Source organism: Centropristis striata, chromosome 9, assembly GCF_030273125.1.
Source record: "Centropristis striata isolate RG_2023a ecotype Rhode Island chromosome 9, C.striata_1.0, whole genome shotgun sequence".
NCBI lineage: Eukaryota > Metazoa > Chordata > Actinopteri > Perciformes > Serranidae > Centropristis > Centropristis striata.
Window position 1 is genome coordinate 6,228,953 of NC_081525.1, and position 110,923 is coordinate 6,339,875.

The 110,923-nt window shown below is 38.2% G+C and overlaps 5 protein-coding genes and 1 long non-coding RNA gene across 11 annotated transcripts; 2 read left to right on the forward strand and 4 right to left on the reverse strand.

The window, feature by feature from the left end:
• Positions 1–1,413: 1,413 nt before the first annotated feature.
• Positions 1,414–47,474, reverse strand: LOC131977636 (1-phosphatidylinositol 4,5-bisphosphate phosphodiesterase gamma-1-like). Of its 2 annotated transcripts, XM_059341040.1 has the most exons (33): positions 46,328–47,474; positions 34,934–35,083; positions 32,045–32,138; positions 29,398–29,445; positions 26,522–26,606; positions 26,320–26,400; positions 25,058–25,092; positions 24,376–24,448; positions 24,180–24,275; positions 23,419–23,537; positions 22,437–22,522; positions 21,453–21,573; positions 19,970–20,138; positions 19,186–19,305; positions 17,749–17,856; positions 17,483–17,667; positions 16,306–16,506; positions 15,128–15,247; positions 14,849–15,032; positions 14,569–14,646; positions 13,199–13,302; positions 13,022–13,118; positions 12,842–12,898; positions 11,887–11,953; positions 10,585–10,751; positions 10,004–10,100; positions 9,533–9,757; positions 7,543–7,688; positions 6,576–6,690; positions 6,114–6,275; positions 5,019–5,107; positions 4,034–4,218; positions 1,414–3,305 (listed from the first exon to the last, which is right to left on the reverse strand). In XM_059341040.1, the coding sequence occupies exons 1-33, from the start codon at positions 46,602–46,604 to the stop codon at positions 3,245–3,247; spliced, it is 4,002 nt and encodes a 1,333-aa protein (XP_059197023.1). In that variant the 5' UTR covers positions 46,605–47,474; the 3' UTR covers positions 1,414–3,244. The 2 variants fall into 2 exon arrangements, with proteins under 2 accessions (XP_059197023.1, XP_059197024.1); XM_059341041.1 differs by lacking the exon at positions 12,842–12,898.
• Positions 47,475–51,657: 4,183 nt separating this feature from the next.
• LOC131977644 (uncharacterized) lies at positions 51,658–52,004 on the forward strand. Its single transcript, XR_009394905.1, has 2 exons — positions 51,658–51,896; positions 51,930–52,004. It is a non-coding gene; the product is annotated as an uncharacterized LOC131977644 (long non-coding RNA).
• On the reverse strand, positions 51,954–68,147 carry naprt (nicotinate phosphoribosyltransferase). 2 transcript variants are annotated; one of them, XM_059341047.1, is made up of 13 exons: positions 67,758–68,147; positions 66,182–66,309; positions 66,009–66,091; positions 64,811–64,941; positions 63,566–63,681; positions 61,923–62,119; positions 59,913–60,050; positions 59,090–59,174; positions 58,922–59,002; positions 56,209–56,311; positions 54,714–54,871; positions 52,536–52,643; positions 51,954–52,418 (listed from the first exon to the last, which is right to left on the reverse strand). In XM_059341047.1, exons 1-13 carry the CDS (start codon positions 68,002–68,004, stop codon positions 52,332–52,334), a joined length of 1,662 nt encoding a protein of 553 aa, XP_059197030.1. In that variant the 5' UTR covers positions 68,005–68,147; the 3' UTR covers positions 51,954–52,331. The 2 variants fall into 2 exon arrangements, with proteins under 2 accessions (XP_059197030.1, XP_059197028.1); XM_059341045.1 differs by having other exon boundaries at positions 59,913–60,053; positions 67,758–68,117.
• A 2,241-nt stretch (positions 68,148–70,388) lies between these two features.
• c9h8orf82 (chromosome 9 C8orf82 homolog) lies at positions 70,389–76,745 on the reverse strand. The gene is made up of 4 exons (XM_059341052.1): positions 76,674–76,745; positions 73,011–73,207; positions 72,867–72,915; positions 70,389–71,612 (listed from the first exon to the last, which is right to left on the reverse strand). The coding sequence occupies exons 2-4, from the start codon at positions 73,176–73,178 to the stop codon at positions 71,143–71,145; spliced, it is 687 nt and encodes a 228-aa protein (XP_059197035.1). The 5' UTR covers positions 73,179–73,207; positions 76,674–76,745; the 3' UTR covers positions 70,389–71,142.
• Positions 76,711–81,762, forward strand: si:ch211-191a24.4 (uncharacterized protein LOC100150331 homolog). Of its 4 annotated transcripts, none has more exons than XM_059341050.1 (4): positions 76,711–76,818; positions 77,233–77,349; positions 79,204–79,323; positions 80,516–81,762. In XM_059341050.1, the coding sequence occupies exons 2-4, from the start codon at positions 77,235–77,237 to the stop codon at positions 81,178–81,180; spliced, it is 900 nt and encodes a 299-aa protein (XP_059197033.1). In that variant the 5' UTR covers positions 76,711–76,818; positions 77,233–77,234; the 3' UTR covers positions 81,181–81,762. The 4 variants fall into 4 exon arrangements, with proteins under 4 accessions (XP_059197033.1, XP_059197032.1, XP_059197034.1 ...); XM_059341049.1 differs by having other exon boundaries at positions 77,233–77,347; positions 79,199–79,323; XM_059341051.1 differs by having other exon boundaries at positions 76,729–76,818; positions 77,230–77,349.
• Positions 81,763–86,171: 4,409 nt separating this feature from the next.
• On the reverse strand, positions 86,172–107,122 carry LOC131977635 (PH domain leucine-rich repeat-containing protein phosphatase 1-like). Its single transcript, XM_059341039.1, has 17 exons — positions 105,213–107,122; positions 100,563–100,759; positions 99,367–99,492; positions 99,109–99,257; positions 95,851–95,997; positions 94,429–94,656; positions 94,092–94,294; positions 93,923–93,983; positions 93,725–93,820; positions 92,273–92,428; positions 91,928–92,128; positions 91,065–91,227; positions 90,117–90,247; positions 89,880–89,996; positions 88,819–89,013; positions 88,461–88,698; positions 86,172–87,646 (listed from the first exon to the last, which is right to left on the reverse strand). Exons 1-17 carry the CDS (start codon positions 106,798–106,800, stop codon positions 86,456–86,458), a joined length of 5,187 nt encoding a protein of 1,728 aa, XP_059197022.1. The 5' UTR covers positions 106,801–107,122; the 3' UTR covers positions 86,172–86,455.
• Between the last annotated feature and the right edge of the window lie 3,801 nt (positions 107,123–110,923).

Sequence of the window (110,923 nt, forward strand, 5' to 3'; positions counted from 1 at the left end):
ACTCACCTCTGTGATACAGACTGAAACAAAAATCTTCTTGTCAATTGATACAAATCATGTCCTGTAATTATTACTTATCAACACATTTCTAATGGGTGAAAAAATTATCTTTAGAGGATTGTAAACATCAAACTAAACTATGAGTTTTTTCCCCAATTTTGAAGACATACTACACTATGACTTTTTATTTTGCTATTCTGGACAACAAACTATACTAAACTGTTTTTTTTTTCTCTATTCTGGACGACATACTATACTTTGACTGTTTTTTTTTTCCTATTCTGGACGACATACTATGACTTTTTTCAGTTTTTGGACAACATACTATGACTTTTTTTCAGATTTTCAATGATATACTATACTATGACTTAATGAGCAGCACAGGGGCTCCACAAGGCACTGTTCTGGCTCCATTCCTGTTCCCACTGTACACAACGGACTTCAAATACAACTCTGAGTCCTGCCACATCCAGAAGTACTCGGATGACACTGCTATTGTGACATGTGTCAGGAATGGGCAGGAATCTGAATATAGGGATCTGATAAAAGCCTTCAGTGACTGGAGTCACAAGAACTATCTCCTCCTGAACACCTCAAAGACTAAGGAGATGATCAGAGATTTCTGCAGGTTCAAGCCCCCCCTCAGCCAGTGAATACCTGTGGGGTGGTGCCAAGTTATAAGTATCTAGGTGTATACCTGGATAATAAGTTGGACTGGTCCCTAAACACTGATGCTCTCATTCTTCAATAATTTACAGAAGAGCCAACAGACTAATTTTGAATTGAATTTGAATTTACCCTCTGAGATGAATAAATTAATTTTGATTTGATTGATTGATTTGATACAACATACTATACATATTTTGGACGACATATTAAACTATGACTTTTTTATGATTTTGGACGACATACTATACTATGTTTTTTTTCATGGTTATGGACGACAATCACCTTTTTTCATATTTTTGACGACATACCATACTATGACATTTTTTTCATATTTTGGATGACCTGACATGATAAGTATAATATGACTTTTTATTTTATTTTGGATTACATGCTATACTATGACATATTTTCATATTTTGGACAACAAACTATACTATGACATTTTTTCATATTTTGGACAGCATACTATACTATGGCTTCTTTTTAGATTTTGGACGACTATGACTTTTCTATGCGAATTTGGACAACATACTATACTGACTTTTTTTCTCATTTTGAAAAATGAATTTCATTGCCTCTTGGGATGTACTGTACATACGTAATGAGCCCCTCTCAGACATAAACATCTGTAAACTTACTTCTCATCTTTCTGTTAATCACTGTTATTTCCAAATGTCCTGCTGCGGTCGTTGCTTGCTGCTGGCTTTGAATTACACGCTTCAAAAAGACACCAGCACACAGGAGTACACGAAAGAGCTTTATTCAATGGAAACTTGCACAGGATTTGTAATGCAGAGTAATAATACTGGACAGTTAGCATAGATACGGAGAGAAAACACAACTTGAGTCAAATCGCCTAATACAAAATGGCTATAGACCGAGAAGACCACCTTTGCATAGAGGCCCCGCCCAGTGCAACTACAGCACAGGGGAGGAAAGAGAGAGGTTTGTGTCTATGGGGACAGTTAAAGGGACACAATATTAATTTCTACATACAGTTACAGTATCTTGAATCTGAAGTCCGTTATCATTCTCCTTGTATGTTCTTTTCATCTATTACAACAGGATCTACACGGGTTTGATAAATAAAAGAAGTTATATATACAATGACAAATAAGAGGAGTATGATGGGAAGGAATAGCTACAGAGGGGGATGTTATTAGATATGAAGCCATGCATTGGGTCATATGGGTTTTTTTTTACCCGATCCAGGTCCAGTTGGTCCGCATCTGTTGATTAGTGCCAGATGATGGGACCTGATCCTGGCCGTGGGGTTCAGATGGGGGACAAAGTAAGAGTGCTTCGTGATAGCCCTTGTTTGTTGTGTGTGTCTGATTGTGACACACACTTGAGCCCCTATGCAGGTGACATCCAGGGGGCGCTATGAGGATCGTGGTCTTCCTCTTGTTCTCTGTTCTCTTCGAAGGTAGTATAGATATATTTAGAGCCCTTTTTCAGGATGTATTAAAAGACCTTCTCATGTGGTTTGTGGAGGATTTGTTTGTCCAGTTTGTGCTCTCCCATGTAGAACGGGAACGTCTGACCCCGGGTGAAAAGGGGCTCCTGTCCCAGAGTTCATGTGATCACCCGAAAAAAAGACTTGGTCTTGATTAGAAGGAACAGACTTCAGTCTCAAAATCCCTTTAAACCCATTTCACCCATGAGTAGTGGTCCAAGCCAAACGAGTGGATTCCTCATTTGTTAGTAGTTTTCCCTTAAAGGGCCACTATTCCAGTTGTAAAGAAAGTTTTATTTGTTAAACACAAGTCATTTTAACCCTACAAATACATCAAAGGCACATACATGATATTAGCTTTTTTGCTACGTGTGCCCACTGCTCCCTTTTTCCCCATCCATAGTTTTTTTTAAATTCCATCCTCTTGTGTAACCTGAGTTTTCTTCTCCCTTATGTCCTGTTTTTCTAGCTAAAGACCAAAACACAGTAAGAGTGAACTTGATGAGCTTCAAATTTAATTTTCTAAAAGCAGATTTCAGTTTTGTGGCGTGTTACACCCTCATCTTCTCTAATGAGATCCAGTTTTTAAAGGTGTCAAGAGGCAACTTGGCTTCATTGAGACCCATTAATCTCCTAATTGTCTGGTTAAAAAAATATCAGAAAATATTTAAAAGCTCAAGTTGGCATCTTCAAATAGCTTGTTCTGTCTGACCAACAGTCCAAAATCCCCAAATGATAAATTTCTTATCACATAACACAAAGAAAAGCAGCAATTTTGGGGGTTTTCCCTGGTTTAAAAAGGACTTGGAATGATCAATTAATCGTCAGATCTGTTACAGCTAAATTTCTTGTCGATCAACAAACTGTTTCCATGAAAACACTTTAGAAGAAACCCATCTCTAGTTTGCTCGTAATGTGTTTCAGCCTCCAGTCATTGATTGTTTTTATAGCTTAGTTTTGTGAGGTTTTGTTTTTAGTCCATGAGATGCTTCTTTTTGCTCTGCTGTTCGGACAGCATGGTGCTTTAAAGTCTCACATTTTACTGTGAAAGAACATATTTTTAGTTCCAGTTATAAATGCATGATTGCGTGTCGCTGTTGTCCTCTGGTGGTGAGATGTTTAGCTGCGTTTTGCTGTCACCTGCTGCCTCAGCTTCTCCCTCCTCTTCTTCTCAATCAGCCTGCAACAGAAGAAAGAAGATAGTCAAGTCAAAAAAATATCGTCATCACTCAGGTCATCCTGCTTGCATTAATCATTAGATGAGAAAGTTTGCCCATCTAGCCTGTTGCAGTTTTAACCCTTTATCAGGCGAAGAACTATATTTGGTAACTTCAGTGGATATCAAAACTGGGTCCCCATGTCTCTCTGTTTGGTCATAGAACCACATGGATTTCTTCCAGCTAATCAGCAAAGATCAGGCTACATCACAGACGGTGACACCATGACATCTGACCAATCAGTATGATAATAATATAATAATATTAACGTTATTGACCTTGACCTCCAATGTAAAAATGAAAAATCAAGCAAGAAAACAGTCGTACAAACAGAGTTGAGGTAATATTTTGAGAAAAAAGTTGCAAATTTACTAGATTAAAATGGCAAATCTACAAGAAAAAAGTTGCAGATTTACGAGATTTAAAGTGGCAAATCTGCTCGAAAAAACTAGCAGATTTACTAGAAAAAGTGGGGGAAAAAGCAACTTTTTTCTCACCACTTTAATCTCAAACTTTTTTCTCAAAATATAACCCCCTCCCCTGGGTCTGTATGTTTATTTTACACATTCTGGCTGTTTGTAATATCCTCCAATAATCTCTAGGGTTGAAATTTGAAATTTGCAAGTATTAAAATGAGTGCCCTATAAAGGGTTAAGTGAAATAAATGTCTTGGTATGTGGTGATCAGTTACCTGCGGTTTCGAGCCTCCACCAGCTCACTCAGCTGGTCCTGAGCCGCTCGGAGCTCCTCCAGGCTCTGCTGGTAGCTGAGGTCCCCTGAGCCCGACCTCTCCAGGAGGGAAACCTGGTTGGACAGCTCGCTGGTTCGATCCCTCAGCCGCTGGATGGACATGTACAAGTTCTCGTCGTCTTCCTCCTGCAACGGAGAACAATTGTTCATTCTTGATAAAAGCACCAAATATAGAACATATCTCTATATGTTCATCTGTTCATCTTCATTTTTTGTTAATTTGTGCAGCTTTGATGCTGTGATAGTGTGTTTTTTGTGCCTCTGGTTACCAGAATTCTGTGCAGGATAAATAAAGTATCTATCTATCTGTCTCTCTATATATCTAATTTTTTTTTTTTAAATGTGGATACTGGGCTTTTGCAAATTGGCTGCCCCCAAGCTGCTAGGTATTTTTTATGTTTAAAGATAGAAAAATGTTATATAAAAAGGGCAGCGTAATTGCACATGTTGATGATAATTGTTCACAGCTAGACAACTTGCCATGGACCATAACACTTTAAGATCCTTCTTTTACTAACATTAGAGTCAGCTGTCACACAATAATACAAAAAGAGATTTCTGAAGGATTCTAATCATTAAATTTCATGAAGAATTCCTATTTTTTCAGTTGTTTTTTTTCTGGGCAGTTTTTTTTTTTACATGATTTATCTTTAAATTGCAATTAGAACAAACTGTAGGGCACTTTATTTAATAAATATATTGTACTATACATATAGTTTTCCTACTTATTTATGCATCCAAATCTATGGGTGTAGAAACATTCTATATTATAGGTATGTTACTTTCGTGCTTGTGTACATTTATTATATTTAATGACCCAAAGCACTTTTTATTAACATATAATATAATAAAGCAGCTTTGTGGAATTGTGTCAATAGCATTTTAAGCATTTTATTTGGTTCTAATGGTTACTAGAGTGTATTTACCTTTGCATTGACGATCTCTATATGCACCAGAAGTGATGCCAACTCTAACTCTTCACTGTAGCTGTTCTTCAGTGAGATGCTCCTGTAGCCTGACAACACACACAATCAACACATAGAACAAACTGTTTGTGCAGAAACTTAGGTAAGAACATGCGCACAGATGGCGACAAACATCACCGGTAAAACAGGATTAATGTTCCGTTACTTAGACTATTTACATTGCAGCGCACATAGAGAGTCCGGCGGCTAATGGTGCGTTGAAGGTCTACATGAATGTCAGAATTTTCGACGTTGTTCAGAGCTCCAAGTTCAGACTTTCAGTGTAAATTAAACACAGGTGTTGCGGTAAGAACGTGTTAGACCCGCCTTCAAAATAAAAGCAAACACATGTAGCTTTCAAAATAAGAGCACATGGATGTGTTAATAGAGTCCAACACAGAATTTGCAAGAAGACTGTCAAAATATGATGCCTTAAATAAAACATAGAATAACCCTAATTCTCCTTTACAATAATTCATAAAAAATATGCAATGTTTAAGATGGAAGAGTGGCATTAGAATGTGCGAGAGGCACCAAATTTAGGCTTTTAGGGCAAAAATGTTCTCCGGGGGAGCATGCTCCCGGACACCCGGACTTTGTTTGGGTCCCCCAATCATAGTCTCAGAAAATCCTGTGGAAACGCTGGTTCTAAAGGCTTGACAGACTGGACAGAGAAGAAATTGCCCAGCAGTTTGTTCAGGGTAATGAAAGGAGGAGAGATGTTTTTGGGTCCTTCATTGAGTCGATTTCAAGTCAGTAAATTTGTTTGGCTGCACTGGGAATTTCATGCACAAACTTCTTTGTATTTATGTAAATATGTTGGTTGTTGTTTACACTACAGTTCATATACATTTTTTAAATAAAACATATTTTGGTTAAGACATTGAGTAGAAAAATAACTCATTGAGTTGAAATCATTTGCTGACAGCTTCATCCCCCCCAGTTCAAAAATCCCATCTGCGCCCCACGTAAGAAGCTTTAGTGTTAATAACTGATGGATTTTTAAAATACTTAGGCATGACATTTAATATAAAAAGTGAGTTATTCCACATTTACCTGTTCGTAACAGACGGACAGGGTACGTCGCCTGTGCCAGGAAGTTGGGATCACTGAACATGTCCTCCTCGTAGACAGTGAAGCGCAGAAAGGAGAATGTTGGGTTGTGGATGTCAAACACAAACTGCTTCTGCACCCACACAGGATTCAGACCGTTATCAGCTGGGAGGAGGAGGAGGAGGAGGAGGAGGAGGGGATAGTCAGTCATCACATTAACCCTTGTGCACTCTTTCAGCAAATACCCCACCTTTTACCCTTGGTGCAAAAGATGTTCACCTCTTAAAAAGTGCTATAAAAATATTATATAAGAATATTTTTTTTCACTTTCAATGCATTAAATCTTTTGACCAACTTCAGTCCTGATCATAACTTTAAAATGTACATGTATTTGTTAAATAATTTTAACCCTTTAAGGCATTAATATTAATCAATGTTGAAGCCATGAGGCAGCAGCTTTCTTACCCACTACGTCTGTTTTGCACTTGTAGCTGTCGTAGTCGGCTGCACAGATCTCCACCTCCACAAAGGGACAGACGATGCTGCGGCCATTTTTAGGCAGATGACGAGCTCCCAGCACCTGATACAGGAACAGCGGAAGAGGGTAAAAAACACTGTCTTAACAAAGTGAATCTTACTTCTAGTTTAACCCTCTAAACCACACCATTGAAACGTATGTTTTCTTTAAAAGATCACCAAAAATATAGAGATTATCGTTGAAAGAAACTGTGAAAACAGACATTATTGACCATAGGATCATAGGTTAAATGAAAATTTTCGTTAGAAAAAGTAATCAAAACGAAGCTTAAAAAATGTGATATTTCTGTCATAATCATTTTATTTAAATCACTACATTATGGAAGTAAATCTGTGTCATCGGAGTTTGAAATAAAAAAGACGTTGAATTTCTAGTACTGAATATTTATGCATTTAAATTATGTATCTGAATGTTTTTCAACGCTAAAAATTCAACCTAAAAAAATTCAACCGCAAAAAATTCAACCGCAAAAAATTCAACCTAAAAAAATTCAACCGCAAAAACTTTAAACGCAAAAAATTAAACTGTAAAAAATTAAACCGCAAAAAATTAAACATCAAAAAATTAAACCGCAAAAAATTAAACCGCAAAAAATTCAACCTCAAAAAATTAAACCGCAAAAAATTAAACCTCAAAAAACTAAACTGTAAAAAATTAAACCGCAAAAAATTAAACATCAAAAAATTAAACTGCAAAAAATTAAACCTCAAATCTGTTAACACAGAACGTGGGGAGATGACAGGAGTTCGTTGTAAAAATGTAAATAGTTCAATACTGCATCTAGAGACCCACTTTCTTCCCCCAATATTTATGACACGGAAAAGTGGCGTATATATAAATTCCCTTTTATTCCAGAGGGTAAAGCTGTTTTTTTCTCTTTTTGTTCCATCTGACCTGTAACTGGACAGTGATTGGCTCCACATGTAAGGTGTCCTTGTCAAAAGGGTCGAAGGCGTCGTCCCTCATGACGTCCGGCTGGGGAACGAAGCCACTGCCACCTCCCAGCATGAACAAGGCCTGATTCAGCTGCATCGGTTTATCTACACACACAGATGCACACACACACATTTCTAAAAATCTTGCAGATGACATCCTCGGTGTCTAATCAGAAAGAGGACATATTTTTAATTTCCCCAAAAGCATCTTTAAGTTACAAAGAAGCATAAAATGTTGTCTATTTACTGAACTAGTATTTAATACCTTACTAAATTTTGCTGCAACTATAACACTGCTGAATCCACATTAAATAAACTTTGTTAATTGGTACTTTACTGTCAAATTATATACTACTATATTTTTTTTTATATATTATGGTTGACTAATAAGATAATAAATAAATAATACTACTACTAATAATAATACATATTTATTTGACCTCAGCCTACTCCCCTTTTTTTCTCGAACCAAAATGATATAAGGAAATGCGTAGTGAATATTAAGTTAACTGGTTCTTATTTCTGTCTTATTACTTAGACGGGGCAGATGCATGTATATGTATAGGGCTATATATACTGTATGTGTGTAAATGTTTATATGTTTATGTACATCTGTTTAATGGTGCCTATGTGAGTATGTGTATGAATATGTATATGCATCTAGCCTACGCTGTTGTAGTTTATGTTGTTTATTTTTTAGATTCGAAAAGAAGAAGAAAGAAGAATTAATGATGCTATTATAAGTGTTTGTATCTGAGATGTGGAAAATAAACTCCCTGCTGAGTCAACTTAACATCTGTCTCTGTGTCTTGCGTAGATAAATGGGTAACGCTTTATATTAAGGTCCTTGTAATAACCATTAATTAACAAGTAATAAGGCCCTTGTAAGTCCTTACAAGATGCTTATTAACATTATTGTGTGTTTATAAGCTTATATAAGTGTTAATAATGGCATTACAAACACCCATGACCCACCCATTATCTCTTTGCCATGCCTTTATTAATCTTATTTTGTTTGCTTATTGGTATTAAAATATACTTTATTGCTCATCTATTATAAGTTAACTATAAGTTAACTATGCTTTTTGCAACTACCGGATCTAAAGCGAGAATAATGCCTTATTACTTGTTAATTAATGGTTATTAACCCTCTATGGTACGGTGTTGCTCTCAGGCATTTTTGGCCTGTAAAATTTCCACAATGCATGTTTTTGAGTGATGAGATACTTTTAAAAATAGGGAAGAGTATAGGGAACCAATAGCAATGCTTTAATTTGTCACATGACCTCCAGGAGGCCATATTGAAACCCTATTTTGCAGACTTTTCCTAAGGGAACAGCTTTGCCATTTTGCGCCACAAAAAATCCCTCAAAACGTCATTTCCTGGCCCTTTTCCGTCTGGAAAAAAAAATATTCCTACTGATAGATGAGTAAACCTTCATTTTTTATAGTTTCATACACTTAGACTGTTCAAGACATTCATTTCAATGCATCGTTGGTTCAATGGTACAATGTTTCCTACAGGCAACATTCAGACAAGAAACCAGTTTAAAAAGTTCCTTTTATAATGTTTTAAAATTTAAAATGTTATGTATTGTACCCTGTTGAAGCTACTGAATCTTTAGCACATGTTTATTAAATAAATGATTTTGAAAATTGATTTTAAAAACATTCTTTTTCACTTTTTATGGGTCCCCCGTTATGGGACAATGTTGCCTACGGGCAACAAACCCCAAAAACTTGAGATTATGTTTATTTAGTCTATTTTAAGACAAGAAAAAACACTCCAAACATTTTATTCCTAACTGGCATCATAATGCGTACCATAGAGGGTTAAGGACCTTATTATAAAGCGTTACAGATAAATGTTTATGTTGCTGCTAAATTCTTTGTGTACTTGTCTTCCTTGACCTCGTCTGAAAGTACACGAGTATGTAGCCGCCGCTGACCTGGGGTCTGGAAGTTGAGTGCGACCAGCTGGGAGCCGCAGAGCCACATGGGCAGCGGGTCGTAGTTGGACGAGTCCAGCCTCTGTCCTCGGGGGTAAACTCTGGAGAGCTGCCGCCGGTTGTACTGCAGGAAGCGTTTCCCTCGGCTGCGTGTCGCAAACTTCTCCGCCTTCGTCTCCGGGAAGGAGGACATGTCACGGTAACACGCTCTCTCCGTGCCGATCTCTGGAAGCATAATAGAAAAATAAAATCAAACAGGAAACGTTATAAAGTCAAGTCAAGTCAAATTTATTTATATAGCGCATTAACAGACGGCTGAGCCGCACCAAAGTGCTTCACATAAAAGTGCAAAAAGCGCAATAAAATACAGAATTGACAAAGGTAAAAAAGAAAGAAACAAAAAACAAAGCAAAACAAAATTAAATAATAAATAAAGTGAGGAAGAGGAGAAGAGAAGAGTTTGTTCCTTACTGTCCTCGTTGAAGGGGACCGGTCTGCAGTAGACCACCAGCTCAGACAGCTCCACAGCGATCTTCTTCCTCCGCTCCATTTGCTTCTCCTCCTGCATCTGTTTATAAGAGAAGCCAACCATACTGTTTAACCAATATAAAAATCATTTTCAAGTAGGGTTGTCACGATACAAACATTTTCAACTCGATACCGATACTCAGGAAAATATTTGATTCTCGATACTATTTTCGATACCACAAGGATGAAAACAAAGACCCCAAAATTTAACAGAAATATTTTTATTATTTTTAAAGTGATGAATTTGGGAGAAAAAAGTTGCTTTTTCCCACTTTTTTCTTGGAAATCTGCAACTTTTTTTCTTGTAGATTTGCCACTTTAATCTAGTAAATTTCCAATTTTTTCTCGAAATATTACCTGAAGTTACCAAATATAGTTCTTTGCCTGATAAAGGGTTAAAGAGCAGAAAACAGTATGAAAAATCCATTTTGAAACATTGAACCTTCACATAATATATATATATTTTTAAAAGTTAATAAGTTTAAAAGTTCTGCTGGATGCTGAGGTGTTTCCCTGGTACTGACCCGTGCATCAGCGTTCTGCGTGGCCTCTCTGATCTTGCTGACCCAGATGTTCATGTCCTCCAGACTGTCGGCCGCCACGTCCAGCGTCTGAACCGGGTGAGACGACAGCTGCTGGGAGTGGATCGTGAACACATAGGGGCGCGAATTCTTCCCGTCCTTGTGCACCACTGGACAGATGCAGAGAGTTTTTTAAAATTTTTTGTTAACTAAATGTTTAGCCTGAAGGCAGTTTGCTCCGAGGGATAACTGTTAACATCAAATTACTGTGTTGATCTACTAATGAGCTTTAAAACAACAACAATAAAATGAAACAGGTATAAATCGGGATTATATTGAATTTCAAATAAACAGGAGAAAACAAACTTTTTTCTGGTTTAGAGTAGATTATTTTAGAACTGTGGTTGTATGAGTTCCATAGTCAGTGTATTTCCTACAGTAGATGTTGGTCGGCACAAAAGTTAATGTACTGCTATGGACAGGGGCTAAATGCATTTTATTAAAAAATAAAAATTTACATCAGTTTAACTGTATGCTATATTAGGTAACACTTTACAATAACCAACTAAGTAATGTTTATAGATGGTTTATAGACCAATTATTAACCATTTACTATATATTTAATCATTAAATGTTTTCAACCAATTTCTTAAAGGTATATGAATAATTTTAAAATCATTAACATACTTAATATTGTGTTAAAATGTTAAAATGAGTGCAACTAAAACTATTAATGAACTATTTATTACAATTTAATTGTTTGTTAATGGTAAAGTAACTATAAACTTACATTAATATACCATCTATTAGCCATTTATAAATGATTTAGTTAGTTAAACATTAATAAATTATGTATTTACCATTCTAAATGGCCTATATACGGTTTATAAATGATTATTAAACATTAATAAACTATCTGTTTACCATTTGTAAATGATGGTTATTGTAAAGTGTTACCAAAATATTCTAAATATGGCGTACACTTAAACTGACATAGACTGTCGATACTCGTATGAACCTCCATCTACTATGGATAAATACATCATACAACCCAACTTCAAAAAACTCTGCAAGAATGGATCAATTATATGTGAACTTGCAGTGACTGGGCATTTATCCAGTTTGACAATTTACACAAAAATTGCAGATAAATAAGTTTCTTTATTTTTGCTGGATCGTAAGACAATTGACAGAAGGTATTTGTGTGGCTATTCACTTAAAAAACATGCTTATTGTCCTAAGAAAGTCTGCTCAGTCCCTCTTTAATCTTCTGTTTGGTTCAGAAAACGTGTTCACTGGACTCACCAACATGGCAGGTGGGGACATCGATGAAGCCTTTCAGGAATGTTCCAAGAGGACTGTTCTCTGTGGACTGACACAACAAAATAATAGAAAGTTAAATCAATCAACCAATCAATCAATCAATCAACCAACCAATCAATCAGACTTTATTTGTGGAGAGAAATGTAACACAGAGTGCTTCACATAAAAAAGGAGAAAATAATAATAATGATAATAATAATAATAATCAAACAAAGAAACAAGTAAACACCCTCCATCCACCCATCCCATTAAAAACAAAGCACAAACTGAGGCAGCGCCACCTCAACGTCACACAGTGAGGAAACACTGGAGGCAGGCTAGAGATTAATTAGATAAAATAAATAAAAATAAAGTAAGGTAAGATAAGATAAAATAAAAAACAAAAGTAAATAATAATAACAATAAAAAGTAAAAGGGCGAAATAAAAAAAGATTGAAATAATAAATAAATAATTAAAAAGTAGAGAATGATTATATTTTATATATATATATATATATATATATATATATATATATATATATATATATATATATATATCCTATGGGCCTCAGGTCTTCAGGGAGGCTGTTCCATAAAGTTACCACAGTGAGAAAACGACGCCTCATCGTGGGTTTTCGTTCTAACTTTTGGAATTATTAAAAGACCAGAAGACCTGAGGGTCCTCGAGGGTTCATAGGATAAAAGTAAATCAGTGTGTGTGTTTTTGTTTGTCTGTTCTTTTTTGTTTGTTTGTTTTTCTCATCTGTTTTATTTGTTCCTTATTTATACTCTGTAACAGTGTCTGTTGTGTGTTGAGGGTATATGTTTGGATATTATTTTGGTTTTCTGAGTGGTGTGAAAGGGACCATCCCCCCGCTAAGGATTGGAAGGTGTCTCGCTCTCTGTAATAGTTCAAGTTTGTGTCTCTGTGCATATCATTAGAGTTATTTTGATTTACCCTATGTGAGGGAATATGAGTTGTGGGGGTTGGAGTTTTGTGCATATCCTCTGTAACCTGTTGATTAATTGTGAAGAAAAAAAAAATTATAAATCAGTAAAATAATCTTAAAATGGATTCTAAAGAGTGATTATGACTGGTTTAACATTGTTAAAGCTCCCTGTAGGAGTCAGAACTCACTGCTTCATCCAGCTCTCTGGTGGGAGAACTGGGAACCTCCTCCACGTAGTTTGCAGGAAACCACAGCTGCTTCTTTCCTCCGTAGTCACCTCGCCACCTGGAGACAAACAGGTTCATGACCAGCTGCTACAGATGTGAAGGAGACAATGTGGCATCAAATCACTGTGTTTCACTCACCAGCCGCCCTCCTGTTTATCCACGCTGAGGATGAGCGCCTGTTTGGGGAAACAGAGCTCGTCTTCCCTCTGAGCTCGATAGTCGTACAGAGCTTTGACTGTACACTGAAACACAGCAGCAAGAGACATCATCAGACAAATGGTGACAAAGTCACAATAAAGTCATGTGCATACAGGTATATCTCAAAAAAAAGACAATATCATGAAAAAGTTCAATATTTTTTGTCAATTATTTCAGAAAGTGAAACTCGTATATTATATAGATTCATTACACATAGAGTGAATATTTCAAGCCTGTTTTTCTTGTAATTTTGATGATTCTGGCTTACAGATAATGAAAACACAAAACTCAGTGTCTCTGAAAATTAGAATATTACATAAGATCGATAAACATTTACACATAACGCGCATACGGCCTGCACCCTCACTTGAAGTGGCCCTCAGTACAACTACATGCATTTGAGCATGAAATCTTAAAAGTGCTGTTGGTCTGCTGTTCTTGCACAGAAAAAAAAAAATCACAGTAAGTGATTCTTTTTTATTTGCTTCAAACCTTTTGTATTCCTATTTATACTGTAAGACATGCATTTGAGCATGAAATATGTTAAGTTACTGCACTGTAAACATATTTAAAATTGCAGTTTCATCATATCTGGTGAAGTGCACTGTCCTATATGTGGCCCTGTGGTGGTGCTATGAAAAATTGTGGCCCCCTGCAGCATTTAAGTTGCCCATCCCTGCCATAGAGGGTTAAATTAGAAAGAACACAGTGAACACACAGTGACATCTGGTGGCATCAACATGTATAGCAGCACTTCAAGCTGTGCAGAAACACTGAAACACCTCTCTGGTTTCAATAGTTTCACTATATAATAAACTGTTGAATGGAAGTTCAAAAGCCTGCATGTTTAAATCAAATCAAATCTGAAAATGTTCACAAGTGCATTATTCATTAATTTTATAGCATGATTACTTGGTTTAAGGTGGAAATGTTTTCATACGTTTTTAGGTTTTTCGAGTACACATCTTCAAATTTCTCAAATATTCTCCTCTCTTCTTATACCAAGTTTAGCTGCAAAGCATTCACCCATCTCTAGCTGTGTACTTTAACTGCTTTTTTATCTATATGTATGTCTCTCTTTAAAAGGAGGTTTTTAAATAAGTCTAATAATTGTCTATGACCTTTCTTTTAAATGTGCAAATGAAGAACACAGAGCAGCTGATAGTTTAATTTTTTTTTTTTTAAATCCATCCATATTAGCTCCAATGGTAGAATAGAATCTGCTTATCATTTACTAAACGATAGGATAGATATGATAGTAATTCACTGGTTAAACTGGAGGTATAAACAGTATAAACAGTCTGACTTACCCGAGCTGTGGGCATCTTATTGGCCTCCACGTAGAAATGAGGAGTTCGGACCTCATAAAGCGCCCCGTAGTCCAGCTCCTGACACACAAACAACAATGTAATAGATGTTTTTCACAGGAAAAGACATTGTAGGTCAAGCACAGTTGAGGCTTATTACTTTAGTTACGGTTTTGTAGCAGAGTCATCAGAGCTCATCCAACTATCATGTCAAAAAGGTCTATTAACTTAATCTGTTGGATTTTAAGTGTGACATGTGACTGATGAACTGTGTGTGACTCACCGTGGTGCCCATGCGGTCCAGAGTGTCCTCGTTGATGGGGTAGCGGAGCCTCATCTTGCGGTACAGAGGATGTTTCTCGTAGTAGGTCACGAGGTCGACCAGACTCTCGAACTCTGCGGAGCTGCCCAGCATGAAGAGACGCCCCTCCTGCTGGATACGACAGTGTTTGATCTTCCCCTCCGCCCTGCAGGCAGACGGATGGACAGAGACAGAAGATTACACAAAAAGAGGCCTGAGTTTTGGTGGTTTTGGCATCATGTTCGTCCCTCAGTTTTCTACCTGAAGGAGATGGCGAAGGAGTTGTGCTCGCTGCGTTTTCGCACCAGGAAAGCTCCGTCTCTGGGGACGCGCATCAGCATGTGTTCAGCCTGAACACGGGACAGACTGGAGTGGAACCACCTGCAGAACACAAAATCACGTGAATTCTTCATGACGTAAAAATTATGTAACGTCCATCAGCCTCCCTCTAAAGCAGCTATTCTCAACCTTGGGGTCCGGACCCCAATTGGGGTCGCAAGATGATTTCTGGGGGTCGCCAAATCATTTTGGAAGTCAGCTCTGTCTCCACTGTGTTAAAGTGTTCATGTGTTTTAGTCTTTTTGATCATTTAATGTCTTTTTTTGGTAATTTTGTGCCTTTTTTTGGTCATTTTGTGTCTTTTTTGGTAATTTTGTGTCTTTTTTTTGGTAATTTTGTGTCTTTTTTTAGTCATTCTGAGTCTTTTTTGGTCAATTTGTGTCTTTTTTTGGTCATTTTGTTTCTTTTTTGGGTGATCTGAACTGTGCGTGTGAGATTGTGTTCAGTGAGCGGGGGTCATGGACAACATGCATATTAAATTGGGGGTCTCGACTCAAAAAGGTTGAGAACTACTGCTCTAAAGTACTGGATTGAAACTCATTGCCAGTTTTCTTTTTTTTTTATGATGATAGGCCAAGTAAAACCGGAGAAAGGCCTGAGTTGAAAATATATAACTAGATGTTATCCTCATTACTACCTATGTTATATTTACAACCTGTGTTCACATTTGCAAAATTTAAAATTCTTCACTGAGTATGACTGTGTTTTGAAAGTTAAGAAAATCTGATTTTATGTTTTTGTGTGTTTTTTGGTGTCTGAAAATGTTGTCTAAAATCTCAGTCTGAGACTAGGTTGGGACTAAAAACTGTAAACACTTGAGCAGGTGTGAGCTGATAGTTTTCCAGGAGTCTTCTCCAAATATTTTCAAAGTCTTCTGATGTATAGTAGTCAAAGTGAAAAAAAAAGTTCAGGTCATATAGATGAGGTTGTGCTGAAAAAAACGAGACCTTACATGGCATGGTAAACACTTTTATACAGGCAGAATGAAAGGGATTCAAAATTGGACAAAATAGCCCAAAACTCTATTAGGCAATTTGACAGTTTTCTCCTCTACTTTCACACAAATCAGGAAAGAGTGTGATATCTTTGCAGACACTCACTCTCTGCTCTCGTGTGCATTGGGCTGTGGCACCGGGCTGCCCAGCCTCATCTCGAACTCGTTGCAGCGAAGTGGCGTGTCTCTGTAGTGGCAGATGAGGCGGTACAGGCTGTCGAACACCAGGTTGTCGGTCAGGTAGAAGCGAGTGGAGCCGGACTCCTGGCGAGAGTGAATCCTGCAGTGCTGGACTCGACCGGAGCGCCTGGAGGAGCAGGAGGGAGTTAGTGTGATGATCTCTAATCATCTGTGGTAAAATGTAACTAAGTACTGTACTGAAGTATGAATGCAGCAATAATATTAATCCAAAAACACATTTGACTGCACTATCAATACTTTTTCTTTTCATTCCTTCACTTAATTTAGCTGGTAATACTTAACCCTTTATCATGCGAAGAACTATATTTGGTAACTTCAGTGGATATCAAAATGGGGTCGAGAAAAAAGTTGCAAATTTACTAGATTAAAGTGGCAGATCTACAAGAAAAAAGGTCGCAGATTAAAGAGATTTAAAGTGGCGAATCTGTGAGAAAAGTTGCTTTTTCCCCACTTCTTTCTCATAAATCTATGACTTTTTTCCACGCAGATTTGCTACTTTAAATCTCTTAAATCTGCGACTTTTTTTCTTGTAGATCTTGCAGAACAATGCGTATCCACGGCAATGTGTCAATAAATTAATATATATATAACGTTATCTAGATAGAAAAAAGGACGTTTACCGGTTTGGTCTCATAACTTTGACCCTTTCACTGTATTTTCACTTAATGATTTATTTGAATATTTTGTTCATTAAAATATCTTGTTCAGCGTTTGGTTGGACTAACAGACACTCCAAGGAGTCGCTGTTCATTTTTCTTTGGTAAGTAACGTACATTTTTTTTGTTTGTTTTTTTGCTAGCCAAAATGAACATCCCAGTTAATGCTCCAGTTAATGCTAACATGAATTAGCAGCAGCTTCTCTCAGTCAGGTTGAGGTGTAGAGAGGCTGTAGTCAGTGATCAGATCCCTCTCCTCCTCCACAGTCCAAATATGGTCTGCTTCCCGTATCGGAAACAAGATGGCGACTCAAGATGGCGACGAGTGTAACGCTGAACTCGATGCTTCCAACGGGCCACAAACCAATGGGTGGGGTCACTGTGACTACGTCCATTATTTATATACAGTCTGTGGGTGTCACTCACCAGAACGAGAGGGTGTAGTCTCCGACAAACGTCTCACTCTCCCGGACCAGGAAGGTGCCGTCTTTGGCTCCACCCTCGCAGTACTCCTGCAGCAGCTTCTCCGCCACCTGTCGGCCGTCACGACCTCCGCCCAGCTTACCGTGGAACCAGCGCTCCGCACAGTGCTGCTCGTTGTTGTTACACTCCTGAACAACCACAGGAGAGAAGCAGTGAGCGTCAACCACACCTGATTAATACTTAATTAAAAAAAAACCTCATCTCCGTACCTCTTTTGCCTCGTCGTCCTCCTCTTCATCAGCTGTCTGGTAGTGGGACGTCTCCTCTGAGTAGTAGATCTTGTTGCTGGTCAGGACAAAATAATGTGGAGTCCACGTCTGTGAATCACATGACACAAATCAGTAACACACACACACACACATGCATGCACACGTATGCATGCACACACGCACGCACACACACACACACACACGCTACTAAATATGCTACGTATACATCACAAGACTTTGAAAAGATTTGGAAAAAACTCCCGGAAAATTATCAGCTCACACCAGCTCACAAGACAAGTGTTTAGAGTTTTTAGATCTTGCAGGGTCACTATTTACAAGACTACAACTAGATTATTTTAGCATTTTTTTCCCACCATGCAATTTTTTCCCATCATGCTCTTAGTAGAAACTTACAAAATAAAGGAGAAGCAGCTTTTGGCTCCAGCTGCTCTAGTGTGTGCAGTGGTTTGTGTTGAAAACAACAACAACAAAAAGAAGAGAAGACATCACAAAATGCCCCTCACAAAGCTGAAAAAGGGTTTCTGTTTTTCTCACATGAAAATTTGACTATTTTACAGTGAAAATAGATATAAGAATAAAGGAAAGGAAAATTTAGAATTGAATTCATGATATACATTTATGTCCTATTTAATTATTATGTGTTTAATTGAATAATTATATTTATCAGCTCTATCAACTTTCGTTTAGTTAATCATACATTATTTATTACTTATTTATGTATACATTTATTTATATTTTAACTGGGTCTCCTTACTGTTCTCTTTACTAAGAAACAGCGCCCCCAAAAATCCCGCTTGTGGCCGTAAATATATGTATATATAAATAATATATTACATCGCTGTATTTTTATTTAGGACTGAGCTTACTAGCATTACTGTGATGTTACTTTTTCCTGTGGAAGTGGTTTTACTGGCCGCTCATCTATTTGTTGTTTGTTGTATTAGAAGAAGAAGAAGATTACTTTATTAATCCCACAATGGGGAAATTCAACCTCTGCATTTAACCTATCCTTTTTTACCCACAAGTGAACACACCATGCAAGGAGCAGTGGGCAGCACATTACTGCGCCCAGGGAGCTGTGCAGTGGGGGGGGGTAGGTGCCTTGCTCAAGGGCACTTCAGCCATAGACCTGTCAGTACGGGGAATCGAATCTGCGACTCTCCAGTTACAAGCCCGATTCCTAACCTCTAGGCCACAGACTGCCCAAAAAATGACATCACTGCAACAAACCCAAGACTAGGAAAAGACTGATATGAAACAGAGCAGATTACTACCTTAAACGTAACCATGGAGATGGCGGGAGTGCCGTGACTCCAGTAAAACTCCTTGATTTACTAAAGACCTTCAGTTTTTAGTCTGGGACTGTGAACATCTTTTGGTGTAAGCCCAGCATTAGTTTGATGAGTCAGCACTCACGTGGTCGATGGGATCTTCGAGGTACAGGATGCCGTTCTTCAGAGAGTTGCTGATGTCGTTTTCAGAGTAGCTGGCTGACGTCACCTCTTCGTACAGCGTGCCTTCCACCAGCTTCTTGTGCTGTGACACAGTGATGAAACATGAGACACAATATTTACTGAAACTTTCTCTCATGCAACATGTTTTCATGGAGGTCAGGGATCTTTCCCAAGGATATTTTAACAATCAACAATCGAAGAAGATAAGAGCTGCAGACTAATTCAGAGCCCTGAACCTTGGAAGGATCCCAAACCTTTTCTTAAGGGGAACCAGAGCAAATATGTGCAAAAAAGAGCTTTTCTAACCATTTTTACCACCATTTTCACATCCCTATATCATATTAACCCTTTATCAGGCAAAGAACTACATTTGGTAACTTCAGGTAATATTTCAAGAAAAAAGTTGCAAATTTACTAGATTAAAGTGGCAAATCTACAAGAAAAAAAGTCGCAGATTTAAGAGATTTAAAGTGACAAATCTTTGCGAAAAAAGTTGCAGTTTACGAGAAAAAGTGGGGAAAAAAGCAACTTTTTTCTCCCAGATTCACCACTTTCTCTCAAAGAAGCTAGTTGTAGTCTTGTAAATAGTTGCCCTGCAAGGTTCACAGTCTGTCTAAAATCTTGGGAGTCTTTTCTAAATCTTTTCAAAGTCTTCTGATGTATAGGTAGCATTAGTACGATTATGTAGTGTTCAAATTTTCTATACATAACTATACAGTTCTGGTCCTAATCATGCGTTGATATACCTTGATGAGGATCTTCCTGCGGAGCTGGTAGGGTGAGGGCAGCTCCTCTGCGCTGTTATCAACTGGCTTTGTGAGCAGCAGATCTCCAAACACCTTCTTAAAGTGTGTGGCCATGTTCCTCTGCTGGACCACGCTGCAGTGGTCCTCGATGGACAAAACCACCGGATACCTGCACAAACACAACAGCAGGCAGGTGAATCTGCAGCTCGTCCCATTGTTGTTTCATCTTGGTGTCATTGGTTAAATGTCAGCAGCCAACCATGTAACACAAATACAAATGTATTGTTTATTCCTATAATGTTAAGACAGCAGTTACATCATCACTGAGACAAACCCAGTAAACAATTTTAGGAATATACTCAATTTTAGTAATATACTGGTATCATATGAAAACTAGAAGATCTAAGGAATCTGTTAGGCTTTTTAATGTTAAAAAAAAAAATCAAAATTAAGAGCAGATGCTTAAAGTTGAGGAAAGTTTGAGAAAATGCTGCAATAATTGTCGTCCCTACATGTTTGATATCAGTTCAGTTCAGTTTGACTGAATACTTTGTCGGTCAGTCTGTGAGTTTGACTCTCATTGTGGAGAAATAAAAAGACTGAAGTGAGATTAGACTGAGAATTTTCTCTCATTTGACAAAACAATTCTTGATTGAATTTAATTTTTGTGGACACAAAATGCAGGTAATCAGTTAAATTGCAATACATTGTATTGCAATACTCACCATATCGCAAAATGCTTAAAATTAGAATAATATCGTATCGTGACTCAAGTATCGGGATAAAATCATATCATAGGGCCTCTGGTGATTCCCACCTCTAATAAGTATCTAGGTGTATACCTGGATAATAAGTTGGACTGGTCCCTTAACACAGACACTCTCTACAAAAAGGGGCAGAGCCTCTTTTTCTTAAGGAAGCTCAGATCTCTGGACATCTGTAGTAAGATGCTGCAGATGTTTTATCAGTCTGTGGTGGTAGTGTGTTGTTTTATGCTGCAGTCTGCTGGGGAGGCAGCATCACACACAGAGATGAAGGCGGTTGGACAGACTGGTCTAAAGAGCTGGTTCTGTGGTTGGACACACTGGAGGAGGTGGTGGAGAGATGACCTGTCAACATGTTCGCGTCCATCTTGAAATACCCAGATCATCTGCTACACAAAACCTTTATGGAGCAAAAAAACAGCAGTGGACGGCTCCTCTCTCTCTGTTGCAGGAGGGAGAGATACAAAAGATCCTTCTCTCCTACAGACATCAGGCTGTCTCATTCTAACAGAGCTAACAGACTAACTGAATTTCCCCTCGGGGATAAATAAAGTAATTTTGATTTGATTTGATTGATTTGAAATCTGCATTGTTTTTAATGTTTCATCATACTATATCAAACTGCCTGACATATTAATTAATAAAACGAACAAACTTTACAGATTTTGTGAAAAGCAAACCAGCAGCGTTGATGATTGCTGTAGTTTCTGTCCACTCACTCTGAAGTGACGAAGGCGTGTTCTTTGATGGTGTGCAGCACATCCAGGAATTTGATCTTGGAGGTCAACGTGTGGCCGTGGTAGATGATTGGCAGGTCATCAGGTCCGTCCCAGCAGTCCACTGACATCACAAAACTCAGATTTAGTTACAAACATGAACATACTGAATTATTTTAGCTGTGCATACTGCCCTTCAGAGTCTAACTGCAGTAACTACGCAAAGGGTAAAACTGAGAAAAACTGCTTTTAATTTTATACCGTTTTTTAACTGGCCACCAAAATGTAGTAATAGTAAAGAACAAACAGAGTGCAGTAACTACAATGTTGTTGTGTTCTTTCAGCTATTATTTTTAGTTTCAGTGAATAAACATTTTCAAATTGATTTTGTCAGAAGTGCATTTAAAAGTGTTACAACTCTATTCAAAGATTTGCATATTTAAGACTAAATATTATAAAGTAATGTTATATTTTAGTCTTAATATAATGATATCTCCCTTTTTTACTTAATCACTGTCTAGATAATAATTTCCCTATTAAATAAACTTTTGTGTCATCACTATTCAACACAGTGAGGAAATACCAGGCTACACTGTATCAGACCGTCTGCTTTGATTTTATGTTTAAATTCGTATATATATCCAAATCAGACCGTGGTAAGAGCAATTACTGCGGTCTGCTTTGGTTTTGAGTTGGATTTTGTAGTTACTGCAAATTATATATAGTTATTTCTTTGCATTAAAGCAAAATTGAAACCTAAAACTTTGTCACAAGATAAAACAGACATCAAGGAGTTCATTTTTTAGTTAAAACTCTGTAGATACTGCAGCTAGGCTTTGTAGGGCAGCATACTCTGACCTGAAAAGACTAAAACAAAAACCTGAACAACAACCAAACAAAACTGTCATTTCTTTTGTGAATTTAATGTGTTGCAGAAACATTTTTAACCAGCAGCAAAACTTTTCTCATGAGTTAAAATCAACCTACACTCAATGCAGCGGCAGCCCATCCTGAGGCAGCGGGCGTAGGCTTCAAGAGACGATTCACTGGAAAACTGGTCACCTGTCAGATAACTGAGAGAGCAACAACACGGAAACAAGCTCAGAGGAGCAGCGGCACTCAGGGAAAATAATATTGTCATTTGAGTAAATTTCCTGTGTTAGATTTATTTTTATTTATTTTTCATTTATGTGCTTTCAGGGGCTGCAACTAATGATAGTTTCCAGTACTGATTAATACGTTACAAGACAGAACAGTATTAATAAATGCAACTATTATATAAAACAGAAAAGCAGCAAATTCTCACATTTGTAACGTCAGAATCAGATCCTTTTTTTTGGTAATTTTGGTTGATTAATGGCTAAAACAGGGTATAAACTTAATATGCTCTAAAAACTATTACGTCATTTCTTTTGCATTAAAGGAAAACTTCACTCTATAAAACGACCATTGTTCTTTTCTTCCTTTGATTATTGAAGAAAAAATAATAATGATCAGGTTTTAGCAAAAATTGAAATCCATCCTTTAACAAGACTCTTAACCCTTTATCAGGTGAGGAACTATATTTGGTAACTTCAGTGGATATCAAAATGGGGTGGAAAAAAAAGTTGCAAATTTACCAGATTAAAGTGGCAAATCCACAAGAAAAAAAGTTGCAGATTTAAGAGATTTAAAGTGGTGAATCTGCGAGAAAAGTTGTTTTTTTCCCCACTTCTTTCTCATAAATCTGTGACTTTTTTCCACGCAGATTTGCTACTTTAAATCTCTTAAATCTGTGAGTTACCAAATACGGTTCTTCGCCTGATAAAGGGTTAAGACAAAAATAAGCAGTTTTTCCACATTGTTGAGTTTTTAAATCCCTATTATTCCCCTAAAGCCCCTTTCAATACAATAACAAGATCTTTACAATACAGTATTAGACTCCTGAGACAAAGACAGGAACATCTGAGGCACAAATGTTGAAACATACGTGTTGTGTGAAGAGGAGATCCAGTACTGAGACAGCGGCCTCTTCATGTCGTCAGCAACAACCGGTGAATGTCGAGGGTCACACACAGAATTCTCTTTAGAGAACAGGAACGTCAGGAACTAGGAACATAAAAGAGAATATTGCAACTACTTACAATTTATGAGGTCAATAAGTATCAAACAGGTGTTCTTATGTATAAAGTAATTTGCCTTCCTGCATCTTTACCTAACTTTTTTCATAGTTACTTTGAGTTTAATTGTCATTATCATGCACATCTTACAAGAAGAAAGAATGATTTACATATTCCTTTCTGTAGGACCTCTGTTGCCAAATTCTCATTTGTTTATCAAGGTGCGGTGGAATGACATAAAAAATCTAACAGAATCATGTTCCTCTTTATATACTTTTAAGACCAAGCTCAAAAAAATCCCTATAGATGTTCTACACCTTTGTATTTGTTTTGTTTATATTTTGTTTTGCTTTTTTGTTTTGTTTTTTCATCTAGCTATGTAATTTAAGTAAAGTATAGTTACTTATAGGTTTAAGAGGGAGGGTCGCGTATAAGCCCTTTGGGCTTTTTGATCTTTCCTGCATTTACTTTAACTGTTTTTTGTGCTGTTTTCTGATTTCTTTATGATTGTATGTTCTTTAAGTGCAAACAACAATAAAAAAAAGAAAAAAAAAGAGACATGATCAGACTGAGACGGAGGATAAAGATCTGCACAGTTTGTTTCACTTTGTGTGTCTTGGTAGAGTCTCACCTCATCAAGCTGCAGCATGGGCTCCGGGTGCGGAGCGCCCCTCATGTAGCCCGTCAGGAACTCTCTGACACGACTCAGGTCCGACGCCCAGGACTCCTGAGACGATACAGAAGTGAATACAGAGCAGTTTTATGTTTTTTTCAAAAGAGAGCATTGTCTGTGTGTTGTGCTGACGGGCGCTGAATCTGCTCAGTACCTTCTGGTCCATCTGTAAAAACTTCTGGAAGTCGTAGAGGGAGATCTGACAAAGCTCCGGTCTGTCAACGTTCCTACAAACACAACAATTTAACATGTCAGACAGCAGAGCAGCGAAAGTGAAGAGTAGAAGTGATACATCAACATACAAATGTCTGTCTGGAAACACACGCCAGTTCTTATTACGCCATTTTTAAAGGTTAGTATTGCATAATGTTAAATGTTTCACATCGATTGGGACAAGAAAAAAACATTAACCCTCTGAGCCCCAACAAGCAGTGTCATGGCACTTTTTTTTTTGCCCCTGTCACATTTTACTCAATGTGGCCTTGTTTTTCTCTGCAATATATTAAATCTATAAGTACTGCAGCTCTATAGAATCAACACAATCATTGCTAGAAGTGGAAACAAGTCAAACATTTCTTTTGTATAGAATAACACAGTTATAATGACATACATTTCAAACCTGCTCGTGTGTTTTGGGGCTTAGAAGGTAAAGGGTGTAAGCAAAAAAGGCAATAACACATGGAAATGTTTCCTGAAAGCCAAAACCTCCCTTAAGACACAGATTAATATTCAGTGTGTGTTAAAGAGAAACTGGACGGAGAAGAAGTGGGGGGACGTGAAGACGGGGGAGTGGACATGGAGGGAAAGGAGGTGAAGGTGGAGGTGCAGGGACTCACCGCAGAGGGAAGGAGAGCTCCAGCTGCTCAATAATCTGGGGACAGAAGGGGAGGAACCAGGTGACGGACAGGTGCGAGGGAGCCAGTGAAGCATAAACAGTCAGAGAGCTGAAGTACTCAAATACAGTACGGAACTGTGAAACTTTACTTTTCCCTTTACATTTTAGAGGGAAATGACCATCTTATGGCTGATGTTTCAGCTTTAGACTGCACAATAAATAAGACACGATCTTAAAATAATGCTGTTGTTGGGTACAAATGTCCAAAATGAATTCTGAAAAACAGCATGTAGTCTTTATGGCTTTATGTCACAACGTAAATAGAGTTTTGGAGAATGTGTAAAAGAGCAGAGTGAAAAACCCTGTAGCTCCATTTTGAGGATTATATTTCATTATTATTTATTAAAAGGAACATTCTGGAGGTTTCGCATTTTTTATCAAATCACATAAAATCACAGCTAACAATTCTGAATGTTGTTTGAGTTAATTTCTGTCAAATGTACATGATCGCTGCACACACTGTAATAAATTATTCTGTAGTTCATTTTACTTAATATATTTGATAAAAACGTATTAAATACAAATGCGTCCTTGATTTTGAGGCAGTTGTTTAAGTAACTTTAATATAAAAATGTTTGAGATGGAATCTACTTATTTTTATCACATTAAATATAATCTTTATGTGTATGTAATTCTAAATCAAGAGAATTTTGAATGAATCCAACAATAGAATTAGTCTGTTTTTAATTGACAGGCACTTCCTGTTAAGTTGTTATTAACTCAACTTGTAACATAGTTAGATTTAATTAATAATATTGCGTGCAATCTGTTGCCTCAATTTTATTGAGTAACTATTGTTTATCTTTTTTTACAGTGCAGTAAAGCAGTTTAATTGCAGATTAAGTTGCATTGCCACGTTGTTGCTGCTTTTCTGTAGAAAACAGAAATGATTGCAGACTTGATGTTGTCTCTAAAGGGATCAGACAACTTTCTAGAGTCTGTCATTTAATTTCCATGTCCTATAGAACATAAATGGTAGCAATGGCTGCCTACAAAAAGTAGGAAAAGTAGGAAAGAACATCTGAAATATTACAAAGCATGCATTTAAGCAGCATAAACTGCTTAAAGTATTCGTAAATATGGAACAAAATCTTGCAATAAAACTAGTATATGGTCCTATTGTTCCACTGTGATAGTTCTATGTCAGTAAAGGATTTGAGTACTTCTTGTGTGTATGCGTGCAAACACAAAACTGAAACTCACATTCTTCTGCGAGTCGAACATGAGCGTTCTGTAGAGCTGGGAGAAATTAGGGTATGACAGGTCGCTCCGGGCCTCCACCTCCTGCAACAACAGAGAGGAGGAGAGTTTAACAGCTCTGTGGTCCCGTCTGAACATCCAGGAGGACATTCAGAGAGACTGTTGGTGGAAAAAGAGACTGATCAGACTTATGTCCTGCTCTGACCTGGAGCTTGTCTTTAAGAAAGCGCATGTTTGGGACTCTGTAGTTGATTTGAGGCAGCAGAGCTTTCACATCCTTCACTGTGATGCTGAAAACAAACAAGAGAAGAAAAGTACTTTAGAAAACCTTTTTTTTCAGGACTAATCCTGAAAAACGAACAGTATTTTCATTGGATCTTTAGAGCACCTATTCTCAACCTTGGGGTCGGGACCCCAATTGGGGTCGCGAGATGATTTCTGGGGGTCGCCAGATCATTTTGGAAGTCAGCTCTGTCTCCACTGTGTTACAGTGTTCATGTGTTAATGTGTTTTAGTCTTTGTGGTCATTTAATGTCTCTTTTGGCCAATTTGTGTCTTTTTTTGATAATTTTGTGGTCAATTTGTGTCTTTTTTGGTGATTTTGTGTCTTTTTTTGTCATTTTTGCCTTTTTTTGGTCATTTTGTGTCTTTTTTTGATCAATTTGTGGTCAATTTGTGTCTTTTTTGGTAATTTTGTGTCTTTTTTGGTCAGTCTGTGTCTTTTTTGGTCAATTTGTGTCATTTTCGTCATTTTGTGTCTTTTCTGGTCATTTTATGTCTTTTTTTGGTCAATTTGTGTCTTTTTTGGTCATTATGTCTCCTTTTTTTGGTCATTTTGTTAAACGCATGTTAAAGTGGGGGTCGCGACTCAAAAAGGTTGAGAACTACTGCTTTAGAGAATCTCTCATAAGAGCTACAGTGATATTATGTGTTTTTTCTACCAGGAGGTGGTGCTGTATGGTCTGAAGAGTTAATGTAATCTTCAAGACTTTACATTTCAAGGCTCAGAGGGAGGGCTCCTGTACATATTTTTTATTAATTAGGCTCAGAGAGAATGTTTAGAAAGGGACATGTCTTGTCCATTTCCCTGATTGTTTAAAGGGAAAACGTGGCATTATTGTCGCACCAACTCCTCAGAATCAACTGCATTAAGTTATGTGCAATAATACCTTTTTAATAAAGTTTAGCAGTTCAAACTAACTCTTTTCATGCATCATACATAATTTCAATACATGTTGCATTTGTTTAGCTTTAAAAAAGTGTTGAGAAAATACTGCAATCCTATCACAAAGTGTACTTGGGGTCTGTTCTTCACAGCAGCAAGTCAGATTTTCCCAGCTGTCATGAAATTGTAGATATTCAACATCATAGTGCTCAGGTTTTATTCTTTCAGGGTATATTTCAATTGTTTTGGCAGGTTCCGGAGAAATATGGGCCCGTCTGATTAATACGAATTATTGATTTAATTTATCCTTTTTTTTATAATACATAAATATACATCTGAATCCAAAACCGGGTTTGAAATGTATCTTTGCTTAAAAAAAAGAGTTTATCATAGAAAGAAACTGTAAAAACAGAAATTATCGTCAGTGTTGGAGCTTTACGATGGCCCTTGAATGGATCATGTTGGACCAATGTGTAAAAAATATATAGTTACCTTTATAGTCATCTTTCATGGTGCAACAGGCACTTTAAGTTTGACAAGACAACACAGAGTCCTTTAACCCTTTGATGCACAACATGGGTCAAAAATGACCCTCATTCATTCCCCATGTTATTTAATGCTGCTGTGTGTTTCTGTTCTCTATTTTTGACATCAACATATTTTATGATTGAATATTCCAAGTATTCTTTAAATATCTTGTTTTTGATAACAACAGATCATTATTTCCATTTTGCCACTACAAGCCCTACAAGTTTTTGTATTATTACATAGCTTACTACTTGCTTAATTATTGCTAGCTTGCTAAGCTAACTACTTAGCCAAGAAGTTAGCTAAGTAGTTAGCTTAACAAGCTACTTAGCTAACTTCTTGGCTAAGTAGCTTGCTAAGCTAACTACTTAGCCAAGAAGTTAGCTAAGTAGTTAGCTTAACAAGCTACTTAACTAAATAATGGATATGGGTCATTTTTCACCCATGTTGTGCATTAGAAGAGTAGTGACACAAACAGGGATTTCATTAAAAAAATAAGAAAGCAAAACAAAAAAATTAGAATGTATGATGATCAAAAACAAACTAATTGGGGAAAACCTGGAATACTGAATGATGAAAATAATTAATTGCAAAGAAATAGAACATAAAAACTGTCGGGTCACTTTAGACCCATGTTGTGCATCAAAGGGTTAAGATGCTCTGCAAAAAATATAACATTTAAAGTTCAATACAATGATGAAAAGCTCCAGAACAGCTAATAAATGCACCTTGTGGTGAGATTTTTTTTTTTTTTTTCACTAAAAAGAATCTGCACCAACGTTGTTACAGTTGCTGATGTCTTTACCTCAACATTTTTATTTTCCAGGACAAACAGCACATGGTTTATCACTTTTATTAATTATAAAAACACGAATGACCATCAGCCGACAGAAACAGCACGAGGAAGGAAGCGAGAGAAGCAGGTAGGAGCTGAAAAAGAATCCAGGTCAGCGCTCTGAGACGATCTTTAGGGGTCAATGACCGCCGTCACTGCCAGGTCTGATTCATCTCTCCACCCGCTTCCCTCTGTCTAGCTACTGTTACTATTTTCACAGGAGACAGGAAGTTGCCCTCTCCCAGCCCATCGCATCACTTCCTGCCGCTTATCAGGCGGTGGCAGGCTGTTTGTCTTGGAGCGGCTTCCACCCAAACAGAAGCTCAGACTCATTTATATGAGAGAGAGAAAGCCTGTGTGTGTGTGTGAGGTGTGTGTGTGTGTGTGAGGTGTGGAGGGTAAGGGCAGAGGTGCAACTCGCTCTTTGATGACATCTGGATCTGCTTCCACCTCCACCTCCGACCTGCTGTGACCAAGCGGCCAATCAGCTTCCATCACATACTGCTCTGAGAGCTCTGATTGGGTGTTGACGTGTTTGAGGCGAGTCACCCACCTGCCCTCGTGGCTCCTGTCCATGACTTCAAACTGTTTCCTCAGCCACCTACAGAGGGAGGGATGGAGATGGAGATAGAGAGAGATAAAATTATTATTATTACGAAAATCCTGTTGAGATTAAAAATAGAAGTTTCCGAAAGAAAATGTGAACGATCGCTAAAACTGAAAAGCTGCGCTGCATTACTGAAGACTGAAATGAAAAAGCACTGAATGAAGAAATCACCTACAGGCACATCTCAAAAAATTAGAATATCATGAAAAAGTTTATTATTATATTTTTTGTCAATCATTTCAGCAAGTGAAACTCATACATTATATAGATTCAATATGCATAGAGTGAAATATTTCAAACCTGTTTTTTTATTTTATTTTGATGATTCTGGCTTAGAGATAATGAAAACACAAAACTCAGTGTCTCAGAACATTAGAATATTGTGAAAGAGTTCAATATGTGAGTCCTGGGTCAGTGGTGGTTTGGGGCCATGTCCTCTGCTGCTGTTGGTCCACTGTGTTTTCTGAAGTCCACAGTCAACATAGCAGCCATCTAGCAGGACATTTTAGAGTCTTCATGCTTCCACAAGCTCTTTGGAGATGCTGCTTTCATTTTCCAGCAGGACTTGGCACCTGCCCACACTGGCAAAGGTACCAAAAGCTGGTTCAGTGACCATGGTGTTACTGGGCTGGACTGGAAAACCTACTCGGCTAACCTGAACCCCATAGGAGTCTATGGGCTGTTGTTACATGCCACACCTTATTAATGCAGTAATTCATGCAAAAGGAGCCCAACCAAGTATTGAGTATATGGAAATGGAGATACTTTTCAGAAGCATGACATTTGTGTTTAAAATATCCTTTTTTATTGATCTTAATATCAATATTCTAATTTTCTGAGACACTGACTTTTGTGTTTTCATTATCTGTAAGCCATAATCACCAAAATTACAAGAAATACAGGCTTGAAATATTTCACTCTATGCGTAATGCTATGTTGTTCCCACTTCTAGCCATGATTGTGCTGATTCCATAGAGCTGCACAACTTCTAGATTTTACATGTATTTTATATATTGCAGTGAAATACAAGGCCACAGTGAGTAAAATGTAAAAAGAGCCAAAAAAAAAAAAAACATCCTGAAGCAGCTTGTTGGGGTTCAGAGGGTTAGGAAATGAACTTGACATTTAAAGTTGAAATAATGTCTCTTGACCGTGTGTGGGCAGTTCAAGTACTGGGTTTCTTACCGTGCCGAGAGAAATACATACATACATTAAATTCATAATCTTTTCGTCCTTGTTTTGTTTCATAAGACTGTGCATTATTTGTGTTTATTCCATCTATTTCCGAAAAATGTCAAATTGAATTTTTTTTTTAGAAATTGATAAGATATCTTAAAAAAAATCCTTTTTTAACCTCTTTTGTAAAATGTAAAATAATATGTACAGCTATTGGATGATTATAGTTTACATTTCTCTACACTTTGTACTTCGATACTGAGAGTCTGTTTGTCAGTGAAAGCTGACGAATCTCCTTAAACAGTTTACACAAGTGTCATAAACAGACAAAATTAGCCTTTTCGTTTCCTCTGACCGTCTCCAAACACATATACCGCTCACATTATGTCCACAGCCGCCCTCTGTTTTCCCGCTTGCACCACAGAAGCCAAACCTGCCTCCGCACATTCATCTGGAGTAAATATTTTCATCCCAAAACAAATATTTGTCTTCACCTCCGCCCAGCACCTCCATTTGCCGTCCAGGTCGCTGCTTCTTTTGATGCAACCAAATATCACTTTCTCACACACACACTTCGGGATGCAGGAACACACAAATAAATAGTTTCATATGCAACTAATCACATCAAGGAAAATCAATCTCTTCAAAGTCTAAACACAGATGCAATTTCATGGTTATTTGATTCATTGTTTGGTCGGTTAAGTGTTTTGTTTTGCCCCCAAACTCAAACACAATGAAGCTATAATGAGTGTTTTATTGTCATTTTTGTTCAAAGAAATTGCTTCAATCTAAGTTATTGCCATTTAATTTTCTTTTGACCAACTGATCGTCTCAAATAATCATGTGTTTCAGTTCTAGGAGGAATCTAAAAACTATTCAGAGCCCGTCTGAGATCAGTGTTAGCCCTTAATAGGGCACTCATTGAAATACTTGCCAATTCCAAATTTCAACCCTATAAATATTGGAGGATATTACATACAACCAGAATGTGTAAAAAAACATACGGACCCGGGGGAGGGGGTAAAATTTTGAGTAAAAAGTTTACGAGATTGAAGAGCCAAATCTACGAGAATATAAAGTGCAGATTTATGAGATTTAAAGTGGTGAATCTGCAAGATAAAAGTTGCTTTTTTCCCCACTTTTTTCTCGTAAATGTGCGACTTTTTTCGCACAGATTTGACACTTTAAATCTCTTAAATATGCAACTTTTTTTCTTGTAGATTTGCCACTTTAATCGAGTAAATTTGCAACTTTTTTCTCCAAATCCATGTGGTTCTAAGACCTCACAGAGAGACATGGGGACCCGGTTTTGATATCCACTGAAGTTACCAAATATAGTTCTTCGCCTGATAAAGGGTTAACAGATAAGATATTCAGTGGAGTATAATCACATACATTTGTAGAGATGGACACACACCTGTCTATCTGCTGTGGAGCTGGCGCTCTCTGAGTGTCCACCATCAGCCAGTTGAGACCAGTAATCCACATGTTGACCTCCTCCTCGCTGAAAGCTGCAAAGACACAAACAAAGAGACAGAAAAGTGTAAAAATGTCTGACTTTAGTCACCCCTAATTCTTCAAATGTTTATCTGAAAGTTGATCCAAGTGCTTATTCTAATCTATTTGAACTTGAGTCTCATTTCTGTAGTTTTGTATGTCGGATAAGAGTAGGGTTGTCAAAAGTATCGATATTCAAAAAAGTATCGATACTAAAACGTTGTATCTGGATACGATACTCATTTTCAAAAGTATCGAGTATCTGAAGCTTGTTATCATAATTGCAGTTTCTTTTTGCACAACTGTTTTTTATTATAAATATTTAACCTGTGGTTCTGTTAATTTTTACATGTTGCATTTTTCTTGTTAATAAAAACATTTCTGTTAAATTTTGAGGTCTTTGTTTTTATCCTTGTGGTATCGAAAATGGTTTAGAGCATCAAATATTTTAGTATCGGTATCGAGTTGAAAATTTTAGTATCGTGACAACCCTAGATAAGAGCTGATCAGACTCTCTCCGGGTGGCGCCCATGTTCTTTTTATTGCATCCAAGTTTCCCTCACTTACATCTTTTCCTTGTCCGTCCCACCAGGAAACAAGGCGAGGAGAGAGGAAAAGTTTTAAGACACATGAGAAGACCTTTCCTCCGAAGCGTCACATGAAGCGACGTCCGTTTCTAATGCAGCGGCAGCAGATCACAGCTGGATCAGCTGTCAGTCGGCTTCAACAGCTGCACATGTGTTCTGTACTAATGCTAATAAAGGTGTAAATACTTTCTGAGAGTGATGGACGACATCAGATTCAACCGTTTCAGAGACAGTTTCATTTTTGTGTATGTTTCAGACATAAATTTATAATGATTTAAATGCATGAAGTCATTAAAAGGTGATTAAAAATGTGACTGATAAGGTGTTAAATTCAAATCAAATATAAAGAGCATGTCTTCACACGATATAGGGATGAAAACTGGTGTGTGAAATGACAGTAGGTGGTTATTGTTGACGTTTTATTTTTTAAATGTATTACTATTTTTTTGTGTGTCGTTGTTGTTTGTTTGTTCATTGTTGTCTCATTATGACTACATGGGTGTATGTGTACTTATGTGTTTGTAAGTTAATAACAAGTTATATGTGTTAATAATGGTAATAATGAGTTTATAAACTACATTACTATGTGTTCTACATACATTTATATAAATATTATTTTTGTTATATAACTGAATATAGTAAATGAACATAAGAAGTGTTGAGTCTTGTTGTTTCATTTTGTCTTGTTGTCTTGTATTTATTGTTGTTCGTTTGTTTTTAAATGTTCATCTTTTATTTTGTGTTCAAATAAATTCTTAATCAATCAATCAATCAATCAATCAATCAATCAATCAATCAATCAATCAATCAATCAAAAAAAATAGGTTGATAAATATGTCTAAATGGTACTTAAAAAGTATTATCCTGTATGTGAGGTTTTTACTGCAGAATATAACAGGGTCACAGTAGTTGAGGGGCATTGTGGGAAATGTGAGCTTGTGTGGTGAGGTCATGTCAGTTGCATTATGGGTCAGAACAACATGAGTAACAATATTGCATGTGGTACAAGTGGTGCACAGTAATTTTCCCTTATGTTTCACGTTATTAATGTTAATTCATTGTGCAACTTAAATTCTGTTCACTATGTACTGGTGCAATTTCAACTGTTGAGTCTGTCTATATTGCTTCTAATTGTATATTTCTTCTTGTTTAAATTGTTGATACTTTTATATTTCTTGTTACTATTGCTTGTTTTTTTTTATTCTTATTTTATTGATGCTTCTTTTTATTTTTCCTATATGCTTTTTGCTGCTGTAACACTGGAAATGTCCCTGTTGTGCGACTAATAAAGGAATAACTTATCTTATATTACCTCATTATGGACATTGGTGCATTTGAGGTTATTTTATTTTATTTCAGCACATTTCTGTTGTGCTAATGTGGGGACTTCTTAATGGAAACTAACATGACAGACTTCAACAGTGAGTGGAAGTTGTATGTGTTTTTGAAGTGTTTATTTTTTGTTGTTTTAGAGAGAGAGCAAATAAACCTTCAAGACATCTGTATGAATCACGGCCATTATTTCATTCAACCGGTGTAGTTACAAAGCAGATAAGATGTTTAACCCTTTATCAGGCAAAGAACTACATTTGGTAACTTCAGGTAATATTTTGAGAAAAAGTTGCAAATTTACTAGATTAAAGTGGCAAATCTACAAGAAAAAAAGTCACAGATTTAAGAGATTTAAAGTGGCAAATCTGTGCGAAAAAAGTCGCAGATTTACGAGACAAAAGTGGGAAAAAAGCAACTTTTTTCTCCCAGATTCACCACTTTAACCCTTATAGGACACTCATTGAAATACTTGCAAATTCCAAATTCCAACCCCAGAGAATATTGGAGGATATTACAAATTGCTAGATAATATTTTGAGAAAAAAGTTTACTAGATTTAAGTGGCAAATCTATGAGAAAAAAAGGCACAGATTTATGAGATATAAACTGTTGAATCTGGGGGAAAAAAAGCTGCTTTTTTCCCACTTTTTTCTCGTAAATCTGCGACTTGCCAGATTTGCCACTTTAAATCTCTTAAATCTGCTATTTTTTTCTTGTAGATTTGCCACTTTAATCTAGTAAATTTGCAACTTTTTTCTCAAAATATTACCTGAAGTTACCAAACATAGTTCTTTGCCTGATAAAGGGTTAAATAAAATATGAAAGTAGTGTGATGAGGCTGTGAAATAAATCTCCAAATATAACACACATGCAGTGAACACACACACTGACCTGCCACACTGAGCGTCCGGAGGCGGAACTCCAGGCCGTAGAGCACGATGAAGCAGTGGGCGGCGTCCAGTTTACGGGCCTCCTCCGGGTAGCGCTCGAAATCACGGGAGCCCTTCCCCAACCGCAGCTCCCGGATCTCCCGTATGTCGACTGGAGGAGGGAGGAAGGAAGGAAGGAAGGAAGGATAGTGTTGCATGAACACAAATATGCACAACCATAAATCACAGTTTGGCACGTTGTTCGTTTCCCTGCCAAACACACAGAAATCTGCAGCCGGAGAGAGCTCAACAAATGGACTTTGTGTGAGTCCGGAGAGCCAAAAAACAGACACACAAACATTTCAGCTGTCGGTGGCAGGATGCTCCAAAAGTCTGCAGAGGTTTTTAGCAAACAAACAGACACTTTTTTTAATAATAACTTTTCCTTCACATATACGGAGAGAAGAATCCCTGTAGAACAGAAGTCACTTTAAGAGGTAAAACAGCTGAATGACCCATAAAAGAGCAAAGTGAAGCAAAGACTGTTGACTTAGATACTCAGCTGCAGGACTTGTATATTGCAGTGAAAAATGAGGCCACAAATGTGACAGAAAAAAATAGCTCTGAAACCGCTTGTTTCAGAGGGTTAATTAAACATTTATTTATTTGAGATGGTTGCCCCCTCAGCTTGCAATTTTAAGGGGGAACAAATACAGATTTATAGTATGATTCAGGTATTTTAACCCTCTGAACCCAGAGAAACGTTTGTTTTCATTGAAAGATCGCCAAAAATACACAAAAAACTGTGAAAACAGACATGATTGTTGAAATTTGAACTTTCCGACAGTCTTTGAATGGATCATAGGTTACAAAAGTTTCTGTTAGGAAAACGTAACCAAAACAAAGCTTAAAATTGTGATATTTCTGTCAAAATCACCTTGTTCTACATGTCTAATTTAAAAGGCTGCCAAAAATAAACTGTTTTGGAGTAACTAGATCCTGTTAAAAACATTAAATTTCATGAAAGTCACATGAAAATCTGTTTGCACAGAGCAGAGAGGAGAGGACAGGAGAGGTTGCAAGTAGAGACTGTAGAAATGCAAATGGTTTCATATGTATAGCATGTGGAGAGCCAATTTCTTTTTAAAACATGTATTTATTTGAGATGGTTGCCACCTCAGCTTGTAATTTGAAGAAAAACCATAAAGATTTATCGTATGATAGGAATTTTAAGATATATTTGTCCAGTTGATTAGGTTTGGTGTTTGTTTAATGTAAATATTTCCATCAGAAGCTGTGATTTTGCTTTATCATTTTAGTAACACTTTTTCTTCCAGCTGTAAAAAGTCAGCATTTAAAATCTGCACTCGTGGCAGGTTTTGTCCACTTATTTCTCCATCTAATAGAGAAATCCATATACAGACAGACCGCTACTGAAAGTGAAGGGTTAACAGCAGCGTGGTCAAGTTGGGCGACCGACCGCAGAGTCTGATGTAAACTCTGGACTCCACTTTGACACATGCAGCAGTCGACACACCCACAAAGAAAACCCCGGCTTATTGACATAGCAGATGTCTTGTGCAAACACACATAAACACACTCATAGATGCTCCGGAATTCACACACCGAACACAGGCCGACTATAGCACACACACACACACACACACACACACACACACACACACACACACAGTAACAATTTTCTGTAAGAAAACAGTCAAATTGTGACAGTAACATACTGTTTTTTCATTAAAATTGTATTATACTGTAGAAAACAATGCATTCTGGGCAATATTTGTAGGAGGCTTGCCGTTTCCCATAAAATATATGATATATATATATGTGATATTTTCTAAGTCTCTTTTTGTACATATTTTTTAATGGATGTATTTTACTTAACTAACTCATTCAGTATATGGTACATTAAAATTACTGAGGTTACAGGGAAGACAGCGCTAAATTCATACACTGTAATAAATGATTCTGTAGTCATTTCATTTTACTTAATATATTTGATAAAATGTATTAAATATTAAATGCGTCCTTGATTTTGAGGCAGTTGTTTAAGTAACTTTAATATAAAAATGTCTGAGATAGAATCTATTTATTTTGATCACATTAAATATAATCTTTATGTGTATGTAATTCTAAATCAAGAGAATTTTGAATGAATCCAACACAATAGAATTAGTCTGTTTTTAATTGACACTTAACACTTCCTGTTAAGTTGTTATTAACTCAACTTGTAACGTAGTTAGATTTAATTAATAATATTGCGTGCAATCTTTTGCCTCAATTTTATTGAGTAGCTGTTGTTTATCTTTTTTTACAGTGTAGTGATTGGCTTTCAGACAGTAATATGCTTTGTATACTGCAACAATATTATAACTAGCTTCAGCACTATACTGTGTTTTAGTCTACTGTAAAAATCAATGAAATACAGGATTTTACTGTAATTCAGTATGTGGTTTTGTCACAGTAACATCCTGTAAAGTAGATAACAGTAAGGGAACTTTAAAATTAACAGTAGAATGCTGGCAAACCTGCTGCCAGTATTTTAGTGTTAATTTACAAGACAATTGTTTACAGTGCACACACATGCACAATGGAACTGAAGGTTGAGTTTTGATGCTTTCTTCCAGCGCAAAGAAACTTCAGCCAAATGAAAACAAGAATAAACGCAGAAAGAGATCAAAACTTCCCACTAAGACAAAGTGATGTGGCCCACAGGTAGACACCAGGGGACATCAGGACAGAACAATCGAAGCCTGTTGCTGGTCTTTATCGGGCCAAAACGGGCCGTCCTCAGCAGGTTGTATATAATCCTGAATCAAAGAGCCGAGAGGAGAAATCTGGTTCCTATCTGAGCCTCCCGCATGTGGAGATGACAGGGAGCACGTTTGGCATGAGATTAAGAGAGAAAGTCCATTATCCTCGGATGGAAATGTGTCCATAATTTATACTGGGAGGGTTGAGGGGGGGTTCAGAGCAGCAAGAACACTGAATCTGAGTTCTTACCCACAGATGATCCGCTCCATTTTAAGCTTTTAGAAAAGGGAAATTCTACAACAAAAACTGTGAAGAATATTCCTGTTGCACAGCACAATAAAATAAATAATAAAAAGCAATAACAACCCTGAACTCTCATATGCACTGACTTTCCATATGGACTTTATTACTGTGCAATATTTCTCGGCAATGAGCAATAATTTGTGCAATAAAATGTCCTTCAATGTGCAATATATTTATGAACACTAAATAGCATCATGGCAAATTGAATTGAAGACTGTGCACCTTACCTCCCTTTCTTGCCTATGTTTTACATTATATGTTTTTTTTTTCTTTACATTTACTTGCCTAAGTAGGTGTATGTTTATGTTTATATTGTATATCTTTTATGTATTTTATTTATTGTCGCACTGCTTTCTGGAGTCAGCTCTTAAATCTCATTGTACATGTGTATAGTGACAATAAAGGCATTCTATTCTATTCAATAACTACCTGATAAAACTAAGGATAATTCTGATTATTTTTTTCCTATTGTGAACAAACCAAAAATTTACAAAGAGAAAAAATAACAGTGAACACATCGACTAACAACTATTGTGGGTATCAAAGGCTGATATATCTTCTTCCTGCCATATAGCTTCATTGTTGTCCAAAAAACTATTAAAAACACGTCATGTTCCTTTATTACCATGAACACACACACACACACACCATCCTGCCATAAATGTGGATTAATACGCTGCTGAAAATAGTTCCTAACAAGTGCGCAATTTTTGCTGTTTGTGTGATAAAAGCTACAGTGACATGCTGTTTTATAAAAAAAATTAAAAAGTACCTTATTTTTCCAAAATAAGTACACCATTAACATTTAAATTGTGAAAAAAGTCCAATATTCCCAAAAACCCTGAGCTAAACATCCGTTGAACATTTTCCTTAAACTTTGTGACCCTTTGTTGCTGTTTATAATGAAACCTTAAACGTTGAAACGCAATATAGTTCTTTAACACTTGTGTTGTCATAAGGGTCAAAAATAACCCACCACCATGTTCAATTGCAGGAAAAAAAATATTTTTTTCCTTTAAAAAAAAAATTTAACGATTTTTTCAGTTTTTGTCCTTATTTAATGCTGTTGTTTATGCATATTTTGGGGTTGGGGGCAAGGGTTAAAACATGGGAGAAGACTAGTATTTTGTAGCTGATTTCCTCATTATACTGTATAACTATAATGCCAAAGAAGTTCCAGACTGTCTGTGTTTCCCTTCAGTTATTCTGAACTGTGAAGAGGGAAAACTCTAACATTCACAAATTTTTTAATGAATGAAACATAGTTTGAAATGAAATAAAGATTCTTTATTATAGGAATCTAATAACAGCGGCTCATTTTGACTCTTAGGAAAAGGAAAGTATGCAGAACGATTAGACTACACAAGGGTGTATGAAATGAAGACATTTGAGACATATAAAAAAAGTTTCCTTTCAGTACAGGTCAGGTTCAGGTAAGTTTTGTTAGTAAAGTTGACTCCCTTTCCTCTTAAACTGATATTAAAGTAAACCAAAAGCTGGTATTTGTTTTTCCCTGCTCTTTCCCTTTATTACTTCCTGCCATTTAGTCTGGACGTTGGACACACACACCCAGCTCACTGCACGACACACAAGCCCCCATAGGTAAGCACACACACACTCACTCACACGAGTCCTCCCAATATGGCCTTTAATCCCAGTCCAGGCTGTAAACATGGTTGTGATAAAGACACACACACACACACACACACACACACACACACACACACTGCTTTAAATAATCGTTTTGGATGTGAACTTGTGTAACCAGAGGGAGAGGTGAGGTGAGAGTGAAAAAGACACAGTCAACAGTCTCATAGACTAACATGAACTAACTGTCCTTCTTTCCCCAGTTAAAGTTCTCACTGCTCGGACTGAATAGAAGTTCCCTGAATGCACCACTACTTGTGTGCACTGCTGACCTGAAACCACCAGCCGTGGATAATTGCAGAGCATTTCCAGTGAAACAAACTGTTCCTGGTATAGCTGGTGACATCACTCCCTACCAGATGGCAGAAGTCTATTCAGAGATTATAAATCACAGGGAGAGTGAAAAATAACCCACAGCACAGGTTATAAAATAGGTAAACGAGTGGATAGATGGGAGGCTGATCGAAACATGGTGAAATAAAGTTGGAAGTAAATAACAGAGGGGTCACTTCAGAAGGTTGGCGTACCGATATCTGCACAGATCCAAAATCTGTTGATATAGTCTTTCATTATTTTTAAAAGTAGGTGTGTTTCTCCTTGTTTTTTGGGCATGCATCTCTGCCCCAGCCTTTCACACTGTTTGTGTACAATGCACAGAGCTGATGGAGAGCTGAGCGTCAAAAAAGGGCGGTAAAAACTCCCAATGCATCATCCGAATGTGTTGCATACTCGCTTAAAGAGCGCTCCTAAAAACCCCAAAATATCAGCATATCCAACGTCTTTAAAATTCAGAAAATAAAGGCCTAATTCAGAACATCCAAACAGAATATGCTGTTTACAAAACCTGTATCAAATTTGGAATATTGTCATATTTGAAAAAAAGTGGTGGAATATTAGTGTGCATGCAAACTTAGTTCCTGTGTTTGCAAGTTTTGGTAAACACACTGATACAGTCTTAATGACGCTTTATATTATTCCCTGTTGGTGCACGCCACCAAGCCAGCGCCTCATTTGTGGTCCACGTCCGTGCTTCCTGCAGAAGATGCTAAACCTTTTGTTTTCCAGCCTTCAATCTGAGACGGGAAACGAGACACTCCCTGATAACCCCGCACTTCCTTTGCCTCAGGATTTAATACCTCCACTGTTTGCCAAGGCGCTCATCTCAAAGAAAAACAGCAAAGCTGAGGGAGAAACTTTGTTTTTGTTGCCTCATACTTATTTTTTTCTCTCTACTGTTTGCTTTAAAATAAAGGAAGGAAAAGCAGGGGAGAAGGGGGAGGTGAGGGAGACAGAGTGGAGGGGTCACTTAGATAAATATGAGTGAGATTTCTGAGAAGAAACGCATCGGATGAATGACCTTGAACTTCAGAATGAAAGTGAAAGAAAATAGACTGAGAAAGTGACATGGGAGGTCAGAGAAAAATCTTGAAAATGAGAAGGGTGTTTAGGTGGGTGTGTGGGGGGAAGGAAACTGGAAAGGACAGCTGGAGGAGGAAAACGGAGAGGAGGAGGAGGAGGGAAGAAAAATGGGTAGCTGAGAGATAGAGCTATGGGAGATAAAGTGAAGGAGAGACCCGCTGAGTTCCTGGAATGTACTGCTGAGTTTGTCCAGAGGGAGGTCGTCAGTAAAGGGCCGTTTGTGGGTTATGAAAGCGTGTATGTGAAAGCAGTGTTTTCATCTGTGTCGGATTTTGTAGATTTGAGTGACGAAAGTGTTCGACGTGGGTTCGTGCACGCTCAGACTCCTACTTGTTGTCCCTTGGATTAGCGAAGGCGCCGTGATTATGATGGTTTATGATTATGGATAAATAATTGACGAGACTTCCCTGAGTAGAAACAACACCTGCATGTGTGCATTAGTCTCTGAGCTTCTGTAGAATGACAGAGGGGAGGTAGACTGGAGATGGGAAAGAAAGTAAAATGCAATGGCCCTGAGAGTTTAGTACCCATGCAAATATATGAAACACAAAGCACAAATGAAGAAAACATCTTCCTCCGTCTGACAATCATGCAGAACGCAAAATGCAGAATGCAAATACCAACATGGTCTCACAGAAATCCGTGAAATAGCCACGGAATCGCTCAAATTTCCGTGAAACTGACACGGATTTCGCTACAATGCAAGTTAATGACAGTCATATTTTTCTGGCGAGATCTTCACCACAAAGTGATTATGAACATTCACTGAGTGAATATTTAGAAAATAAAACATATATTTCTCGCTAGAAATATGATCAAAATCCATTTTTATGCAGAAACAAAGTCAAAATATTAATTTTTTCACTAAAAATGAGAGAACTGTCCGCCATGTTTTTTGTTCTGACCGCCGGAACCTTGAAAGTCACGTGACTTGGAACAAACCAATAGCCACGGGATATGACTGTCTTTAACTTGCATTGTAGCGAAATCCGTGTCAGTTTCACGGAAATTTGAGCGATTCCGTGGCTATTCCACAGATTTTGAGTTAAGCGAAATCCGTGGCTATTTCACGGATTTCTGTGAGACCAGGTTGGCAAATACTGGTATGCACTACACATTAGGGTTGTCAAAAGTATCGATACTCAAAAAAGTATCGATACTAAAACGTTGTATCCGGATACAAAAATCATTTTCAAAAGTATCGAGTATCTGAAGCTTGTTATCATAGTTGCAGTTTCTTTTTGCACAACTGTTTTTTATTATAAATATTTAACCTGTGGTTCTGTTCATTTTTACATGTTGCATTTTTCTTATTAATAAAAATATTTCTGTTAAATTTTGGGGTCCTTTTTTTTATCCTTGTGGTATTGAAAAAGGTATCGAGTATCGAACATTTTCCTGAGTATCGGTATCGAGTTGAAAATTTTAGTATCGTGACAACCCTACTACACATACAGAAACATGCTGCAGATAAGAAACCACACTGCAAGTACAAAGATGCTGCAGAAGCAAGCATGCTGCAAATACAGAAACATTTATATTGCACTATTTTCATCCACCAACCACTCAAAGCGTTTCACAACACAAGCCAACATTTACCTGTTCACACACACATTAACACACTGATGTTAGAGGCCATGCCAGATGTCAATATGTCCATCAGTATCAGTTAGGGGTTCAGGGTTTTGCACGAGGACCTAAGGGCCAGGATATTGAATCAGTAACATTTAGATTACCAGATAAGCTCTCTCCCTACTGAGTCATGCTGCTCTGTTTACTGTCCTTCTCTCTGTGGGCAGGTATAGAAAATTGTAAACTAGGTTTTTTTTTTTTATTGGTCGACATGCAAAATAAGATGCAGCAGTTCTTAGAGATGGTGCCGCTAGCTTTCCCACGTTGGCAGCAAGTGGGGGTGACGTATGCCTGCTCCCATGAGTGCCGTTACTATTGTCAACTACCTGTTGATGGTGTTGGCTAAAGTGCAAAATATAACATTCATTTTAGTTTAAACATTTGAATCACCTAACTGATTTACTGCAGATAATATCTTTGATTATTTCTACAACAAGTGTTCAACTTTTACTGATTATTAGCTTCCAAAGTTCAGTTAAAAACTAGCAAAAAATCATGTTGTTATCAGCTTTGAGTGTGCCAGGATTTTTTTTTGTTTAATGCAACTTGCAGCATTTTCTGTATTTGTTTGTGTTTTGTTGTGAAGCAAATTGGTAGGTTTCTTCTTCTTTCATGTTCTCTTAAGTTATGGCGATCACAATCACCTTCAGTGAGGTGATGGTAAAATAAACCTGACAGCAGTAAACCTATTCCTATCTCACAGGGGGGGGAAAGAGGAGTCTTTTTTTTTTTTTTTTTTTACAGGGTGCTACCATACAGTGTGAGAGTTAGAATAACACATGGCAGACAGAAGGAAACTCTATCATGCCAGTTGTGAATGCCATAAGTTTTCTCGGTGCTAACAGACACTGTAACAAATCCTCCCCCAGGCCACAAAATCCAGGACGCAGACAATAGCCTCCACACCCAGACAGGCAGAACGCTGCTCCGACGGGCCGAGTCGACGGAACAACAACCGCCTCCTGCTTTAGGTTTACCACCGCCACTTGACTCCACGCCAACAGGCTGCCACCGCCGCCTCAGCCCACAGCCAGTCAGTCAGTCAGTCAGGCGGACAGGAGGCTCGAGGTTGGACCAGGATTCAGGGTCCATGTGGCAGCAGCGTGTATGCTACTATGTCTGGAGGAACCTGGTCTCACAGGAATCCGTGAAATAGCCACGGATTCGCTTAACTCAAAATCCGTGGAATAGCCACGGAATAACTCAAATTTCCGTGAAACTGACACAGATTTCGCTACAATTCAAGTTGATGACAGTCATATCCCGTGGCTATTCCATGGATATTTGTTCCTATTGGTTTGTTCCAAGTCACGTGACTTTCAAGGTCCCGGCGGTCAGAACAAAAAACATGGCGGACAGTTCTCTCATTTTTAGTGAAAAAAATCAATATTTTGACTTAGTTTCTGCATTAAAATGGATTTTGATCACATTTCTAGCAAGAAATATATGTTTTATTTTTTAAATATTCACTCAGTTAATGTACATAATCACTTTGTATGTTGGAATATTACTGTCATTAACTTGCATTATAGTGAAATCCGTGTCAGTTTCACAGAAATTTGAGTGATTCCGTGGCTATTCCACGGATTTTGAGTTAAGCAAATCCGTGGCTATTTCATGGATTCCTGTGAGACCATGTTGGTCTGGAGAGTCACTGCAGGCCGACACGGAGGAGCAGAGGTCAAAGGGTTGTGATGCGTCTGTCAGCTGAGGTGGCCATGACAGCACCTCAGCTGCAAGTTGGGGTCAGGATGAGAGAGGGGGGTCACATGCAGGGATACACATTCCTGCACTATACAGCAGAAACACACAGAAACAGAAACTAATCTGCTCCTTCTAAAGGGTAGGAACACCCAAACTACAAAAACAGACTTTTAACCAGCCATAAAGGTGCACTGCAAAAAAAGAAAAGTTGGGTGAACTCAAAAATTCAAGGCAACAAACTTCAATAAAATTTTAAGTTGGACAATTAAACAAAATATTTTAAGTTTTGTTTTTGAGTTTGCTCAACTCAACTTCTCTGGCACGATTGTCACGCCGCTATGAAATGTCAGCTAATGTTGTGATCACAATTTTGAGTTAGCATTGATACGCTAATGGCTACTCTTGTAGCTGTAACAAGCAGCGTCGCTAGCATCAGTTGGCCGCTAGCATCAGTTACCTGCTAGCATCAGTTAGCCGTTAGTTATTGCTAATGACCAAATTTCACAACAAAGAAATAAGAGTTAGCAGAACTATTGTCCCTTGTTGTGAACCCCAACTTAAAGATATAAATAACAACAACTCACAAACTTGGCTTGGCAAACTGGCTTCCTTTGTTGTGCTAACTTAATTTATATTTCCAAGTTTTACCAAATGAAATCACTGTTTAAGGCCAAAAAATACAAGTTGGCTTTTTTTGCAGTGTGTGCAGAGGCAGAGGTTCTACTCTGTCAATCCTCTTTTTAATACTGATGCTGATATGCCACAGTTTTAGTACCAAAACAACAAGGCCTGTCATGATAATTACCATATGGACTTATCAAAATAAAAAATCCTTTCTGCTCTGTTGGTTTATTTATTAAGGATACATATATATATATATATATATATATATATATATATATATATATATTCCACATTCACGCTCATTCCTCTTTGAAATGATTTACTGGCATTATAATCCTAATATGTCATTAGACCAATGCCATAAATTGGTCTTTATATCACAATAATATTGTTTATTGCAATAATTTCTGGGACAATATTTCATCTAACAAAAATAGTTAGGTCTTTTTTTGAGCATCAAAGTTCATTGTTGCAGTGAAAATAATGTTTCAATAAAAAAGATCTTCTAAATAGCTCTTTTCTGGATCTTTTAAACACATTAAATCAGACGATCATTCTGATCAGATCAGAGAACAGAGTTTGCTCAGGTGTCACCTGGTTAAACTCTGAGTGCATATGTTTACATTATCAAAATAAATTTTCCAGTGACAAACTTTCTATCTGACTACTAAAGTTATCAAAAGTTAGATGTTGTCCAAACACAAGCAGCCATTAAAAAATGTCTAAGTTGAAAATTCAGATTTAAAGCTGGGGTAGGCAGTTTTTTTGGAAAAGGTAAAAAAAAACCCCACCAGATTTGAAAACACAGATTAACTCACTTATTCATGGTTTTTACTTGTATAAAACGTAGGGTAATATAGGTTACAAAAAAACATAGTATTTTTAAACTATTCTTGTGTTTTCTTAAATGCAAATAATTTATTTTGTTACGTAATTAGTAACCAGTGAAGTGAAGTAAAAAAAAATATGTTTTTCCCTCTGAAATGTAGCTAAGTAGAAGATGAAAATGGCCAGAAAATAAGATTTGACTAAAGTACTTTAAACTTGTGTCTAAGTACAGTACTTGAGTAAAATGTACTGAGTTACATTCCACCACTGGTTTTTGGTTACACTGGAGTTTGTCCCAAAAAGGCCAAAACGAGCCAAAAGTTTGTGAACCAGCGTTTTAAAAGCTGCACACACAGAAAAAGAAACGGTCCCTGGTGTTCTGTTTCTGTGTTCGTCAGCATGTTCTCAGAAACTTCAGCCTCAGCTGACAATTCAGCATCTTCTGATCCAGAATCTGTGACTGACACAAGAAGTGCACATCAATACTCACCCTCTCCTTCTATCTTGTCGGGGTTTCTGCTCCACACAATCTGCCGCGTGTCCTGCTTTATCTGGAAGGTTCTCCTTTCGGGCCGTTGGGACTTCTTCTGGTAGAAGATGGTCATCACCGTGCCCATCTCCAGGCTGTGGAGGATGCGAGGACCCGCATCCGTCCAGTCCAGCATCCTGGAGGCAATGATCGGACCAGCAGCCCCTGCGGCACCACCTCCGCCACCACTGGCGGCGGAGGCCTCCTCGGCACAGCCATTAAACCTGGCTGCACACATCTTCACTGCATAGCTACAAGGAAAGCTTGCAGGGTTTTCTAATATGTGCTGGAGTCTGGATGAGGGTATTTGTCCTTTAACCACTGATAGAATGCACCAAGTTACTGGTGCACAGGAGATTGTATAAACGGTTATGGTTAAACCAATTTCACATTAAAACAAATGCTGGAATACTTCACGCAGAGCTGAAACACTGAAATGTCTGATATGTGAATGATCCTCCTGAGGGGGAGTGTATCCCTGTCTTATCCTTTCCAGATGCTTCTGGAAGAACACCAGTGAAAACCTCTCAGAGTGAGCTCTCATCACCGGTGGATTCAGGTTTCCACCCTTTCTGCTGGAGCTCCAGTCCACGACAGCAAAAAGCAGCACAGTCCGGCTTTAAATCCACGCCGCGTCGCCTGCCTGCCTGCCGCCGCTTGCAGCTTCGTGCTGATGGGGCAGCGAACCAGACGCCTCTCCTGCCTCCTGATGAAATGAATTCACTGCAAGCAACTAAAAAAACGCCGAGTTATGTAATGACGAGCGGACAAATGCCCGGAGGTGAGTGCAGCTGGGGGCGCATCGGCGGGCGCTCTGTGGCGGCTTCACGGAGACGGAGAGACGCGCGGATGGGATGGCACGGAGCTGCCGCGCTCCCATCCGCCGATCCATTCTCACACACTCCTCCTTCCCAGACACATTACACTGAGGGCAGGATGCATTACCTTACTCATGAGGAACCGTGCAGAGGCGCGCGGCTTGTTGTGCCCCAGTTTCTCCTCGCTGCTCCTCGACCAGGATATCTCCCCCTCTGTGCCTGCGCGTCCAAACGCCAGAGGTCTTGAGAGGAAATTAGGGCTAGCAGACCGGAAAAGCTTGATCAGATTTTTTTTTCCTCCTTTCTGTGCTGTAGTATATCTGAGGGAGGATGAGGGGAGGGCAGAGGAGGGAGAGAGTCGTATACGGAGACAGAGAAGGAGAGACGGCAGAGAGCAGAGCGACCTCCGCGGGTCTCCAGGAGATCTGCAGCCCGCTGGAAGTGAAGAAACACGGTGAGGTGTCAGCGGGGGGGAGGAGGAGGGTCAACAGGTCAAGTGCGGTTCAAATGACGAAAGGTCACAACATGTCAACAGCCATCAGCTGCAGCAACAAGTCATTTAACCCATAAGAACCCATGGTGACACGCATGTAACAAACACTTTAAATGTTCTATAAACTCCTATATTCAGCTTTATGCTTCACCTTAATTCATTAAGTCCCTTAGCAAGACTATTTGACTGTGTGACAGAAATGTGAAAAAGCAGCTAATTTCAAAAAGCTTATTTTTGCTGTTAGGCTAAGTTTAAACCCATTTAAATACTCTAATCCATTAATGTCCTATATTGTATTATTGCTGTTGAGTTAAAATATTAAAAAAAAAAATTCTAGTGGAGAAAACCCAACGCAGTGCCATATAGGCTGTTCTTACAGTGGAGAAAATAGGCTGAAATAGGTAAAAATAAATAAAATAAATAAATAAATAAATAAATAAAATAACCTGTTGCAGTTCCCTCTAAGGTGCCCTTACCCTGGATAAAACATGATACAGTGCAATTTAGGATTCCCTACATTCAGTTTAAGATTAAGATTTCCTTATTAGTCCCACAATGGGGAAATTCAACGTCTGCATTTAACCTGTTTGACCATATTTCCTGAACAAATTAATATAAAACAAGTAATAAAAATATCGCTGTGACGTATACGTCAGAAAAAGGCAAATTTGTGTTTCTGTAAGCAGAAAAGGTGTCTAGTTTATTTATTTTAAAATAAGAAATATCATAAACATAAATTCCATAAACTCCCAATGTAACGATTATGTCACATCACAGACCTTTGACATTTAGGGGTAGAATTTTTTTAAAACATCATAAACGTGTTCTATGTGGACCACTTGGTCTGTGGTATATCCCCCATAACTTTCCTTCAAGGATTAATACGTCTGGGTTCTTATGGGTTAAAGCAAACCACAGTGATTTAGTTTGGGAAGGTTTTTTTTTCCACTGTTTCTTCTTTGTCTTAAAAAAAAAGGAGAGAAAAGACTAATCTCAACATTTTGTCAAACTGCTGTTACCAACATAACATAAACTTCATTTATTTGCTCAAGTAAATAAACATAAAAAACACACAGGCTGCATGAGTCATTCAGGAAAAGACAGATCAGAAAAATAGTGAAAATATAGCATAAATCACATTCACAACAATTTTCAAACTTCTTTATGCCTGGTCTCCTTGCTACAATCAAGTATTTTACATCCTTTTTTCAAACGTCCCTATTTTTTACTGCTAAATTGAGAAAATCTACCACATTGACGTGTTTATAATACTTAAAATTCATTATCAATAATTATGGTATCATATTGGGTGGGTTGTGGTGGCTGGTTTGGATTATTGGGTGGGTTGCAACCATCCCCCCCATAAATTACGCCTATGATTATGATAACAATTATAATCAGCTGCAGCAACAACATATTTAGATTTCAGAGGTTTGTTTCCCACTTGTTTCATTTTTTGTGGTAGACAGATATCCAGACCGTAAAACTATATTTATCATTATTATTATTATTATTATTATTATTATTATTATTATTATTATAGGGGCTACACAGCAAGAGGGTTGCTGGTTCGACTCCGGCCTAAGGCACCTCTGTGTGGAATTAACATGTTCAGTCCAAAAACATGCAGCACTACCCGAGTGCGGATAAGCGGTTAAGGAGAATTAATGAATTATCCTTAACCGCTTATTATTATTAATGATAATAATAATAATAATAATAATAATAATAATAATAGGAATAATTATAAAGAGTTAAAAACAACAAAAACAAAACAAAATATAAACTCAATATTTTTGTTTTAGTTGATTGTGTTTTTGTCAAAAGGCTGTTTCCAGTTTCATTTAATGCAAACCACAATTTTTGTGTTTGTTTGTTTTGACAAACTGCTGTTTCCTAAGCAAAAAAAACAAACTTAAAAACTGAAATGATATTTTCTTTGCTTTTTTCCCTGTTTTGTGTCACAATAGTCTTCCACAACATAATACCCTTAAAAATAAATAAATAATAATTATAATATAAATTTTAAAAAAGAAATTATTTGCTGTTGCCAAAATCAAAAATGAAATTGAACATATATTGAGTTAAAATATTTAAAAAAAAAATTCTAGCGGAGAAAACCCAACGCAGTGCCATATAGGCTGTTCTTACAGTGGAGAAAATAGGTTAAAAAATAAATAAAATAAAATAAAATAAAATAACCTGTTGCAGTTCCCTCTAAGGTGCCCTTACCCTGGATAAAACATGATGCAGTGCCATTTAGGATTCCCTACATTGAGTTAAAGATTAAGATTAAGATTTCCTTATTAGTCCCACAATGGGGAAATTCAACGTCTGCATTTAACCCATGCTAGAGAAGATTCTGCAGGCTGGTGCCCCTCTGCATGCAGTTGTGATGTGCTTTTAATTCTATTTTTTTCACCCCTCAGACAGCCCGAGTCCCCCACTGTCACGAGCAATTCAATAATATAAATATAAACATATATAATAATAGAATGCTGTGTAAGGGGCCATAATGAGTATTGAAATATGTTTATTTTGCTGATAATAAGTTTTCTTTTTAATTAAAGTAAGATGTTTTCTTGCAATGGAAAACATTTTTTTCTGATACCTTTACTAAAGTAAACCTTTAAGTATATTCATCCAACACTAAGGATGAACATTAGTTACAGTTTTTTCGGTAACGCTTTATAATAAGGTCCTTAATAACCATTAACTAACAATTAATAAGGCATTGTTCTCGCTTTAGATCCGGTAGTTGCAAAAAGCATAGTTAACTTATAGTTAACTTATAATAGATGAGCAATAAGGTATATTTTAATATCAATAAGCAAACAAAATAAGATTAATAAAGGCATGGTAAAGACATAATGGGTGGGTCATGGGTGTTTGTAATGCCATTATTAACACTTATATAAGCTTATAAACACACAAAAATGTTAATAAGCATCTTGCAAGGACTTACAAGGGCCTTATTACTTGTTAATTAATGGTTATTACAAGGACCTTAATATAAAGCGTTACCGTTTTTTCCTAATGAAACTTCAGTAATGTGCATCAGCCGAAGGACTGTGAGAGTGAAACGTGTGAGATTCACCTCAGTGAGATGAGACAGTCACAGATGACATCACAGCCTCTCCGTGTCTAATCAGCTCCATATGTCTGCTGGGTGTATCCGTATGTCTACTACCACTGGTCAGCAGGCAGCCAATCAGAGTCCAAGGAAACACTTCTCACATGTCCCGGAGCAAAAATGAAAAGGAAAAGGGAAGGGTGGAGAGAAATGTAGAAAAGAGTTTTCATGACAGAAAGGACAGAGGATGAAGAGCGTGAAAATCTTCAGTCGATTATTGAAACCTCCTGAGCGGCATCTCCAGTTCAGACTAAATCAAACAGGACAAAAGCAAATATCACACACAGAACAGCAGCCCTCTATCAGGATTTTTGTCTTCTGCAGTTGTCTTAAAAACAACCTGGTCTCACAGAAATCCGTGAAATAGCCATGGATTTCGCTTAACTCAAAATCCGTGGAATAGCCACGGAATCGCTCAAATTTCCGTGAAACTGACACGGATTTTGCTACAATGCAAGTTAATGACAGTCATATCCCGTGGCTATTGGTTTGTTCCAAGTCACGTGACTTTCAAGGTCCCAGCGGTCAGAACAAAAAACATGGCGGACAGTTCTCTCATTTTTAGTGAAAAAAATCAATATTTTTACTTAGTTTCTGCATAAAAATGGATTTTGATCACATTTCTAGCGAGAAATATATGTTTTATTTTCTAAATCTTCACTCAGTGAATGTACATAATCACTTTGTGGTGAAGATCTCGCCAGAAAAATATGACTGTCATTAACTTGCATTGTAGCCGTGTCAGTTTCACGGAAATTTGAGCGATTCCGTGGCTATTCCACGGATTTTGAGTTAAGCGAAATCCGTGGCTATTTCACGGATTTCTGTGAGATCATGTTGCTTAAAAATGCACTCAAAACCAAGTTACATGTAATAGTAAACAAATTCAAAAATATTTTGCTTGTTACGTTGTGTTGTGAAGGAAAGTAGGACAATTCTAGTGAAAATCAGTGCCGTTTTTTTAACAGTTTACATAACAATCTGCTGCAGCAAGTCAGAAAAAAGTAACTTAGATGCATTACTGAGATATATTCTGTTTTATTTATGTTTTACACAGCATCCTGACTTTGGAATCAGGAATCAGCAGTGAAACCTCTCTTCGGCTCAGACTTAAACAAGGAGAGGGAACAAAGGTCAGGGCCATAATAGCTTTTTTAATGTCCGCACTTATCTGTTTACATAAAACGTGTGACTGATTGCTCCATAGTTACATTAACCATCAATTGATATTACTGGACGGTTTCTTGTTGAATCCATCAAACCACATTTTACTGGGGAATTTGCTTCTCAAAGTACAAAGTCAAATTCTGTTCATTTTAACACTGTTTCATACATTTTAGCTTTGACACATTTGTGGATTTGTGCATTTGTAGAGTATGGTGTTAACACTGTTAGACTTTATAGGAACCATGCTCTGCAAACATAGGCACTTCTTTTACTGAGAGGCACTTTGGTAAAATGTCAAAACACAAAAACAAAACAAAACAGGAGTGACAACAGAGCAGCTATGTAGTATTATCTTTAGTTGGCCAAAAGAAAGTTGCTGTTGCTGAAGCTTCCTTTTCGAATCTCTGTGATCAGGTTATGGAGTTTCTCTGACACTGCCACCTGGTGGGAAAGAAAGACAAATTTAAGATAGAGTTTAAACCTCGACATTTGAGTCTGTGAGAATTTCTGATTTTTTTTTTTTTCATGTATCCAGTGTGGCTTCACTGTGAGGCTCACTGTGTAAGAGTCTGGCTCCTGCAGCCTCTTGTGTCGAGGGTGCAGAGTCTGCAGGGAGCTCTGGACCTTTGCTCTAGTTTCTGCAGCGCTGCACAGAGGGTGTGTGACCTAGAAAGAGTGGGAGACACATTCATAAAGACTTAACTCCTACACAGTAGAGTCCTGCAATATTGTCTTGTTTTTGTTCCCATTCAATGCCCTACAAAAGTATGATTTCAATGGTTTTTAAGGCAGTTTGTAGACGTTATTCTATTAACTGCGGTTTAATTTATTTTAGATACCTTGCACATTGATACATATCAAATGTTTTCATTCATTTTTAATCTAAATGCCATACCATTACACATCACTGTGCATGCACATTTCCCTTTATTTCCCACAGTTGCTTTACAAAACCTCTCACACAATAAAGAGAGAGAGGGGCTGAATACAAATTGCAAACTTTGGGGACTTTTCTGGGTGTGTCCTCCTCATGAAGTCCAGAGTGTCCACTTTATCCAGTGTTGAAACGGCCAAGGAAGGTTAAGTAAAGTTCCTTTACTTAAGTAAAAGTAACTAGTGTCCATATAAAAGTTATGTATTCAAAATTCTACTTGAGTAAAAAGAGTATAAAATCTACTTAAAGTATAAAAAGTAAAAGTTCTCTGCATGCAAACTGAAGCCTTCCAGAAAGTTGAATTGCAGAGCGGTTGAAAAGTTTTATGTTTCTACTTAAACCTCTGAAGTCCAGGAGATTTTGGTTGAAATTTGTCAACTTCCTATGCATTCAGTTCTGTCTCTGTTTAGCATCTTTCAGTCTCCTTACATCACATGCATGGCTCCTTTTTCTCCACACAAACTTGGCTATCAGTCAGATTTTTCATTTTATTGTAATTAACAAAGTATAAAGCTGCCAGGAACCCAAAATACAAGCAAAAGGTTTCTATGGAAATGTACCATTTTTTAAAACCATTAATACACACAAAAACAGCAGAAATAATAATAAATAATAGAACTACAAAACAGTCTATTTGCATGTAAATTAAAAATAGTAGTAGTTTTCATTGTAGAAAGAAAATTCACAATTTAAAAATGGTCTAGAAACATAAATGTCACACTGTGAAAGCTCCTATGATTGCACTTTCAACTGGCTTTCTCAGCTTGTTTACATATCATATATAAATAAAGTTATTACCGTAAATAAAACATGTGTATTTCCAATAAATAAATGGACTCCTGAGGGTAAAGTAATACTTGTGAAAAGAGAACTATTGCTCAAATTACATAAAATAAATAGCAATATGGATATGGAAAGAACAACAAGCATCATAATAAAACAGAAAATATCGACAGGTGTTGCTTATGTTGTGAAGATTTAAACCACTGAGCAGTCACGGTCCGTCCTCACTAGGGTTGTTAAAAGTATCAATACTCAAAAAAGTATCGATACTAAAACGTTGTATCTGGATACAATACTCATTTTCAAAAGTATTGATAAATAATAATAATAATAATAAATAAATCAGGCACGTAGTACGCCCATATTACGTTGACACAGTGTCAGTATACATAAGCATATAGTTAATAAGTTTACATAAATGTTGGTGACTGAAGTGTTAGTTTCTCTCTTGAAGTCCCACAATGAAGCAGAGAAAAGTCGACCTGCAACCAAACAGCAACACACACAGCCCAAAATATTGTTCTAATTGTTATTGTTTATTGTATTTATTATTTTTTTTGCACTACCTCTGACCTTAAGCTTGTTATCATAGTTGCAGTTTCTTTTTGCACAACTGTTTTTTATTATAAATATTTAACCTGTGGTTCTGTTAATTTTTACATGTTGCATTTTTCTTTTTTTTTTTTTAAGATAATTTTTTTGGCATTTTTTGCTTTATTTAAAGTGATAGATTGAAAGGGGGTGATAGAGGGGAAGACATGCGGCAAACGGAGCTCAGGCCGGATTCGAACCCGGCTCCGCCGCAGCAAGGACTCAGCCTTAATGGTAAGCGATCTACCAGTGTGAGCCACCGGGACGCCCCATGTTGCATTTTTCCTGTTAATAAAAATACTTCTGTTAAATTTAGGGGTCTTTGTTTTTATCCTGGTGGTATCGAAAATGGTATCGAGTATCAAATATTTTCTAGAGTATCTGTATCGAGTTGAACATTTTAGTATGGTGACAACCCCAGTCCTCACCTCTCCTTTGATGAACACTTCCTGGCGCAGACAGGTGACCTGAGCCGGAGTGACTGAGACGCAGGATTTATCACAGCTCAGAGAGTAACAGCTCACAGGGACTCCTGCCTCTGGAGGAGACTCCACAGCCAGACACACCAGGTCTAGAAAAGGATGACCTGCAAAAAAGAAAAGAGTGGAAAGCTGTGACAAACATTTACAGGAACACTTGCAGCACACTGAGGCTGTGATGCTCATTATACACCAGGGAAACAAACCTTTCTATTGTTACAGCTTTACCACTTGAGAAGAATTTATTTATTGAATGGGACTTTTTCTGGGAAAAAAACTTGTTGGGCTCAGCTGCGCATTGTCAGAGATGACTCAACTTTCACCAGCCTAACCTGTACTTTGGGATGGCAATGTTAGAATAAAACAATAAAATAAAGTAATGCTGGGCTTACACCAAAATATTTTCACAGTCCCAGACTAAAAACTGAAAGTCTTTAGTAAATCTAGGAGTTTTACTGGAGTCACAGCGCTCCCGCCATCTCCATCTTAAGTTTAAGGTAGTAATCTGCTCTGTTTCATATCAGTCTTTTCCTAGTCTTGGGTTCAAAAGCCAAGTCACAGTGACATAACACAATCAACAACCGATAGATGAGTGGGGGAAAGGTAAAACCACTTCGACAGGAAAAAGTAACATCACAAGTATGTTAGTAAGCTCAGTCCTAAATAAAAAATATAGTGATGTCATATATTTACGGCCACAAGCGGGATTTTTGGGGGCGCTGTTACTTAGTAAAGAGAACAGTAAGGAGACCCAGTTAAAATGTATAAATAAATGTATACATAAATAAGTAATAAATATTCGATGATTAATGTATGATTAACTAAATGAACGTCGATAGAGCTGTATATAATGTAAATATATATTATATTATATAAAAATAATATAATTATTCCATTAAACAAATTATAATTAAATAGGACATACATGTACATCATGAATTAATTTCTAAATTTTCCTTTCCTTTATTCTTCCTTACATGTATTTTTACAGTAAAATAGTCAACTTTTCATGTCAGAAAAACAGAAACCCTTTTTCAGCTTTGTGAGGGGCATTTTGTGACGTCTTATCTTCTTTTTGTTGTTGTTTTTTTCAACACAAACCACTGCACACACTAGAGCAGCTGGAGCCAAAAGCTGCTTCTCCTACATTTTGTAAGTTTTTACTAAGAGCATGGTAGGTAAAAAACGCTAAAAGAATCTAGTTGTAGTCTTGTAAATAGTTCCCCTGCAAGATTCACAGTCTGTCTAAAATCTCAGTCTGGGACTAAAAACTCTAAACACTTGTCTTTAGATGTGAGCAGGTGTGAGCTGATAGTTTTCAAGGAGTCTTTTCCAAATCTTTTCAAAGTCTTCTGATGTATAGGTAGCATTAGATGGTAAAAACCTTAAGATAAATCAGTGTGTTGGTATTAGGGTGAAGCAGGTGGTGGAGATGGATTCTCACCCTCAGCATCGTTTAGCCTGTAGACAGCTTTCCTCCCAGGGACAGTGCTCTTCTCTGGGTCCTCGCTGATCTTCATCCTGGGCCTCCCTCTCACCTCCACCAGCTAACACAAATACAAACGTTAAAAGAATTGTTTAGATTTTTTGTACTCAGGTTGTATGAAGTACTTATCCATAGTCTGTGTATAGATAGCATAGTACAGGGGTGGTCAACCTGTGGCTCCTGAGCCTCATGTGGCTCTTTAGGCTGCCTGCAGGGGTTCCCCGTGGCTGAGACAAAAAAATTATATATATATTTTTCCATTAAAATTTTCATTTATCAATGGTGTAGACCAAAAACTATTTGTATTCTTCAATTAGGGGTGTGCCATATCGTATCGTTCACCATAATACCGGTATATTTTTTTTATGGTAAAAAAAAATGCATATCATGATATTGGCAATGTTCCTACTTCTTGATGTAGTGGTTAAAGTTGTTTTAATCACAAAAAGCTACTTACTCCCTGTAGCTAAACACATGCAGCTTTCAAAATAAGAGCACATGGATGTGTTAGCAGAATCCACCACAGAATTTACAAGAAGACTGTCAAAATAAGATGCCTTAAATAAAACATAAAAGAACCTTTATTCCCCTTTATAAAATGTCATTAAAATATGCCCCCGGAACCCCTAAATGGTTATTTTTATTATTTGCTCATACACAAGAGTCAAGAGTAACTTTTTTGTATTTGGCAACTGTTGAGATTTGCACATCAAACTACATTTTAGATTTTTATTTATTCATACAGTCTAAAAAAAAATCATGTTTTCTATATCTCTTCAAGTATTTCTTATATTGTCAAGAATATCGTTATCGCAAAAATAGCCTGCAATATCGTGATATTCTTTTAGGGCCGTATCGCCCAGCCCTATCTTCAATTGTAAAATTGTATAGCTTTTTTACAGCATATTAAAAAAGTTTTGACATTTAAGTCAACTAAAATGTGCTTCATAGCTTACAAAAGTCTCCGGCCCGGCGCCTTAACTTTTAAGTTTTGCCAACTTTGAGTTTAGTTTTGAGTTCCCCTAGATAGACTAGTTTTCAAAATCATATTAATAAATGCTCAATGTGACTAATAATAATGTTGATAGGCTAATTTACACTTATTAGGCTGTTTAATTTTCATTTTAGGCTCAATATAAGGTTTGCGGCTCCATTCCGCGATTTTCTCTCTTTTTTTGGCCAACAGTGGCTCTTTAGTTAGTAAAGGTTGCCAACCCCTGGCGTAGTAGATGGCGGTCGGGTGGAGAAGCAGGTAGGCATGGGGGGTAAGCAGTGTACTGCTGTGAACATGGGCAGCAAAAACATGTATTCTAGCCTCCTTAATATCAGTGCAATGGTGCGCTTAATTTAGAATATTTTCACTGCTTTACCTTGCCATCAGACAGCCTTTACTCCAGGGAACTGAAGCAGTTACATCCATCAATGCCTCCTTCAGAGCCACCACACAAACAGTCATTTTAAATTGTAAAACGCAGGAGTTGCTGGTCTACCACAACTCGACCACATAGTTTGTTATTTATGTGGCTTTGGGTGAATGCAAACTAACCCTTTAAAACACCAAAGTATAACACAAACAAACTAACCCAATGAGGCAGTAGTAGATCTGCCACTCCTGTGTTCTGCAAGGTAAAATTATATATATTTTTAAAAAAAACGTCTGGTGGCTTTGAAGAGAGCAAAAACAACGACTTCATTAAAGGCTGTCTGACGCGAGGTAAAGTGGCGAAAATATTCTAAATATAGTGTACACTTTTTTTAACTTCTACACAGTAGAGTCCTGCTATATTGTGTTGATTTTTGCCATCACACTGTACAATAACAAACAATAGTCTGGTTCATTACATACTGTCGTTATGCACTTCATGTGTTTTTTATGCACACTGTTCATTGCACCTTATTTGTTTCACAGCACCAACATTTTTATACTGCATATTCATATTTATTCTGCACTGGAATTCTACTCCTTAATAAATACTCCTTCTTTAGACACTTTATTTTTTATTGTATTTTTATATTTTATTGCTTGAAGTATGCCTAGGTTGTTCTTTTTATTTAATTGTGTTGTTATTGTCTCTGTGTGTAATGCTGCTGCTACACTGTAATTTCCCAGCTTGGGATAAATAAAGTCTGTCTGTCTGTCTGTCTGTCTGTCTATCTATCTATCTATCTATCTATCTATCTATCTATCTATCTATCTATCTATCTATCTATCTATCTATCTATCTATCTATCTATCTGTCTGTCTGTCTGTCTATCTATCTATCTATCTATCTATCTATCTATCTATCTATCTATCTATCTATCTATCTATCTATCATTCAACACCCTTTGAAAATATGATTTCAGTTTATAGATTGTATTCTATTAACTGTGGTATTGTTATTCTAGATACTGTGCACACTGATACTTTTTTTTTTTCATAAATTTTGAATCTAAATGCCATACGGTTACACAGTACTGTGTATGTGCTTTTTTTGTACACACTTTTTAGGTGCCTCAGTCCACAGCAGTACATTGCTTAACTTCTCTATCTATACTCCTGCCTGTTTCTCCGACCACCATCTACTGTTGGTAATACACTGTTTATGGATAAGTACCTCATACAACCACACTTTTGAGTTTGGGTCATTTATAGACAGTAAAAAGCACTCTTGTTTATTTGACACACTACCTTGTACACACAGCCCAGTGAGGGTTGTTGTGTGCAGGTGACCAGATGTGTTCCAACACCAACCACATCGATCTCATTCTCCTGGAAGAATATTGCACAAAACATCAGGGAAAAGTAAAAATAACTCTTCTTTGTCTTGAATATTCTGCATGTTCAGTCACAGTTTACCTTCTTGTTAAGCTCTGCCATGCTCTGCTCTGTGATGTTATTGGTCCCAACGATAATCAGCGAGTCGAAGGCAGAGACGGAGAAACTGTCGAGAACAAAAACATTGTCAGCAGTGGCGGTTCTAGACCAGTTTTACTGTGGGGGCCAAGGAGGGGCCAGTGTTTAATCAAGGGGGCACATTAACACATGAAAAAATGGCAAAGATGATATTTCAGCATTCAAAATCTTTGAATGTCTTGAAAAAGACACAAAATGACCAAAAAAGACACAAAATGAGAAGACAGAATAACAAATAACACCCCACAGAAGACATAAAAATGACAAAAAAGACACAAAATGATGAAAAAAAGACACAAAATAACTAAAACAGACAGAAAAAAGACACATAAATGACACCAATGACAAAAAAGACACAAAATGACAAAAAAAGACACAAAATAACTAAAAAAGACACAACAACAGACACAAAATTACCAAAAAAGACACACAAATGACCAAAAAAGACACAAAATGACTTACAAAGACACGTAAAGACATGAAAGGGATTCAAAAATGGACAAAATAGCCCTTTAAGACTCCATGGAGTTAAACTATTATACAATGTTCACATTCTGGGCTCCTTTTGTGTACAATGAGATATTGTTTGAACAAAAAGGTTAGAATTGTTCCATTGTTCATCATTATAAATTGATCATTTTATTATTAATTTGACACAGGGGGCCCCTGTAGGCCCCTGTGTAGAACCGCAACTGATTATCAGACAAAATATATTTTCACTGTGGAGTTATAAAGATGTACATAAACAACACGGCAGCTCACTCACTGCTCGCTGCAGAGTCTGAAGACACGACGGACTTCGACCGACTGCCTGCAGAGGTCCCCGCTGTCCAGACGAACTCCTACAGGCCTGTAGCCCAGCTCACACAGCACCAACGCCACGGCACAGAAGTTCAACAGGCCACTACTGAACACAATACACATTTCATCATAAGAGCATGAACTGTTCGATTTTTTGTGTTCAGATCAGGCAAGGCACGTTTATTTATATAGCACATTTCAGCAACAAGACAATTCAAAGTGCTTTACTAGGGTTGTCAAAAGTATCGTTACTCAAAAATGTATCAATACTAAAATGTTGTATCCGGATACAATACTCATTTTCAAAAGTATCGAGCATCTGAAGCTTGTTATCATGGTTGTCAGTCAACCATGATAACCATGATAACAATCGCAGTTTCTTTTTGCACAACTGTTTTTTATTATAAATATTTAACCTGTGGTTCTGTTCATTTTTACATGTTACATTTTTCTTGTTAATAAAAATATTTCTGTCTTTGTTTTTATCCTTGTGGTATCGAAAATGGTATTGAGTATCGAATATTTTCCTGAGTATCAGTATTGAGTTGAAAATTTTAGTATCGTGACAACCCTATGCTTTTCACAAAACAAAAAAAGCATCAAGAGAAAATGCAAAAGCAATGCATTATCAAGAGTCAGAAGAATCAAAAAAAGAACACTTTAAAATAGAATAAAACAGCTATAATAAAAAGAGGACTATCAAGGACTTAATTTTAATCAAAGACATTGGCAAAGAGAAGAGTCTTCAGTCTTGATTAATCGAGGGATTACATATATTCCTTGATATTATTTATATACAAATAATATCACTAAGATTAATAATTACCTGATCTAACTCAGTGTACAATAGTGACACCTGCTGGTAAAAAAGAAATAGCACATTGTATATTGTACTACTGTTGTGCTTTAACAAATAAGGATTGTTCTGATATCTCCACACACACATATTTATATAAAATGTAAGGGAAATTTTTTATTGCAACTTTAACTTGTGAAAATATACGTATGTGCAACACACAGTACACTGTAAATATCATTGAAGAAGTTTGAAAGTGGCCAAATGTTTGAGGGATTTTAAACTGCTAGATATCAGCATGAAGTAGCCATGTATGTAAAGTGCAGAATCATGGGTACCTACAGAAACAGATTTCATTCAGATATCTTGAGGTCAGATGGCTGCTTTATTTTGTACTTTGCTTTTTTTCCTTGCTAAAAAAAAAAATAGCCTTACTTTGGAGCATTATTTCACCCCCTTCCTGACAAGATATCTTGATGAAAATTTATAAAAGTCTGCTACAGCCTCTGTAAGAAAAAAAATGTCTGAAAAGGTTGCTAAGGGGTTAAGTGAAAATTCAGGAAAACAGGATGACTCAAAGAAAGAGGGTAAAAGTGTAAGAAACGGTAAAAGTGTTCATGTGACTGAGGTCTTATACGACATTATCATGTGATTCTAGGGTTGTCAAAAGTATCGATACTCCAAAAAGTATCGATACTAAAACGTTGTATCCGGATACGATACTCATTTGCAAAAGTATCGATACCTAGCCAAGGAATGAACATTTAACTTTTTTTTTTTTTTTAAATCAAGCTTTCCTAATATTGTGCACAGCATACAACCTCAAAATATTGTTCCAATTATTATTTCTTATTGTATTATTTTTTTGCACTACCTCAGACCTGAAGCTTGTTATCATAGTTGCAGTTTCTTTTTACTGTTTTTTATTATAAATATTTAACCTGTGGTTCTGTTCATTTTTACATGTTGCATTTTTCTTGTTAATAAAACAATTTCTGTTAAATTTTGGGGTCTTTGATTTTATCCTTGTGGTATCGAAAATGGTATCGAGTATCGAGTCGAAAATTTTAGTATCGTGACAACCCTATGTGATTCTACAGAAACTTGTTGTTTCACAGCAATCACATGATAAAAGCATGAATACAAAGCTTTTTAGTGAACCATAACATGAACAGTTACCAGCCAACGCTGTAGCTGTCAATCACAGGGAGGAAGTTCTGAGGGTAGGCGATGGCGTAGGACAAAAAGGCCGCCAACTCGCCCTCGCGGATCTTCCCAGGCTCCGCTGATAGAAGCTCACACACACGACTCAACAAGCCCTTCGTCAGCGAAATGATGTCAACTGGATCGGGGTCCCCGTTCAGAGCCACAAGAGTCTGAGTGGAAACATGAGACAGGGACATATTAAAGACACGTGTGGTCCCTGTCACGCTTAACTTGACAACATGCTTCCTGCAACACACATGCTGCCTCCAGCTCCGTCTTTTCCACATGGTCACTGACACAAACAACTACGCTCAAATTTAAAGTTTCTGACTAAGTCTGTTTCAATAAATTTATAAATAAATGTATACATAAAGAAGTAATAAATATGATTAACTAATTGAAAGTTGATAGAGCTGTTAAATATAATTATTCAGTTAAACAAATTATAATTAAATAGGACATAAATGTATATCATGAATTCATTTCTAAATGTTCCTTTCCTTTATTCTTCCTTATATGTATTTTTACAGTAAAATAGTCAACTTTTCATGTCAGAAAAACAGAAATCCTTTTTCAGCTTTGTGAGGGGCATTTTGTGACTTCTTATCTTCTTTTTGTTGTTGTTTTTTTCAACACAAACCACTGCACACACTAGAGCAGCTGGAGCCAAAAGCTGCTTCTCCTCCATTTTGTAAGTTTTTACTAAGAGCATGATGGGAAAAAAATTGCATGATGGGAAAAAAATGCTAAAAGAATCTAGTTGTAGTCTTGAAAATAGTTCCCCTGCAAGATTCACAGTGTGTCTAAAATCTCAGTCTGAGACTAGGCTGGGACTAAAAACTCTAAACAATGGTAAAAATGGTAAAGCGACAATTATGTTCCAAAAAACTTCCAAACTAAATGACTTAGTCTGTTCACAACTGACAGTTTAGGACATTTAAATGGTTGAATGGTTGGTATAATTAGAATAATTTCACTTCTTCATTATTACTGTGCTGTCAGAAAGCCCCTTCTGACAGGAAACTGAAGCCTTTATTTTGTCTTCAAAGCCACCAGACTCCCTTGACAAAAACTTGTCAATTTACCTCACAGAACAAGAGAGTTTCTGGTCTGCCGCTGACTCAACTGTTTGTTTGTTCGTGTTAAAGTGTGACTTTGGTGAATCCGAACTAAACCTTTAAAACATCAGTCACACAATAACACAAATAAACTAGCAGCAGTGGACCAGCAACTCTTTTTGTTTTTGACAACTGTTTTTGTCAATGGAGTCTGGTGGCTTTGAAAAGAACAGCGGTGGATAAAACAGCTTCAGTTCCCCATCAGAAAGATCCGTCTGATGCAGAGTAAAGTGATTAATAATATTCTAAATATAGCTCACACTTAAACTGATTGTATTTAAATATATTTTTTTATTTTAGCCACCTTCTTTTAAAGAAAAGGCCTGAAATCCCACCACCCTCTGTTCAGGTGTCCCCACTGATCGTGATCTTGCTGGCTTGACAATCATGACTGACAATCATATAAGCACCCACAAATATATTGCATTATTGAACTAAAGGTAAAAAAGGTTGTTCGGGTCGTTTCCAGGTTGATTGGAGGAGAGAACACATACTCACTTTTGGCGTGACCTCCTCCAGGGAGGTAAAGGAAGTGACGAATGAGTGCGCCATGGTCCCTGCGACCGGGATCCCAAACAGGAAACCAGCCTGAACATTACTGGTGAGATCAAAACCTGAAAGACAGATTCTAATGTCAGTCTGTGGGTGTGTCGACATTATCACAAGACTAATTAATTTAGGCCTGAGCCAACACACCTAAGGTTATTCTAGAGCAACATAGAAAATAATTGCCTTCAAATCATCTCTGTTGGTTCTTGTTTTTATTTTAGAGTAACTGTGAGTTTATAGCTCTTGGCATTCCTTGTAGCCACAAGTGTGTGAACATATTTTGTATTTGGAGACACAATGTGTAAGACTCATTCCTATAAATCCCTGCGGTGGAAACAAAGATAAGAGTACATAATAATTATTACATACTTCTTTCAGATGTTTCTCAACTCCTGAGGCTGATACAGACTCACCTCTCAGTGAGAATGCCGACAACTATGTGTAGTATTTTGGGAAGGGAAAGTGATAAAGAGAAATGGCCTGGACGCTCCTACATACAGACATTAGAGTAAAATTATATCTCAGTCTATTTATAACTGATCATGATTTAACCCATTGAGGCCTAAAACGTCTGTAAAAACTGCCTGTAAAACCTCTGGGCGATTTTAAAATAACCCCTAAAACCTGAAGTTTTTCTGGAAATTCAACAGAAGTGTCAACGCTTCTACTAAATAATAGATTTTTCAGCCTCTGTAGCAGATCAGTTCAAAAAGTATTTGAGAGCTTATAGCTGTTATATCTGAGCTCCCTCCGCTATAGTCGTCTTCCACAATGATTTCAAAGTTCTGGAAAAGTCCCATGATGCATTGCGACACTCCCACGTGTATTCTCATTTTGTGTCTTTTTTTTGTCATTTTGTCTTTTTTGGTCATTTTGTGTCCTTTTTTTAGTCATTTTGTGTCTTTTTTGGTCATTTTGTGTCTTTTTTTAGTCATTTTGTGTCTTTTTTGGTCATTTTGTGTCCTTTTTTTTAGTCATTTTGTGTCTTTTTGTGTCTTTTTTTGTCATTTTGTGTCTTTTTTTAGTAATTTTGTATCTTTTTTTGGTGATGATTTCAAAGTTCTGGACTACTACAAAACGACGTATCTGCTTTCCAGGCTTTAATGGGTTAAGATGGCTACTTGAGGCTAGTAAAAACATATATGTAGAAGGGCTCAACAGTACTTTTGACATAGTGAGTGTCCAAACATTCACCTCCAATGTGTGTGTATCGTGAGGCGGTGAGACCTCCATCTGGTCCCTGAGCCCTCCTGAGGCCCATCTCCAGCAGCTTCCTCCTGGGGCCGGCAGCCAGGCGGAAACGGGCAGCGTTACTGCACACCAGACTGACAACAGAGAGGAGTTGCAACAGAAACAGGCTGTTTTAACTCTCATGCTGGAACCTTACATACTGTATATACAGTGTTATAAAATACACAGTTTGGCCAAAAACTATGGTTGGCTGACTCTTGATTAAAGCCAGCAGGAAATAAAGTACAGCTTTGAGTTCTGAAAAGAGAAGAAGCAGCTGTGGAACAAGCTGAGGCACATTTTAATCAACACTTAAAACGTTATTGTTTACTGCCACTTTCCATTAATTTAGACACATTTATACTTATTTTTAATCTGTAACTATTTAGCTTGTCACTTTTAACTGTTGATTTGCTTGTTCTTTCTTTTTGATCTTATTGTCTTTTGAATGCAATTGTAATGTTCTATTCACATTTTATGTTTAACAGATTTTATATGCCTCTGAAAAGCACTTTCAATTGCCTTGGGACAGAATGGGACTCTACAAAATGGTATTTTCCCTTGAACTGCACTTTTCCCCTTTAATGTGGTTATTTAATTTCAGTTTGTAAATGCTTTACACCTCTGTCACCATTTTGAGGAAATCTTAAAAAAACAGTAATTCACTCCTTTCATTAACATCTAACACTCTCTCTGAATGTGCTGAGTTTACCTGGCAATGCAATTTGTGTGCCTTTAAAGTATAAAATATAATTCAAATTTGGAATGTAATTAATAATGAAATACATTTCCACATCCTCATGCTCACAGGAAATAATAATGAGCAATTTTGGATAGAAGAATCTTTTTCTGCCACATTATTTGTGCTTTCCTGAATATAGTATTCAGATACATCCCTAGTGTGTGTGTGTGTGTGTGTGTGTGTGTGTGTGTGTGTCTGTGTTGTAAGTGTGTGTGTGTGTGTGTGTGTGTGTCTGTGTGTTGTGTGTGTGTGTGTGTGTGTCTGTGTTGTGTGTGTGTATGTGTGTGTCTGTGTTGTGTGTGTGTGTGTGTGTGTGTGTGTGTGTGTGTGTGTCTGTGTTGTGTATGTGTGTGTGTGTGTGTGTGTGTGTGTGTGTGTGTGTGTGTGTGTGTGTGTGTATGTGTGTGTGTGTGTTGATACCTGGCGTAGTTGACCAGACACAACAAACTGGTCTCCAGCAGTTGAACCACAGCCAGTGGACCTGACACCTCCATCAGAGGTATCTGCACAAGTTTTAGACGACATGTTGCACAGGTTATTCACTGAGATGAATCCTGTCCATATTTGACCCTCAGCTTCAACCTGCAGCTCACCCTGGCAAACACCACAGTGCCCTCTGGGACGGAGCGGAGCGTGATGCCGGAGCAGTCCAGGCCTCTCAGGAACTGGAAGAAGGCGGGGTCGGTGGCTGCGGGCAGGACGGAGCGCAGGAACTCCACATCTGGACCCATAAAAACACAACAACAGCTGGAGCACTGACAGCCAGAACAACAACAGAGGGCACCCTTCACCCTGCAACACATGTGCTCTTACACAAGTACATGTGTTCTCCATGTGCCCCGCCTCCCTCACATGACTTTACCACACACACACACACACACACACACACACACACACACACAACACAGACACACACAATTACAGTAATAGAGCTAACTCTAATTGTTTACTGTAAATCTAATCCAGCAGCCACCAAAAGACTTTAGTGTTGTGACTGAAGAAGTTCAGACTGAAAACAATTTAGGTTCTTATGGTTTATTTTATGCTCCTTTCTACTTTACAAGAAAGAATTATTATTTATTATAAGTACCAATACTTTATTACAAATAAAAGTCCATTCAAAATCCGAATTAAGCACTAAAATTAGCACAGTATATATAGTATATATTTTACATTCAGGGTTCATTCACATTTTAAAAGTAAAATTCTAGCTCTTTTACTTTCAAGGTACATAAACCATCAAACGTTTCCAAACTTTTAATTCAGGTAAGAAGTAGTTTCCACTACTTTCATCGCTGTTTTTGTTTTCTTACACTAATTGGTACTTCTATTTCAATAGAAATATGCTATGCTATGCAGTATAGAGGAGGAAGTATTCAGATCCCTTACTTCAGTAAAAGTACTAATACCAAACTGTGAAATTACTCCACTACAAGTAAAAGTCTGCATTCAAAACATTACTTAAGAAAAAGTACAATGTACCAGTGTATTAATATTAAAACTAAGTACTTGTTATGCAGAATGGGTCTACTCATATTGTTATATATTACAAATATATTAATGGATTATTATTTTCATTCACTTATAAAAGCATCATTTTACTGACTGACTTTAACTACTTAATATACTTTCATGTGTTTTAATGTAAAATTGATCATGTTTTTCATGTCAAATTTTGACCTGAAAAGTAACTATAGCTGGCAGCTTAATCTAGTGGAGTAAAAAGAACAAAAATTGCCTCTAAAACGTCGTGTAGTAGAATTACACAGCCACATAAATGTCAACACTCAAGTAAACTGCAAGTACCTAAAAGGATACTAGTTACACTTCACCACCTGATATTAAGCAATTTAGTGTTTTATTAAACATTGTGTTGCTCCATGTGCTGATCCTTGCAGCACACATCAGATTACAGATTATTCTTGTGTGCTAAAGTTCAGATGTTAACGTCAACCTCCACCAGCATTCAGGGCGTCTCATTGAAACCCTCACAGGGGGGCGCGCGGAGGACTATTGCGCAACCACAACGGAATGCGTAAATTAGTTTGGAGCGAAGCAATGACGTGCCGATATGATGAAAAATAACACATTTATGGGTTGGACTTGTTAATTGGCTGCTGGTTGAATATTATAATGATGAGATAAACAAGTGCAAGTTGAGTGCATCACCTTGGTCCGTGAAGCGAAAGCTGCGCAGGAACAGCAGACAGTCGTGCAGCCCGGCGAACAGCGAGAAGCCGCCCGCGAACGGATTGTCCCTGAAGAAGAGCTCGAACACGGCGGGCTCCTGGTGCCGGCCGGCCCGCCAGTACGCGTACGCCATGGTGAACTGGTACAGGTCCGTGAGCAGCGGCGGGACCCGCTCCCGGATAGACCGCTCCATTCGCCCGCATGTGTTGCTGGACGGCGCTGCCATGTTACCCAAGCCCTGATTCAGGTTCAGCGATGCCGAGATCTCTGGGACATGCAGTTCTCCAAAGCCCCACTGACTCTTTCACTCACTGTGGTGGAAGCAGAGCGGAGAGGCAAACATGCAGAGGGCAGGGAAAGGCGTGAAACATATGCTGCAATTCCAGTTTCACTTGGTAAATTATTGTATGCAGATATTTAAATAGATAGTGTGCTATTTTTTAATCTACTTCCCTGATGCTTGGCTGAGCATTTAACAGGGCCGGCCCTAGACTTTTGGGGGTACGAAAAGGGGATCTGACTGTAACAAAGCTGTAGTGTAAATTTACTACCTCTCTGAGTGAGAAAAGTGGATTAAAGACCAAGTCGAAGTTCCTTTTAGTTTTCTTTATTATCAAACATCAGAATACACTGCCTAGTGTAAGAATAATTTGAATATTATACTTGTTGAAAATGAAATGTTACTGTCTTCCTCTCTTTTCCTCTTTGTGATTTTTCTCCCAACAGTCATCACAGGTCACTATGCATGCGTAATTCACTAAACCTTGATAATGTCTATCTCTATGCATTTATATTAATCAGATAATATGATTTTGATACATTGATTGTGTTTGTGTGTTAATATTGATGTAGAAAACTATGATTACTTTAATTACATATATTCCATTTGCTTAAACTAATTAAGATTCTATAATCACAAAAATAGTATTGTCTGTCTTATATTTTTTAACCTTTAAAAGAACATGTAGATATTGAAGAATAGTCGGGCTCTTGTCATATTTCTGTAGAACATAATAAGGCAGTATGTTCGTCATAACAAGTTTGTTAGCAGGCCACAAGGCTTTGTCCTGGGCAGCAGTGATTGTTTTGCCCAGGTGGCCTGACGTGTGACGGTATGAAAGAAGACCTGGAAGAAATCTACCTTCATTGATATAATTAAACTATGTGAGTGTAAAACTGGGGTTTTTTGCAGGAGTAGAGACGAGGTTTTCAGACTTCATGACCTGAAACCTGTCTGTGTGTATCAGGGACAGTTAAACTGATTCCTAAAGTGAATCCCAGAGCTCTGTAATTCACATTTCTTGACGTATTGTAATAAAACTATGTTAAACTGAGAACTCGGACGACTCCAGCTCATCATTTCCCCATCAAAGACTGCGCAGAAATAATTGGTGAGGTATTTTCCTGTTGGTGTCAGATAATTCAATTTTGAAGGTTTACTCATGCAATTTTTCTAACACTAGGTACAGCGGGGGAGAACTTTGTCAATTTCAAGGCTGCTGAAAAAAGGTGGCCCCGAGTCCAGTGTTGCCCTGGTTCTCTCTGGCTTTTCTGTCGGTGTGTAAGATAATTTAATTCAAATGTTCCAGCCCATACCCGACGCATTGGGCACGTTTCCCCGGGAACGAGTCTACTTTTTAACCTTAAAAGCTGGTTTAAACCAGTTGTTACAGTTCTTGTTCTGAACAAAAGGCCAGCCTGTGGCGTCTTTAGTAAAGCAGAACATTTATATTAAAAGTAACGTGAAATATACCACTTGTAACATAAAATATACTTCAAAGCACTGAACCAACTTATGTATTATATTATTAACTTAACTAACAGTTCATTTCAAACTAATTGAAATACACAATATGCAGTCATATAAGGAAAATCCTATGGCTTGCAATGTGATAAGACTTACTGAAACTGACCTTCAGATGTAATTTATTTGCTTTAAATAATGGGCTGTTGAAAAATAGCTTGTAAAGAGCCTCTTCACTAGAATATATCTTGGGAAAAGCTTAAAATACTTAGCATCCATATCTTCTATAAATATATTATGATAAAATATGGATTTTTCTAACTTTTGTTTTTGTCTTAATTATTTATTAAGGTTAACTATTCATCAGACAATGTGAGTGGAAGGATTGTGGATAGAGTGAAGAGCATCACCTTACCTCCTGCATCATGTTGCCTTATTATGTTCTGTAAAGGGGCCAATGGTGGGAGAAGGGCTCAAACCGTCACTGTGTAAAATGTAAAAATCACTAAGACCTGCAGTCAAAATGTACAGTAAAGGTAAATGTACAAACAAATTGGCAGAAAATGTGCTATCAAAAACAAAGGTACTCCAAATAAATGGCTTCTTGCATGGTGTTGAGTTGTAGGTATTTTAGCACTTTTAACATCATAAACATTATAAATTACAATATATATAATAAATAAATGCTAAGAGTACATCAGTCAGATAAAAGTAGTGGATTAAAATGATAAGAGCAAAACATTGAAATTACAAGTACAAGTACTTTCAAATTCCAAAGGTTGAGAGAGAGAGAGAGAGAGAGAGAGAGAGAGAGAGAGAGAGAGAGAGAGAGAGAGAGTAGCAAGCTACAAAAAAGAAAACAAGAAAGTCAGAGTATCTCACTTTATTAAACATGGCTAATCATTTTAAAATACTTTTCATGAAGCTGTTATTTTATTTTACAACAGAATATCTTCCCAATGTTATTCACATATAAATAAATATTGTAAGAATCAAACTGTGTTTTCTTTCTGTCTTATTTCAGGAACATTTATTACTCTTCATTTGATTCGAACTTCTATTTTCTGTGCAAGCAAATTTAATAATGTTTACGGCTATTTTCTTTATTAAGCTCTGCTGCAGACATCTGCTACTCTGTAAATGTAGTTGTTGAATATGACAATATGTTTGCAAATATGCATTTGTAGGTTATACATTACTGTGAGTATATGCTGTTGATGTATAACCATCTGTACTCAAAGTGCCAATGACTCTTCTCTTGAGCAAATATGCTATAATTACCAAGTTTTTTTCTCTGGGCTACTTAGTGTTTCATCTGAGACTGAATCTGATAAACAAGATTCAAATTTAATTTGGGGAATCTGAAAGGAAAATTACTTTCCGCTGCAAACTGTAATGAAGGGAGACACTGCCAAAAAAAGTGTCCCCCCAAAAAATGGCCAAAACACATCACCACATCATAAAGGGTCCGCCTCTCACATGCCAGATAAATTAGAAACATCAGCTCAGGCTTCTGATCACAACTTTGACAACTTATTTTCTCGCTGCCTGTATAGGACACTGATGTGGACATTGCAGCCATTTCAAAATCTGAGTCACACCTTTGACAAGTTCTGGTTGTTATCCTAGCTCATCCTGCTTCTCGCTGCCCTCCTCCACAGTGGGGAAGAATGCTGCGAGCTCATTGGTCAGTGTGTGCTCCTGTCCTCCCCAGAGAAAGTGTGTAGGCTGTCCTGATTGGCTTTGCCCCGGAGCATAAACAAAGAACGGGCTGAGTTCGATGGCCAGAGCAGACCTGACCAAGCCAACCAGCCCTCCTCGCTCTGAGCAGGGGTGATAAACTCGTCCACTGACAGGATGCATGTATAGCGCCTCTGGGCGGAACGGGACGGACAGCTTCTCCGCCCCGCCGCAGTATGACAGCTGCTCCTGATCTCCCGGCAGCAGGTGGGTGAAGACCAGGGGACGGTCATCGCAGCGCACAAAGTTCCTCTCCCTGCCGCACAGGGACAAGAAGGGGAAGTCCTCCTCGTAACGACCACTCTGATTTGAACGCAGCCGAGTGAAGAAGAAGACCAGGAACGGTTTGTCTGGGAATAAAGAAACAGGAGGAGTTGCTAAGCAATACAGCAAAATAAAAGATCATGCAATAAAAATATGATACATGTTTGCTACCGTTAACAATTAGATCAGAAAAACAATGAAGACATCAGCAGTGTTTCACACTTGAGCTACAACAATTAGCTGAGTAAATGATCCATCAATAGACAGAAAATAATCAATGAGTTTGATAGTCATTAAAAATAAGGCAGAAAATGCTGTTTTCAGACTCTAAAATACAGAGATTTCCTGCTTTTTTCTGTTCAATATCACATTACTATTACGACACTGCTATTGTGGCGTGTATCAGGAATGGACAGGAATCTGAATCTGAATATAGGGATCTGATAAAAAGTATTCAGTGACTGGAGTCACAAGAACTATTTCCTACTGAACACCTCAAAGACTAAGGAAATGATCAGAGATTTCTGCAGGCTCAAGCCCCCTCTTCAGCCAGTGAATCCCTGTGGGGGGAACATGGAGGTGGTGCCAAGTTATAAGTATCTAGGTGTATACCTGGATAATAAGTTGGACTGGTCCCTAAACACAGACGCTCTCTACAAAAAGGGGCAGAGCCGCCTCTTTTTCTTAAGGAAGCTCAGATCTCTGGACGTCTGTAGTAAGATGCTGCAGATGTTTCATCAGTCTGTGGTGGTAGTGTGTTGTTTTATGCTGCAGTCTGCTGGGGAGGCAGCATCACACACAGAGATGAAGGCGGTTGGACAGACTGGTCTAAAGAGCTGGTTCTGTGGTTGGAGCCAGGTTGGACACACTGGAGGAGGTGGTGGAGAGATGACCTGTCAACATGTTCCAGGCCATCCTGAAATATCTGGATCATCTGCTACACAAAACCTTTATGGAGCAAAAAAACAGCAGTGGACGGCTCCTCTCTCTCTGTTGCAGGACGGAGAGATACAAAAGATCCTTCTCTCCTGCAGCCATCAGGCTGTCTCATCCTTCAAGAGATTCTACCAGATCTAGCTGAATTTCCCCTCGGCCTCTGGGATAAATAAAGTAACTTTGATTGATTGATTTTCATTTTTGATTGATTAAACTGCATTTTATCACTCCTTTCTGACATTATATAGACCAAACAATAAATAATAATGAAAACAATTGTAGATTAACTTATAATGGATAGAATCGTTAGTTGCTGCCTTTACCCTGCAGTCACATAAGCTCCTGCTATGGATGTATTTGGGTATCGTTGTGTATGCTCATTTTCTTTTTCTTTTTCTTTTTACCTTTAAAGCAGGTGACAAAGTTCTTCACTTTCGTGTCATCGAGGAAAAGCTACAAGTGGAGCACATAACATCATATTAACAGGATAATATATATTATAGTTACATTTTTCGAAGGTTTAATTTCGTGTCAGTTCACACACTCACCTGTCCTTGGTGGTCAATGTAGTAGAAGTATTCACGGATACGTGGTTCGGGGCTCTGGCCCTGGATGTATGTAGCGGTGTTTCTGGAGGCGGTGAAGCCGGCGGGCAGGCAGCGCAGAGCGGTCAGACCTCTGCAGCCGAGAGCCGCAGTCCGGAGGAACCACAACATGACCGGGCAGAGGGTGAATATGTTCCGGACTAAACGGGTACAGAGAGGACGACTGGGACGTTAGACGAAGTGACACTCCGCTAGTTTCACGCTCATGTTATTGTTTACAGAACTACAAACCGGAAGTATTTCACTGTCACGTGACTTGCAACGTCGTCAGTTTTTGAGTGCCGCAGCCTAGCGGACATTCATGATACTTCTGCTGTATTTAATATTGACCATTTACAATATTTCAAATATGTTGCATCAAATGTCTAATAAGGTAGAGAAAACAACAACATATAAACCCCTTTTATAAAGCACTTATCCTATTATTTTTTAAATGAATTACGGGTTTGCCTGAATAAAAACGGCAGCAAATAATATAATTTAGAAATTGATTGTTTTACTTTAACAATGTTTTTGTTCTTTTGTTTTTTTATACAGTCAATTTCAATTCAAAGTACTTTACATGTGAATGACGATGCATCTGCCCCCCTTGTCATTCCAAAGATTAGAAAAACAACAACCTAAAGCCATATATTTTAACCTGGCTTTTACATAAGGTGCCTCATAATTTGTTGCCTTATTTTTTAAGTCATTGGTCTTCATACTAGTTTTTTCATCCCCTGTCCTCAATTATTGTAAAATAATAATAATAATAATAATCTGAGGTATATATAAAACGACAAAAAGAATATAAAATACACACATAAAAGCAAATCTATTTATCATACAGAAGACTATATATAATATGATTAATAAATGTTTATACCTCCGATTGTTTATTGTTTTACCATTTCTGTACTTATTATTTTCCTAATGCTTCCTGCAACAAACTCTTATGACTTACCCCACATTATTTTATGACAGAAAGTGTCAAATCAATAAAGAATTTACAACTAGTGAATGTTTGTCATTTTTAGTTTTATAATGACTAAAAAGATGAATGGATTGCTTACTTCTTCATGACATCCAGACGTAAAAACAAAGCAGCGTGGAGCCCTACTGTAAATTTACCTCTAAAGTTCTGGCTGCAAACTCCATGAGGCCAGTTTCAGTTCGATGTTGATATACCAAGTAAAACTGGAGACAAGGTCAAATATATTTAGTATAAAATTATAGAACTGGATCTAACCCTCTTATATGTTATATTTTTCGTATCTGTTTATTTCGGTTAATACATGTCATTAACCAGAAAAAAAACATTGATCAAAGTAAACAATAAGTAAACAATGAGAGAAAATTGATAATAGACATTTGGACCGAAAAGACTGAAGCATAGCTTATTACGCCTACCCTTTTACAACTCAAGTAAATTTAAAAAATAGAATTGTTCAATCTGTTATATATTGATAAAAGAAATAAGCAGTCACAAAAGAGAGAAAAGAAAGAAGCTGCTTGATTTTTATTTCTCCTAAATAGTAGCCGCATAGAACGTGTCACCACTCATTACTCTAACTTATATAAATTAATCATCCTATTTTTAAGTACTTTTTTGAATAAGTTAATGGTATTGCAAGTTTTCAAGTCTTTCTCCAATTTGTTCCATAAATTAACAGCTGTTACTGTGGTGCATTGTGATTTGGTGTTGGTTCTGGTTTTTAACTTTATAAATATACACACCCCTCTGAAATTATAAGGGCATAAACTGTGCTGTTTTGAAATATTATATATTATATTTGCAACCTTTGTTCACATTTGCAACATAAAAAAATCTTTATTGAGCATGATAGTGTTTTGAAGTAAAAAAAAAGATTCAAAATCACATTTTATGTTGGACTAAAGGACTAAAAAAAGACACAAAATGACCAAAAAAAGACACAAAATGACTAGAAAAAGACACAAAATGACCAAAAGAAGACACAACAACAGACACAAAATGACCAAAAAAGACACAAAATAACTAAAAAAAGACCCAACAACAGACACAAAATGACCAAAAAAAGACACAAAATGACCAATAAAAGACACAAAATTACTAGAAAGACACAAAATGACCAAAAAAGCCACAACAATGGACACAAAATGACCAAAAAACCACAAATAACTAAAAAAAGCCACAACAACAGACACAAAATGACCAAAAAAGACACAAATAACAAAAAAAAGGCCACAACAACAGACACAAAATGACCAAAAAAAGACACAAAATTACTAGAAAGACACAAAATGACCAAAAAAGACACAACAACGGACACAAAATGACCAAAAAAAGACACAAATAACTAAAAAAAAGCCACAACAACAGACACAAATAACTAAAAAAAAAGCCACAACAACAGACACAAAATGACCAAAAAAAGACACAAAATGACCAATAAAAGACACAAAATTACTAGAAAGACACAAAATGACCAAAAAAGCCACAACAACGGACACAAAATGACCAAAAAAGACACAAATAACTAAAAAAAGCCACAACAACAGACACAAAATGACCAAAAAAGACACAAATAACTAAAAAAAAGCCAAAACAACAGACACAAAATGACCAAAAAAGCCACAAATAACAAAAAAAAGCCACAACAGACACAAAATGACCAAAAAAAGACGCAAAATTACTAGAAAAAGACACAAAATGACCCAAAAAGACACAACAACGGACACAAAATGACCAAAAAAGACACAAATAACTAAAAAAAGCCACAACAACAGACACAAAATGACCAAAAAAGACACAAATAACTAAAAAAAAGCCACAACAACAGACACAAAATGACCAAAAAAAGACACAAAATTACTAGAAAAAGAAAAAGACACAAAATGACCAAAAAAGACACAACAACAGACACAAAATGACCAAAAAAGACACAAATAACTAAAAAAAAGCCACAACAACAGACACAAAATGACCAAAAAAGACACAAATAACAAAAAAAAGCCACAACAACAGACACAAAATGACCAAAAAAAGACACAAAATTACTAGAAAAAGACACAAAATGACCAAAAAAGACACAACAACGGACACAAAATGACCAAAAAAGACACAAATAACTAAAAAAAAGCCACAACAACAGACACAAAATGACCAAAAAAGACACAAATAACTAAAAAAAAGCCGCAACAACAGACACAAAATGACCAAAAAAGACACAGAAAGACTTACAAAGACACGACTTGGAAAATAATAATTTATGGTCCACAAACTGCCTACAGATTGTATAGTAACTTGGGAATGTGTGATTCCAAGCAGAGAGTATGTTCATATTGTTGAGTGAACACAACTGGGCTCTTCATGGAGCTGCATGTAAATATCTTGGATAATAAAAGAAGCACATAAACAACTACATTCCTCCCCACAGGCAGACAGACAGGCAGACAGGCAGGCAGACAGACAGGCTGCTCATGTTAAAAGGCCAACACCCCCTAAAACAGAGTATAAACAGGCTTCTCTGGCTCCACTGACAACACAAAGCCGCTGATTCAGACCAGCTGGTAATGACTTGAACTTTATCCAAAAAAATCCTCAGTTGTGAAGAAGCTCCAGCTGTGGCTGAAAGACTCATCCACCTGAACCTGTCGCTCCTCTTCCGCCTTCTTCCTCCTCCTCCTCCTCCTCCTCGCGGCAGGGTGGAGCTGCTTCTACCTGGACAGGGGAGTAAATCAAACATGGCGGTATAGTCGGACTTTAGTTCACGTTTATCGACACTTCGCAGTAAGTACTTTCTTTGACAGTTAACAGTCGAATTAACACAACATTAGACAAACTTTTTAACATAACAAAACGAGTCAACGTGTCATAATAGTAACACAGTTATGTTTTTCTTCTTTTTCTGTCGCTTTTTGAAATTACTAACCTGCTCCGCTGTTTGTTGCTCGACATGTTTAGACAGCTGAAGAAACGTTTGTTTTTATTTACTCTTTGATGAACGTGACGGTTGACGTTTCATCGTAACGTCAACGGTCGCTCAGGCTGTCTTCAAGAATTTGAAATTAACGTTAAAATCTTTGATAAAAGTTATTAAATACGTTTAAAAAAACATAACCGTTTCGTGTATTTTAACTTTGACGGTTAATACATTGTTCAGAGGTCATTTCTGTGTCCAAACGTGTCGGTTTTGGTCAGCAGGTATGAGCCAACCGCCCCGATCAAACCGGGGACACCGGGAGAGAAACGGAGACCATCGGGAGAGAAACGGGGACCATCGGGACCACCGGAACTACCGGGACTCCCACGATGACAGGTGTGGTATGTGGTTAACCCTCTGGAGTCTCCAAAAGCGCCAAATCATGACTTCTTCATCACATCCAGACTAGAAAACAAAGCAGCTTGGAGCCCTACAGATTTTTATGTGAAGCACTTTGTGACTTCTGTCTGTGAAAGGTGCTATATAAATAAAGTTTACTTACTTACTTACTTACTACTGTAAATTTACCTCTAAAGTTCTGGCTGTAAACTCCATGAGACCAGTTTCAGTTTGATGATGATATACCAAGTAAAACTGGAGACAAGCTCAAATATATTTAGTATAAAATCATAGAACTGGATGGAACCCTCTTGTGTTATATTTGCAACATTCAAATTTCTTTATTGAGCGTGATAGTGTTTTGAAAGTAAAACAAAAGATTCAAAATCACATTTTATGTTGGACTAAAGGTCTAAAAAAAAAAAAAGACACAAATGACCAAAAAAGACACAAAACCTCTAAAGTTCTGGCTGTAAACTCCATGAGGCCAGTTTCAGTTTGATGATGATATACCAAGTAAAACTGGAGACAAGCTCAAATATATTTTGTATCAAATTATAGAAATGGATGTAACCCCCTAATATGTTATATTTGCAACCTTTGTTCACATTTGCAACATTTAAAATTATGTCGGAAAAAATGACAAAAAAAAAATACACAAAATGACCAAAAAAGACACAAAATGACAAAAAAATTACAGAAAATGGCTAAGACACAAAATGGCAAAAAAAACACACAAAATGGCTAAAAAAAGACACAATAAAGACACAAAATGACCAAAAAAGACACAAAACGACCAAAATTGTTATGCTAAACAAGACACAAATAAAATAGTCCCACTAGAATAAAAGCCAGAGTTGGATGACAGGATCACACGCAATCACAAGATCACATTTATGTTGGTTTTCCTTTGTTTCTTTTTGGTTCAAAATGTTGATCCAGTAAGTCAGAATAAAAAAATCTATTATTATCAGGTCATATAGGTGAGGTTGTGCTGAAAAAAAAATACCAACATGGCATTCACACATTTTTAAGTGGTGTATAGTGGCAGGATGAAAAGGATTAAAAAATGGACAAAATAGCCCAAGACTCCATAGAGTTAATGAGCTGTCATTATTGATCATTGAATACACTGTTTTCCAGTAATTTTATATTTTATTCAACTAGCTAGGCTCAACTATTGTTAGGCTTTTTGTCATTATTATTTATTTATTTTATTACATTATTATTATTTTTATGTATATGGTTTATATGAATCAGGCATTTAGAGTCTTATAATACATAAATTGACTTTATATTAACTAACAGTTAATTATATTTTAGGAAACACAAAGTTAATCCAATATGATATTTTTATTTATTGTAAAGTGTATCATTAAATTCAGCCAATTGTAGTTATTGCATCTTATTTATCTTAGGCTTTGTATTATATTTAGTTTATCACATAACTACATTTGTTTATTATCTATCTATCTATCTATCTATCTATCTATCTATCTATCTATCTATCTATCTATCTATCTATCTATCAATAACATTGATAGATATTGGATTTTAATAATTTTGTTTTTCAATTATCCAAGGTTTAGGATTCAGTTCTTTAACAGTTTCAAGATATACATTTTGAAAATGTGTCTTATCCAGGTTAAATTATTCTAATGAGTGAAAACTATGCTGGAATAAAAGCTACAAATGGAACCAAACCAAAAAGGTTCAGTTCTTCAGCAATGCTAAGTGCCCATGCTGACATGTATCTCTATGAATCAAAATATGCTGGATTACAAACTAGAAACATGAAGTGTTAGATGACTTCCTCAGTGTAATTATACTGGTGTTTCTGTGCTCCAGGTCTGCTTCCTCTCGTCCCCCGTACCTCCCCAGAGAAGCTGACTCCCCTCCCAAACATGTGCAAAGGGAAGAGCCTCGAGTGGAGCGCCATCAGTCCACATGCACTAATATTTGCTCCCGGAGAGGTAAGTCAGGATCAAAATTGGAAGTATCTGGGTCGGATATAAAATGAACGCTCTGCTGCGTCACAGGGCGGACTTTGGTTTCAGTCTCCTTGCAGCTCAGTCTTTCCTTCTATGAATACTGGACCGACCGGTTTTCTGCTGTTTACAGTTCTCCTTTCTCAGAGTTTACCAATTGCCCTTTGATGAAAGAGACATTTTATAACCTGATACCCGAGTCTAAAAGAGTTTATCCTGTAGGAATGTTAATAACATGACATTTTATTTAATTGTTTATTATCGCAAAAAAGCATAGCATGTTTTGGTTTCAGCTTCCCAAATGTAAGGATCTGTTACTTTTGTTCTGTTTAATATCACTATATGTAATATATTTAGTTTTTGGACTGTTGATTAGACAAAGCACTACATTTGTAGGCTTGTGATGAGCATTGTTGGCTATTTTTTTTACATTTCATAAGATTAAATTATGAATTACTAGAACAATTTAAAGATTGTTTGTAACACAAACAATTTAATTATGTGCAACCCTATTAAAACACACATCATTATAATCTTACAGTATTTTAATACTTTATATTTACTGTATTTTAATTTCTTTTGTATGCATTTTTATAACCAATTTCTTTCCTAAAAGAGTTTGCTAAAAAAGTTGGGACATTGTCTAAAACATAATCAAAACTGAATGCAAAAATTTGCTAATGTATTCTGACATTCTCAACTCTCAACTCAACTTAACTTTATTTGTAAAGCACTTTAAAACAACCACAGCCGCAACAAAGTGCTGTACATAAACAAACAGAACAAGAGACACTAAAATAAATAAAACAGGAATAAACACTAAAATAAATAGATTCATTGCTTTTTTAAAAAAAAACAATTTAAAAAACAATAAATAAAAGCAAACCATAAAACACTAAAAACAAGAGCAGAGTCTCATGCGTGGTTAAAAGCCAAGGAATAAAAATAGGTTTTAAGATGAGTTTTAAAAATGGACAGTGAGGAGGCTTGTCTGATGTGCAAAGGTAGTTCATTCAATTGAAAACTGTCCAAAGACAGTATATTTAATGATCAAACTTTACTTTAGTTTTTATTTGTTTTACGCAGCATTCTAACTTTTTGGGAATCTGTATTTTAAGGACTGTAAATGTAGAGAATGATCTTGATCTTTGTGACCTCACGTTTCAACTCTTTGCAGGCATCGTGCTGATCTGCGCTGTGATGACCAACAGCCTGGTCCTGATCTGCGTGGTCGCGGCTCAGATGGTGTCATCAGGCATGTCCTCCATGGGCGGGTTGGGCGGCTTCGACATCAACTCCAACTTTAACCTGCAGGGCACCGAGCTGCAGAAGGTACGGGAGCTGGACATGCAGTACAGCCAGATGAGGGCGCCGGGGATCTACGGCGGCATCGCCTTCAGTCTGACCTTCGGGGTCCTCTCGCTGCTGTTTGTGGTCGCGGGGAACAAACCGCCACACCTGATGTCCCGGAAGCTTCTGTACGGAGCGCTGGTGTTCCAGGCGGTGGGAGCTGTGGTGTACGTGGTGGCCGTGGGGCTTTACCTTCACTTCATCATCAAGGTGAACTCCACAGACGTGTGTCAGCAGCGTGAGAGGCTGTACGCCCGCAACGGCTACACCTGGATGAACTGTGACGTGAGCGGGGCGGACGCGGCCGTGGCTCTGTTCGGGCTCATCACGACCATCCTGTACATCGCCGGCACGGTGCTCACCTTCAGGACGATCCAGAGAGTGAGACGCTACCTGCAGGAGCGGAAACGCAGAGAAGCAGAGAAACAGCAGGCCCGAGCCAACGCCTCAGGCCCCAGGGCGCCGCTGAGGGCCGAAACCACCTCCGTGTGAGGGGGGTCACAGGACAAACATCTGGGGGTCTGAGTCACACGTCACATCAGCGGGTTGACTGAAGGTTTATCATGAAGTTGGCTTACTTTTCACCATGGACTGTATTAGCGCTGCACAGCTAACCTGCTCTGAGGCATCAGATCACCCACTGACCAATCAGATCACTCTAAAAATTAGGGCCTCACTCCCACAGGATCCTGACACAGATCAAGAGTTTACATTCATGTGATAAGTGAAGATTTGTATAGGTTTTACATGATACAGAACTCTGAAAAGGTTACATTGGGATTTTCCTCCGGAATTACTTTTACGTTCCCTCATGTTGTGCTTTGCATTTGCCCTCTGTCTCAGTCCTCAGTCCTGACAATTGTGATATTTTATTGCATAATAGAGGATGGTTTGCTGTTCAAGTTTTGCCAGATTGGATAAAAACCCTGACCTGTGCTTCACTAAGGAAGGAAAAGGAGGAAAAATAGCCCAAGAAGGACATGCTGAGAAGTGACAGATGGCTGTGAAAAGCCTCAAAAGTGCAAAAAAACAACAACAATATCCTTATATCAATATCCAACATACAGTACAGGCCAAAAGTTTGGACACACCTTCTCATTCAATGTGTTTCCTTTATTTTCATGACTATTGACATTGTGATTCATCAAAACTATTAATGAACACATGTGGAATTATGTACTTAACAAAAAAGTGTGAAATAACTGAAAACATGTCTTATATTCTAGTAAGCAAAGGGTGGTTACTTTGAGGAATCTAAAATACAAGACATGTTTTCAGTTATTTCACACTTTTTTTTGTTAAGTACATAATTCCATATGTGTTCATTCATAGTTTTGATGCTTTCAGTGAGAATCTACAATGTAAATAGTCATGAAAATAAAGAAAAACGCATTGAATGAGAAGGTGTGTGTCCAAACTTTTGGCCTGTACTGTACATGCAAATAAAAAGTAACAAAGAAATGATGTGATGTGCCAGACCCGTAGACATCGCTCAACCCTAGCTGGCACTTTACTTTTGAGCGCAGCCACAATCATTGCAACTAATGTTAGGATAACTACTCAAGGCTAGTTAGTTCTCTACATTGTGCTATGACTGTCTGTTCTTGTGGTTATTCATTATGACTGCAGCCATGCGTGGACACATTATTCATAAAGGGTCAAATATGAGCTACATGCAGGGGTTGTGTTTGTGCAGTGAACTGAGAGGCTGCTGGCTGAGCTTTGTGCTGAAACTGATGTTGAACTCCTGTGGTGTTCGTATTGGCGACACGTCTGATAGAAGTTCAGGGTTCAATGCATGCATGTCTGACTACAATAGTTTCTCTGCTAATGTTAATAAATCAGGGGCTGTAAAGACAAGCCACAGCAGGAGCCACATACTTATCCACAGTCACAGCTTCAACGCACAGCCAGGCGTAGCCAGCTCCAGCTGTGGTCACGGTGGCTGCATACTTTTGAGAGCTGGACTTTTTCTGTGGTTCATGCAAAAGTAGTTCCAGAAAGAAAAAATCCCACAGTGCCCTTTCGGGGCTCCGAAGCATACCATGATAATTATGTTAAAGATAGAAGAAACTCCTGTCACATGTATAGTACAGGCCAAAAGTTTGGACACACCTTCTCATTCAATGTTTTTCCTTTATTTTCATGACTATTGACATTGTAAATTCATCAAAACTATTAATGAACATATGTGGAATTATGTACTTAACAAAAAAGTGTGAAATAACTGAAAACATGTCTTATATTCTAGTAAGCAAAGGGTGGCTACTTTGAGGAATCTAAAATAAAAGACATGTTTTCAGTTATTTCACACTTTTTTTGTTAAGTACATAATTCCATATGTGTTCATTCATAGTTTTGATGCCTTCAGTGAGAATCTACATTGTAAATAGTCATGAAAATAAAGAAAGACGCATTGAATGAGATGGGTGTGTCCAAACTTTTGGCCTGTACTGTAGGTAAACATAGTTTACTACACTAACACACTAGTGAATAATGCTTAAAGCTGCCTATTGGGAGTATGTTTCTTTCATGCTTTTACATTCTTATCCTACTCATATTATTCTTTCAGCTCAGGATAACCTGAGGTTGAGGTTTTAAGCTTTTTAGACTCAATGAGGTTACTGGAAATGAAATAAAACGATACCCTCTGTCATTGTTTATCAGGACACTATTCTAATCTGCTCTTTCCTGTTTTTAAAGTCTAGTTGTGTGATTTGTGTATATTTTACCTGGTTAACATGAGTTTTGTCACATTAAATACTCAATAATTGTGATAATTCTGCACGTTGATGCTGCTTCTTCAGCTTTAGTCATCCAGGATATCCTGTTCGGCCAAAGACAGCCAGACTAAACTTTAATCTGCTTTGTGCGGCAGGTCTACCCTGAGATCAAGTTAATTTACCAGTGTTTGTATGTTGGATTGTTCTGTGTGAACTCAGGCAGGGATTTATAGAAATGTTTTTAATATGTATAATAATATAATTAATGTGTTTTTATATCAAAGTGTGGCTTCATAATGTAAAGTTTTTGATACTGAATCTGTACAAGAATATATGTAGTCAAATTAAACCTCCATCAATGTGATTCTATTCAAACTGATGTGATTATAAGTGTGATGAACAAAGCCGCCTGTAGGGGGCAGCACAGCTCCTGCTGTTTCGTGGCTCTCTGTCCCCTCCAGAGGCTTCCTGCCAGCCATGACATCACTGCTGTGTGTCCCCTCTCGCCATTGTGGTCACACAATGAGACACACACACACACACACACACACACACACACACACACACACACACACACACACACACACACACACACACACACACACACACACACACACACAGCAGTGATGTAACTGTTGCACTGTTCAGTCAAGACTTAATTACCAACAAAAGAAATTCTCCAGAGTGAGGTAATTGCTTAAGTTCTAATTTTACCATTTTCAGATAACACAATGCAGTGATTGTATCACAGCAGCACTAACAAGACAACGTGACATGAGTGGAGACAAACACAGGTTTGTTGCTTGTGTTATGCACTTCCTAAGCTTTTACATTTAGATAAAAACTTTAAAAAGGGTCAGTTCAGCTCGTTTAGAAACACCGTTCAAGTGTTATATGACAACTAAGATCTCTGCTGCAAACCCAATACAATACAGTTAAATTAATCTGTTTCATCATCAATAAGGAGCTGAAATAATAAGTTGGTAATTATCAATATTTCAAGTTAAAACTCTTCACTTTCTCTTGTTCCAGCTTCTCAATTGTAGTGATTCAGTGCTTTTCTGTGTTGTATGTGATAGTAAACTGATCATTTTAGTTTAGGATGAATGGTTTGACACAAAAAGCTATTTAAAGAAATCAACTTGGGCTCTTGAACATTCTATATATCAAGCAAGCAATTAATTGGGAAATATTTGGAGGAGAAATTAGATCATGAAGACAATTATACTCAGCGTTAGATTCGTCTTTTGTAAACAAAAGTAGAAAGAATATGCTCATCACAATTTCCTTAAACTGAGACGTCTCCAAATAACTTGTCTAACCACCAGTGTTAATTCATAAAAAGATTCAGTTTACAACGATATAAAACTAGAAGTAAAATAAAACATTAAAATGTCACAAAATGTTCATTTTTTGTGCCCTTATTGACAAATTATGAGCTCTAGAGTAGATTTATGATTGTTGTTCTAAAAGCAGTAAAAAGCTAAAGGAAGTTTTTAGGAATGTAAAAGTTAGATTAGAGGAATAGAATTACCAGCTCATGTTTGTACGCCTCTGCCAACCAGCTTTAGTTTACCAGTTTAACAGACAGTTTATCTTCACGTGTCCAGACTCTCGTGTAGCCACGACAGAAAAAAGCTTCACATGTTGATGTTGTTCCAAAGAAGCAGACTTCATCAACCTGGCAGCTCAGAAGATCTTTGCTATAACCACAGTTTCAAGATTAATATCACCACACTAGTATCAGGCCGAATTTTAAATAAGGTCACAATCTCTCCTTCTGCTCTCGAGTTATGGTGTTGATTAATAGCCAGAAAAGTGTTTTTTTGCAGAACATTATGGTATCTACCATACCTTTCTGATATAAAAAAATATTTGTCTGAAAGCTTATGAATTATTGTGTTATGGCCATCGTTTTTTGAGGTGACCTTTGTAAACCAAAATCTAATCAGTTTATCCTTGAGTACATGTGAACATTTGTGCCAAATTTCAAGAGATTTCACTCCAGGCTTTCCTGAGATATCGTGATCATGAGAGTAGGACAGCTGCCAGCGGAAGGGCATAAAAACAGAGCAGGTCAGCCAGGTCTTGGGATAATCATGCATTGTTTAAGGGAAATCAAATATGATGTTTCAATGTCTTTAAAACCACAGACAAGATTCCATTAACCTCCACTGTGCAGGCTGAAGCAAATATCTAAAAATATGCATGGCTTGATACCAAGACGGTTAAATGAGAAAATGTCTGTAATTTGTAAACAAAGCCTGTAAAAGATTCTGAAAAACAACATCACAGATGGCTGCACACAGTATCATTTCAATCTCCTTAACAAGAAGTCAAAGTCACCATGTTTGGTTATCTGAAAACTTTAATTTATTATATAGCAAAAGTAGCTCTCTTGTGCGATTTGCCTGTAACACTGCTCTGAGAACATTCATTGAGCTGGTAATAACTGTAGGACCCCGGCCCCCTCCCCGCACTGCAGCACCACTCCGAACACCTCCCGAGAACACAAACCTGGAAAAAACAGCCTCTTTGAAATAATCATCTTTTCTCTCAGAGAATATTAGTACGCTTCAGTGACTAGGTCACTTTAAAGTATTAAACTCCTAGGAGTTAGTTTAACAGTTTTACTAACTCCGACAACTGTAAGGCCTCAGCCGCAAACAAACAGGGGAAATGTCTGCTACAACACAAAAAACAGAATGGTCCGTCTCTCAAAGTACCATTTAACATAAAATGATTCTCAAAAGTCTAATAAAAAGCATTCAAAGTGCTTCTTCAAATTAAAGATATGGTAAAAAGCAATTACGTGTGAAGATTTAATCAACATAAAGTGTTATAAAAATTGCATTGCGTTTCAAGGGGCATAGAGTAGAAAATAAAGTAAATAACAAAACACAGTCTGTCTGGTCCAGAAGCATGTTAAGAATACTCTGAGGTTCTTTTTTGGAGGGAGCGGTTCGACTTAATGCAGTGCAGAGCATCAAGACTGACGGTCCTGATTCCACAGTTCATCATCTGGATCAGACGTTGGCGAGAAGTTAGAGGGGCGTGACAAAATAGTCTACAGGTTTCTGGTAGCTGTGTGCTTGCTGGTTGTGTGTTTGGATTTGTTCCTGCTGCTGTTGCTGCTGCTGCTGCTGCTGCTGTTGCTGCTGCTGCTGGATGATCTGCCGGACCTCCTCCTCCAGCTCTGGCGGGATGATGAGCTGGTCATCGGGGTCCGGCTGGGCAGGAGCGTTGAAGTAGCCCCCCTGCTTCCTGACGGGGGCGTCGGCTGCCTCCTCTATGAGGTCCTGGTTCTTTCCTTGGCAGGCCACGGAGCCGTTAGCGCGAGCTCTGCGGCCCAGAGTCCCTGACTGAGTCTCCCCGCTGAGGCAGGGGGAGGAGGGAGGGACGGGGGAAGGAGATGGCGAGGAGAAGGGGAGAGGTGACGGCTCGTGATGGGAGGCGGCAGCTGGAGGGATGTTTGTGCTTGGTTGGGCGTGAGAGTGTGTTTGGGAGGCGGGGCAGTCTTGGCGGTGCAGACAGTGGACGTCGGCCTCCACTTCGACGCGGCTGCCGTTAGAGAAGACGCCAGCGATGGGCTCCTCGTCCTCGCTGTCCACGCCGTTGTCAGACAGAGCTCCGGAGAACTGCCTGTGGAAGCTCCCGCCTCCACAAGCCGGTCTCCGCACGCCGGCTCGCCCCGGCAGGTTGAGGTGAGACGTGAGGGGCTCGGTCTGAGGCGGCGGTTCCTCTGAGGACGCCGTGGATCCCACCTCGCTGCTCATCTCAGACGTGCTGAACTCGCTGCTCAGCTCGCTCACTGTCCCTGAGGAGGCTGGCGGCAGCGGTATGCCGCCGTCACCGCTCCCTGAGTAGGGGTGAGTGCTGGTGTGTGCACCCAGGCCGGGGCTGGGAGGGGGAGGCGGCGGCTCGCAGAAACAGCAGCAGTCCTCCGTGATGCTGAGCTGGACGACGACGGCGCTGAGGCTGTCGGAGCAGCCGTAGCTCTGAGCCAGAGTCACCAGCTTCTTAGCGGCGGCCAGAGCGTCCGGTACGTTTCGGACCGCCTCCACCGCCTCGCTGGCGGACAACATGTCCCACAAGCCCCGGCTGCCCAAGACGAAGAACTCGTCCTGAGGGGTGAGGGTCACCGTGGAGACGTGCGGTCTGGGGGTCACAGACGGGCACAGGAAGGAATAACCCATGATCCTGGTGGAGTCAGTCACACCACTCACTTTATTATCCTGCAGAAGATAAAGGACTGTTAGGCATTTTATCAGACAAATCATCAAATTTAATCATTAGACCTGCATCTTATGATGATGTTTGTTATCAGTTAATCTATTACAGTGCTCAAACAACTAGACTGACAGGAAATTAACTGGCAACAATTTTGGTAATCAGTCATTTATTATGAATGAATGGGATGATCTATAATTTTGTTTTTATAGCGTTATAGAAATTGAACAATGCTACCACGGGCTCTGGGAACTTTCAATGGGGTATTCCACTATTTTCTGCCAGTCTATATACGTAAGCATCAATTGATTATCTGGCGATTTGTCTGAATATTCAATTAATTAGTTTGTCTATAAAATGCCCAGAAATAGAAAAAAAAATAAAAATAATCATTTTTAGTTAAAACCCTAATCTCTTTAATAACTGAATCACTGTTAATGTAATTATTTCAAATTCTTTTTCAACTTAACTTATATATAAAAAAAATAAAAGTTGTTGTGTCCTACCAAACCACTTATAACATAGTCCTGCTTCACAAATGACTACAACAATCCCCAAAAAGTTGGTACATTGTCTTACATTTAAATAAATAAAATAGAACAATAATCAGTTTATCCTTTTTTAAATATTCAATAATTTTAAACACGTTTGCTGTTTTTATTTACATTTTACACACCATCCCAACATCCTTGGAATCAGGGTTGTAAAAGATTTTTTTCACTTGCTTTCGCTCTGCAAATCTATCAATCAGCTCATCGTTTCAGCACTAATGCACACAAATCCCCATCAACACTACATGAAACCAGAGTGTGCCTTTACCTCGGTGATGATGGCGTTATGCTGCCGGACCCTGTGGTACTCCGGCTCCTCTTTGACGGTGTGTGTGTTGGAGAGTTGCATAGCTTTACCGTCGCGGCACAAAACAGCCTGGCACCTGCCCACGTTTGCAGCCTTCAGGGTGAAGCAGCCGCCGTGCTCACCGGGAGCCACCGGGTCGTGTCTGATGTGACATAAAGCTGCAGAGCCGCCCATCCTCTGGCCTGCTGTGCCCAGTTTCCTGCAGAGAACAACAGAAACACTTAATGAAGATTGTGTGTGTATGTGGTCAACAGCTGTGGAAGTATTCAGGGTTGATTGTTTTACTTCTTAGTAAAGCATCTCATCTGTGTGCGTTTACCTTTGCATGGTGAGGAAAGTGTTGGTCATGTAATCCTCCTGCTTCTGGCCTCTGTGAAGCTCCTCTGCTAGCACGTCTCCCATGGTGCACTGCAGCAGGTAAGGCACCTCGACATTCTTGTCTCCGTCAAAAACTCCATACAGAGCTTCACGAATTCCACAGAAGCTGTCCAGAGCCAGAGCAGCCACGCACAGCCTGACAACAACAGAAAAGAGGACTGTTTACTATGTTGTTCTGTAAAGAATTACAGCTGAGCTAAACAACCATTCATCTCACCCTGCATGCTGAGTTCAGACCTTATTTACACGTCTAAATGATTCAGCAACTGCATGTCTGCAACTGATTCAGAATGCAGCTACGAGCCTTCTGGCCAACACTAAAACCTTAATGGAGTCCCGTTTACACTTCAGAGACTTTTATTACTTACTAAAAATGAGAGATTTTGCTAATCACATTTTAAATCTTTGAGGGTTTGGTTCTTTTTTTCTCATCTTCAAACTCCATATTCTGGAGGGACAACTGATGAAGAAAGATCCTGCATAACGTCCAAGGTTAAGCTTCACTTAAATTTTATTGACAGTTTAATCAAAAACAAACAAAATAAAACAGTTTAATCCGCAAATCTGCACAAACGAAGATCTGCTGACTGAGAGTGTTTGAAGGGATAGTTTGGACTGTTTGAAGTGGGGTTCTATGAGGCTTTTTCTATCCCTAGTCAGTGTATTAATGACAGTAGATGGCGGTCAGCACGTCTCCAATTTGGAGAAGCAGGCAGGAGATCAATACAGAAGCTAATCTATGTCCTGCTGTGGAGGCTGGAAGCTATTATGCTTTTACCGAATCACTGCTTTTTTTTAACAAAACATTTTGGAATGTATATTTAAATGAACTGGCTTTTTAAAAAGTATTTCATTGAAAATTCTTCTCTACTGGTTACTACCAGAATATTCTTGAAGCACTTTGTACCTGTGGTTTGGAAAAGTGCTAGATAAAGTAAAGGTTTATTATATTCTTATTAACTGTGAGAGATAGAAACATAAAAAAAGGTTCAGAGGACTGACTTGTTTTTGACTCCAGAGGCCTCGGTGTAGCCATGACTCCAGACAGCTGGGGCCCCGTGGCTCTCACTCACACACGGAGCTGAAGGTGACGGATCCACCCTGAAACATTTGATATTACTGCAGACAGGAGAAAGGAAAGAAAAAAAGAAAGGGACAGCCAGTTGGTTCCATGAGTCCAAAATATTTACCATAGGTCATTTATTATTATTACTGCTGCAGGATTTTTCAGGTTCGTACTTGAGGAGCTCCAGGCTCTTGTGATCCAGGTTGAGGCGAGGGTTGCCTGTGAGGTCGAGCTCCTGAAGCTTCGGCGGGAGCGTCTCTGGCAGAGTGACCTCAGTCAGCTCGTTGCAGCTCAAGTCGACACACTGAAGAAGCAAAACACACAAAAAAAGAGGCAAACGAAGGGTCAGTTCACCCTGTGATTCATGGCATTATGACTCAATTAGACTCTAGTTTTTTTATTTTAATACTTTTTCTTACTGTATGACCAATGGCATAATCAAGCATATCTATAATGACAAAATCTGAACATTCATATTTTTTTATGTTATAATTAATTTATTGAATTATTTATACAATAGATTTTTCAAAGAAATCCCACACAATTTTCATCAGACAGTAAATGGGTTGCCCTTTCTCAGGGGTTTTATTTAATATCAACAAAAACAAGTTGTATGTTGTTGAAGTGTTTTTAAAACTCCGACTGAGGAGTTACGTGCATTCATGCAGAATCATTTGAGGGAGAATTATGAAGCATCTAGGAATGTATTATTTTCCCCATCATTATTGCAAACACACTTGTGTACAGAGCGGAGAGTGGAACCGTCATTTGGGTTCAGAGAAAGGAAGAGATTACCAGGAGATTACAAAGGATTTCCTGATCTGGCCCAAACGAATAAAGATGAACACAGAGGTAGACAGAGAGATAAAAAAGGACAGAAGGAGCACAGTTTTTGTTTTCAGAGTACAATGACGCTGATTTCCGCCCTTAATTTCCCAAAGTAATTCCACAAGGCACCTAACTGGGACAACAGCTAACAGTGATCTGCTAAACAAGTGTGTGTGTGTGTGTAGATGTTTTGTGCGAATGAAAAACATTACATTTTCAAGCTCAAGAGGACCACCACAACGGAATGAATGAAAGGATCCGGTGCCTAAAATACCAGTGTACATTCCACTAACCTTGATCTCAGGCAGCTGGAGAACCTCTGGGAACGCGCTGATGCAGTTGGAGTGGGCGGAGAGTGTGTGCATACGCTGACAGCTGAGGATGGTGGTGGGCACGGCTCTCAGTCTGTTGCCGCTCAGGTCCAGCTCCTCCAGCTGCTCCAGTCGTGCTAGTTTACTGCAGGAGGTGAGCGTACGGTTAAATCAGAGCACTGGAACTGCAAGCTTTATTTTAGGAAACCTAATTTATCAGACTCATTTCTCTTGTGACCTGAACTTCATTCTGAAGCAACGCTGTGTTTTTAGACTGTGATAACATAAACTGTACCATGTTTCTAGGATCAGGACAGCTCATAAAAGTAAAGGAATGTTAGTCAATGTAAACTCGGGTGAACCTACAAGCCTTCAAGTAGGTGCACAAAATTGGGCGATGTTCTGCAACTTCACAAAGGCAGTATTTCCAGAACTACACCTAAAGGGTGTTTGTTTGCTTATTTAGGTTTTTATGTCATTCTGTAGCTTTTTAGTAGTGTTCCTTATGTAATTTAAATCCAAACATTCACATAGTGGTCGAAATATCTGTGTTTTAATGTCAAAATACTATTTTCCTGCTGCAAAATGTCTTTAAGCCACCTAAAATAATCATTATCAGTTTAAATGATGTAAGGCCTATTTTTCAACCCTTCCCCTGACGGGGAACTGAAGCTTGCTGTCTTCACAGCCAGACTCCATTGACAAAAACAGCAATTTTTTAATTTCTGATTTAAGTTTTACCTACAATTCAGTAAAATGGTATGAATCTGCCACTTAAATGTACTTTCCAAACATTGATTAACGCTTTTGTAAGCTCAGTTCATATGCAGCGTCTTGTATTTTACCTGGCAGTGAAGGTCTGCAACTGGTTATAGGCCAGGTGAAGCACCCTGAGGTGGCCGTGTCCAGTCAGCAGAGGGACACACTTGTCCGTTAAGCTGTTATTGGTCACATAGAGCTCCTCCAGGCTGCTGGAGCTGTCCTCTGACAGGCTGGCTGCAGGAAGGTTGTCCAGCTTATTGGCTGACACATTTAGGTATCGCAGGCTGTGATGAAATCCCAACAGAGAAAACACAGTTAGTCCTCGAACAAATGACTAAAAATAAAACTGACAGGTGGGAACGGAAAGAAGTGAAAAACACAGGTTAAGAGGCAGAAAAGAAAAATGGATGTTTTGTTGCTGTGTTTACCTCTCTGCCTTGATGAACAGGTTGTGTGGGAGCTCTGTCAGATGGTTGTGTTGGAGGTCCAGGACCTCGAGCTGCGATCGCTCTAACCTCTCGGCCAGCCGACACACTTCGTTCCAACCTGCAAGCAGTTTTCTCAGGCTCCCACTGGACAGCAGCCTACATAACACACAAACAACACAGCAAGCTCAGTCTGTGTGTGTGTGTGTGTACTGTAAACCAGTCAGTGTGTGAACTCTGTTTTACCCCGATGACAACACAGAGCATTACTTTTATAACCCTGTTATAATACAATTAGTTAATGCTATTACAAGGAACGAACTTCCATTGTGTGTAGATCTTGGCGGCCCCTGTGGACAAAAGCTTTAGTGTTTCAATGAGCACCAACGCATCATGCCATACAGATCTCTATCTGGACAGCGGGTGCGTTTCTTTTGGAGTAAAAGGAAGGAGGAGGGCCAATACATTTGCAAACATATGCTCTTCTGTGCTGTCAATTGTTTCATCTGATTTTATGGGTAATCAGACCGGGGGACAGGCATTAAGAATAACTACGTAGAAAAAGCCAATCTCTCATTTTGAAGGCCAATAAAGGTCATAGACATTTAATTTAGCTCTTAAGTCATGGCCGGCTAGAAGAAGAGGACTTGCAAACAGATAACTTGACCTTGAGTTGGAATTACATTTGTGCTTCATGGAGCCTGTGGCTGGACCACTGTCATCGTGCATGTTCACCACTTCAGAAAAGCAATGATCAAACTGTCTGTGAGGGCAACAGTGGAGGTTTTTAGTTGCTGTCAGAGGCGGTACACAGACTGAAAATAGTACTGCACTGGTGTAGGTGTGTTGCTCCAGGTACACATTAGTCCTTTTGGAATAATGTGTTTATTTAAAGAGAGTTTAGTCCAACCAACACTATTGATATCCACTTTATCTGTATGTACACTATTTGCACTCATGCCTCTAATAACAATGTTGCATTGAATACATAATAAAAAAAAAGGTCTTCCATTTTCAGCGGGAGTCACTATAACTTAGGACAATAAAGTAGAGTTTATTTTAATAATCAGTGCACCTCCACTTAATTGCTGTATAAAATTAAGTTAAACTTTTCTGATGGACAACTCTCCTCTGCATCAGTACTCCCACTGTGCCAACGAAGTGATTGAGGAAGGCTGCATTTTTTGGCAGTGCTAATGTCTGTTCAAAAGCAGAAAAAAGGAAGAAAGAACCTTAGCACTCCTTCATCAAGCATGATGCGTCTGATCTCCAGCTTTGTGTTTGATGCTTTTAAGAAGTCTTTAATTATGAGCTTCATGAGCCATTCAACAGTTAACTATTAAATCCAAGCAGCTACCCAGCTTTCCTTCTGCACTTCTGAACCCCTTTTTATGCTGTTTATTTGTGAGAAACATGCCCATGTGGCAGGTGTCTGTGTGTTTGTGTGATGCTCACTGTATGGGCAGCTCCGTAACAGAATTATGGTTGATGTCCAACACCTCCAGTCTGCTGCTCTCGCACACCCAAGCAGGGACACATCCCAGCTTGTTCCTTAAATAAAACAAAGACAGTCAGCACCCAGCTCAGAACAAGCACATAGCCTCCTTTTTACACAGTAAATAGGACAGTAAAGTATTCATAGAGTCTTCATACCAGGACAAATCCAGAACAGACAGATTCTCTGGCACCGGCTGCACCTCCAGCAGTATCAGCTCTACAAACACAACATGCATTATTTTTGAGAATCTGCATCTGAATGTATATATTGTGCCAGAAATTATCTGTTTATTACATTTATACAGTCCATAATTAATGCAAGTACCGTTGTGTGCAGCGTGCAGGCTCTTGAGGGCGTGGCCACTGACCCTGAGGAGGGAGATAGCATTTCTGTCACAGCGGAGGAGTTCCAGCTTGCAGAGAGGCCTGACATCCAGCTCCTGTAACCCTGTGTCCCTTAGATCCAGCTGGACTATGTGGACCAGCTGCACTGAGTCTCCTGCTGTCACGTTTTGAAGCCGGTTCAGCCTGCACAAAGGAGAACATGAACATAAGGAAGGAGGGTAGAAGGAATTTTAATCATTTAGTTCAAGATTTTTAAATTCACAGGACAAAAACAGGCAGTGCTGAGCAGATTTTCCTCTTTGTGTGGATATGTTTACCTGAGATCTATGTGGCGAGCAGGCAGCCACTGCAGTCCGGCCATATCCAGGACAGAGAGTTGGTTCCCTGCCAGGCAGAGTCTCTCCAAGCCTCTGAGCTTCTCCAGGACGGGGGGAACGCAGCTGAAACAGTTGAAGGACAAGCCGAGGTAGGTCAGGGCCTCCAGAGAGCCCAGCTCCACAGGCAGAGAGCTCAGAAAGTTTCCATCAAGGAGAAGAGTCTGCAGGCTGGACACAACAAGAGAGGATGGGATGAATAAGGGCTTGACATTATGTTTTAACACCTGCGCCTCTCTTTAAAGAAGTTGTTCTGGTGTCCTCAAAACAATCGTTTTACCAACTTCAGTCCTGATTATAACTACCAAATGAATTCCCTTTTCTTTCTTTAAAAAAAACAAACATTTATCGTTATGAATAAAACAACAACTTTTTTGTATACTAAATACTTGGGGATTTTTTTTCTACTTCCTAAAAGTTCTATAAAAATACTACATATTAATAATGTTTTCCACTTTTTTTTACAAGCATCTGTCCTGATCATAAATATTAAACAATTTAATTTATTTTGAGAATTTTAACACTTAAAACAACAGTTTGTTTACATAACATCACTATTGTTTTTTATAAAGGAAAAAAAGTATTATTGTCTGTATACTAAATGCTAGTGACAATTTTCATAGTCTAAGATATGTCAATGCTTGGCAACAGCTTTGATACTGATGCATTGCATCGAACACTGCAGGAAAAGCATGACTCCTGGGATCACACACTGTGGTTTTCAATGGGGATTTTTTTTTTGTCCCTCTGGGTCTGAAGGTCTGTATTTCCGAAACACAGTTTATTATTGACTTATAATAGAACCTGAAGTTGAAAAAAAAAAAAACTTGCCAAAAGTTTGACATATGTATTAAAGCAAAAATCAAATATAAATCAAGAATAAAATCTAAATTGTTTTAAAATAAAGCAATTCATGTCTCTTCTAAGGCACAAGGGTTAAAAAATATCCATAAAACTCACAATAAAAGCCCTCTCAAATGCTGAACTTTGTAAGGGGACATGTCGTATACTGCAGTAGATATAAGGAATAAACACAATTTGCTGCTGCACACAGTAACTGAGAGCTTGACCCCAAATCCCCTGTAAAGCTGGGACAGCATCAGCATGACTCTGCACTCTGATCACCTGCACAAACCCTCTGCACCGTCAGGACAGGAGGCTGGTGCACAGCCAGTTGTTCACTTAATACAGAGAGGGATTAATCTGTACTGATGGAACCACAAAGACATCAACTCCTGTCTGAGGTCACACAGGATTCACTCTGCTCTCGGGCAAATACCTAGCAAATTATCATCATAATTATCGTCACCGTTATCAGTAATAGCTGCGTCCCAGCGGTCATCTTTTTTCTCTCAGCACACTTACTTGTGCATGGTTCCTACTTCTGCGGGCAGAGAGGAGAGACGGTTTCCAGACAAGTTTAGCTCCGTAAGCGAGGTGATGTCACACAAGGCCAGAGGAAAGTCTGACAGAGCGTTATTTGACAGACTGAGGCTTCTCAGTTTACAAAACCTAGAGAGAGTTAGAGAGACAGAGGGAGGGAGGGGGGACAGGAAGAAAAGGGCAGACAAAGAGGGACAAAGATATTAATCGCTCAGTTCTATAATCAGACTTCTTCTGAATAGAGGCTCTAACAAAAACAAGCATTGTGAAAAACTTTTCAGTTACATAACACCCGTCTCATAAACAAGGAAAATTACGAGAGGAAGCCTGCACATGGTCTCAAGGACACAGCACCAGAACACTTGCAGTACACATACTATTTAAAGCAAAATGTTTACACGACTAAAATATTTCAACATGTTGTTCAGGTAGAGGCGTGCATGTGTGTGTGTGTATGTGTGTGTGTGTGTGTGTGTGTGTGTGTGTGTGTCTTTCCTTTCCTTTCCTTTCCTAACCTAATCCAGTTCACAGGGGGGTCAGGGTGAAAGGCTGAGCCACGTCCTTCCGAGGGAAAGTCACAGGCACGCCAAGGGGAACAACACTTTCCTCAAAAACATGGCCTGGGAAACGTGTGTTTATGGAGGAACAATGGCAGTGTATATACAGTACATATGTGCTCAATGTCTTTAAGTAAATGTCACGCTTCAACATAATATTCTCTTGTTGGTTACAAAGGAGCCTAAATAGAGAGACAGAAATTGCTGTAAGGTAAATAGTGGATATATAGACTAAACTTAGTGTAGAAAATAGATTGAAACGTCACAAAAACTTTGCAGTTACTGTTGGGCAACTAACATATTAAAGAAATATACAGCTTGATGATCATATGCATAAATGCTTCTCATCTCAACAACCATATCTATATAACTGTGTTTGTCAGGTCACAAGCCATCTAAAAAATCAATACGAGGCATGACTACCCAGGAGTTGTATTCCTTTAATAAGTTATTGTCTGTGTGTAATGTCTTTCATTTTTGCACTAGTGAATTAATTTGCATTCAGTTAGAAAGCTGTTAAACCAAGATAAGGCACAAGCATGACTCAGGAAGCGCTGCCATATCTTCTTTTTTAAGTGAAAACAGAATATCAGTCATTTCTTGCTGCCATTGAGACCACTGATGTGGAGAAAGATGGAGACCTTTTTTAAACAACATGTCTATTTATCTTGTGGCCTTTAACTCTTTTTCAAATAGTTTGATCAGTTGCCTCTAGATAGGCCGATCAGATCAAGCAAAGCACATGAGACAATTCCATAATGTGTTGCAAAAATGGCTTCTGGCAGTTCTATCAGTTGTTTGAAAAACACAAAACATTTTCAATCTGCAGTATATTCCCTTTGTGGTGGAATGTAACCAAAAGATTTCAACACCACAAACCTCATGGGACAATTGAAGGTGAATCACGTCAAGTATATAAACATGTTTTTAAAGCTGGCTCGACCTAGAGCTAAAAACAAGCCAGTGGGATTGTTTGGTAAGTCAAGGTTTATGACTTTTAAATGTAAAATAACCGCTGGTGTTCTGACTTTTAAGTTTATGACAACAGAGGAGGTTGACTGCAGTGCCAACAGACAGAGCTGCAGAGAGAGAGAGAGAGAGAGAGAGAGAGAGAGAAGAGAGTTGTGTAGAGAGAAAGAAAGGAGGAAGATGTGTGGCAGGTGCAAACCAAAGCTTGTCTGTTGAGCAAAAGATTCACTTTATTTCATAATAACAAAATTCACAAAGTGGCCTCAAATAGCCCACCTCTGTCACCGCCAGTGGTGGAATGTTACAACTAAATTTACTCACACACTGTACTTAAGTACAAGTAACAAGTTCTTGTACTTTACACAAGTAATTACATTTAATGCAGCTGTATACTTCTACACCACTACACCTCAGAAGGAAGTATTGTACCTATTCACCTCATTACATTTGACTGACAGCTTTAATTACTTTACAGATTACAGTTTTTCCAGCCCTTTTTGTGGTTATTTTATATGCCAATGTCCTTTATGTGCTGCTTCCAGTGATTGGTGATCAGCTCCAAAAATCCTGATCTGACATATTCTGTCCTGCTGTCAGAAATTCTCACCACCAAATGTGTTTTAATCTGCCAGTGCAAATTATTCCCCAGCAAATATGTTATGAACATGAAAGCACATTGTACATTCTAGTTTCTTTATGGGATTTGTTGAAAGTAAGGTAGGTAGGTAGCCGTCTACCCTAAGCTTTTAATATTTTAATAATCACACAGACCTATTTGTAGCTCCTGTTTAATTCTTATTTTGCATATGATTGCATGTTGTAATGGATTTTACCCCATAAGCATTTGATATGAATTTAAGTATTTTGATGGGGCACTCATCCCATGGCAGAATAACTGCAGAGGCCCAAAGATGTTCTCTTACACTGAAAATGAGATTGTATGGAAGTAAATCTGTGTCATCTGAGTTATGCATTGAAATTATGTCTCTGAATGTTTTTCAACGTTAAAAATTAAACCGCAAAAAATTCAACCTCAAAAAATTCAACATCAAAAAATTCAACCTTATAAAAATTCAACCGCAAAAAATTAAACTGCAACATCCGGGGACCCAAGGAGGAACAAGCAAAAAAGGTTGATTTTTTTTGTGGTTGAATTTTTTGCGGTTGAATTTTTTGCAGTTTAATTTTTTGCGGTTGAATTTTTTGCAGTTTAATTTTTTTAGGTTGAATTTTTTTAGGTTGAATTTTAAATGCTGAAAAACATTCAGATTCATAATTTCAATGCATAAATATTCAGTGCTAGAAATTCAATGTCTTTTTTATTTGAAACTCCGATGACACAGATTTACTTCCATAGATTGCTACACAAAGACTCAGTGACCAATTCAGCAAGCCCTCCGCCTCAGAGGTCAGGTGGCTGGATGTCAGCTCTCTCATCACAAGTGTCGGTCTCTTTTAATCATCTAAACCACACAGCCGCCCACACACACGTCATCTGTAATTTGATCTAAGCTGCTTCCTCTTTAGACCATATGGTAGCTCCCTAAGACAGCAGAAACACTGAGGGACGTTCCACATTCAAAAGAGAGGATACCAAAGAGGAAATACTGAAAGAAATACTGCTTTCCATCTGTCGGCTCCTCCTGTTGTCTTGCTCCTGAACACACAGGATAGAAGCGTGTATGGTGTGTGAGCGTTGGTAATAGAAACTCACCTGGTCAGTGCTGGAACACCTTTGTGCAGCGACATGAAGTTGTTTTTGAGATTGAGGTGTGTGAGGTCCTGGCTGTAAAAGAGCTGAGCAGGCAGCTCTTCCAGGCTGCAGCAGGACAGGTCAACTGAGTTCACCCTCTGGGACGCAATCTGACAAAGATGGGGACGGACAGACGGGGGACCGTAATGAGCAGCTTGTCGCCACAAGAGGCAGTAATGATCCCACAACCATCCTCAAGGAAAATTAGCCTTGACGTACCTTTGAGGCTGTCCTGTGCCAGCGCAGGTGCTCTGTATACGACTCGTAGCTGATGTAGTAGGTTTGACTCTGAGGACCGCCTGAGCTGAAAGCCAGACAGTGGTTGTGTCTCCTCACTTCCTCTACCTGCAGCATAGGGAATTTGTTAGTTTCCTTCCATCATTTGTTTAAAAAAAAAAAATCCTATCTTGTGTACTTAAAGACTGAGGTTTCAACCTTTCCATCTCTGGAAAATTCATAACTAGGTGTGTCATAATTCCCATCATGGGGTTGGTTGGTAATATAACAATGGCAAAACCATCAGTGCTGAAAAAAGAGGAAGATATATGGGAAAAATTGAATCGAATTTGGAGAATTGAGACACTCACGTAAAACGCTGACGTAAAAAAATAAAAGTCAACATTTGAATGCAGCTATTTTTGTGTGTTTATTCATTTCAGTGTTGGCTGCGTAGGATCCTTTCTGACTGGTGTTATTCAAACATTTCCAGTAATTCCAGAGAGTTGTCCAAAAGTAAAAAATGTATTGACTTTAGTAATAGATGTTATCATTTTAAAAATTCCTAACATATTTTATATCTCACAAAATATTTTCCTTAAATCCATATATGTCTGGCATTTTGCCAAACAAGATCTTCCCTACAGTGAAAAAACAGTTTCCCTCTCCACTTACGGGAGGTACTTATGTTAAAGGGGCGGTCTAAGAAATCTAAAAGCATCATAAATTAGATTTATATAACCACAAAAACAAAAATATTTCTTCTCCAATACTACTATTGTATTAAAAGACAAACTCATTTATTATGAAAGACATCTAAAGCTACAAAAACAAACAAAAAAACAGGCATTCAGAACAGCCTTATCTCTGACCCTTTTGTTTTTCCAAAAGTATGATTGTGCTACTCTAACCCACAGAGAGGAATTCTGTCCCTTTAACCCATTGAAGCCTGGAAAGCGGATACGTCGTTTTGTAGTATTTGTATAAGCTCTCAAATACCTTTTTGAATTTCATTTCTATCTGCTACAGAGGCTGAAAAATCTATTATTTAGTAGAAGAGTTGACACTTTTTTTTCCAGAATTTCCAGAAAATTAGAGGCTTATTTTAAAATCGCCCAGCGATTTTTCAGGCCTCAATGGGTTAACAGGTACAAAGCCAGAATACTGCACAAGCAACATGATAACACTTGAGAAAGTACCTTTCCTCCGATGAGAGGGAGGATGTGCATCTTGCCGGTGTGTGCGTGTTTGACAGATGAGACAATGAGGCAGGTTCCACTCAGAGTGACCTGACGCTTCGACCAGCGGTTCACCGGCAGCGCCAGCTTTCCCTTCCGCACGTTGAACACGCCAGAGAGCTGCACGCGCTCAGAACCACCCACACTCCGAGGCTTGCCTGGAGAGGGAGAAAGAACTTTATTACATGAGATTAAATGCTGATCGTTATGCACACTGATTCTATCTTTCATAATGGCCCTTTTGCACAACAGAATTATTTTTAGCTGTCTGGGGTTTTGTGAATCAGACGGCTTCTCTTTCACAAAGTGAGAGCGACAGAGAGCTATGGGGTTATGTAAGTGAATTGTAGCTAATAGCCTGTGGGCTGAGAGACTGAGCAGTCACTCAGGCGTGATTTGTTACATTAACCCCTTGCTGACACAAAAAGCAGCCACAGTTCAGTTCACATGGCAAAGCAGGGGACTGGCCAGACATGGTGCTCCCCTTCAGGGTTTAAACACAGTGGAACCAACAATTAAGTCACTGGTAATGGATACTTAAACTGTTTTTTTCCACTTTGTGTATTTTATTCTCTGCTCTGGTGGTCACACACACACACTAGAGAAAAAGAGAAAGAAAGACAGATGAAGAGTCTGAGCCACTGAGAGGCCTGAAATCAGATTAGCTCCTTATGTAATGTCTTACAACACCAGCACCTTGATCCTCACTGTTGCCTCCTCCAGTGATTTAAACTAAACGTCACAAAGGTTTTTCTGGGACTAACCAACTCCTGAGTGAGGGCTCGGTTTCAAACCTTAATACATCCTTGGTTCAGACTGAGAGTTTTTTTTTTATTATTCTTTGAGATGGTTCCAGATTTACATCAGATTTTAAAATTGTAGACAGTATTCAATCCGGGCAAAGTTGCTGTACAGCTACATATGTTCGAGTAGCATTTAATATTTAAGATCTTATGATTGTTTTGTAAATTAACAAAAAAGATTTTGTCAAAAAATGGTTGTATTCTTTAAAGTAATGTTTGTGGGAATAGTATCCTTAACACATTTATTGCTTTAGCAAAATGTAAAATGAAATCCTACTCTCAACTGGCATTCAAACTTTAACAGAGGTTTGATAAGATCAACTCTTCTAAGATCAACTTTTTTTAATCTTGAGACTAAAAAGTGTCTTTACCAAATCACGATGTTACAAACACTAAGACAGATCCAACAAAAATAAAAGGAAAGGAAAAACCTAAAATCAAGCCATGAAAACACACAATGTCATAAAAAGTATTAATAAAAAATGGCATCTGTCCATTTTGGTCCTTAAAATGTCCATGACTTATGCAACTAACAAGTATGTTCTTGAATACTTAACTCTACTTTTTCTAAATTGAATTATCTGACAGAAAATATTAAAATAAGCTCATTATAATTTCCCAAGACCTCAGGGTTACTTATTTCAATTGATGCTTTTATCAGACGATCGGTCCAACAGAAATATACTGTTTGCATTAACAAAGAAAAGCAGAAGCAAAACCTCACATTTGGCATGTGCTTCAATCGATTTTCTATGGAACGCCTTATCCTTTCAGCTCTACTTGTGTTTAAAATCATTTTGGGCGACTGCCATCCATAATTTCAGAGCTTTTTGTGGTTTATTTCAAGATGAATGATCTGCCCACATGAAAACTTCAAGATCTGTACGTACCACTGGTGCAAACAGGAACAGGGAGTCCTGGCAGTGCAGACACTGCTGATGTAAGTATGTAAATAAAGATATGATGGAAGCCACTGGAGGAGAACAACTCATGTTAAACTTAGATCTGGAGGTTGCAAACACAATCAAGTCTTATGATACTTGATTCCTATTTAATCAAAGCCCCAATGTGTATATGTCATAGATTATTGACGTGTGACATCTAGGGTTGTCAAAAGTATCGATACTCAAAAAAGTATCGATACTAAAACGTTGTGTCCGGATACAATACTCATTTTCAAAAGTATCGAGTATCTGAAGCTTGTTTTCATAGTTGCAGTTTCTTTTTGCACAACTGTTTTTTATTATAAATATTTAACCTGTGGTTCTGTTCATTTTTACATGTTGCATTTTTCTTAATAAAAATATTCCTGTTAAATTTTGGGGTCTTTGTTTTTATCCTTGTGGTATCGAAAATGGTATCGAGTATCGAATATTTTCCTGAGTATCGATATCGAGTTGAAAATTTTAGTATCGTGACAACCCTAGTGACATCATATGGTGTCTTTTACCACTAATGCATAAAGCCGATGATTGGATAAATGTGATGTAAACCTACTGATGGAGTTCAACCTGAAACATGCCTCGTTTCAAACTAAACAATAACGTGGAATGTGTATTGTGTGGGTCCACCCTTCCCCATCATGTGTTAATATATACACGCCACGCATACATGCCCTTTCCTTCCGTCTATTTCTCCGGCTGGGGAACATCCTGTCTCTCATCAAGCAGCCAATGGCCATTTCCTGTTCATGCTAAGACGTAACTTTTTGGTGCATCTCGTCCCTGACAAGCCCAGTGTCCTTAAATACACCATGTGTTCCTCCATTTCCATCCATCTTTTTTTTATTAGCAGCAGACTTTGGATTTCAGCCAAATCTGAACCAGTATCTGAGATTCTAAACAGCTGCTGTGGAGCTGTGATGTTCACACCACAAGGACAAAATGAGAGGTTTGCAGTCACAGTCTGCTGGTATTTAGTGAGTTTTGGGCAAAGGCATCACACACGTTTGATGCGTGGTGAGTCTTTAACCTTGTAGAGTAAAGCAGTGACCTCTGGGTACTGCAGCTCTGAGGTAAAGAGGAGTCTGCTGCTGCGACTGTCTCAGAGAGATCCGAAACACTGAGGAGGTGAAATCTGAGTTCCACTAAGGTCATCTTTCTCTAACTGTCAGCAAAGTGTGTGTGTGTGTGTGTGTGTGTGTGTGTGTGTGTTTGTTTGTGAGAGAGAGAGAGAGAGAGAGAGAGAGAAAATAGTTGGTAATGTGCATTTTGCCAGAGGGCTTATGCTGAGTCAAAGTCCAGTGGCTCTGAACATCAACAGCAAGAGGACAGAAAAAAATATTTTTGTGTGAATGAATGGATCTCAAAACCATAAAACTGTTTCAAAAATAACAGTCTGAATAGAAAAAACACTGCCTGTGTATTACAAGGTTATAGGAAAAGTATTGTATTCTGTTTGAAAAATGAGGGGAAAAATATTACTATTTAAGCTCCTGATTGTTTTAAGGTTAACTTTAATTTATGTTGGTCTATGCGAGTACTGAAAAATTTTCATACAAAATAAAATAATTTTTCTTTGAATAAAATGTATATTAAAGGCTGTTTCATAACTTTGTATGACTAAATTCACAGATTGTGTAATAACACACTAAATGACTTTAAAACAATGGGGGAATAAATAACAAAAAATAAATAACATTTTTTGACTTTCAACCAAATTGTTATATTAAACATCGGTATGGGCCCATAATTTCACAATAGCGCCTCCCCACAATAGCACCCCCCCCCCCACTCCCCTCCCCGCATTTTTCAAAAGGCCTACAAATGAAAAAAAGGTTGGGACTGGAATTTCTAATTCTGCCAATGTCTTGGCGTCAATGTCATGTCTCTCGCTGCATGTTTCACGGCTGTGTGTTTGTCTGCAGTAGCTGGAAGGGCCCCTGCTTTCATCGGCCTAACTCTACGTCATGCTTTGTTCCTCTGTCATGTTTCTGTGGGAGCCAGGAGTAGGGGAGGGTGTCAAGGAAGGGAAAATTGCCCAGCTCTCCATGAAACATTTTCAGGAAAAAGGAAAGCCTGTTTTGGGTGTGGATATCTCCAAGATAATATGTGTAGTAATAGTGTGCATTTATAGGTGAATAACAAAGCAAAAAGCAAAGAAAAATGATGTTTTCAAATGTTACATGAACGTGTAATATGTTAATTTAAAGATTTTTTTTCTGTTTCTTGCTTAAATATCGCACAATGACTCTTTATCCCCACCGTCTCTGCTGATGGTGTAAAAAACAAGGTCAAAAACAATATCCAGTTGTGCTAATCCCATAAGAGATCATGGCTGTTTTCCCATCCTCTTACCCTGCTGGTCAGCAAAACAGGATCTTCATCAATAACAACAACAACACCGACAGAAGAAGAGAAACAGAATACATAATGCCTCATGATTGGTGATGGGTGTGTGCCCAAAGAGTACACCTGTTACCTCCAGATGTGTCTCCCTACAGGCCTGCACACAGAGCGGTTGAGTGGGTTTACAGGCAAAACACTGGGTATTGTCCAGCCAGGACAATTGAATACACTTGTTTAACAGTCCGACTGACCAAACACAATGACAGCGCTCACGGTACGCTGAGAATGGATGAACAATGAATGAGCAGAGACAAGCCGAGCACAACTAAAGTGGCATGGTGTAACTAGTGGCTCATTACAGTATAATGGGAAACAAATGAGGAGAAGAAGAAGAAGAAAGGAAGAAGAAGAAGAAGAAGAAAATACCTGGATTGATTCAATAAAATACTTTATTTTGATCATCATCCACCTGTAAGAAATGTTTTCTATTATGATTTTTTTTAAATAAAATTTGAACTCACCAAAGTAGAAACGTATCAGGCAGCCAATCTCTGGATTCATCTCCTCTCCCTGCACCCTCCATGGGTCTTCAAACCCCAGATTTGTGAGGTACTCATTCAATATCTGAAGAGGCCTCTCCTCATCTCCCAGCCGCCGCACAGCTCCACCGTGCAGCTGGACGAAGAGGGCCGGGGTTGGACTAGTATTGATGGGCTCCGGCCATGCCCTGCTCCCCCCTGGGATCTCTGGGTCAGGCTGGACAGATGCTTGGCTGGACAGGGGCCGAGTCTGAGAGCTGCTGGGGCATTTAGAGGGAGGTTTGATTAATTTGGGGGTATCTGCATTATCCTCAGCTCCAGCTTCAGTTTCATCTAGTGTGGTTGTCACTTGGCTGGAAGCACTGCAGGGGTCTGTGGTGGGCAGGTCTGCAGCAGAGTTGTCGGTTGAATGTGTTGGGGAAGAGGTGAGGTCAACTTCATCTGAGGAGCTCTCAAAGGGGTCAGGTCCCTCTGTGGCACTGTCACAGTTTGGGCTCAACACTGAGGAGTCTGTGCCCACACCCAGCCCCTCACTGAGCGAGTCCCGGTGCTCTGTGCTTCTGGGTCCACCTGGGCTGAAGTCCTCACAGGTGCTGCTCTCCATATCTGAACCAGAGTAGACCCCATAACAGTCTCCCACACTCAGGCTCAGATCCATCCCAATATCATTCAGATAGACCTCAGATGAAGAGTTACTTGCGGTTTTATCATCCAGCAAGTTAGAGGACAGTTTAGTATCAGGATAATACTGTTTTGTGAGTTCACTCTCATCTGCTTTGGGGTTTTTGACATCCACTTCATCACTGTGTCCGTTACTATCTTTGCAATTATCATTTAAGTCGACTAAAGCAGCAGTTTTGCAGTTAATTCTCAACACAGCCCCAATTTTGCTCCCTTCCAGCTTACAGGCTACCTCTGCAGCAGTGGTGTCCACAGTCAACAGCACTGGCCGCGGGTAGGAGGGCGTGAGCCAGTCGTGGACGTGAATGCAGCCCCGCCGTAGGTCCGATCTCACCCAGGTCTTATCCGAGGCCTGGAGCTGTTTGGACTGCTTCTGTCGAAGAAAAGTCTTCCGATCCAGGCTGAGGGTGCTCAGAGGCGAGACCGTGGGAGCCGGGCTGGCCGTCTCTGCAGAGGACCCGCCGGGGGAGCTGCTGCAGCTGCTCGGTGGAGCCCCCAGCGACAGGTTCCTCTTGTGCCGCTGCCGCCTCCTGCCCAGCAAAGAGTTGACAGAAGTGGTGCTGCTGACCGAGGTCAGGCTGTAAATGTTGGCTGTTTTCACGGCGGGAATGTTCATGTTCTTGGCCGCACCGCCGATAGCGTTGGCCACCTGGTTCTGGTAGATCCCGTTCCTGATCGCGATCTGGAGCAGGGAGGTGGCTGCCAGTCCCTTCCCGAAGAGTTTCGCCTCCCCGCCGTCATCCTCCCCGACTGAGCCCCTCTTCCCCGCACACAGCGGCGTTAATCCACACGGCTTCACGGAATGACTGTCACCGCTCGAGTCCAGCCCCCCCTGCGGTGTTGACGAAGTTGAAAGCGCCCCGGACTGGTTTTCCTTCACACTTTCCATCCTGTTGAAGCTAGCAGCGGCTGTTCAGTTAGCAAGAAACCGCCCGCAGGTGAAGGCTAGCCGTTAGCTCTCAGCCGTTAGCTCGCGCTGGCTCCGGCTAGTTTCTCCTGGCTCCGCGTTAGCTTAGCATGCTAAGGTACTGCGTGGCTCGTCCGAAGAGTTTCCCCGCTACATCATCCCATTTCTCAACACGCCCGTCAGCTCACTTTCGGGAGCTAACCGGCTGGTCGAGATGAAAAGAAGAGGGTGTTTCTTCTAGTAAGTCGCCATGGAGGCTAGCGCGTGAAGGCGCGACTGCAACTGTACAGACAGATGAGAGTGACGGTCAGTACACGGTGGACAGGGCGGGGTCTCATTGGATATGAATTATGACGCCTTCAGGTGCGACCGAAAGCTCGGAATTTGTATAACCGTGTACATGACACGGGGATCAGTCTTTTCAATGTCGTCACCCTGTTGAAATAATCGCTCGTTTTTTCAAGTTTTGCAGGAAACACAAAAAACTTCACCAAAAGTGCAACATATGACATTTATTGATCATTTCACTCAAAAAGGATGTAACAAAGGATGGCTATTGGCATAGTAATAACACTGTGTAAATTATGTAACTTAAGAGAAATAAATGACTTAGGCAATTTTTTGAACATGCCTTTGTGACTTAAGCAAGATATGGTAACACTTTATTTTGAAGGTGTCTACATAAGAGTCACACAAGCCTGTCATAAACATGACATGACAGGTATCATGAGCATTAATGTTACTTTAAAGTGTCATTAATGTTCATGACACATCCCATGTCATGTTTATGACACGCTCATGTGACTCTTATGTAGACACCTTAGAGTAAAGTGTTACCAATATTAGTGTCAACAATAAAACACTGATAAACTAAACTGATAACTAAACAATCTCCCTCTAGCTCTTCTTTGCTGGTTTCTTATCTGATGCCTATGCATGTGGCAAATTGTCAAAGAAGTGATTATCTTAAAGGGGTAAAATCACATGATCTGATCAACTGAGGATTTTACGATAGGTGGCCTGCGTCATGAGGAGATGATTTAGGCAAAAACAACAACAATTTTGACAAAAAATGACTTAGACTATTATTTTACCAGTGTGGCAATGTGGTTTAAACAGCTGAGAAGGGGCATAGGCTGTAGGGAGAGAGCCAGTGGTGGAATATAAGTAAGTATATTTACTCAAGTACTGTACTTAGGTCAAAATGTTTAAGTACTTTGAGGTACATCCATACGGAAATGTATTGATGCCACACTAAAAAAAAGAAGAAGCTCAGTTTTACGTTAAAACTTGATACATTTCATGTTAAAACGTGAAACTTATCACGTTATAACGTGATATTGAGCTCTTTTTTGTGTGTGTGGCAGCAATACGTTTCCATCCATCCAGACCCCTTCGGTGATCAGGGACCGGTTTACTCAGTGTTCTCAGGAAGGTAAAGCTGCATTTAGTTCCTCTGCTCCTCACAAGTTCCTTAAATACCTGAGGTTTGCTCAAACTGTCAGCTCATTTAAAGCAGAGCTGAAAACATTACTGTTTACTTCAGCTTTCTCACAAACCGTATTTATCGTATTCTAAATACACTTTTACTGTCTTAATATTATATTTTAATTCTGCTTTAAATGCAGCTTCTAATGCTTTTAATGTCTGTTGTAGTTTTCATGTAGGTTATTTTTATGCCTCTGCAAATCACTTGGAATGACCTTGTGTGTGAATAGTATAATACATGCGGTAAAATGCTGCTTACAGACATGCATGAATATTAATTGTCCAATAATATATTTGGAATATATAAAGTGGGGCCATTCTGCAGAAGAAGTACTTTTACTTTTCATATTTTTGGTACATTTCGATGCCGATACTTTTGTAACAAGGTAAGGTATTGAATGCAGGGCTTTTACTTGTAGTGGGGTAATTTCACTAGGCTACTTTGTTATTTGTACTAGTAATAATGAAAAATAAATAGCAGAAAATCATCAGGTTTTACATTTAAAATGATTGATCAAAATAGTTTCCATTTCATTTTATATGCAAATCAACTTGAATTCATTAATCGAGAAGAAAGAGAAGATGCATCACGATACTTTTAGGTCAGCACAAACACCTTTATGATATTTTCCCCATAAAGCACACATTTCTTTCAACTGAAGAAGTTACGAAGTACGAGCTTGTACTAGGCAGTGAAGGCAACACAAACTGCAGCTACCTTCCATGGTTCTTCAAATCAACCGGTCACATTTTAAGAGCATTTAAAGCGTTTCAAGTGCTTGTAAATTAAAATTATGTTTGGTTATTTTGTAATGTTTTATCCTGTAGTTCATTTGTACAAATTAATTAACCCGACAATTCACTGTATAGTTTATTTCGTGTCAAAAAGAAAGCACACAAGCTGTAACTCGTCTTCTGGCGCCACCTAGTGGAATAAAGGCCGTATCACCATGGCAGTAATTTTTTTAAAAGTGAAAATTAGGATCCTCTTATTGTGTAAGAAATATTTAGATTTTTTTTTTTAATCAGTGAAAGAAGCAACAAGACAATAGGGAAATGTCTATAAAAATGCAAACAAAATTAACACTTTCAATATGTTACTTAAGTAAAAATATGTTGTAAAGTATCGAGTAAAAGTAGTCATGTAGCAGAATGTACAATCAACAAAAAACTTCACCAAAAGTGCAACATATGACATTTATTGATCGTTTCACTCAAAAAGGATGTAATAAAGGATGGCTATTGGCATAGTAATAACACTGTGTGTAAATTATGAAACTCAAGAGAAATAAATGACTTAGGCAATTTTTTGAACATGCCTTTGTGACTTAAACAAGATATGGTAACACTTTATTTTGAAGGTGTCTACATAAGAGTCACACAAGCCTGTCATAAACATGACATGACAGGTATCATGAGCATTAATGTTACTTCAAAGTGTCATTAATGTTCATGACACATCCCATGTCATGTTTATGACACGCTCATGTCACTCTTATGTAGACACCTTAGAGTAAAGTGTTACCAATATTAGTGTCAACAATAAAACACTGATAAACTGAACTGATAACTAAACAATCTCCCTCTAGCTCTTCTTTGCTGGTTTCTTATCTGATGCCTATGCATGTGGCAAATTGTCAAAGAAGTGATGATCTTAAAGGGGTAAAATCACATGATCTGATCAACTGAGGATTTTACGATAGGTGGCCGGCGTCATGAGGAGATGATTTAGGCAAAAAAAACAACAATTTTGGCCTCTATTAATGTTACATTGTTAAAATTATTTATCATTGCTGGTGTATTGAAGAGTAAACAGTACTTTAATGGTGTAGTTGGTCATGGTGAGGCTAATTTTAGCTAAATTATTTTGTAGTTTAATCCATAACAAAGCCTCATATTTCACCTGTTGTACACAAAATCCTAACCAAAAAAAAAGTACATTTTTCATGCAGTAAGGTACAAGTTTAAAGTAGCACATAATGGAATGACCTCAAATTTCTACTTGAGTACAGCGAATGAGTGAATGTCCTTAGCTGAATAGCACGGCTGAAGTTAGCACAATAATATAATAAATCATTCATGCATGATGAGGGAGTTGCTCTCTCTTATCAGATGAGAGTCTGTAATAAAACACATTAAATTTGAGTGTGCTTGACATAAAAAGTTGGTAAAATCTAAGATGGATAAAGTGGAGCTCAAACAGTTAAATCAGCTACTGTATGACTTTTTTTAATCTTAAAACATCCACTCGTTTTTGGATTTTTCACCAATTTGGCACAGCAAAATTGAAAAGCTTACAACAGAAGAACCATACGGCTGAAATGCATGTCTGAATCTGTGTTTGAAAGGTTACATCTTCTAGTCTCTGATAGTGTTCTTGTTTAGCATGTAGCTAAAACACAACCTCATCTACATAATTTCAAACATGGAACAAAACATTTATTTATGTTTTTGGGCTCCATTTCTATAATAAGTAATATTTTAATGAGAATAAATAGGACATGCTTCATGCAAATAATAAATTTTTTTTTTTTTACATCTTATCAAACACACCTGCATAAATAAAAGACATGTATGTTTAACTTTATGAGAGAAATAGGTGTTTTTATTCATGGTG

Coding starts and splice junctions, on each gene's coding strand:
- LOC131977636 (XM_059341040.1), bottom strand. CDS start 46,604: ATGTGTGCAGCCAGGTTTAATGGCTGTGCCGAGGAGGCCTCCGCCGCC. Junction 23,538..24,179: donor CCATGCTGCAGCTTGATGAG/GTGAGACTCTAC, acceptor TTATGTTCCTAG/TTCCTGACGTTCCTGTTCTC. Junction 16,507..17,482: donor GACTACACCCTCTCGTTCTG/GTGAGTGACACC, acceptor CTGCTCCTCCAG/GCGCTCCGGTCGAGTCCAGC.
- naprt (XM_059341045.1), bottom strand. CDS start 68,004: ATGGCAGCGCCGTCCAGCAACACATGCGGGCGAATGGAGCGGTCTATC. Junction 60,054..61,922: donor GACAGCTACAGCGTTGGCTG/GTAACTGTTCAT, acceptor TATTGTGTTCAG/TAGTGGCCTGTTGAACTTCT. Junction 54,872..56,208: donor CAGGCTAAACGATGCTGAGG/GTGAGAATCCAT, acceptor TCTTTTTTGCAG/GTCATCCTTTTCTAGACCTG.
- c9h8orf82 (XM_059341052.1), bottom strand. CDS start 73,178: ATGTTGTGGTTCCTCCGGACTGCGGCTCTCGGCTGCAGAGGTCTGACC. Junction 72,916..73,010: donor ACATTGACCACCAAGGACAG/GTGAGTGTGTGA, acceptor CTCCACTTGTAG/CTTTTCCTCGATGACACGAA. Junction 71,613..72,866: donor CTTTGTCACCTGCTTTAAAG/GTAAAAAGAAAA, acceptor CTTTATTCCCAG/ACAAACCGTTCCTGGTCTTC.
- si:ch211-191a24.4 (XM_059341049.1), top strand. CDS start 77,235: ATGAGCCAACCGCCCCGATCAAACCGGGGACACCGGGAGAGAAACGGA. Junction 77,348..79,198: donor CGGGACTCCCACGATGACAG/GTGTGGTATGTG, acceptor TCTGTGCTCCAG/GTCTGCTTCCTCTCGTCCCC. Junction 79,324..80,515: donor TAATATTTGCTCCCGGAGAG/GTAAGTCAGGAT, acceptor AACTCTTTGCAG/GCATCGTGCTGATCTGCGCT.
- LOC131977635 (XM_059341039.1), bottom strand. CDS start 106,800: ATGGAAAGTGTGAAGGAAAACCAGTCCGGGGCGCTTTCAACTTCGTCA. Junction 92,429..93,724: donor GTTACGGAGCTGCCCATACA/GTGAGCATCACA, acceptor TGTGTTATGTAG/GCTGCTGTCCAGTGGGAGCC. Junction 90,248..91,064: donor TCCAGCTGCCTGAGATCAAG/GTTAGTGGAATG, acceptor TTGCTTCTTCAG/TGTGTCGACTTGAGCTGCAA.